The sequence below is a fragment of the Macaca nemestrina genome, chromosome 1 (assembly GCF_043159975.1).
Source record: "Macaca nemestrina isolate mMacNem1 chromosome 1, mMacNem.hap1, whole genome shotgun sequence".
Lineage (NCBI taxonomy): Eukaryota > Metazoa > Chordata > Mammalia > Primates > Cercopithecidae > Macaca > Macaca nemestrina.
In genome coordinates, this window is record NC_092125.1 from 203,711,567 (window position 1) to 203,855,745 (window position 144,179).

General features: G+C 45.7%; 1 long non-coding RNA gene across 5 annotated transcripts; it reads right to left on the reverse strand.

Annotated features, from left to right (window-relative positions):
- Positions 1 to 5,793: 5,793 nt before the first annotated feature.
- On the reverse strand, positions 5,794 to 98,685 carry LOC105494593 (uncharacterized). 5 transcript variants are annotated; one of them, XR_011623838.1, is made up of 6 exons: positions 98,417 to 98,685; positions 63,564 to 63,747; positions 63,223 to 63,456; positions 55,696 to 57,167; positions 13,630 to 13,751; positions 5,794 to 6,173 (listed from the first exon to the last, which is right to left on the reverse strand). It is a non-coding gene; the product is annotated as an uncharacterized lncRNA (long non-coding RNA). The 5 variants fall into 5 exon arrangements; XR_011623840.1 differs by having other exon boundaries at positions 57,044 to 57,167; positions 98,417 to 98,675; XR_011623837.1 differs by lacking the exons at positions 5,794 to 6,173; positions 13,630 to 13,751 and adding an exon at positions 52,223 to 54,378 and having other exon boundaries at positions 55,696 to 55,770; positions 57,044 to 57,167; positions 98,417 to 98,674.
- Between the last annotated feature and the right edge of the window lie 45,494 nt (positions 98,686 to 144,179).

The following is a 144,179-nucleotide window of genomic DNA, read 5'->3' on the forward strand; positions in this document are numbered from 1 at the left end:
CCTCCTTGGTTTCTCCATTCGTACACAGGTGGCTGCCCAACACCACCAACCCCGTGGAGAGCTTCCCATGGGGCCCAGAATTGACCTCAGACTCCCACCTCCCCTTTGCAGGGAGTCCCATTCCGTCACAGCCCTGTCCCTCCCTTGGAGTCATTCTCTTGCTCAGAACCTGTGTTAAGGCCTCCTTACCTTGCTAGGTACATTCAAGCAATGGCATGCACATGAGGCAGCCTGAAAGTGTGGAGACCAACCAGCAGGTAAAGGAGCCCCCAGGAATAGCCCAAACACTTGTGTTTCATCCCCCAGGACTTCCAGAGGGTTCCTCCACTCCTTGTCAGCACTCCCTCAGAAGGGAGAGAAGAGGGATGGAACCCAGGGAATTCCCTTCCCTGGAATGAGGGCACCTCATTTTTGGATGTTCCCCCTCCCGAGTCCCAGAGGATACAAGTCTCCTGGGATAGCCTCAGCCTCCAAACAACAGCCTTCTGAGACTTTAACAGTTTGCACCCCCATTTTATAGATGGAGAAACTGGGGCTCTGAGTGGTGAAGTAAACTACCGAATGTCATGCAGCTATGGAATGGTAGAGCTGAGATTTAAATAGAGATCGGACCCCAAAGCCCATTGTCTTCCCAGTGTTTGTACTCAAAGCAGACTGATGTCCTTGGCTGTCTCTATCAGATCTAGCCCCACCATCCCCAACCCCTCAGCATGGCCTGAATTCCTAGGTTCCAGTGGGTGCAGTGAGCCTGTGCCCTGCCTGGATGCCCCTCCCTGATGGGTCTTGTTCCAGCGGACTGAACTCTGTCAATTTCTCCAAAGCCGCTCCCTCCAGGGCTTTGCAAAAGCTACTCCTCCTGCCTAGGGGGCCCTTCCCCTCCTCTCTGCCTGGACAACTCCTATTCATCTTTCAAGACTTAGTTGAAATGTTGCCTTCTCCAGAAAGCCACCAAAATCTCCCGAACTTGATCATGCTTTCCTGGAGTCCTGAGCGTTGATTGTGTTCAGTTAGAGTGTTTGTCAAGGTGTCTGTCTCCCCACTGGACTGTGACATTCCTGAGTGCTGGGGCCATCACTGTGAGTCCTGCATACTGCGTGGGGCCTGGCCTACAGCAGTGGTAAATAAACCAATGTCTGTGAAATAAACTTCACTCAACAGTTCTAGCTCTGGTCAGAGAATGGTCTGCCCGTTTTGTGGGTTTCAGACTCCTGGACTCTCTTACTGTGGGGATTGTGGGTCTATGCTGCTCTGGTCCTGTGGCTCAGGGAATCTAAGGCTCAGGGATGCTGAATGCTGAAGTCTGCACCTGGGTGAGTCAGGTTCTGTGACTTTGAGTCAGCACCATGAGAATACCCCGGGTGCTGACAACACCTTCTGAATCCAGGCATCCAGGGATACTGACTGAGTCTGAATCTGGCCCCTCTACTCAGCAGTTGTACGAACTTCAAGGCTCTGAGTCTCAGTCTCTTCATCTGTGTAGTGGGGTTGATGATGGCAGGTGGGTGCGACTCTGTCAACAGCATTTAAGAGGAGCCTGCCTGTGTGTGGCTGCCAAGGCAGGCCCTGAAGAGTGGGCTGTGAAGTGGACAGTGGGTCCTGCCCAGCCTGGCAGGGGCGTGCCTGTGAGGGCCCATGTGTGGCAGAGTCCTTTGTATGAGGGCCTCACATAGCAGGGTGCAGTCAGCCAGGAGGACACTGGTGATTGCCGGCCCTGGAGGGCAGCCCTGGGCTGGAAGCGATGTGGAGAGGGGCCCAGAGCATTTCTTCCCCCCAGCCTGTATGTGTCAGCTGTCAACCTGCACTTGAGGCCTAGATTAGCCCTGTTGAATAGAAATGTAACAGGACATGTCAGTTTTAATTTTGTAGTAACGTTAAAAACTTAAGAATTAAGTGAAAATTACTTTAAAATATCTCTTATTAACCCAATATATCATTTCAATCTGAAATCAATACTAAAATATAAATAATGAAATGTTTTACATTTTTCTCTATGCTGAGTCTGCAAGTCTGGTATGCCTTTCATACGTCTAGGATAGCTCGATCCAGACCAGCCACGGTTCAAGTGTGCAGCGGCTCCCTGTGGCCTGTGGCTATGGGACGGGCCACAGTAGGGCTGGCAGCTCCTGATGATAGCCCACTGGGTAGGAGCCTAATCTCTGGAGTGACTGTGGCTTTGGTTCAATTCCTGACTCTCCCTCTTCTGGGTCAGGTGACCTTGAACAAAAGGTTTCACATTTTCTTGAGAAAATTGATGTATTGAGTGTTCAGCAAACAGTGGCTGCTGGTATATTTATTATTTTTGTCACTCTGTCACTTCACAGCACCCTAACTCACCCTTGTAACTGTGTGTCTCCCCCTCGTAGACCTTTGGCACCTTCCTCTGCCATTGGATCTGCTGGACAGCAGCCACCCCAGAGTGTGGCTCCCTCTGCATGGCTGGGGCTCACCGAAGCACAGAGTACAGAGCCCCACCTGGGCTGAGCTGATGAGCCTCTAGGGCAGCAGCACATTGTGTGAGTCTGGGCTGCCCCAGACCTCTGCTTCTTGGCCTGTAAATAAGAGGGTAGGACTAGGGGACCCTGGAAAGTCACTGCTAAGTGTGAGAACTTGATGAGCATGACAGCATTTATATAGGACATGAACAACACTTACAGAGAAGACTGGGGCGGGGCGGGAGGCAGTAATAAGCTGCAATGTGCTTGACTATTGGCTTGCCTTGGGTGACCTGGCTACCAGGTAGGAAGGAGCCTTGTTTCCCCTCTGAAGAAGGCCTGCCTCCCAGGGTGTGAACCTGTGATGACCTGAGTAAATGAGCATAATGTCCCACCAGGTGTCAGAGCCCAGACAACATGGCTTTTGCTGAAGTGGCAAAAAGGGCTGCCTGGGGAGAGGTTCTAGTGGATCCACTGTCTTGCTCTGGGAGTTCTTGGGAAATCTGGAGACTCCAACTCCAGGCCCATAAGACTTGCCAGGCCTCAAACCAGCTTCGGGTTTGGAGAGAGATGTGGGGTGGGGGGGCGGTGGAGGGGGTGCCACACTGTAGCCTCCTGAGGACATCACCTCATCACGGTACTCTCCAGTCCCATACAGGGGTGACCCCAGGGGCTGTGCAAGTGGGTCAGGTGGAGAGGAAATGGTCTGTTTTGTTGCTCCAGGACACTTGTAACTGGCTAGTCGACAGCTCACAGCCTGGTTCCGGCACAGCTTCGCCAGTCCTGCGTGAAGCAGTGAACACAGCAGTGCCCACAGTGCTACCCCCGAAGGTCCTGCAGGGCTTAGGGACTCCCTGCAGGACCTTCGGGGGCACACTAGGCCACTGACAGAGGACAGAGCCCGGAAGCACCTGGCCAAGGAGAGATTCCTTGCCTGGGGGTCAGTGCAGGGCTGGACAGGCCATTGTGCTGAGGGACAGAAGCCAGGGGCTGGGGGGAAGAAGTGAGCTCTAGGTGAGAACAGTCAGCGGCAGGATGAAGGGCGGTATCTGCCTACCTGGCTCTTAGCAGAGCAGTTTGTCCTCCCAGGCCACTCCCCCTGGAGAGCACGGGCAAGACACATGATGGCCCTGAATAAATTCTTCCTTTCCGTGCTTTAGCAAGTATGATAAGTATACTTATTAAGTATACCTCAAGTGCTTTAAGAAGTATCATTGAGTAAGTTTTTCTTTAACACTCCACTCCTCCCTCTTCTTCTCTCCCTTCCTCTCCCTCTGCTTCCGTTTTTTCTCTCTTCCTTCCATGGGGCAGGAAGGTAGCAAGACAGAACCCGGGCACATGTGTCCACAGGCACACGTATAAGGCCCCACACCTGTGAGCACATGCACACCTGCCGCACGATGGGCCGTGTCCGCCCAGCACCAGCCCCACAGAACTCAGAGCAGCCCAGGCCTCTTCTATGTTTTACTGCTCCCAGAAAATTGGAAAATAAAGAAATGTTAAAATAGAATCACAAACCCTGGGATATAACCTAAATATTTACATCGTACAAATGAACACTCTTGTCAACAAATATATGATGTGTGATGTGTCAGGTAATCACAAGGTTTATTTTTAAAAAGCTCATTCCTTCCACAGGTAAGGCAGAGTGGATGGGAACCAGGACACACAGAGGAGGCTGTTAGATGAAAGTCTGGCCTTCTTTCCCTGTGCCTCAGTCCATGGGAAGAACCTCTTAGTAACAGCATCGGAAGGTCACATTTGAGGGCTTGAAAGTGGGCCCTGCACACATATGTGCACACATACACGCAGACACGTACATACACGCCTGCATACACTCAACCCCCTTGGCAGAGAGGCAGGAGGTTACCTGACTTGAATGTTGCTGTGGCAATAACTGCAATGTGATACTTTTTAGAGATAAAGCTGTCACGTGCATTTTTATCCTTTCTGAAAACAGGCAAGATCTGATGGTATCTGGGGGGAAGCTGACATGGGAGAGCATCCCAGAGGCATTTCTGCAAATCCTGAATCATGGTGGGTCCCAGGTCCTTCCCCAGGGGCCTGTGCGGTGGGTCAGGTGTGGGGGAAATGGCTGCTTCTTGAGGTGCTACTGTGTCCCAGGCACATGGTCTATCCTGTTCACCCCTCACAATGCCCCCAGAGTGGGTCGAATTCTCCCTGTTACTGCGGAGGAATGAAGCCTCGGAGAGGCAGGGGAACTTGCCCTGGGTTACCATCAGGGAGTGGAAAGGCTGGTCTCGGCTGGCTCTCCCCAGTGCCGGTGACGGAGCTTATTACAACTGAACTTGGGTTGTGAGGCCCCTATTCTGCCGGCCGCATTACTGGATGTGAGCACAGGATGCAGTCTGCTAAGGGCCACTGACAGACAGTGGAGAAATGACTGGGGGAGTGCAGGTATAGATGATGGGCAGTGGGGAGGGGGAACAAGGAGGGGATAATGATAAGACTGGGGCTTTGTGGGCTTGAGACAAAGCACAGTCAGTGCCTGATCAATGGCAGCCATTATAAGTGTGGTGATGACTGCCATCATCATCATTTCTGGGGGAAGAATCTTCATCATTGATATGGTTTGGATCTGTGTCCCCGCCCAAATCTCATGTTGATGTGTAATCTCCAAGGTTGGAGGTGGGGCCTGGTGGGAGGTGATTCTATCATGGGGGTGGATTTCTCACAAATGGTGAGGGCACCTCTTGGTACTGTCCTCCCAAAGTGAGTGAGTTCTCACAAGACCTCATCCCTTAAAAGTGTGATCTCGTCCTCTCTCTCTTGCTCCTGTTCTGGCCTTGTGATGTGCCTGCTCCCCCTTCACTATCTGCCGTGACTGTAAGTTTCCTGAGGCCTCCCCAGAAGCTGAGCAGATGCCAGCACTGTGCTTCCTTGTACAGCCTGCAGAAGCATGAGCCAATTCAACCTCTTTTCCTTCTAAATTACCTAGTCTCAGATATTGATTTATAGCACTTCAAGAACAGCCTAACACAATTATCATCATTGTTATCATCGTTGTCTTCACCATCATTGTCATCCTCATCTTCATAGTCACCATTGTCTTGGTTTTCATCATTATATTCATGGTGTCATCATCGTCATGACTGTTGTCAGTCATCATCATTGCCATCCTCACAGTCATCACCATCTTAACTACCCCTTAGTGAGTATCACCTGTGCCTTGCCTGTAAGGCTGTTACAATTATCATCTGTAGATTACAGATGGGGAAGCTGAAGCACAGGGAGCGGAGGGGACCTGCCCAATGGCCCAGAGCAAGTCAGCGATGGTGTCACCAGCTCAAGTTCAGCTGCTCCCCATTCAGAGGCTGAAAACGTGAGAAACAAGGGGCAGTGAAATGAAAACAGTTTTATTAATTGGAAGCTAGCCGTTGGGGAATGGCCAGACTCATGCCTTTCAAAGACCAGTCCAACTTTCTGGGCTGAGTGAGATGGTTTCAGAAGGCAGACAGAGTAGAGGAAACAGGTGGGAGGGGTGCAGGGGGTGCAGGTCTGCAGGTCTTGTTCCAAAGGCTTTCTTGAGTAGTCAACCATCTGGAGGTCCAGTTGGCATCATTTTGACTTCCACCTATTGGTGGTGGTCTCCTTGCTTGTGAGCCCACTAAGCGAGCTGATTCCACAGCTGGATCTGCAAGCCTGGTTTGTTTCAAAATTAGCCCCTGGAATTTCTAAGCCAGCACATAATGAGATAAGGAGCACTGTTCATGGGAGTACCTGGTGGGCAGGGAAGAAACAAATGTTTTAAAGCACAAGGCTACATTCTGAGATGAAGAAGGACAGGAAAAAGTAAGTTTCAAAATGCATTTCAAGGCTGAGACACTCAGTTACAATGGATCCAGGATTCGAACCTGCGGTGTCTGTCTCAGGGGTGGCGTCTTTGCCCTGTACTAAGGACAATATGAGCGTGACTGCTCATTGGATGCCTCTGCTTGCCATGAGCACCTCCTCCCAGATTGTCTCCAAAGCCCCTGCTGTCCTCCCAGCCCATCTGGCATCCTGGGGACCACTGCCACAGCTGAAGGCCTACTGTGTGTGCTGCATCTGCGTCCTCATACCCGTGTGCTTTTGCACCTGTGGCCTCTCACCTGTGGGTTCCTAGAACCTACAGCCCCTCCAGGAGGTACATCTCATCAGGTCTGTTGTTTTTACAGGGGAGGACTCTGAGGGTCAGAGTGGGAGAGTGACTAAGGCCAACCCCAGATTCTTTATTTTTTATTTTTTGAGACAGAGTTTCGCTCTTGTCACCCAGGTTGGAGTGTAATGGTGCAATCTTGGCTCACTGCAACCTCTGCCCTCTGGGTTCAAGTGATTCTCCTACCTCAGCTTCCCCAGTAGCTGGGACTACAGGTGCTCACCACCATTCCCAGCTAGTTTTTGTATTTTTAGTAGAGATGGGGTTTCATCATTTTAGCCAGGCTGCTCTCGAACCCCTGACCTCAAGTGATCCACCTGCCTTGGTTTCCCAAAGTGCTGGGATTACAGGCATGAGCCACCGTGCCCGGCCCAACCCTAGAATCTTTCTAGGTGCTTGAGGGTGGTTGCAGGGATAAAATGTGATGACATAGGAAATCTGGCTCTGGCGAAATTGCAGCTTCTACAGGAAAGGGCACCATCCCCCATGATAGAGGAGAAACCAAGGCTGGGAGGGAAGGAGGAGGTAGAGCCTGGACTGTCAGGACTCTCCAATGCTGCTTCCCCAGGGTGACCTGGAGGGCAGGAGAGGGCAGACCCAGGAGGGCTTGGGCAGGAACTCTTCCACCTCCACCTCTGCCCCTGACTGCCTGCCAAATCCCCGACCACAAGCAATTTTCCCTGGGGAAGAAAATGACTGTGCAGTTTTGGCAAGATCTCACTTCCATTAAGTTAAGCATTTAACAGAGTTCTCAGAGCGGAATCTGTTTTGTTTAATACCTTGATCTCTCTTGTTTGCTGGAGAAATAAAATCTGTCAAACCCCTTGAAGCCAACTGTCAAAGTAAAGCATTTTGGGGGGACAAATCTCTCACTCTGATGGCAAAATTCATTTGAAATGATCCTTTAATCCAGTCTCCCTGTGAGACCTGGAGCTGAAATTTTAAAGCCATTTGCCCTAAAGAATTTCTTTCCATTTCTCCCTGCTGCTTTCTCTCCTGGTACCAACCCCTCCTCCACCTTTAAAAAATAATGCAACAAATTGCAGCCGGCATAATGATAACCATTCGGTTTCTCATACAATTTTTTTGGGGAAAATGACAGAGCACAGAGCTTTGTCTTTCACTGTCTGTTTAGGGAAGGGAGGTGATTTTCTGTCAAAATCAACAAGTAAAGGAGAAGAGGCATGAGGGGGTGGGGGGGATTTTACAGACCTGAGGTCTGTGTGAGCAGGAGGAGTGACTGGGAGGATGACTGTGCCCTCACCCCTGCTGAAGTGGGGGTGGGAGGAGCTGCCGCTTTTTCTCTGATCTCTGCTCCTCACACCTGTACCGCCTTCCATCCCTGTGTCCACCTGCAAGAGTCTCAGCCTGCCTTTGGGCTCAGTACTTCACAAGGTACAAAGCATTTCCACATTCACCACAATCATTTATCTGTTAATCGCTCCTTCCTTCCTGCCTGCCTGCCTTTATATTGTCAATGTCATGGTGATTGGGTTTCACTATGGGACATGCCCTGGGCGATGCTTGGGATGTGACCCAGACATAATCTCCACCTTTAGGATTCCAGAGTCTAAAAGGGAAGATGAAGTGTGGACAAATGGCTAGGATCCTATGTGGTAGATGTGTGCTCGGCACATAGCAGGCACTTCTCTCAGTTAGATGTGTTGGGCGATGTGTAACAGACAACCTAACAACAGTGCTCAAGTGATTAGAAAGTAGAATGCTCTGGCATTAGAAAGTAGAATGCTCTGGCATTAGAAAGTAGAATGCTCTGGCACAGCCGCACGTCTGGAGAGGAGTGGTTCCAGCTTAGTCAGATGCTCAGGGATGTTGACAAAGACCCAGGCACTTTCTCTCTTCCATCTTTACCATCCTCGGCTATGTGAACTTTTTGTCCTTAGCTTGTTTCCTCATGGTTGCAAGACGGCTGCTGCAGCTCCAAACATCATGTCTCACATTACAGACTTCAAGTCGAGAAGAAGGTGGCAGGGAGAGGCAGAAAAAAATAGTTCCCAGAAGCACTCCCTCCACCAACAGATTTCCCCTCATATCTTGGTGGCCAAGTCTGGGCCACATGCTCACCCATAAAACAATCTCTGGAGAAGGGGGATGGGGTGCCTGGCTTGGCTTCACCCCAGGGTTGGAGGCCCCCAGGCCTGAGCCTGTGGCTGCAGAACAAACACAGTGCTCTGTGAGTGAAGGAGGAGGGGCAGGTCTACTGGGGGCAGCCCCCTGTGTCTGCCCCTTCTTGTTGGTGTTTACTGACGAGTGTCCCCGGCAGTGTGCCGTCTGGGGTAGGGACAGAAAACCCGGCTCTGAGCCTCCAATCCTGTAGGCTGTGTGATCTGGGAAGCACTTGACCTCCTCCCCTGTGGAGCAGGGACCACGACAGCACCTGCTGCATAGGGAGGTCATGCAGGTGATATGGGTCATGTGTGCAGGTGCCTGGCTCATGGGGGTGTTAACACCTGTCAGCTATTGTGGGGATGAGGTCAATCTGTAAAGTGGCCCATGGTGCCCTCTCTGTAGCAGTCCTGGAGGTGACAACAGCAGGAATATCAGTTCACAAGTGCGAGCGCTTCCTACGCGTGCAGGGCACCCTGTACTTGCACTCACTCACTTAATCCTCACAGCTACCCGAGGAAAGCGCCCTTTCATCCTCATTTTTACATCAGAGGAACCGAGGCTCAGGAAGGGGAACCCAGGTGGAGTGAGGGCAGGTGGGACTCCAGGGTACTCAGGTTCCAACTGCTGTGCTCTGACCCACTGCAGGATCCTGGGTGGAGCTGGCACAGGCAGGTGCCCAGATAACCCCTTCCCACCCTGGGTCCAGGCAGTGGCTGGACCTATCGTTCGCCCAACCCTGTTGTCTGCTGCTCCTGGAGCTCCAGGGCCGCAGACCTGCCTGTGATGTGGGGAGATTGGTCACCATCCTGGCTGCCCTCCTCCAAGGTGATGAATAAACATATTCTGTGTAATCAATACTGTCACTGTGTCTTGGTCATGAATTGGCAACTTTCATTCTTTGGGGAAATACACATTAGATACGTTTAACATGGAACATAAGCATATGCTAGTGATGAATAATACATTTTGTATTTGTACATTTATCAAAATATGCAAAACCTATGTCCACGATTATACACTGGTAGGCACACCAGAGTTTAGTAACTGCTTGAGACTCCTCACCAGCACCAGAATCTGAGCTTGGGCACCAAGGGGGACACACAGCCCACAACCCAGACCTGCTGGGGTGGAGGGGCTCAGCTGTCGCTGCTGTGGGTCCCATGAAGACTTGACCCATTGTTGGCCTTCTCAGTCTTCCTGGGAATTAAAACAATCATGCTAGGTGACAAATTCCTCCTGGATTTAGGACAAACACTTGCTGAAGAGACTGCCACCAGTCACCCTGGTGGCTCAGTTCCGGTTAACAGTCTCCGAGCCCTGGGCACAGGGGAGGGAGGCAGTATAGTCTACTGGTTAAACCACAGGCTTTGGTCCACCCAGGTTTCCAGCCCTGGCTCTTCCACTTGCCTGCTGTTAGACCTCGGGAAGCTTGCTTAAGCTGTCTGAGCTCAGTCCCCTCATGTGTTAGTTGAAGATAGTAATAGCATCTACCTTATGGGATAGGGGCTAGAAGTAAACGTGGCAACACAGGTAGCAAGCTCAGTGAAGATTCTTCGTCTTGCAGTTCCATTGTGTCAGGACTGTGGTTCTCTGGCCCCACGGCTGTCCGGGTGGGCAGCTCCTCCTGCAACTGGAGGGTGCTGGCCCCGCTGGGCCCCTCACCATTGGAACAGTGAGAAGAAAATGAGCCCCAGGCCCCACTAACTTGGGTTCACATTCAGCCTCCAGCCGTCGCTCAACGTGTGACTTGGGAAGTGGCTGAACCTATGTGAGCCCGATGGGTTTTTCCCTCTGTAAATGGACACACACTATGGACCACCTAAAGCTATTGTGAGGATTTGATGAGGGTACATCAGCTGGAGGCAGATTCCTGGGCTCAAATGACACTTTTAGTGCATACCTGTGGGTGGGACTCTGGGCAAAACACAGAGTGTCTCTGTTCCTCGGATCCTCATCCTTCACATGGAGACTGGGACTCTCTGCTGCGTAGGATGCTGTGGGAACTCCAGGAAAGAGAGCTCTCAATGTATGTTAACTGGCGTTGTTATGCTGCTGCTTCTTCTTCTTCTTCTTCTTCTTCTTCTTCTTCTTCTTCTTCTTCTTCTTCTTCTTCTTCTTATTATTATTATTATTACTATCATTATTATTATTCTGCTTGTAGGCAAACACCCTATCTTGTCTTTATGTATCAAGCCCCTGGCACAGGGTCTGGGCATAGTAAAGGCTTGAGGCTCACCGGAGCAGGAAGAGCAGGAACCTGGAAGCAGTTTGCCTGTGTTTAAAGACTGGCACCATCACTTCCGAGCTGTGAGATCTTGGAAAATGTCTAAACATCTCTGAACTTTGGTATCTTCATCTTTAAAATAGGGGAGAGGGGTAAATGACAACAGGGTCTCCTTCATGGGGTTGTTGAAACAATGAAGTGAACTAATGCATGAAAAGTGCTTAGGATCGTGCCTGGCACACAGTAAGTGCCAAGACGATGCTAGCTTCAATTCTTCCAGGCCTTGAGGGAGCGTTGGTGTTGAGCGGCCTCTAAAGTTCTCCCTTTTTGCCACTACTGCAATTTGAGATGAAGAAACTGAGGCCAAGAGACATTAAATTAAATGTTTGGCAACAAGGCAGTATGTGACTGTGCTAAATTATGCAGGGCAGACAGAGAACAAAATGATCAGTAATAAAGGGGTAATTGCGGGGGACAGATGCTAAGTGGACCAGGAGCCTGAGATGAAGGAGAGAAAAATGCAGCCTGGGATGAGGATGGCCTCGGCCAGGGCCAAGGTGTTCTTGTTAATGACATTGATCTTTCCCCTTAACACAGCCATGCATCCTTACTGTGAAGCATTTGGCAAGTGCAGGCATTTATACAAGAGAGTATATAACTCATCTGGTATCTTGCCTTCCGGAGATAGTAGTTTTTACATATTAATACGTTTCTTCATTTCTTTTTCTATTCATATACAAGTATATATTTTCATAATTGCTTTCACATGGGTGTGGCTGTCTAGATAGGTTAGAACACGATGCAATAACAAACAAATCTCTTGGAAACAAAGTTTAGAATAACCTGCTATAAGGAGATGGTGAGTGGAATATTACAAAGTTTTAAAAATTAATAATGCCTAATATTTACAGAGCGAATAGACCTCAAGTCCCATTAGCTCGACCTTAATGTAAACTCAGGTCCAATCTTCCGTCCCTCTCCAGGCTCCCATCTAGATCCCAAGGTCATCATGCTTGGACTGGTGCAGTAGCCTCCTGATGGGTCCCTGGCTCTACTCACTCCCCCAACAGCAGCCCCTGTGACCCTGTGAGACTCAAGGCGGAGCCCTCTCTGCTCTGCTCTGCTCTGGACACCCCAGGCTCCTGCCTCACTGGGCACATCCAAGCTGACAGTGGCCCCGGCCCCATAGTTCCCAGCCTCACCTCCACTTGGCCCATCTCACCCCCTCCTTCTGCTCCCCTATAGGCCCCTCTGCTCCTTCCTGGACCTGTGATCCTTGCAGTTCCTGCCTCCAGCCTCTGCCCCTGTGCTTTCCTCAGCTGGAACCTCTCCCATGTCTGCCCACTCCCTCCCTCTCCTCCTCAGGTTCTTATCCCAATGTCACCTGCTCTGAGAGCCCTCCCTAACCTTCTCCTCACACCATTGACAGTGCTAGGAATCTTGCTACTTTGGTGGGGAGCTGGTGTGTCCTTAACCACCTATTTGCAAGTGTGACCCATCCCCTGCCCCCTCTCCTGCTTCCTTTCCCTCCGAAGCTCTTACACACCCTGCAGCCCCCATCGGATGCTCCGCATCCGTCTCTTTCTAGACCTGAGCTCCCTACACAGGGGCTTTGTTTGGTTCTGGGCTTTCTCCTGCTGCCTAGGACAGCGAATGCCCACAGTAAGTGCCCAAATGCCTATTTGCTGAGAAAGCAAGTGACTTCAACCCTGGTAATGTCCTACAGGTAAGACACTGTCCTAAACAAGGGACTGTCTCATTACTTCTCAAGGCAGCCCAAGAAAGCTAGTTCTAGGGACGCCCTTGTGTTTCACCTGAGCCCACAGGCCTGGCCTGGCCTGGCTTGCTCCCGTGCCCCGCTGCCCCCAGCTGCCCCCAGCTCATGGGGGTTGGCTTGGGATTCCCACCTGGTCCTGCCCTTGTGGAGGTGTGTAGCTGTTCCAGAGTGTTCCAGGAAGGGCAAGGTGAGGCTGGGGAGCCTCACCTCCTCCCCACACCATTGCCAGTGCTGGGAATCTTGCAATTTGATGGGGAGCTGGCATCTCCAGGAGGTTTTATTTAGCACGCCACCCTCCTCTGCATCCTGAGCTCCAAGCTGGGTCCATGCTGGGCTAACACAGACCCCAGGTATGCAGGGAATGCCCTGACAGCCCAGCACCCCCGAGCCTCCCCTCCGCTGGTGGTTTCTCATCACCGTCTGCCTCCTTATCACCATCCACTGCCTCCACTGGCTCCTCTTCATCATCAGGGACTCCCTGACCTTTGTCTCCATAGCCTAGGATGCAGCCACTGCCACCCGGGTACAACCAAAAAAGTCTCCCTGCAGGTGCACAGGGAGATAGGGACACTGTGACTCTCCCTTTGTGCAAGCCAGGAAAGGCACCCTCATGTTCGTTCAGTTGGAGGAGGAGTGAGGCCTGGGCTTGATTGGTCAACATATTGTCTTTGCAAGGGATTCTTGTCCAGCTCCACACTGGGCCACCCAGCTGCCCCCCAAGACCTCCTCTTGCAAGTCTCTCAGGCCCCCCAAGTGAATGCACCCAAATCTGCCCAGCCCACCTCCCCTCTCCCAGGTTTCTCCTCTCACGAGTCACTGCCCTTCACCTGGTGGCCCTGACCACCTGGCAGGGGAGTGGCATGGATGGATGCCTTCTTCTCCTTGACCACACTCACTTGGAGAAACTTACTTTCCCAGGCCGGGCATGGTGGCTCACGCCTGTAATCCTAGCTATTTGGGAGGCTGAGGCAGAAGGATTGCTTGAGCTCAAAAGTTCGAGACCAGCCTGGTCAACATGGTGAAACCCCGTCTCTACAAAAAAAAAAAAAAAAAAAAAAAAAAATTAGCCAGGCACGGTGGCATGTGCCTGTAGTCCCAGGTACTTGGGAGGCTAAGGCAGGAGAATCGCTTGAGCCATGGGGGTGGAGGTTGCAGTGAGCAGAGATGGCACCTTTGTACTCCAACCTGGCCAACGGGAGTGAAATCCTGCTTCAAATAATAATAATAACAAAACTTTCTACTTTCCCAGTTTCAGTCCCTGATCAGGCCCAGGGTTCCACCATACATCCCTGAACCGAAGACACCCTCCACACACTTATTTCTTTTTGCTTAAACTACTCTGAGGGTTTTTCTGTCACTTGCAAAGAGCCCTGACTCAGACACCAAGGCAACCTGTTTATTTAAAAAACTGATTTTTTAAAAAAATACTCTTTCCAGCAATGAATGTGTGTGTCTGTCTCAGACACATTCCTGGAAGCCTCATCAAATGAGAGGAACGAGGCTTTTGCAAAGTTAGGTGGAAATTAAACCCACAATCCGGGCACACTCTTGTTTGACAAGTGATAATTAACTGCTGACAACATAATTTTAGTCTGGATGCAACATAGGTTTCATTAAAAAGTAATCAAGGAGACCTTTGCATGGGGAGGTCTGGTCTCCTCTGCAGACAGAGGTTCTGTGTTGGCGTTGAGTGTCCACTGCTCCCCGCCAGGTGGAGCATGGGCCCCAGAAGTGACACTGGGACTGGTCCCTGGTCTTGCTGTGCCCCAGAGACTCCCAGGCAGTGCCCAGAGGCGGTCCAGCTAAGTCCTCTCTCACTAGGGAGCCGTCCTCCTTCTCTAGGCAACCCCATCCCAGGATGTGCCTGGCACCATCACAGGGACATGGCACTGACTCCAGCTCCAGGGATGGGGATGGACGTCCTGTCTCTTCAGCCACACCCAGGTCCTGTTGGGATCAGATCCCATCCCTCTCCCCTTCAATTTACAGAGGAGGAACATGAGGCTCAGAAAGTTGGAGTCACTCGTTTAAGGCCACACAGGTGATGAGGGACCAAACATGCATCTGAACTGTGACCTGCCCAACTCCGTGCCACCTCCACCCCATCCGCAGCTCCATTCCTCTAGGGAACTCTCTGTTCTGTGCTTCAGTTTTGTCATCTGTAAAATGGTGAAAACACTAGTACTCTCCACATGAGGCAGTTTAAGTATAAAATAAGACTGGGCACGGTGGCTCATGCCTTTAATTCCAGCACTTTGGGAGGCTGAGGCAGGTGGATCACCTGAGGTCAGGAGTTCGAGACCAGCCTGGCCAACATGGAAAAACCCCGTCTCTACTAAAAATGCAAAAATTAGCTGGGCGTGGTGGCACGTAATCCTAGCTACTCAGGATGCTGAGACAGGAGAATCACTTGAACCTGGGAAGTGAAGATTGCAGTGAGCCAAGATTGTGCCACCGCACTCCAGCCTGGGTGACAGAGCAAGACTCTGTCCCAAAAAAAAAAAAAAAAAAAAAAAAAAAAAAAAAAAAAAAGGAGAGGGGGAGATAAAATAAGTTGATACATCCAAAGCACTTATAATAGTGCTTGACACATAGTAAACCCTTCAAGTCACTTCTGTTAGCTGTAATGCTCATTAATTGGTATTAATATCAACAGCATGCTGATATTTTTTGGCAAACTTCCTTCCTCCAGGCCCATGGACCAGTGATTCTTCCCCTTTAATCATCTCTATGAATCCTGAGCAGCATGGACCAAATTAAAACTACAATCAAGCAAGCACCGTAGTGAAAATGTAGAACACCAAGAAAAGAGGAGGTTTCTTAAAAGCTGCCAGAGAGAAGACAGATGACGTACCAAGGAAGGACGAGCAGGCGGCAGGTTCTCACGGCAACACGAGACAGAAAGCCAGGGAATCATATTTTTAGTGTCACATGAAATAAGCAAAGTAGAATTCTAGACCCAGATAAATTATCATGCCAAGCTGAGTGAGGAGGAAAGACATTTTCAGGCAAAGACACACTCAGAGGCCCTCGTCAAGAGAACTAATAAAAAAAAAAAGTCACTCAGGAGAAAAGATATTGCATGAAGAAACAAGGAAAGAATCAAAGCAGCAATAGTGAAGGAAAGAATGGGCCAATTGGGGGCTGACCATAGGACATAAACACGGCAGCCACAACAATAATAACCCCAATGAATGTGGGAATATAGGGGCAGATGGAAGCACGGGTCCGGGTTGCACAGCTTTGAGGTGGAGAGAAAGATCGTTGGAGTTAATGCATTCTAAAGACTTCGCGTGGTTCCGAGGGAGGAGAGGGATATTGATTTAGACTGTGTAAGTCAAGGGTGCTTATTATGATCTTTAAGCTGATCAATTAAAGAAGAGAATAGAATGTGTAATTTCCAAGCCAGTAGAGGGAAAAGGAAATACACAAAACCTGATCAATATGCATGGGTGTCAGGAAGTGAACCAAGCAGAAACACACACACACACACAAAGAATAAAAGCAAAAGTCAACACAAAAATCCTTGCCATTGAGAGCACAGTGAGAAGGTAGCATCCTGAGCTTTGCCTTCACATCCGTGTGTCACTGGGCAAATGACTTAATTAATGACATCACCTCTCTGACCCTGATTTCCTCATCGGTAAACGGGAGAGAACAGCACATTTTGTTAAAGGGTTATAATAGCACGTTCCATTTAAGAGCTAGCATGAGGATCGAATTCAGCAGGCACCACACGAGGGTGGGTTGCTAGCACTAGTACCATAACTCTGCACCAGGCACAGCCCTAAGTACACCCCACGTGCCATCTCACTTAACCCTCCCAACAGCACTGTGAGGCAGGGCCAATGTCATCTTCACTTTGCTGAAGAGGAAACCGAAGCTTGTAGGTGAGAGCCTTGCCGAGGCCACACAGCTGGGGAATGGCTGAGCCTGGACAGAGCTGGAGTCCTCTGAGCCTGAAGCCACCTGTTGACCCTGTGACCTTGACCAGTAGAGGTCAACTCTCTGGGCCTCAGTTTCCTCATCTGTGCCTTGCGGTGCACAGGGCAGCCACGAGGCTGGGCAGAGATGAGGTGTGCGAGCCCTCAGCAGCGTTCCCAGCACATTGTCCAGTCAATGAGTGGCGGCTCCTGCTGTTATCATGACTCATGCTGGCTGGGGGTCACTGCTCTCACCTCTGTCGCACAGGCAAGGAGCCCGAGGGTTAGGGAAGCCACGAGCTGGTGTCACCTTGCTGATCTGCGCTGATTTGTAGGCTTCACACCCTGGCTGGAGTGTGAGCTGTGGGTGGGGGGCTTGTCTGTCTGGTTTCACTGATTTACACCCAGGGCTGGGCGTAAATGAATGAATGAATGAATGAATGAATGAATGAATGAATGAAGTGTCCTTGGGTCCTACTCCATGCATCCATTATTCCCACACAATGTTCTTCATGCTGGGAGCCTCCCCAGCAGAAAGCAGCTCTGAGAAGGACTGGATGTGCTGGCCTTACAGTGTCAGGACAGGAGCAAGCTTTTCATCAGGACAAACGAGGTCCCTGACTTCCAGCTTTGTGTCCTTAGAACTTATTGCCATCTGACGTATCTTATGTCCTCATCTCTTATGATCTGCGTCTCCGCAGCACAACGGTAGCTCCATGAGAGCAGGGACTTTGTCTTAGTCACTGCTGGGTCCCAGGCAGTAGGTACTCAAGAAAAAGTCTGTCATTGAAGTGACATCACCACTCTGGGCCTCAGTTTCCTCATCTGTATAGTGGGAGGATGACACACCTTTGCAGCTGTTGTGGGGACGCAGTGAGGCGTGGCCAGCCCAGTCCTTGGTGCAGAGGCCACAGGCATGGTGAGCAGCTGCCCTTCATGCCCCTGCTCCCAGGGTGTTCGGTAGGAAATGAATTTTACGGACATCACAGTGTGAGTGTCTTTTTCCTTTCCCTCCTTTGATGGCAATGCTTTCTGCAGCCAAGCTTTAGTGTATCAGAATTAGAGATTATCTAGGTGGCTCAAGCAGTCTATCAGGAAATTTCCAAAGGGACAAAAAAGCGAGAAGCATCTCTCCCAGCAGCCTCTGCTGTACCTTTCACTTAGTCTTGGTAACAACCACCACTGTTTGAATGTTTGAAATATCCCAGAAACTGCATCTTTTAACTCCCATTTCTGCATTTAAAGTGGTGGTTCTCAATCGGAGTTGATTTTCCCCTTAGGGAAAATTTAGCAATGTCTGAAGACACGTTTGGCTGTGGCAACTGGGGAAGGGGTTGGGGGGAGGGTGCTGCTGGCATCTAGCGGGCAGAGGCCGTGTATCCTGATGTGTGTAGGGCAGCCTGCCCAAAAAGAATGACCTGGCCCCAAATGTCAAAAATGCTGAGGCTGGGAAACCCTGACTTAAACACACCCCACAAGCCTCTGAGAGCAATGTCATCTATCACTTTAGAAATGAAGGGAGGTTTGGGAGGTGAAGCTCAAGGATGTGGCTTGGCTGAGACTCAAATCTGGGTCTGTGTAGCTCTGAAGCCCCTGGTTCTTCTGCTCCTTACATTTCCAGAACCCTCCAGTTCCTTCATTATCACATAATCCCCTCTAACAGGGGCCAGTGCTCTGTCGGAAAGAGCATTGTAAACGCCTGTGTTTAACTGTGTAGAAGGAAACTTGATCTGATTTTATAGGAGCTACCTCTGCCTATTTCTGTCTCTTTCTTTTTTTTAAACAAGTAACTTCTTCCTATATCTTTAGGGGCAATTTGTGATGATCAAGGATAATTTGAAGAATGTGGCAATCAGAAGAGCAGCCGGGTCACCTGTGGCTCCCCCACCCAGAGATGGCCTGAGGTGTCCTTGGCTGTTCATGAAGGTGAGCAGAGTTCCCTTGATCTAGTTCCTGGGGGACATGCTGCCGCAGTCCCTGAGGCTGGACTTGCTATGGGAGAGCAGAGGGTGTGGGGGACTCCAAGTCGGAATGGCCCTGCTGGACAGAGCCTGTGCAGATGACTGGCTGGGGCAGTCACTGCATCTCTGTGCTCAACGCCGTCAGCTAAGGTGGGGAGACATGTTGGCCCTGGAACCACTGGGGGTGCTACGGGTGATAGACTGACCACAAGGTAACTTATGGTCACATGATTCCCTGGGCCCACCAGGGCCAATTCCAGGTTCCTGGACCCTGGACATGGAATCTGCTGTTTGGCCACGCAGAGCTGACTGTCATGCTCTCTTCACCTGTCCTCGCTGCTCACGGGATGAAGTCCATGCTCCTCGCCATGGAAATCCAGGCCCCTTGCAGTGGGCTCCTGCCTCCCTCTTAGACTGGCCTCCTCCCTCTCACACCCCTGCCTGGGCCAATCCCATCAGGCCTGACTGGGGAGGCGTGACTGTCACTCAAGCTGGAAGAAGTGGGCACAGGGCAGAGAAGTAAAGGATCGGGAGAGTCGGACACAGGTGAGGGACGGCATCAGGGTGGGTGTGGAGACCCCGAGACGCGTTGTCTCTTCCTGGGCTTTCACTCAGCGCAGACCCCATGGCCCCATTCAGAGCCGTCGAGACTCACTTTCTTCCCAAGCCCCCTGCTTGTTTCCATGCCTCCCAGACCCACCAGATGTTAGAGGCAGCACACAGCAGCAGGAGGGGTCGAGATGGGAGGACACCGGGGGAATCAAGGGAACAAGGGACGGCTGGAGAAGTGACAAGTGTCACGAAGACATGTGGTGAGAGGCACCTGTTTATCAAACCACTGTTGTTCTGAACGGAACCCAGGGCAGCTCCTAAAACACGCACTGTACACTAAGATCATTCATTCATTCATTCCCTGGGCCAGCACTTACTGAGCACCTACTATGTGCCAGGCCCCGTGCTGCTGCTGAGATGCACTGAGAAGAGAGACCCGGTCCCCACACTCAGTCTGGGGAAACATATCAAGAGAAGACCCCTCTCACATTGAGAGATGTGCCCTTGTGGTGAGGACATGATGGGGAGTGTGTGTGTGTGTGTGTGTGTGTGTGCGTGTGTATGTGACAAATGCTGATCCTGTTTCAGGCCTAGAGTGAGGTGTCCTAATGTCCTAGTGAGTCTGGGAATTTGGGAACCATCCTAGTTTTACAGAGAAGGTGATCAAGGCCCAGATGGGGAGAGATTTGTCTGACGTCCTGGACTCAGGCTTTCTGAGTCCCCAAACCCCAGCTCTGGCCTCAGCATCACCCGGCCTTGGGATCCCACAGGGCCATCACAGCCACAGCTTCAACCCACCCTCATTCCCAGGCCACATGGCCGACCTTCCCACGTGGACATTAATTATACCTCCCGGAGAGTAATTTGCAAGGAGACAGTAAAAACGTGCTATTTAAATAGCGATTATTAAAATTATGCCAGGGGGTTGCCACATAATAGGCAATTATCTTTGGCCTAATTGGGAAAACAATGCAGTCAATTCTCTTTAGCTGTTTCTGCAGAACTGGAATTAATCCTGTTGAGTTGCATCCTCTGCAGCTTCCGCTGGTATTTGTTAAATAATGTTCCTTTACAGCTGTCATGAGGGCTCCTTGGGAACTTCTGCGCCGAGTCGCCAGGGCCTTGGCCTGCATCTCTGGGTAGAGACACTGTCTTTGGACTTTGAGAGCTTTGTTGCCCTTTGACTTGCCTTCCCCTCCTGTCTGTCCGGGCACCCGCATCCTTTTCCATCTGCGTCCAAACATCCACTCGTTTGTTCACTTACGGGCTCTTATGATTCACCTCTTCAAATAGCTTTTGTTTATTTCTTTATTATTATTTCCTGCATCCATTGACCACATGTATTCATGTTTCTTCTTTCCTTCGGTGTGTTTCCTTCACTCCTCCTTCTATCATTTGTCCTTCATTCATTCATTCTTCCTTCTGTTGTCATTGTGCACTCAGTAGTCAGCAGCAATGCATTTTGTCATCCCTTATTTCAGGGCTCATTCGTTCACTCACTACCAGATGTACTCATTCATTCACCACCTTTTTCATGCATTCATTCATCATTTGTGCTCCTTGTTTATGAGTTTACGCACTTGTTCATTCATTCATTCATGCAACATTCAGTGTAGACTGCTGGTAACAGCATGGATTGGGTGTGTTTGTTCCAATGTGATTCCGTATCTGTCCATCCTGCACATTCTGGGACTTTGATAACAAAAGCCCTAGGACCTTTTAAGTAAGCTTTTTATTGTAGTATAACATACTGTATAAGAAGAAAAACACACAGGTCACAATTTTGCAAACAGCCATTCCAGTACCTCAGAACCCCCTCTGGGTCTTCTCCCTTGGTCACTACCCTCTATGGGTAACCGCTGCTGACTTCTAACAGTGTAGACTTCCTGTGCCTGTTCTAGAATTTTGTTGTTGTTGTTTGAGATGGACTCTGGCTCTATTGCCTAGACTGGAGTGCAGTGGTGCGATTTCAGCTCACTGTGACCTCTGCCTCATGGGTCCAAGTGATTCTCCTGCTTCAGCCTCCTGACTAGCTGGGATTACACGTGAGTGCCACCACGCATGGCTAATTTTTTTTGTATTTTTAGTGGAGATGGGGTTTGACCACATTGGCCAGGCTGATCTGGAACTCCTAACCTCAAGTGATCCGCCATCCTCGGCCTCCCAAAGTGCAGGGATTACAGGCGTGAGCCACCGCACTCGGCCTTGTTCTAGAACTTTGAAGAAGTGGACTCACACCATCTGTGTTCGTACATGTGCAGTCCCTTTGAGCAGCTCTATGATCCTGAGACTTATCCATGCTGTTGCATTAAGTTGTACATTATTTATTCTTACTGGTTGGTGGTGTTCTCTGCTATGAAAATACAATTATTTATTTATCCTAGATGGAATTATGGACAATCTCATGATGAACACTCTTTTGATGAGCAGGTGAAGGCATTCTTGTGGGGCATTTACCTAGGGGTGGAGCTGCTGGGTCAAGGTCACGCAGAAGTTCAGCTTTAGTAGATACTGACGGTTTTCCAGAATGATTATCCCACTGTGTGGGATTCACCTTTGCCCATGGACTTGCCCCTGAGCTACCCGTACTCCCCATGACTGTGCATTGCACGTGGTCTGTCTCCGGTCCCCCTGGCCCAGCTCCTCAGTCCTCCTTCCAAGATGTTGCCCCTCTTCAGGGCTTTGGTGCAGGTCTGCCTTCCCCTTGGTCCTGCTGTTGGCGCCTTCCAGCCTTGGTCCTGTCTTTCTGTCCTGGAGACACATCCTCAGGCCACTCTGGATGATGTCTTCTGGGCCTGGTCTGGCCTGGCCGTCTTCCCATCCTGTGGGTATTCGGGACTTAATTCTGATGTGAAAAGTCTGGGACGCAGAACGCATGCCTCGGAGTGATCCTGCCTGAAGATCAAGGGAACAGGGATGTTAACACCCCAGTTCCTGCTGGTCCCTGATTGAAGGCTATTGTCAGGAGTGTTAATTCCCTGGCCCTTTTGACCTGCCCCATAGGAGGTCAGAGTGGGCTTAGAAAGACCCAGAAAGGCTTCAGATAATGAATTGCAGGAGCTGATCCATAGAAGTCAGACCTGGACTAATACGGTGAGGCCAGGGCTGTGGCTGGGACATCAATAGCATCTGCATAACTGTAAAATGTGGGCAAGAAGGCACATCTTGGAGGAGAGTTGGGAGATTAGCAATGGCTATGGCACCTAGTAAGCAACTTGTAAATGGAACTGGATTTTATGGGGATGCTGAACTTCCAAGCCCAGGTGACTGAGAAGGCTGTGGTGTCAATCTTGGTGGCTGGGGATACAGGAAAGGGACAGGCTGAAATGGAAGGAGGATGAGCTAAGTTTTGAACAGGTAGAGTTTTGGACATGTTGAGTTTGGGTTGAGAAGACATATGGCCGTTAGAAGTAGAGATTGGCTGGAAAGGGCTTGGGGTGGGAGCAGAAGACTTGGAGTGATTCTTGCCTCCACGAATCTCACCTGGGACCACAGCAAGCTGACTCCCTTTTCCCATGGTTTCCATCTCTCGCTGTACCTCCCCACCCTGCACAGGGTATAAGCAAGAAATGGTGATGTTCCAAAGGAAGGGTTTGGTTATCAATTGTTGATGACGTGTTTTATTTTGAAACTGGTTTTGGGCTCCAAAAACAGACAAGATGATCTTCGCTGCCTTGCCGGGCTACCTCAGCTCCCATCCGCACCCACTGTGTAGAGGAAGACACTGAGCTCAGGACACTGGGATCAGGCTGCAGTGGGTCCATGTGCGTGGGTCCGGAAGAGGTAAACTCCAAAGTTGACCCTGAGGTGGTGTGTGTCCCTGTTCTTCCCCAATATGTGAGCTGGGGTCCACCTTCTACAGGCGAGCCTGCCCTTCTTTTGGGGTCCCTGCTCCCAGAGTTAGAGAAGTTGTGGATGGTGATTCTCCCAGCAGCCAACCGCACAGGTGTTGGCCTTGAAGACCTCATCTCCCAGACAGTCCCTGCCTAGACCCACAAAAAAGAGCGAGGTGCCTCATTGTGGTCTCAGGCCCAAGCAGTTTTCTGCGATGGCCCTGGGAGAGCAATGCCAGCTCTCTGCAAGCCCACACTGCAGTTCCTCTCAGCCTCAGCCTTGGGGGCCTTTTCAGAAAAGGGCAAAGCAGCCTCGGGTCCCTCGTTTTGTGTTTCAAGGACTCAGCACTTAGGCATCTGGAGTAGGGAGAGAACATGTCTGCTGGAGCCAAGAGACCTGCAGTCCCCATCCTGGGTGACCTCGGACAGATCCCATCACCTCTCTGAGTCTCCGGTTCCACAGTGATGAACTGAGTGAAAAGATCCGCCTCCTAGAATTATGGGGAGGATTAAAGGAGACAATGGGTGGGAAGGTGTTTAGCAAACTCTGATGTTTCCATTTATGTGGGAGTGAGTCGTTGTCACTGTGGGAAAGACAGGATGGTGTATTTCCTCACTTTTGTTCCTTAAATTACATAATCCCCAACTCACCAGGATTCCATTTCCCTGCACTGCCCCTCATTGTTGTCCTTGAACTTTGACTAATTTAAAAATGTAAACCTGGAAGGAATCTCAGAGAATGATGAGTCCAACCTCATTGTTCTAAACACTGGGGAACTGAGGCACAGAGCGAGACAATGGGCTCAAGGTGCCCCAGCTGGTTGTGGCACAGCCACCCAGGAGTCCCAGCCCAGAACGCCTGGGGTCTCCGCAGCCTCTGCCTCGCAGTTCCCTGGGGTCTTCCTCAACCTTGCTTGCTTTGCTTGCCAGATACTCTCTCCAAGATCAAAAGCTAACAGGCAGCAACCTGGATTTCCACAGCTGGAGGCTAATTTGCCCTGAGGCTGCTTTTTGTTTGTTTGTTTTCTTTTTAGAATTACTTCCACGGCTTAAAAATTGTATTTTTGAAAACCTAAAGTGGCTGTCAGTTTCTCTCCAAAAGAAAGCACGTGATCTGTCTTTTGTATGGATGTGACATTGCATCTAGTTCAAAGTCCCATCAAATGAATGTATTACAGGAAGAAAGGGTTTCATTTGAGAAAATTCAAGCTACCGCACACATAGTTTGCTGCCTAACCTTTTTTATATATCTTTTTTTTTTTTTTACCATGAAAAACAAAATAGCTTTTAAAGGTTACCTTTCCCTCAGAAATGATCTGAATGCGTGTAATTTAAGCCTGTGTCGAACATGTGAAATGTTAACATTTCCTCACTGTTATAATCCTGCCCTCTTGCCTTTCTCCAGTGCAAGAGACTTCCTCCCTGCTCAGCTTGATGGTCATTTCTTTTTGCAGCCCAAGGGCTTGTCTTTCCATCCCCTTGAGAGAAATGAACTCAGGTGAGGTCAGGCAGCCGGGAGATTCCAATTTATGATTCCTAGGACTTTCCATATGTGGATCATCATAGCTACCATCGCCTAAGGGCCTACTGTGAGCCAGCACTGTGTCAGGTGCCTTTTAATTCATCGCCTCTAACCCTCCCGCTTCCATATTGATTCTATCTGCTGTCACCCGCCGCCGGGATGATTGCCAGAGATGCCAGATCATCTCCCACATTCGATTCCACTCTTACCCCCCGTGATCTCCTCTCCACTTAGCAGCAGGAAGGAGCCTTTAAAAATGTCCTTACAACCACTTCCTTCCTTGCTCACACCCTCCATGGGTGCCCAGCTTCTGCAGGTTAAAGCCCGAGTCCTTCCCTGGTCCCAGACCCTGTGACCTCTCTGACCTCACCTTGACCTCTCTGACCTCACCTCCTACCCCTCTTTGCTCTGCCCCAGCCACTTGGGCCTCCCCGCTGACCCTTGAGCACGCCAGGCTCACTCTCACCTCTGGGACTCTGCACATGTGGCTTCCCCTGCCGGGGCTGCCCACCCTAGATGTCCTCATGGCTCCCAGCCTTCGGGGCTCTCTCCAAGTGAGTCCTCAGTGAGACCTTTCCTGATCACCCGCATAAAACTGCACCCCAACCTCCTGATACTCTTTAGCCCTCCTCTCTGCCTGATGTCTCCTCATCACTTACCACTGTCACTATCTGGCATATTCTGAATATTTTGTTTACATTATTTATTGGCTGCCATCCCAAGACCGCAAGCTCTGGAAGGATAGTGATGATGATCGTTTTGTTCACTGCTAAATATCCAGTTCCTACAACATTGTCTGAGACATAAATGCTTATTATATGAATGAACTGAAGATTCACATTTGGTGTGGATAGGATTAATAGCATTCAGATAAAAAAAAACAAGTAAACAGATACATAGTATAATATCAAAGAGCAAGAGGTGCTATGAAGAAAGGAAGGCAGGACTATGTGGCTGCTTAGACTGGGGGCCTGGGAAAGCCTCTTCCAGCTTTCGAATGGAGATCTGGAGTTTACAGACCAGGCAGCAGCCCCAGGGAGTGGATAGCTCGCCCAAGGCCTGGCAGGAGGTAAGTTATGGCATGGGTTTTGAGGCCACAGAGCAAGTGTGCCCCGGCTCCTGGGGAGCGCTCCAGAACACCCGAAATGGACATCCTTGGAGCTGACCTTGCTCCGGCCTTCTGGCCACCATGTTAAAGTCATTATTCCATGTATCTCCCTTCCCCATGGGACTGAGAGTGTGACTTGGTGGAGTTCCCATCCATCCATCACAGGGCCTGGTGTATAGTAGAGCCTCTGCAGGGTTCTCTTAATGAATCAAGTGTGTTATTTCCAGGCAGGTGAGGGCATGTTGCAGCTATAAACATACAAGAATGTCCAGCTGTAAGAGGTCCTGGAAATAATTGAATCCATTTTTTTTTTTTCAGAGAAAACTGAAGCCCAGGGTGGGCCAGGGTGTTGCCCAAAGTCATTCGATGAGTCAGGACCAGAGTTGGGACTTGAACCCAGGCCTTCTGCTGTTGGTCCTTCCCATGGGACCACTCTACAGAGAAAGCCTGGGAACCCTGTCTCCTCTGAGAGGAAATCAGGTGACTCACACAGATAGGACTTCTGCAAACCCTGGCTGAAAATAATATAAAAATGAGGCTGTGCACCTGAAGTTACAAATTCCCTCAACCTGAAAAAACATGGGCTCACCATTAAATAAAAAAGAGCCAAACTCACTTCCAATTCATGACTTCATTTTTTTCCCAAACCCATCAAAGAAGTAAAGTCAAAGGGCAAACAACTGGCCCCAAATCTGAGGAGAGATAGAAGGCTGCAGGGAGAAAGGAGACAGAAATCCTCCCTCCCTGGAGTACATAAACCAAAGCATGTCTGAGGCAAGTCTCAATCCGTTTAGGAAGTTTATTTTGCCAAGATTAAGGACATGCCCCTGACACAGCCTCAGGAGGCGCTGACAACATGTATCTAAGGTGGCCAGGCACAGCTTGGTTTTATACATTTTAGAGACATGAGGCATCAATCAATATATGTAAGATGTACTTTTGGTTCAGTCCGGAAAGGTGGGACAACTCGAAGCGGGGAGAGGGCTTCCAGGTCATAGGTAGATAAGAGACAAATGGTTGCCTTCTTTTGAGTTTCTCATTAGCCTTTCCAAAGGAAGCAATCAGATAGGCATTTATCTCAGTGAGCAGAGGAATGACTGGGTTCTGCCTTTTCTTTTTCCACAAATTGTGAGGGAAGCATATTGTTGTTGTTGTTGTTGTTTTTATCTTAAGAGCTATCTTCTTTTGGAATCGAACGGAGGCACGTTGGCCCTAAGCAGTTCCCAGTTTGACTTTTCCCTTTGGCTGAGTGATTTGGTGGTCCCGAGATTTCTTTTCCTTTCACAGGCAGATGCATCAGAAACTAGTTAGAAGAGTTCAGCTAGAATAATTAAAAAGTGAGTGAAGGCCAGGTGCAGGCTGACTGGACAGTGTGAAGTCCCCAAACCAGGGAGTCTGCACCAACTTTCAGGATCTTTCTAGAACCCAGGGGATGCTCACAGGAAAGGTCAGAAGGAGGTGTCAGAAAGTGTCTTACAGTTCAGACAAGGAGAAGCTACAAAAAAAAGTGTACTCAGGCAGCCTTTCTCTCCAGTGAAACAAAATACTTTATCTAGGTAGAAAATGGGAATAAGAACTACTGTCCCTCAGGCACTGGTGAAAGATTATTTCAGTTGAGGGGAAGAGAAGAAGGGGATCTTTCTTCCTGAGAAAGGGGAAAGGAGCACTCACTGGGCACAAAACTACACAGGGAGAGGGATGGGAGAGTTCAGAGGGCTGCATCCTGAAACGCAGGGAAACATGGTTTAAATAAGACAGGCTTAATCAGAGCAGCAGAAAATACACCACAGTGGCCTCACATCCCCAACCAAGCTAACGAGCTTCACGCAAGGAGCAAGTGCAGAATGCTGCAGGGAGGGGAATGTTCGAGGTCCAGTTAAAGGGATGGTCCCATGCAAAGCTTCAGACAGACATGGTGCTGGCAACCCAATCTCCACCCTGAACACAGGCCTCACCGCAGGAATTGGAAGCTTGTGGTGCAATGAGGATAAACAGAACAAGAACAAATCTCACACCCAGCCCAACTCCTGACTGCAATAACTCAAACCTGTCACTAAAGCACCAGGAAGGGTATCTGATTCCAGGCATAAAAACCATGCTCCTCAGTCTCTACTGTCTGAGCCAAAAGGTCCAGCTTTCAACAAAAACATCACGAGGCCTGCAAGGCACACAGGAATCAGCAGAACCAGATGCAGACATCACAGTGAGATGCTGGAACTATCTGACAGGGACTTTAAAATAACTATGATTAATACCTTATGGAATAACACGCATGCTCCGATGAAAAATGATTTCCAGTGGCCCTCAGCAGAACTGAAACAGCTAAGGAAAGGATCAGGGAACATGAAGATATATTGACAGGAGTTACCCACACTGAACCACAAAGAGAAAAAAAGGCTGAAGAAAAAGAGAAGGAAAAAAAAATAGGAAGAGAACATCCAAGAGCAATGGGACAATATCCAACAATCTAACATATGTGTAACTGTGAGCTGGAGAAGGAGATGAGAGAGAAAATGTGGCGGAAACAGCATGTGAAAAAATAATTGCCAAGAATTTCCCAAAATCAATGAGACAAAAAAGCCACATACCCATGAATCTCAAAGACTATCAGGCAGAAGAAATAGCTCCCGCCACTCCCCAACCCATATACACACATATTTACTAGGCAAATCATACTCATGCTGGAGAAAAAAAAAATTGGCAAAGAAAACATCTCGAAGACAGACAGAGAAAAGAAGGAACATTATACAGAGATAAACAAAGAGGAGAATCACAGTAGACTCTTCATCAGAGCCCACACAAGCTAGAAGACCATGGAGTGGCATCTTCAAAGTGCTGAAAGAAAAACAAAAAAACTATCAACCCAGAATTCTATACCAGAAGAAACAGCTTTCAAAAATGCAGTAGAAATAAAAACTTTCTCAGGGAAACAACAAATGAGAAATATGTTGTCAAGAGAGACCTAAGAAATGTTAAAAGGAGTTCTTCAAGCGAGGGCATATGGTATTAAACAAAATCTTGGATCTACATGAGGAAATAAAAAGGGCCCTAAACATAGAAAGTACATTTTTCCTTATTTTTAATTGCCCTAAAAACTAATTGTTTAAAGCATAATTGTGTTTATAGAATGTTTAAAAATGTTATATATGACAACAATAATGCAAATAATGGGAGGGACAAATTGGGACTATAATGTAAGTTCCTAATATGACACATAAAGAGGCATAATATTATTTGAAGGTAGACTCTAATTAGGAATGTCCATTGCAAACCCCAGGGAAAACACTAAAAATATAATAAGAGGTATAAATAAGCTAGTAGACTAAATAAAAAGGAATAGTGAGTGATATGGTTTAGATGTGTGTCCCTCCCCAGACCTCATGTTGAATTGTAATCCCCAGTGTAGGAGGTGGGGCTTAGTGGGAGGGGATTTGATTATGCGGGAGGACTTTCCCCTTGGTGCTGTGCTAGTGGTGGTGAGTGAGTTCTTGTGAGATCTGCTCATTTCAAAGTATGTGGCACTTCCCCTCCCTCTCGCTTGGTCCCACTTCTGCCATGTAAGATGTCTGCTTCTGCTTTGCCTTCCACCGTGAGTAAAAGCTCCCTGACGCCTCCCCAGAAGCTCAACAGAAGCCACTATGCTTCTTGTACAGCCTGCAGAACCGTGAGTCAATTCCACCTCTTCTCTTTATAAATTACCCAATCTCAGGTATTTCTTTACAGCAATGAAAGAATGGACTAATACAATAGATGATCAATTTACTTAGGAGAAAGCAGACAAAGGAATAAAAAGAAAGAACAGGTTAAACAAATATAACTCTCAACTGTAGAATGAAAAAAGATGGATGGAAAACTGTGAAGGCCTTTCCTGCTAAAACATTCTCTAAATCAGGGAGCTCCTTCCTTGACTTGAAGACTTCTCAATGCTTCATGAGGCCCTCAGTGAGGAACCTCTTAATAACATCTCTTTAATTAGTTTGGTGAATCAACACAACCACAGTGGGAGAATCTTTTATCAAATTGCTCCTGCACAGGAGAACGGAAGACTACAATGCTTAGAAGCACAAATACAATTGGAGGTCATCAGACTCACAGCCTGTTGGGCCCTTCCCTTATAGACTCACACTTGGGGCTGTGTAACTCACAGATAGTGGATCTTTCCTCTCAAGCCAGGAGTCCTAGAATCATAGGATTTAGAGCTGTGGCCCAGAGAAAGGAAGTGATTCAAGTCACACAGCAGATTCGCTTCTAGTCACTTCTCATTTAACTCTCCTGGAATTTCTTCACCTATAAGAACAGGAGCAGGGCGGTTCAATAAGGTAATCCCTGAATGAGTCTACTAGTCTTTGAGTCGTAAAAGCCAGGACACACAAGTTGGGTGCAGGACCAAACGCTCTGTGGCCACTGTCAATGGTGCTGAAGAAGAGCAAGGCACTGGCCCTACTCAGTACATTTAAGGCCAAGGGGAAGAGGACAGAGTTGCCTTCAGAAAATCGCTCCCTCCCTATTAGAATCAATCTTCCTCCCCTTCCAATTCCCCATCCTGCTCTTTTCCCCAGAGTCTTGGAATCCACAGATGACAGGCACCTTTGGAGTCAGGACAATAGCACAAAGATCTACAGGATTCTCCAAGTGTCAGGTGGGTGGTCTGAGGGACCTGATCCTTCCTGCTGAGGGCCTGAGGCCATGTCCATCCTAGGTGTACAGCATAAAAGACACCAAAGCCTCCGTTGACCATGCCATCTCCATTGGAGGAGGAGGAGGATAATCAGGCTAGTTTTCCTGCTGAAGAGAACCAGCAGAGGCCTTCACCCAATAGGCACTGGGTAAATTAGGGAAGAGGAACATTTAGGAGCCATGGTGAGGTTATTATGCATGACCCCAGAGGGGCTGGCTGTCAGGCCTGATGGAGCAGATGCAGCAAGTTGGTTGAACCACCAGGAATGTGTGGGAGCTGGAGAGGAAGCGCTATGGCTTGAATGTGTCTCCTCCAAAATTCATGCTGCAACTTAATCTCCATTTTGGTGTAACCAAGGGTGGGACTCTTTGAGAATGGATTAGTGACCCATAAAAGGGCTGGAGGGAAGTAGCTGGGGCCAGCTTTGGCCTCTGCTTTTCACCGTGTGAGGACACAGCAGCAAAGAGCCATGTTGGGAACAGAGACTAGGCCCTCACAGACACTGAACCTACCGGCACATTGATCATGGACTTCCAGCCTCCAAAATTGTGAGGAATAAATTTCTATTGCTTATAAATCACCTAGTCTCAGGCTTTCAAAAATAGCTGCACAAATGGACTAAGACAGGAAGCCAGGAGAATTCCAGAGTCAAGATCCATTTGGGAACCACATAGAATCAGAGAACACATCCATAGCAATGAGAGAAGACAGATTTGAGGAGGGTGGAAGGTAAAATTCTACCTGTTCCTCGTGATAGCACCTCCTTTATCTTTCAACTCAGTTTAACACACTCTGTGATTGCCCTTTGGGTTGTCCTATCTGTTTACATATGATTTCATTTAATTATTTTACAAATCGTGAATAAGCAACATTATCATTATTTACAACTAAGGATAGGTAGCCTCATAGGCAGAGACTTTCCCATAATCTCTCAGTTGGTGTGGTGGGCAGAATCCTGAGATTACCCCTAATAATTCATACCCTTATATAATTCCTTTTCCTTGAGTGTGGACAAGATGTAAAACTTCCTTTACTGATTGAATGGGGTCAAGGTGAAGGGATTTTGCAGATGTAATCAAAGCTCTTAATGAGTGGACTTTAAATCAATCAAAGGGGAAGTTACACTGGGTGGGCCAGATCTAATCAGGCGAGTCTTTTAAAGAAGGTCAGACACGGAGAGCTACAGAGATATAGCTCAAGACTCTTCTATAGAAGAGAGCTATAGACTCTCTTCACCACTGGCTTTGAAGCAAGCTGCCATGCATTTTACAATCACAACGAAACGAATTCTGTCAAAAACCTGAATAAAATTGGAAGCAGATCTTTCCCTAGTTGAGCCTACAAATGAGAACAGGGCTTGGAAGGCACCTCGATTTCAGCCTCATGAGACCCTGAGCAGAGAGCCCAGCTAAGCTGTGTCCAAATTTCTCACCTACAGAAGCTGTGAGATGATAAATAGTTGTTGTTTGAAGCTGTTAAATTTGGAACAATTTGTTACGCAGCAATAAACAACTGATAGCCCTGGCAGGTGGCAGAGCTGAGATGCAGGAACTTCCCTGTTTCCTGTAAAGTCCCCACTTTTTCCACTGCAGACCCCCTTACTCCCCACTCCCCAACACACATATTCCATTGTTTCCATCTGGGGCTGGATTTGCCCTCAGAGGGAAGTTTGATTATTAAACAGGCAGGATGGAAATAGAAAGAGTGACAACCCCATTCATTTTCTCTGACTTCTGGGCAGAGGCGGGCACTGAATAGGTGTGGCCCCAAAACTCCCAGGAGGAAGGACCATGTGCACCAGCTGGCATCACTTGGGGCTGGCAGTGACTCCAGGTGCCCACGAAGAGAATGAGGTGAGAGGAGCTCCTGGTCAAGTTATCAAAGAAGGTTGGCCTTTGGGTCATCTTTGGCCTTTGGGTCAGGGGTCACTGAACCTCGGCTCACCCACTACATGTGCCTGGGACATTAGGCATCTTCTTTGATCTCATGTGATTCCATGAATAACAATAGAGCTACTGTTTGGTGAGTTTCTACCTCACTCATTCGACATATACCTATTTTGTGTGCAGTACGTGCTGAGCACTGGGGCTGCAATAGTGAACCCCACAGAGCTTTTAAATGCCAGAGAGGGACCAGCCAGACTCCCAGCTGTGAACACATCGCTGTGGCCTCTGAGGCCACACAAGGGACCCTTCCTCTGTTCTGGGCTCTCTGGCTGCTCAATTGTAGACACTTTTTCCCCAACTCATCACATGCTGGCCCTTGGCATTTCCGTATCCTCTGATATTGGGGTGTCGGTGGGGAAGGGAGGAAAAACAAATGGGCAGAAGGAAGACAAATCACAGAGCCAAGAAAGGATTTTCTTCCTGTTTCTTTCCCTAAGCAGTTTAACACAAATTAATTTAAGTACAGCCTGCATCTGATGAAGAAGTCACTTAGATTCATTGTCTTAATCAACTATTTCAAGCCCAGCATTAATCTATTCATCAGCTGCACTCATCAGGAGAAAACATGCTTCTTCAGGACTTTTCTAACTGAAAATAAATACCTCATTAAGTTAAACATATTAACCTGAGAACAGTATTGAAGTCAGACAGACTAATGAACGTCACTATAGGGAAGATGCAACAGTCCTCAGAGGGGCCCCACCCTCCATCAGGGGCTCCCACAGATTCTCTCAGCTACTGCAGGATGTAGGATCATCAAAGGAGGGAGGAAGAGGAGAAAAGGACGCAGAGGGAACAGGGCTGATCCAGGAGTCATGGCTGTCACTGTGGATATACTCCAGATTCACTCTGGATACTTGTCTGAGAAGGGCATGTCGCCACCCTTATGTGATGTGATGTGTTGCGAATTCCAAGAGAGAGGCTGGTTTTGCCTCTAAAATGAGAGAAGCCAGGCTTAGGTATCAGGAAGCTCTGATTCTAGTTCCTGCTCTGTCCCTCAGTGGGGTTGGGAATAATTCCCTGGCTTTTTCCAAATATCAGTGGACTAGATCTAGTTTCTTCCAATCTTTATTGAGTCAACCATTATGCTACGTGCTTTCTCATATGTAATTTTGTGGACTGTCACAGAAACCCAGTTAGACATATTTGTCTTTTGCCCTAGAATTAGAGAATAGGAAAACCCAGGCCCAGAGAGAAATTATCTGACTTGCTTTGCTAGATTGTTGGGACAAGCAGAGGCTGGAAATGGGGCTCCGCCCTGGGAAGGTCATCCCTAGGGAACTGCATCTGCCTTTGCAAGAAAATAAATGTAAAAGAAAGGCAGAAAACTTGAGCTTGGTCAGAAGAGTATGACCAACTTGATGAAGGGGTGGTGTGATGCAGAATGCTGAGGAAGCAGGGCTGTTGCGCCTGCAGAAGGAAGAACCTTGGAGAGACAAAAGAAATATTCTCAAATACAAAAAGGACTGTCATGTGGAAGAGGGAGCACGTGCCCTCAATATGGGCCGAAGGAAGGTATTTCAACAGCCAAAGCTGTCCAGAGATGGAATGAGCTACTTCCAGAGGCAGTAAGCTGCACACACCCCCGCCCCATGGATATGCAAGTAGTAATTAGATAACTACTTAGTGGGGGGCATAATATCAGGACAAACTGGACTAGAATGACAACTGTTGTGTTTTTTTCAGGACAATTTCACTTGTCTCTGACCCAGTCTCTCATTCGAAAAATGGGGATTATAAAGTTACCTACCTCTTTGGGTTACTGTGAGAATTAAAAGAGATTATTAAATTAAATGAATTAAATGTATGTAATACACTACATGCATGCCTGGCTGGGAGCTGATGTTTTAACCATCAATGTTTGATTTTTAGGGAGAGGATTCCAGCATCAGATGAGGTCTTGTAGCTTTGCCCACTTCCAGCACTTGGTGTCTCCTGCCCTGCCCGGCCCGTGGAAGAGAACAGTGCCGATATGGTATTTTGGTTTCTTCCTTCCCTACTGCCCAAGCAGGTGTGCAATGACTGATGTTCACATTGAAAGGGGACATGGGAACAAACAGGCTGTTCACTAACCTGCTCACAGCCTTCAGGGAGCCATGCAGCTTCAGGGCTGAGTCAGAGGAGTCTCCTCCCGCCACTGCATGGGGCTGCTTTGTGGCTCTGCTGAGTTTAATCACCTTCTTTACACTCCAAAATGCACTTTAATGTCAGTTTTGAAGACTTCCAAACCCTGGGTGTGAATTCTGCTCCACTTTCCCTCTCTGTGAATGCTCTGAGAATTAGGAGATGGTGCCCACTATCAGTTTATTGCCTCTTAACTCAAATTTCTTCTTTACTTTGTTTTTTGATACTGAAGCTGGACACTGAAAACATTTCTTCTATGCCAGGTGATGTAATGTTACACCTTGTCTGTAGGGGGTGCTGGGGAGACACTGCAAAGCTGTAGAAGAGGATGGGATTTCTTGTCTGGGTCCTGGGTTTCTTTGCTTCTTGCTCCTGTGGCAAGACTGCTGGTGGCATTAGAGTGACCCGGTGGCTCTCACCTTCCAGTGAGCTTTGTTATCACCCAGAGGGTGGCTTCCTACTCACTAGCATTGGGCCACTGACTAAGGACCATTTCTAGTTTGTGGCATCCCTGGGAACTTCTCCTTTATCCACTGGGCCACAGTGGTACCATTTCCAACAATGCTGAATCTTGGCCTTGAACAATGTGACTCTCTTCCAACATCATTTCTTCCTTGGGGACTCTTCTCTGGCCCTAGAGGTAGTAGGATCTCCCTACGTTTTCTATTTCTATATTTATTAGCATCCTGTTTGATTCCTTTTAGTAATTAATCATCTTTTACTAGTTAATAATTCTTTAAGTTTTCCCTGTTCAAATTACTTTTGTGATTTCTGTCTCCTGATTGGACCCTGATATGTGGTATCCACCACTCTCTGTGGTATGAATACTCCCGCCATGGCCAATTTCAGATCAGCAATGCTATGTCACTAAACGTGAAGTTTGGGAGAGACACAGAATAACACATCATTATTGAGTACTCCTGCCATACACATGGCAATGTGAGTAAACCATCTCACAAACATACACAGTAGTAAAATATTATGATGCAATTAGGAATTGATGACTTTTGAGTATTTATTGCTTTTGGTTTTTTTTTTTTTTTTGGTTTTTTTTTTATTTGCATTCAGGACAACTATTGCCTTTGTTTATAATGTAATTTATTACATTGTAAGTTAAGATCAGTTAATTGTTAATATTGTCTGTGTTTAACAACTGGCTGGCAGAGTTGCTGAGCATGCATTCATCAGCTCCAGCACACTGCTGTCCCCACGTTTGTGGCCCCATCACCTTGGTTCTTGATCATATAATTATGGAAACAGAAACTTGCTAAATCCTCGGGTTTGTGAAACCACCCGATGTGAAGGCCAGGCAGTCGGCCCCCGCCTCACTCGGTCACCCCTCCTAATGTAGTATTTGACACTTTCAATTTATTTTTCACTTCCTTTATTATGAGAAATGATTAAATTTCCAGCATAAATACTCCTTTGCCAAACTGAATTCATCGCAGTGTGGGAAGGCGGGGAGAGGCCTTTGAGACTTTGAGCTTCACAGTTAACCCTTCAGCCCTCACGGAGGCCATTACAGGGAGGGCACTGGGCTTTAGAGGCCTCTCTGGACGACCCTGCTTGGAACCTCATTGGTGGTCACCTAACTGCTTTGCCCTTCTGTAGCCTCACTCTGGTGGTGGGATATAGGGAGTCACTTTCCCTCTCCTTCCCATCCTCCCTCAGTCCCCTGATCTGCCTCCTGAAAGGTCTCCCCTGGATCAGATTCTCCTGCCCTGCCCGGCCCGTGGAAGAGAACAGTGCCGATATGGTATTTTGGTTTCTTCCTTCCCTACTGCCCAAGCAGGTGTGCAATGACTGATGTTCACATTGAAAGGGGACATGGGAACAAACAGGCTGTTCACTAACCTGCTCACAGCCTTCAGGGAGCCATGCAGCTTCAGGGCTGAGTCAGGGGAGTCTCCTCCCGCCACTGCATGGGGCTGCTTTGTGGCTCTGCTGAGTTTAATCACCTTCTTTACACTCCAAAATGCACTTTAATGTCAGTTTTGAAGACTTCCAAACCCTGGGTGTGAATTCTGCTCCAGGACTCCTCCCAGAACAGCTTGGTCAGTTTCCTTTCTATCCTCTCCTGGTCTTGGTCTAAAGCCCTTTCCTCCAACGACTGGCTGCTTAGCACTTGTTAATGGATCTAATAATTTCTCGGAATTGATTTTCTCATATAGAATATACCCGGGAGAAATAAAATAACCATCAAAGAAACTTAAATGAATTACACTCTTGTCAAGAGAAGAAAAGCAATCCACTTGAAGCATGAACTACGAGGGAATAAGGATCTGCTGCGTACTGAGACAGGGAGGGTGAGAAGGGGGCCCTGCGTGCAGCTGAGCTCATTATACCTTGGGTCATTTTCTCTGCCCTGTGATGTGGCCTGTCTCTGCTCTGCTCCGCACTCCAGCCCTGTCCCCACAGGGAGAGGGGATGTCTGACTCACTCTCCTACCTTCTCTGAGGGTTGATGGTTTTGCCTTAGAGAAGAGAGGTGGGAGGGGTTCTGCTCTCTTCTCAACACCCCTGCCTCTGTTACCAGCAGGTCTTTGTTCTTAGAGCTCCCAAGATAGTGGCAGGCTGCTCCCAAGATGGTGGTGGGCCACTCCCAAGATGGCAGCAAGATGGTGGCAGGCTGCTCCCAACATGGTGGCCTGACCACTCCCAAGATAGTGGCGGGCCACTCCCAAGATGGCAGCAAGCCTTTTGTTCTCTGACCTGGGGTTCTTGGCCTCACAGATTCCAAGGAATGGAACCTTGGGCCATGTGGTGAGTGTTATAGCTCTATTAGAAGCCGAGGGTCATGGAAGAGAATCGTGGAACCCAGCGACTAGCATTCAGCTCGATTAGGACGAACTCGGGCACTTAGCTGTGCAGGAACAATCACGAGCTTCTAGCCTGATGGGGAGTGGCAACAGGCACCTCGCTGGATCAGAAGTGCAGTGGACACCCTGCCGGATCCGGAGGGGTGGAAGTCAGCAGCAGGTCTGCAACAGCGTCGATCAGCAGTGGTGGATGGGGAGTGAAAGCTCAGCTTGAGCCAGAACAAACATGGACCAGAAGAGTATGCAGTTGCAAGATTTAATAGAGTGAAAACAGAGCTCCCATACAACGGGAGGGGACCCAAAGGGGGTTGTCTGATCCGGCTCAAATGCCTGGGTTTATATTCGATCATTGTCCCTCCCTCTGTGCTCTCAGGCGATAGATGATCTGATTATTTCTTTACCTCCTGCTGCTTTTAGCCTAATTGGTATTTTAGTGAGCTCTTTTTACTACCTGATTGGTCGGGTGTGAGCTGAGTGAGTTATAGCCCCGTGTTTAAAGGTCACTTTCCCCAGCTAGGCTTAGGAATTCTTAGTAGGCGTAGGAAGGCCAGCTAGTCTTGTCTCTCACCTCTGCCACCCCTGCCTCTGCCTTCTCTCTTATAGGCCCCATCAGCTGAGGAATGAGCTCCCAGACCTTCCCACAGGAGAGGAGATGGAAAGAGTGAGGCAGACAGGGCATGGGATGGCAGGCTGTTCTGAAAGAGTGCCGGAATAGAAATGCAGGCTGTACAGCGAGGAGTGGGTCCAGAGAGGGATGGGTTCAGTTGGTTGCCAGGGCCCAGGGCTCCCCTCTGACAGGTGTGCTCCCAGCCCTGGCTACACTGTGAGTTCCAGAATGCATTCCAGTGGCAGGACATGAGCTGCTCATACACTTCCTGGCCTGAGTGGAGTTAACAGCCTGAGCCCGGATCAGAGAAGGATGGAGATGGAGCCTGTTTATGGAGCAAGACTTGGCACATTGGATCCATGATCCCACTCAAACTTAGTCTCACTTCCTGGATGGATTGCCAAGGATGGGCTTAGGCAGGTGACCTGTGAGCATCCAAGAAGAGGGGTTGGGAGGGTAGACTGGACTCCAGGGCCTCTGGGACTTGGATGTGCAAGTACATGCCTTGGTGTTTTGTGCTGGCGCCGTTCAGTTCCAGCAGGGCTGAGCACTGAGGCTGGCAGAAATGTCTTGACCATGCACTTACTTAACATATGTTTGACTGAGGTCCTACTATGAGCTGAGCACTGGGGAGCAGTGACAAAATACAGACACAACCCCTGACTTCCCCAGGCTTAGAGGTAGATGAACATATAAGTCGTTTTTGTAGTTTATCAAGGGGAAAACTGGGTTCCAAAAAAGATGTTATTTAGAGGTGAGGAACCTGGGATTCAGGGGGATTGAGTAACCTGACTTAAACCTCACATTTAGTAAGTGGCAGAATGGGAGGCAGGGCTCACCTCCCAAGCCTTCATGCCTCCCAGTGGGCATCGCTGCCACGTGGGCACCCACACACTCCACTGTCCACGCAGCCACTGCTCTAGGGGAAGTGTGCAGGTGGATGAAAAGAGGTTCTTCCTGTCCTTGTTCTCTGTCTTCTTCCCTAGGGGTGGAGTGGAGCAGGCTAGGCTGGGACCAGTTTTGGGGCTGGCTTTAGGGCTGGACAGCTGTTCACCAGCACAGTCCAGGAGGAACCTGGGGCCTGAGCACCTGAGCACTGGGGAGGCCAAATTCCATGATCAAGGCAGAGGGGCTGGGGATGGACCAGCCAAGGGAAAGAGCACCCAGGTCAGGCCTGGCAGCTCCAGATATCCAGATGGCATCAGAGAAGGGCATCCCAAGAGGTGCCCCAATCTCCAACAGTGTCCCCTTTTGCCCACCTTTTTGGGCCTCGTGGTGCCAGACTGGTCTGGGCCCAGTGCAGTGCAAGGGCTAAAGGGGGTCCCATGCCTGTGTCTCCCGGCATCCTAGTCCTGTTGATGCTGTAGGCACCTCTGTGGCACCAGCCTGTACCAGGCCATTTGGCCCCAGAGACCTGGACCTGCCTGTTTACTCTAAACAGTCTGGCACCCCTGCTTGGCCTTGGCACCTGTGGGACAGTGAGATGCACCATGCGTGGGGAGCTGTTCATCCCTGATGGAGGCCATCACAAGCTATTGCAGTGACTGCAGAGTGGAGCCTCCACTGGCATGTAAGGGAGGTGGGATGCTTTTAATTACCAGCAGCAGGTCTTTGTGTTTACCTCCTGATTCTTTTCTTGAAGGTAATAATTAAAGCAGACGCATTAAGGAAGTAATACCCCTGGAGCTCAGAGTGGGAGAAGGTGGGGTTTGCTGTAGACCTAGGAGGGGCTTGGCACCAGGCAGGAGGTGCTGAGGGATGGAGGCTCCCCCATTGCCCAGGCTGTTGCTTGTTGGGAGGAGAAGCCCCCAGTCTTGTCTCTGCACTTCCCTTGGAAAGGCTGGGAAGGGGAACAGGGGAAGGCACGCTGGAGGAGGAGACAGGCCCACAGGGCTTCCCATTCTGACTCCACCACTTCCCTGCTGTGTGACTTTGGGCAAGCCGCCTCCCTTCTCTGGGCCCTTTCCTCATCTGTAGGTGGGAACGGTGCTTCCATGAGCCCCTTCCTCCCAGGGTGGTTGTGGAGATGAGCCCTCCAAGCAGCACAGATAGACACCAGGAGCGCGAGGCAGTGAGTGCAGTGGTTGGGGCAGGGGCTGGAGGCAGTCACAGGTCTGGGGATTTAGATCCAAGCTGTGAACTCAGGCAAGTTCCTCAACTTCTCAAGGTCTCAGCTGCCTCAGCTGAAAATGGGTTCATAATAGCCCTTTCCTTCAAGGGTGAGGAAATTATCAAGGTTGAGAATTAATGAGGAGGTGCACACGACCTGACACAGCTAAGCCCCAAACCAGCAGCTGCTGCTACCCTTGCTGCAGCAGTGGCTGTGTGTGAAGAGTCAGGGGCACACTGGCACTCCTGGTCTCCACCAACACTGACCCCAGGTCTGAACAGCCTGTTCCTGCTCTGCTTGCCCTCTCTGCTTTGGGTACTCCCCCAAATACAGTGTCTTTATCGAGAGTGGCCTAGGGAAGGGAGGATGTGTTGCTTACGCCTGGAGTTTGAACTACTTATTCCCAAACAAACATTGTTATCCGTGGTTATTAGTAGAAGCCATTCGGTGCTTCCTTTTTTTTTTTTTTTTTTTTTTTTTTCAAGGACAGTCTTACTTTAGTCAAGTTCCAGAAATGAGGGTACACAGCTTCGAAAAGCAGTCTGTAGCAGAAGATGCTAGGGTGTGCGTAAAGCTATATTTCCAGAATATACCAAAGAAAACAGACATAACTCCAGCATGGCCTTGCAAACCCTCGATGCTGCTGCATACACCAGGTGGACGGCTACGTCCTCCAGCTGACTTTGGGAAGGTTGTAATGCTCTGTGAGTGTGTCCAGGTGCCTGTGGAAGTCCTCCACTCTATGCTTGTGGGTTTTGGATCAGTAGGTGCTTCTTGATTAAGTAGTCTACAGCAGAGCTGTATGAGACTATCTATTCTGACTTCTAAAAGACGTTTGGAATATGACATTTCCGAATGATTAGCAGCTGGAAGGTAATATCCGCCATGCACTCACTATGGGCCAGACCTTGGCTAAGTATGAGGTACTTGTTACATAATTTTTCCAATTACACAGTGGGGCGGATGGTGTTGGCACCAATTCAGACATGAGGAAACTCAGCTTCAGAAGGGCAAGTAGCCTTGTGGGCTAGCAAGTGGAGCTGTGCAGGGGAAAATGATCAGCATTTCTCAGTAGCCATGAATTATAGTCCCTGTTTTCCAGATACAGAAATTGATGCCCAGAGAAGTACAGTGACTTGCCCAAAATCACGCAGCTAGGGAGTTACAGAATCAGATTCCTGCTGGACTCCAGGCTCCACCATCCCTGCACGCTTCCAGCCTCACAAGTTTTTCTTTGGCTTGCCTTTCCTCCTCACATTTGTCCACATCCTCCGACAGACTAGGGTGGGACACAGGAAGCCAACTTCCCGGAGAGGGGAAGTAATGGTCCCAGGGCTGGAGGAAGGCCGGGTTGATGCCCTCAGTGCCTGTGCGTTTGCAGCTTTTGCCTGGAAGCAGGCACGCTTCCCCTCTAGAGACAGGCCTGAGCAGTCAGCAGGCTCCAATTCCATACTCAATTATTCAACACAAATAAGAGTTGAATTAAAATTTCATGACCCCATTGCTTTTTACCCAAGCATCTATCTGAAAGTGAAGACATTTGTTTGAGTCCAACAGTCTAATTGCTGAAACATTCATCCGAAGCCTTTCAACTTCCATAAATCACTTTGGATAACAAGCTACCTTGTAATTTCCACAGAGTTCGAAGTGGAGCAGGTCTTTCTGCAGACACAATGCCCCAGGGGCTGTTGGTTGAATGAGTCCCTCTTGGGAGCAGGGCTGGGGTTTCACTCAGTGTCTGACGGCCAGATGGTCACAACCTCTGGTTTTAGGAGACAATCTCTGACATTTGCCCAGTGGGATCAGTAGGAGGATTCCAGGTGAACAGCAGCCAGGAGGATTTAGGAGGTGGACTGCAGTGCGAGGTTGTCCCTGGAGGTTACCGGAAACCACACCTCCGTAGACAGGGCCAGTGGGAGGGAGGGACAGATGTGCGTCCCCTTCTCCTCTGACCCTTCAGGTTCCTTAGGGGCAGGTGGGTGACCTTGGGGCAATTAATCAATTGCTCAGTGCCTCAGTTTCCCCACCTGGAAGGCAGAACGAATGAACCCTCCTGACAGGGTGGTTGTGAGGCCACGGGGGTGGGCCTGTGGGCAGTCTCAGCATGGTTCCTGACAGTAGGTGCTCAAATCCATCAGTGCTGGTGGCTCGAGTTGTGTGCACAGACGACTGTTGACTGGGGTGAGGTGTGATGTGGTGCCCTGGCTTCCAGCCCTCACCTGTCCCACTACTGACCATCTGAGGAGGCCCCAGGCACCCCTGGGCAGCAGGAGAGTGGGTCGACATTGAGATAGTCCAGAGGTGAAATTCAGAGATGTGGGCAAGGAAACTTCCTGCCCAAACAGAAAAGATGGCTATGGGGCAGCCCCCGCCACCGCTGAGGGGAAGGAACGCTCAGCATTTAGAGAGGCAGGGGCAAGTGAGTGATGACCAGAAGCTCGGGTCAGGCATTCCAGCAATAAAGCCGACAGAGCGCAGTGTGTCTTCAGGCAGGCCGAGCTCCACCCACCATGGGGGCTGAGGGCAGGTGAGGAGGGTGGATCCTGACTAGGGGTGAAGCAAGGCATCCCTGAGATGGGAGAAAAGGCACAGAGCCTGAGCTCAGAGCCCAGCTCAGAAGGAGGCCCCCAGGTCCTAGCAGGTCCCCATGGCACTCACCCTGGAGGGCTTGCTGTGATGGAAGAAGGGACGGCAGTTGGGGAAGAGCTGGGGAGCCCAGCGGGGCAAGGTCTCAGAGACATTTTGGGGCATGCTGTGGGCCTGCAGCCCCAGGACTGACTCTGGAGAATCTCAGGAGAGGGCAAAAGTGAGGGATGGGAGGGTCTGGACAGGATGCAGAGCTGACCTTTGGGGAATATTATGGCCAAGGAGAAGCATGGGGATTGGTTTCTGGGCCTCTCCCTGCTTCTGAGTCACTGTGTAACACGGGACAAGCCACTTGCCCTCTCTGAGTTTGGTCTGCACATCTGCAGAATAAGAGATGTTAACTAAGGGATCTCTAAGACCCTCTCAGCTCCCTCAGACGGTCAGGCCTTGTCTCCGTATAGTTCTGTGTGATGCCCCCCTCCCTCCCCCATACCCCACCCTCTATCTTATCTGGTAAGTGGCTTTCTAGCTCAAATTGCCTTCTGCCAAAGGAAGGCAAGTCAGCACCATGAACCCACAGCACTGACTTGGCAGCCCTCCAGGTCACTGTGTGATGCCGGGCCCAGCAGTAACAGGGGTGCTCGGTTCATTAGAGACCAGGGCTAATATGTCCTCACCCTTAAAGATGCCATTACAGGGTGGTTCCTGCAGCTTCCTCTGTGGGAGGGAAGAAAACAAGGAGAACAGGGAACAGGAGATGAATCTGACTAATACCCCCAGAGGAGCGTCTGAGAGCAAAGTTTTGTGCTGGTCTTAGTTTGGAGACCGAGGTGCTGGTGATGGACAGTCACTGGGCTCTTCCGTTTCCTGTGACAGGAACCTCAGAGGAACCCTCCTGAGTTCAGAAGGGATTTTTTTGGTTTATATAAACAGAGGAGCTCTGAGACAGGTGCTCAAATGATGCCAGCAGGACCTGCTCCTTTTTTCACCATCTTTTAGCATTTCTCTACCATGCAAAGCCATCTCAAGTTCCCCTTTGTGGTGGTGAGATGGTTTCCATCTGGACTGGCACTCAGCAGAAGAGAGAACTTCTTTTCCTCGTGGTTGATCAAAAGTTCTAGGCCACTGGCTCTATGAACCACAGCCCCACCCTTGAATCGTCAGAAAGGAGAGAGGCCTGGAATACGCTGACAGCCTTAAGCCAATCAGGGTCTATCCCATGAGTGAGCTTAACCCCATGTAGACTGAGAGTTGGGGAGAGGGCACTGTTTTATCAGTAAAAGAATAAAAGGGTACTAGGCCACAAAAACCCATGGATGCCTAGAGTGAGTTTGGGGCAGGGAGCAAGAAGAGAAAACATATTAACAGAAACAAAAGGGAAAAATACAAATATTTCTGCATCCTGGTTGATTTCATTTCACTTTCCCAAGAATACAATGATACTGGAGCTGCTGTAATCCTAGGTATAGAATTCTGGGTGTTTAGAGTTAGAAATGTCTTCAGTACTCTCAGACCAACTCTATTTCCTTATTTATGTATTTTAATTGACATCTAAAAAATTATGTATATCTATGGTGCACAACATGATATTTTAAAATATGGATACATTGTGGAATAGCTACACTAAGCTAATTAATATATGCATTACCTCACATACTCATTTATTTATGGTGAGAATACTTGAAATCTATTCAATGTCACTTTCATAGGCAGGGTATCAAAGACCCAGAAAGGTTAAGTGACTGTCTCCAGGTCACACGCCTCAGGGTAAGACGGTGGAGTAGGGAATCCATCTTCTCATCTAAATAGCAGTTGCACTAGCAAAATCTGTCTGATATAACTATTTTGAAACTCTGAAGTCTATGCAAAGGCTTGAAAATTAGGGGGAAGGCTTATGTAGTACATCACAGCTGATTTCCCTTAACTTCAGCTTTTAGTTGGGTAGCAGCTTCCAACCCTCCATCCCACAGCCATGTGGCAGGCAGGTGTGCATGTGCTCCTGAGCCAGCTTGTGTGCAGCCTGTGGGAGCCTGGGTGGACAATAAGGACCTTGTCCTTCAAATATTGGGTATCCAGCCGGGAACAGTGGCTCATGTCTGTAATCCCAGCACTTTGGGAGGCTGAGGTGGGCGGATCACCTGAAGTCAGGAGTTTGAGACCAGCATGGCCAACATGGTGGAACCCCGTGTCTACTAAAAATACAAAAAAAAAAAAAAAAAAAAATTCGCCAGGCATGGTGGTGCATGCCTGTAATTCCAGCTACTTGGGAGGCTGAGGCAGGAGAATCGCTTGAACCCGGGAGGCAGAGGTTGCAGTGAGCCAAGACCGTGCCATTGCACTCCAGCCTGAGCAACAAGAATGAAACTCCGTCTCAAAAAAAAAAAGTGTGTGGGTATATATGTGTGTGTGTATATATATGTGTATATACAGTGTGTGTATATATGTATATATGTGTATATATGTATATATGTGTGTATATATGCATATATATGTGTGTGTGTATATGTGTGTATATATATGTATACATATAGTGGGGATCTATGGTTCAATTGCTGATTTCTTCTGATTGTGGGGATGCAGTAACAGGGATGCTCGATGCAGACAGTGGTGAGCAGCCATCGTCGCAATCTTTACCACCATTGTTGCGAGCCCCTACCCTTCTGGCTGAAGAGACTTTCAGGGAATTTAAAGGACTGGCACACTTCTCTCTTCATTGATCACTTCTCCCTCTTTTTTGGAGTCAGACACTTAAGGATGTGGACATTTTGATGCGCTTGCGTATACAAAGGAATTTAGAAAGCTACCACACATTTCCAGGAAACTTCACATGCCCTGTGAAGTGTTTTGTTGAAAATTAAACATTTGAATCTTACAGTGTAGTAACTCAGGAAATCAGATTCTCTCCTTCTTCAGCATTTGCTTTTTAAAAATTTGTCATAAGCTGTCTTTGTGCAGGGATCAGGCTGAGGCAAAAACTTAAGGTCTTCTCAGATCTTGCTTCCTGCCCTTGAACATCACACTCCAAGTTCTTCAGCTTTTGGACTCTTGGACTTACACCAGTGTTTTTCCAGGGGCTCTCAGGCCTTCGGCCACAGACTGAAGGCTGCACTGTCAGCTTCCCTACTTTTGAGGTTTGGGGACTCAGACTGGCTCCCTTGCTCCTCAGATTGCAGACGGCCTGCCATGAGACTTCACTTCATGTAAGTCAATTCCCCTTAATAAACTCCCTTTCATATATACATGTATCCTATAGGTCTATCCCTTTAGGTAACCCTGACTAATGACTTGCCATCTCATATTTATATTTGTTAGCTCATTGGATCCACACACGGGCTCCTTGGCTGTTGTGAACAGGTAGTGAGAGGCTAAGTGCCTGCCCCAGGCCCCACAGCGAGGTGTTGGCTTAGCCAAGCTATCCCCAGAGCATCCAATGGCTTCCTGAAATTTGTTCTTCTGACCTCTTTGTCTGCCTCTCTTTTTCTGTCTGTCCCAATTCTCTGCCTCTCCAGATTCCCAGACCAGCCTGGGTCAGCACATTCCTGCAGCCTGGAAAGGAGGTGGCAGTGGTTTATCAGTTTATGTTGCTGACACCACTTTCAGCTTGAACTACTTTAAACAAGTCTGGTATTCAAGTCCAAACTCAACAAACCCCCAACCACACCCCATGTGTCAGAGCCCCTCACTCACATTCTGCTGGTAGATGTTCACTGGAATAACCTTCGTGGAGGACATTCGTATAACATTCATCAAAATCCAGATGCCTGTGGATTTGACTCAGCAATTTAAATTCTAATAGTAAGTCATTTCAATTCATAGGAATGTTTATATATTCAAGGATGTTCACATCATGTGTAAAAATGTAGTATCAAAAATTTGAGATAATCTAATGTCTATTCATAGGAGATTAATTACATAAATAATGGCACATCTCGGGCAGTCATTAAAAGACAATAAACGTGAGTCCTATGCACTGGCTCAGGAGGCTGTTCATCATATTTTTTAGTAAAAAAGTTTGATGAAAAATATGAACCGTCTGCTGCTGCTTTGCGTAAAATTTCTGATCGTTTTGTACGTGCACAGATAAATATCTTGACGGATGAACACTTGTACTAGGAGACCCTTGAGGAAATTCTTAATGTGTCTGACACTCTCTGATAACATGAACTGTCTGAGGCCATTTGTGCTCAAGATTACCTTCCTTCTCACTGTTCAAGGTCATCGCCCCCAAATTCCTCTGCTCTCTTTCCTGCATCGTCCATAGGGTCATTACCGTCATGTGCCAATACCACATTATCTCTCCAAACTCAAAAAATAACCCCAAATCAAAACCAAAACGAACCCTCCTCTGCTACCTTTGCTGTCCTTTACATGAAAGCACCATTACTTGCTTTCTCTAATTTTCCTCCTCCCATTTCCTTTTCATTTCACTCTACTGGGATTTCAGCCCTCACACTCCACCAAAACCACTCTCATTAAGGTCACCAGTGATCTCCTCATTGATAAATCCAGTAGTCACCTTTCAATGACTCTTGACCTGTGGTCATTTGGTAAGTGGCTTACTCCTCTCTGAAACCCTCTCTCCCCTTGACTCCTGGGATCCCCTCTTCTCCTGGGTTTCCTCCCATCTCCCTGGCTGCTCCTCCTCTATTTCCTTTGCTAGTTCCTTCTTGGTGCCTTGACCAGTAACCCTTGACCTGTCCCTGGGCTCTGTCCTTGGTCCTCTTCTTGTCTTTCCTCACCCCTTTGGACCTTTACATGCCATTCCTGTGCAGATGGCTCCCCAATTTACATCTCAGTCCGACACCTCCCTGAACTCCAGGCTTATCCATCCAGCTGCCTACTCACCATCTCCCTCATCTCAGTCAAAGCAACTCAGGCCACACACCTGGAGCTGTGGTGGACCTGTCTTGCTCTCATACCGCGTGTCACATCTATCAGCAAAGCTACTGGTCCTTTTTCAAAACATCTCCAGAACGGACTGCTTCTCGTCACCTCCACGGCCACCTCCTGGCCCTCCATACCAGTCTCGGCCCCCTCTCTCCTGGATGGTTGCAGTGGCCTCCGAACGGCTCTCCTCACTGCCTCCTTCCCCACAGAGCAACAGAGTGATCTCGTGTCACCCTGTTTCATTTGTCAGATCCTCTCTCTCCTCTGCTGGTTCTCATTAGGTCAGAGAAAAATCCAGAGTCCATACAACATCTGGTCCTACAGGAACTGAGCCCCCCACCACAACCACCTGGCTGACCTTGGTCCTGCTACTCTCCCCCTGCTCCCTTTGCTCCGGCCACACTGACCTCGTGCTTTTCCTTGAACATCCCAGGCCTGTCTTGCCCAAGGGCCTTTGCCCTTGCTGCTCCTCTGTCTGGGGCCCTACTCCCCAGACACCTTCAAGGTTTGCCCCCAGTCTTTGGTCTTCGTTCAAAAGTCCTCAAGGAAGCCCACCCGCCAACAATTTTATTTATTTATTTATTTATTTATTTATTTATTTATTTATTTGAGAGGGAATCTCGCTCTATCACCCAGGCCAGAGTGCAGTGGCATTATCTCAGCTCACTGCAACCTCTGCCTCCCTGGTTCAAGCAATTCTCCTGCCTCAGCCTCCCAAGTAGCTGGGATTACAGGTGCACACCGCCATGCCTGGCTATTTTTTTTTTTGTATTTTAGTAGAGATGGGGTTTCACCATGTTGCCCAGGCTGGTCTCTAGCTCCTGAGCCCAGGCAATCCACTTGCCTCAGCCTCCCAAAGTGCTAGGATTACAAGCGTGAGCCACTGCACCCGGCCAATTTTATTTAAAATAGCACCTTCCGTAGCCTCTCTAGCTACTCCCTGTCTCCCCACTTCCTAGCACCTTCCAACATACTATGTCATTCACTTAGTTTTCTGTATTATAAGTTTAATGACTTACAGATAATTCAGTAATTTGGTCTGTTTTATTCTCTGATTTCCCCAGAACACCCAGCTCAGTTCCTGGAACAGAGCAGATGCCCAATTAATATTGGTCGAATGTTTAAAGGAACAAAGGCAACTGTTTTCCCTTCTCAGACAGGATGACAGGATGACTAAGCTATGAATAACATAGGTTGTTCTTGTACAAAGTTCCGCAGAACCCTGAGTCCCTGGAGGAAAGATCACGTATCTGCAGAGAGAGAAGAGTAGATGACTGGTGTCTGGGTACTTTCTAGAATGTACTTGCTTTCGAAATTGTGTCTGCTCTTTTCAATGTTTTCATTGAAAATCTCAACCTAAATAACAAACACAGAGAGATTCTGCAAATATAATGAGTTTAATTGGGAGTGAGCATTGCAGTGCGGAGTATGTGTGGCTTTATAAACTATGGGCCTATTCAGAGAGGCAAAGGGTAAAAAGGGCTTTTAAAAGAAAAATGGGGAGGGTTACGTAAGTTGTTTTGAAACAATTATCCTTGGTTATGAGGATTAATAACGAGAGCGGCCCGGGCAGTTGCTGAGCAGATGTTCTAGCAGAAGTATTGTTTGGGTAAGGTTGCAGTGACCTTTGTGCGAGGTTCTGATTTTTACAATTTTTTGTGATGCTTCTTTGTTATCAGGCAATGGTACATGCAGAACCTCCCTTTTTTGTTTTTCCCAGTTCCATTTTGTTAGGGTTTGACCAAGTGACTTCATTTTGATTCTGACAGCTTTTGCAAATAGGAAGTTTTTAACGGTGTCTTAAAGGAGGTAAGACAGGTGTTACCAAATATTAACAATGGCCTGAAGCAGTCTGAGAAAGGAACAGAACCCATCCCTCCCCATCTTGGTCGGCAAGATGGGGACTCAGAAGGATCCTCATCTTGCAGACAAGGCTCAGCTGAAGGGGAGGCTGAAGGGGAGCTTAGTCTTCCCCAGCAACCACAAGATCCAGTGATCTGTGTCAATTATGGGGACGTAGACCAGTCAGAAAATTGATAGCCACCCCTCATCTTTCATGATGAGGACCAGGGCAGCATTTTCCACGGTATCAGCAACAAAGAAACCCTTTGGGCAGACTGCCATTGTGTGCCCAGGAATTTCCTACTCATTGTGATTTTTAAAAAATGACCGGGCGTGGTGGCTCACGCCTGTAATCCCAGCACTTTGGGATGCTGAGGTGGGCAGATCACCTGAAGTCAGGAGTTCGAGACCAGCCTGGCCAACGTGGTGAAACTCTGTCTCTAATAAAAATACAAAAATTAGCTGAGTGTGGTGGTGGGTGCGTGTAATCCTAGCTACTGGAGAGGCTGAAGCAGGAGAATTGCTTGAACCCGGGAGGCAGATGTTGCAGTGGGCCAATATCGCACCATTGCACTCCAGCCTGGGCGACAAGAGCAAAACTGTCTCCAAACAAACAAACAAACAAACAAAGCCCCACGTCCTTTCTGGGGCTGAGCAGGGAGACAGCCCTAACCTAAGCAGTTCCTAAAACATCCCCACATTTTAATAGCCAGTGTCTTGAAGGGGTAGGAGTGGAGAGATCAAGAGAAGGTTTTAAATTTAACATTTTCTCTTCTGTGGCTGTTGGCGTTGTTTTTTCTTTGTACTGTATGTGTGCATGTATTATTTATATTTTGGAGTTGTTTGACCTTTATACCATATATGTGTGTGTACATTTTTACTGTATGTGTGCATATGTGTGTGCATATACATGCACGTGCATATGTGTGTGTACATATATGCATGTGCATGTGTGTGCATATATGTGGATGTGTGCATGCGTGTGCATGTTTGCATGCCTATGTGTGCATATATTGTGCATGCTAGTGTGCACATGTGTGTATATTAATGTGTGTGCTTGTAAGTGTATGCATGTGCATGCATGTGTACATGTGTGGATATCAATGTGTGTGCATGTGTGTGCATTGTGTGCATACATGTGCATGTATGTGTGTATATATGTGTGTGCATGTATATGTCTATATGTGTGCATGTGTGTGCACGTGTGTATATTAACCTGTGCGCATAAATGTGTGCGTATATATTAACGTGTGTGCATGTATGTGCATATGTGTGCACATGCATGTGCGTGCATGTGCATATATGTGTGCATGCATGTGCATGTGTGTGCATATATTAACCTGCGTGTATTGTTTGCATATATTAACATGTTCGCATGTGTGCATATGTGTGTGCATGCATGTGCATGCAGGTGTGCACAAACATGTGTGCATGTGTGCATAAATGTGTATGTGCGTATGTACATGCATATACATGTGTGCATATATGTGTGCATGTGTTTGCATAAATGTGTGTGCATGTGTAAATATTAACATGTGTGTGCATATATGTGGATGTGTGCACATGTGTTAGCACGTGTGTGTATATGTGTGTGTATTAACGTGTGTGTGTCCCAGCTTCAGAAGTGAGGTTTATTGGCCGGGCGCGGTGGCTCAAGCCTGTAATCCCAGCACTTTGGGAGGCCGAGACGGGTGGATCACGAGGTCAGGAGATGGAGACCATCCTGGCTAACGCGGTGAAACCCCGTCTCTACTAAAAATACAAAAAACTAGCCGGGCGAGGTGGCGGGCGCCTGTAGTCCCAGCTACTCGGGAGGCTGAGGCAGGAGAATGGCGTAAACCCGGGAGGCGGAGCTTGCAGTGAGCTGAGATCCGGCCACTGCACTCCAGCCTGGGCGACAGAGCGAGACTCCGTCTCAAAAAAAAAAAAAAAAAAAAAAAAAGAAGTGAGGTTTATTTACAGTAGAAAGGGATTCTACAGTTTACAAAAGGATTTGCCAAAGGCCTCTTTGAAGTGCTGTGCTCTCCAGGGACTAGCAGAAAAGCTTTTGATTTATAAACCCTTCCCTTGCATACTCTGAAGCAACCCTTAAACACATGGTCAATTTCCATTTCAAGTTCTGTTCAGTTTAAGTCACAATCTCCCAAGTTGCAGTGTGGAGCACTGTGCTTGGCACAGTGGGGGAACAAAGATGAAGACTTGTGTTCAAAGAGTAACTGGCAGTGTCAACTCTCTCACAGAGGAGACCTCTAAAGACCTTTTCAAAAACTATTGCCAGGTACAATTTAGTGAGAACTCTCAGTATCATTCATAAATCCCACAAAGGGGGCAGATGTGCTCTGGTCTCTGCTGCCTCTGGTCTCCCAGGTTGTTTGGGCCTCCAGGAGGCTCTGCTGTAGTCAGAAGGGAGGTGAGAGAGTGATGGTGAAGGAGGAACAGCGAGTCTGTATTCCTTATCAACACCATCATGGTGCAGAACCCACAGAAGGAGCCCTGCAGTACAGTGAGGGAAAATTTTTGAAATTATGACAAAAGGTGTTACAGGCGACTTGAAAAAACAAGTCCAAGTAATGCCTGGGGGCTGGGGAAAGCAAGGAGGGAACAAGAGGCCTTTTCAAGTTATCTGTGTCCCCAGCCAGCCTGGTAGTTTACTTCCCTTACAAGCACCTTCATACCCTTGCCATCAGCAGCCTGCCTGTGCTGCTGATGTTGTCACAGGGGGAGGCAATGTGGGACAAATTAAAGTTATCCCTGAAATTTCTTTTCTTTTCTTTTCTTTTTTTTTGATACAGAGTTTTGCTCTTGTTGCCCAGGCTGGAGTGCAGTGGCATGATCTTAGCTCACTGCAACCTCCGCCTCCCGGGTTCAAGCCATTCTCCTGCCTCAGCCTCCCAAGTAACTGGGATTATAGGCACGCACCATCAAGCCCAGCTAATTTTATGTAATTTTAGTAGAGACGGGGTTTCACCATGTTGGCCAGGCTGGTCTCACACTCCTGATCTCAGGTGATCTGCCTGCTTCAGCCTCCCAAAGTGCTGGGATTACAGGCGTGAACCACCGCGCCCAACCCTAAATTTTTATTTTATTGTTCCTACTTGAAATTAGTTTCTCTATTGATAACATCTTTCAAAACAAGGATATATTTCTTTTTTAAAGTAGAAAAGATACAATAAAAGCTTTAAAAAACAAAACAATGAGAGAGTGCAGAACCCACCCTATTGGGTCTTTGTGAGGATTAAATGAGATGATAGCACGCCCAGGGCGCAGGGCCTGCAAGTGAGGAGAGTCAGGGCAGGAAGCCTCCAAAGCCTCGTTGCTGCTGTGGCTGTGTGGTTGTGGTCGTTGCTGTTGGACATCGAGGGGTTTAGTAGTATTGTTGTGGTGGGACTTTGACCGGTAGTTTTACTTCTCCATGCTGTGGCTAAGTCATCAGTAAAATCAGAACACGCTCTTCCCAGCCTGAAAGCAGGATGATGGATTGGAAGACCTCATAATACCATTTCTAATGTCCGAAATCTCTGTTTTTGTGGCTATACTGGGTTTGGTGACCTTTGATCTTAATGCAATGAAAGGGCAGGGGGATGATATGAAGTATCCCATCTATTTCTGCGTAATTCAGTACCTACATTCACTCAGGCATTCGAGAAACATGTATGCAGCTTCTGCCTTATTCCCATTGTATGGATGAGGAAACTGAGGCTAATCATCCCTGTTATATTACGCAGTCTTAATCCCTCGCTGTGCAGGCAGTGGGCTCTCTGCTTGCATTGACTTTGATATTAAGAGCTCAAGGAGTTGCATGGGAAATCGGGATTTTGGTAGCTTGAAACAAATGGCTCCCTGGAATGGGTCGTGTCTTCCTGGGTCATTGTCAGCAAATCAATATCCGACTGTGCCACCCAGGGTGGTGCTCACCTCATCAACCCTTGCCACCTAAGAAGTTACAGAGAAGACCAATAATCTGACAAAATATCAATAAAAGTGTCTCAAGTAAACCAGAGGGGAGGAGATATGCAGGCAGCTCTTGGGGAGTCCATAAATCTGGGCTGATAAATTACCTGGGCAGGTGCCTCTGCCACCAGCATCCTGGCTCAGGACAGGAGCAGCATAATTACCTCTCTGGCGGTAGTTATCTGGAGTGAGCCAATCCATTTTTCTTTTTTATTACCATTGAATTTCAGGAAAGTGTCCTCTGCAGGCCCCTTTTATCTAAATGTTGGATTTATTTGATGACTCTACTAGGTCTGATGACAAGGGCCAAAGCATGCCCTGCAGTAAGGAGGACTCGGTCCCTGAGCCTGCCACGCGAAGGGTGCTCTCAGACGGCATGATGGGTGGGTTGCTAGACAGCCAGCCATTCATAACCGTCATCTCCATCAGTGGTGCCATTAATTTTCCTTCCTTTCCTGTTTTCCTGCTCAGTGGACTGGCTGGGCCCAACTCAAAGCAGTGGGAAGAGGGTGAGAATAATTCAGGATTTTAGGGAAGATTTCTCTGCTGAGACAGGTAGGAAAAGGGGCAGCTGGCCAGCAGGCCTCTTTCCCTGCATCCAGCTCTAACCTCCTCCTCCTCTCTGCATGTTCTGTTGCAGTAAGAGCCCCAACAGGATTCCAGGATGTCCTTTTCTAAGCAAATTGCCCCAGCTCCCCTGACACTCTAGGGTCCAAGTTGCATCCCAAAGTTAGGTATCTTTTCTTCCAGGCCCCTTGCCTAGGCTTTTCTGAGCAATGTCAGCTTCCCTGAAAAGCAGCTAAGTGTCTGGGTCTGGCTACTATGGAGACTCACATAAGACTCAACATAATAATGGCTTATACCAGACAAAATTACTCTCTCACATAACAGTTCTAACACTGGCTATTGAGGCCTCATGTGATGACTCTGCAGTGTTTGGACCCATATTTCTTCCATCTTTTATTTATTGTTGCTAATTTGTAGGCCTCATTAATTTTATAAAATATAGATCAATTCCATGTCCTCATTCCATCCAGGAGGAAGGAAGAACAAGAAGACATGAAAAGTAGAAGCCTTCCGTTTAAGGACAACCTGTATGGTGCACACAATTACTCGCCTGCCATTGGTAGGAAATGGTCACATGGATGCATCTTGCTGCAGGGCACACTGGGAAGTGTAGTTTTTATTTTATGCAGTTTAAATTTCAGGATCTGTAATGAAAGGAACAAGTGGAGAATATATGGGGGTGGGGTGGGTAGGAAAGGGCTGGCTGGCCACAGTAAGTGGAACATGTAACAAGTGTTTTGGAGATTTGAGGTGAAGCTGGCAGTGGAGTGGGAAAAGAGTTACGTCTATTCGGTCTTTTTTTTTTTTTTTTTTTTTTCTTCGCCTTCCTGACTTCCTGGAGACTCCATTCTTTTCCTTTGACCTTTCTCAACCTTGACACAGGTATGTGGCTTTTTTCTTTTTTCTTCTTCTTTTTGTTTTATTTTTATTTTGAGATGGAGTTTTTTTGCTCTTATTGCCCAGGCTAGAGTGCAATGGTGTGATCTTGGCTCACCACAACCTCTGTCTCCCAAGTTTAAGCAATTCTCCTGTCTCAGCCTCCGAGTAGCTGCGATTACAGGCATATGCCACCACGCCCAACTAATTTTAGTATTTTTAGTAAAGTTGGGGTTTCTCCATGTTGGTCAGGCTGGTCTCGAACTCCCAACCTCAGGTGATCCACCCACCTTGGCCTCCCAAAGTGCTGGGATTACAGGCGTGAGCCACGGCTGCTTTTTTTTCTTATCTTAATTTAGATTTTCCAAAGTGCCTCCTAGGCCATCTAAAGCTCTGGGATTCACCAGACTAAGTGAGACCACATGGAAGTTTAAAGAAACTGTTGTTGGGATCCACTCTGTGCCGGACACTATGCTGGGTGTTGGGAATACAGCAGAGAGTAAGACACAGATACACTTTTCCCCTCCTGGAATGGGGCCTATAGCATGAAAAAATTACACAAATACACATCAAATGATAACTATGACTTCTGCTTCTGGCTAAGATGGAATAACAGGGACTGGATTTACCATTCTGCTGGAAACACTAAAAAACTGGAAAAAATATATAGAACAATGATTTTAAACATGAGGCACGAAGCAAAGGGGGCACAATGATCCCTGAAAGGCAGGAAAGATAAAGGCAAGCCCTGTGAGTATTTCAGCTTTGTAGATCTGAAAACGTTTTTATTTCTCCTTTGTTTCTGAAAGGCATTCTTGTAGCGTTTAGAATTTTAGAGCATTTTAAAATGTTTATCCACCATGTTCACACTTGAATGATTTCTGTGGAGAAATCTGCTGTCATGCATATATTTGTTCTTCTGTGCATAATGTGTCTTTTTTCCCTTTGGCCGCTTTTTTTTTTTTTTTAGTCACTGCCTTGGAGCCCTTTGATTATGATGCAATGTATTAGGGTTCTCTAGAGGGACAGAACAAATAGGATAGATGTATATATGAAGGGGAGTTTACTAAGGAGTATTGATTCACATGATCACAAGGTGAGGTCCCACAATAGGCCGTCTGCAAGCTGAGGAGCAAGGAAGCCAGTCCGAGTCCCAAAACCTCAAAAGTAAAGAAGCCGAGAGTGCAGCCTTTAGTCTGTGGCCGAAGGTCCAAGAGTCCCAAAACTGAAGAATTTGGAGACTGACGTTTGAGGGCAGGAAGCATCCAGCATAGGAGAAAGGTGGAGGCCAGGAGACTCAGCCAGTATAGTCTTTTCACATTTTCCTGCCTGCTCTTATTCTGGCTACGCTGGCAGCTGGTTAGATTTTGCCCACCCAGATTGAAGGTGGGTCTACCTTTTCCAATCCACTGACTCAAATGTTAATTTCCTTTGGCAACACCCTCACAGACACACCCAGGAACAATATTTTGCATCCTTCAATCCAATCAAGTTGACACTCAATATTAACCATATTAACCATTACATGTGACTTGGTGTTTTTGCCTTTCTTGGTTTTTTTTTTTTCCTGTTTTGAAAACATTAATTACCAGCAGATCCACACCATAAGAAATGTTAAACAAAATCTTTCAGGCAGAAGAAAAATGATACCAGGTAAAAATATGGATCCCACAAGGGAATAAAGTGCACTAGAAATCGTAATTACACAGGTTAATATAACATTTTCTCTTATTATTTAAATCTCTTGAAAAGGTCATTGATTATTTGAAGACTAATAACAACAATGTAGTGTTGGCTTTACAACATATGTCGAAGTAAAATGAATGACATCAATATCATAAAGGCATAGAGAAAAGAAATGGAAGTATACTAGTCCAGGGTTCTCACATGTGAAATGGTATAATACTTCAAGATACACAGTGATAAGTGAAGTGCGCCTAATATAAACCCTAAAGGAACCACTAAAATACCAAAACAAAGAATTATAGGTAATAATATAATAAAGGAGATAAAATGGAATCAGAAAAATACTCAATTATTTAAAAAGAAGGCAGAAATAAAGAAAAAGTGAACAAAGAACAGATGTGACAAACAGAAAACAAAGACTAGGTTATGTGTAAAAACTAAGTGTATTAATAATCACATTAAGTGCAAATGGTATAAACACCATCAATTAAGTGTGGAAATTATCAGATTAAAGAGCAAGACTCAACTATATGGTATCACAAGAAATACGCTTTAAATATTAAGGTACAAACAGATTAAAAGTAAAAGGATAGGCCGGGCACAGTGGCTCACACCTGGAATCCTGGCACTTTGGGAGGCCAAGGTGGGAGGAGGGTTTGAGGCCAAGAGTTCAAGACCAGCCAGGGCAACATAGTGAGACCCCATCTCTACAAAATATACAAAAATTAGCCAGGCATGGTGGCGTACCTGTAGTCCCAGTTTCTTTAAAGGCAGAGGTAGGAGGATCACTTGAGCCTGGGAGGTCAAGGCTGCAGTGAGCTGTGATTGCACCACTGCACTTCAGCCTGGGTGACAGAGCAAGACCCACTCTCTAAAAGAAAAAAACAAAATAAAATAAAAGGATAGAAAACTATATTTCATTCTAGCAATAATCAATAAAAAGCAAGAGTGGCTATATTAATATCAGAATAGATTTCAGGGCAAAGAATGATATTACCAGGAATAAAGTGAGTCATTCGATAATGATAAAGATTTCAATTCATCAAGAGAATATGAGTCCTACACTCAGATACATGAAGAAGCAGAGCTTAAAAACAATGAAACAAAAATAGATAGAACTGCAAAGAGAAATCGACAAATCTATACAGTGAAAAACTTTCATATCCCTCTTGTCGACAAAAAGAGTTGAAGTCTGTAAAATATTAGAGATTTATTCTGAGCCAAATATGAGTGACTATGGCCCATGACTCAGCCCTCAGGATGTCCTGAGAACATGTGTCCAAGGTGGTCGGGGTACAGCTTGGTTTTATATATATTTAGGGAGGCCTGAGACATCAATCAAATACATTTAAGAAAAACAATGGTTTGGTTCAGAAATGCAGGACAACCCAAAGTGGGGAATAGGGGGCTTCCAGGCTGTAGGCGAATTTAAACATTTTCTGGTTGACAATTGGTTGAGTTTGTCTAAAGACCTGGGATAGACAGCCTAGGCATGGTGGCTCATGCCTATAATCCCAGCACTTTGGGAGGCCCAGGTGGGTGGATCACGATGTCAGGAGATCGAGACCATCCTGGCCAACATGGTGAAACCCAATCTACTAAAAATACAAAAATTAGCTGGGCATGGTATTGTGTGCCTGTAGTCCCAGCCTCTTAGGAGGCTGACGCAGGAGAATCATTTGAACCTGGAAGGCAGAGGTTGCAGTGAGCCGAGATTGCACCACTACACTCCAGCCTGGGTGACAGAGTGAGACTCTGTCTCAAAAAAAAAAAAAAAAAAAAAAAAAAACCCCAAAAAAAACAAAACACAAAACAAAACCTGGGATAGACAGAAAGGGAATGTTCAGGTTAAGATAAAAGATATGTAGAACAAAGTTCCTTTGAAGTCTTATAGTGGTTGCCCTTAGAGACAATAGATGACAAATGTGTCCTATTCAGATTTTAGTTAATCTCTTTAGGATTGGGAGGATCTGAGAGAAAAAGAGCTAGCTATGTTAATAGAGATTCTTACAGATGCAAATTTTCCCCCACAAAGAACAACTTTGCAGGGCCATTTTAAAATATGACAAATAAATATGTTTGGGTGTGAGATATTTTGATTTTTGATTTTCTTCTTTGTCTCGTAATGTTATGCCAGAGTGAGGTTGGAAAGTAAATCATGATATATAGTGTTAAATAAAATCCATCTGATGAGAATTTATGATTTGTTGGGTATGACTCCCCAGATCCCTTAGATAGGAATTTGGGCAAGATAAAAATACCAGTTTAGTCCTCACTCTCGTAATAACTGGTAGAACTGTCACATGCATCCGTGTGAAGGGACCACCAACAGGCTTTGTGTGAGCAACAAGGCTGTTTACTTCACCCAGGTGCAGGTGGGCTGAGTCCAAAAAAGGAGAGCAAAGGGTGGTGGGATGATCATTAGTTCTGATAGGTTTTGGATAGGCATACAAAGTACCTTCTTAAGGGCAGGGAGAATATTACAAAGTACCTTCTCAAGGGCAGGGGAGACTATATCGTATCACTTAGGGTGGGGCAGAAACAAATCACAATGGTGGAATGTCATCAGTTAAGGCTATTTTCACTTCCTTTGTGGATCTTCAGTTGCTTCAGGCCATCTGGATGTATATGTGCAGGTCACAGGGGATATGATGGCTTAGCTTGGGCTTAGAGGCCTGACATTCCTGTCTTCTTATATTTATAAGAAAAACAAAACAAAATAGTGGTGAAGTGTTGGGGGAGCAAAAATTTTTGGGGGTGGTGTGGAGAGATAATGGGTGGTGTTTCTCAGGGCTGCTTCGAGCAGGATTGGGGTGGCGTGGGAACCTACAGTGGGAGAGATTAAACTGAAGAAAGATTTGGGGATAAGAGGTGATATGGTGGGGTTAGAAGGAGCATTTGTCACATAGAATGATTGGTGATGGCCTGGATGCAGTTTTGTATGAATTGAGAAACTAAACAGAAGACACAAGGTCCAAATAAAAGAAGGAGAAAAATATGTATTAAAGGACTAAGAATTGGGAATACCCAGGACATCCAATTAGAGAATGTCCAAGGGGGTTCAGCGTAATTATTTGCTTGGCTGGCGAGCTTTTAGGCTCTATCCTTGAGTTTTTTGATGTTGTCATATACTAGGCCAGATTGATTTAGATAAAAGCAACACTCTTCATTAAAAAATATACAGATTTCCCTTTTGTCAGCAGTGAGTAAGTCAGGGCCTGGGCAATTTTGGAGGAAAGAGAAATGCAAAGTCAGCAATTGTTTGTTAAAGAAGGATTAGAAATGGCTAGGAGAGAGTGAGTGAGATTGATAGTGTGGTGGAGATAGCTGGGGAGAGGTAGAGGGTGGCATAAAAATGGGAATGAGAATAAGAGTGAGTATAACAGTAAAGAATATGACTTCATCAGGGTGAAAGTATTGGAGTGTGTCCTGTCAGCAAAGATCATCTATCCACTCCATGAGGGAGTCAAGAGTGGAGGACTGGGGATAGATTTTCACAATGGAAAGGAAATAAGAGGTTTTAAGAGGCAGGCTAACAGCTTGTAACCTACATGGAAGAGGATATTAAATGATGACAGAATAGAATGGGCCTGTGAGACTGGAAGGAATTTTTTTTTTTTTTTTTTTTTTTTTTTTTTGGTCTAAGAACCATCTGCCTTGAGTGGAAAGGGATTGATAGGTGGAAACTTCAATAGGAGAGTAAGTAAGAGTGACCAACAAGAAGAAAAACTGGCCATGAGGGACAGCAGTTAGAATGCTAGCTGCTTTTTTAGCTACCTTATCATCATAAGCATTGCCTTGAGCGATGGAATCTGATGCTTCTTGATGGCCCTTGCAGTGAACGACTCCAGTTTTCTTTGGAAGTAAAGTGGCTTTAAGAAGAGTTTTTATTAAGGAGGATTAATGATGGAGGACTCTTGTGTAGTGAGGAAATTTCTTTCTGCCAATATAACAGCATGGTGGTGCAGGATATGGAAGGCATATATTGACTCATATCTTGAGTCAGTATAAATATTGATGCATGGTCCCTTTGCGAGAATGAGGGCCCAAGTTAAGGCAATGAGTTTGGCTTGCTGAGAGGTAGTGGAGGGGGGCAGAGCAGTAGCCTCAATGATAGATGTGGAAGATACTATAGCATAGTCTGCCTTTGCTGGTAAGTGGCGATTAGGCCTGGTGGAACTGCCATCAATAAACCAAGTGTGATCAGGGTGAGGAACAGGAAAGAAGGAAATATGGGGAAATGGAATGAATGTCAGGTGGATCAGAGAGATACAGTCATGGGGGTCAGGTGTGATATCTGGAATACTGTGGGAGGCCGGATTGAAGTCCAGGCCAGGAAAAATGGTAATTGTGGGAGACTCAACAAAGAGTGAATATAGCTGAAGGAGCTGGGGGGCAGAAAGTCTATGTGTCAAGTGTGAGGAAAATAGATTTTGAAAGTTATGAGAACTGTAGAGAGTAAGTGTAGCATAGCTTGTGATTTTGAGGGCCTCTGAAAGTGTTAAAGCAGTGGCAGCCACTGCACGCGGATATGAGGGCTAGGTCAAGTTGTTTGGACAGAAATGCTACAGGGCACGGTCACGGCTCTTGTGTAAGAATTCCGACTGCACAGTCCTGTACTTTGGCTGTGTGTAATGAAAAGGGTTGGGATGAGTTAGTGAGAGCTAGTGTGGGAGCAGCTTTTAGGGCTGTTTTTTAAGGAATGGAAAGGGGAATGGGGAAAGGATTTAGGATTTATGGGGTCAGCTAGGTTTATCCAGAACAGAATAATGGGTTGTGGAGGAAGGTATTGAGGATAGGAGAGTATATGGGTTTGACACCACAGGGTGGATAGGCAAGACAATTTGGTTGATAAGGTACAGATCCTGGACTAACCTGTAAGACTTGTCTGGTGTTTGGACAGGTATAATTGGGGGAATTGTAAGAAGAGTTTATAGTCTTTAAAATGCCATGCTGTAACAGGCGAGTGATAACAGGCTTTAATCCTTTTAAAGCATGCTGTGGGATGGGATACTGGCATTCAGCAGGGTAAGGGTGATTAGGTTTTAATGGGATAGTAAGGGGTGCATGATCAGTCACCAAGGAGGGAGTAGAGGTGTCCTATAATTGTGGATTATACTTGTCCAATACCCACACAGTTATGGAGGCAAGGGAAACACGCCCTTTAAAAGAAGGTAATGGGGAGCGGGTAGCCTCTGTATTTATTAAGAAGGGGACTGACTTACCCTCCACTATAAAAGTTACCCAAAGCATCTGTGATGGTCCAGGAGGCTCCCAAGGCGATCGGGCTGTGTCAGTCTTCAGCCACTAAGCCGAGAAGATCTGGGAAGAAGTCAGTCAGAGAGCCTCGGGCCAGAGTTCCAGGGGCTCTGGGAGTGGCTTCCAGGTGAGTTGGACAGTCTGATTTCCAGTGGGGTCCCGCACAGATGGGACACAGCTTAGGAGGAAACCTGGGCTGTGGGCATTCCTTGGCCCAGTGGCCAGATTTCTGGCACTTGAAGCAAGAACCTGGAGGAGGAGGTCCTGGAGGAACACCTGGCCACTGCGGTTTAGGTGTTCTGAAGTTCTAGTGTGCTGGAGATGTGGTTGGAGTTTCTCTCACAGCACAGGCAAGTAATTGCTACACTTCTCTATTATTGTACACCTTGAAGGCGAGGTTAATTAAGTTCTGTTGTGGGGTTTGAGGGCCAGAATCTAATTTTTGGAGTTTTTTCTAATGTCGGGAGCAGATTGGGTAATAAAATGCATATCGAGAATAAGATGGCCTTCTGGCCCCTCTGGGTCTGGGGTGGTAAAGCATGTAAGGGTTATTGCCAAATGGACCATGGACTGGGCTGGGTTTTTATATTTAATGAAAAAGAGCCTAAATGCTAACTGATTTGGGAAAAGTCTGATAGAGAAAAAGGAGCATTAACCTTGACTATGCCTTTAGCTCTAGCCACTTCTTTAAGAGGAAATTGTTGGGCAGGTGGGGGAGGGTTAGTCACGGAACAAAACTGTAAGCTGGACCGGGTGTGAGGAGGGGAGGTGATAGAAGGATTATACGGTGGGGGAGCAGAGGCTGAGGAAAAATTGGGACCTGGCTTGGCCTGGCGAGGAGCAGCCTGGGGAGAAGTGGAGAGGTCAGATGAGTCTGTAGAAAAGAAGGATTCAAAGGACTCAGAACTTGGGGTGGAGACTGAAGGAACAGACAGGAGAGAAAGAAGAAAGATTTGGGATGAGTTGCATTGGGAGCAGAGACTAGGGAGCGACCGATGTGTAAAAGAATGCCTGGACGTCAGGCACCTCAGACCATTTGCTCATTTTTCAAAAAAAATCATCCAGGTCTTACAAAATGGAGAAATCAAAAATGCCATTTTCTGGCTACTTGGAACTATTGTTGAGTTTGTATTGGGGCCAAGCGGTATTGCAGAAGAAAATAAGACACTTAGGTTTTAGGTCAGGTGTGAGTTGAAGAGGTTTTAAGTTTTTGGTAACACAGGCTAAGGGAGAAGAAGGAGGAATGGAGGGGGGAAGGTTGCCCATAGTGAAGGAAGCAAGCCCCGAGAAAAGACAGGGTAGAGACATGGAGAAGGGAGGGGGTGGTGAGCAGCCCTGGGCTGCAATGTGGGTGAGCAGCCAAAGCAGGCATCCCTGCAATTGACCTGCCACCAAGGAAATGTGGGTGAATGACCAAAGCAGGCGTCCCCACGATGATCAGACACCAATGAAATGTGGGTGAATAATCAGGCAGGCATCCCTGCAGTGATTAAACACCAAGGGAAGACCGTCTTCCCCAAGTCCGTGACCGGCACTGGAGTTTTGGGTCCGTGGATAAAATGTGTCTCCTTTGTCTCTACTAGAGAGGAAAAGAACTGGAATTGGAAGGACAGGGAGATTGAAGGGTAGCAAAAGAGACTGGAGAAGAGAGTGAAAAGACCGCTTACCCGATTTGAAATTGGTGAGATGTTCCTTGGGCTTGTTGGTCTAAGGACCCGAGGTCATAAGTGGATCTCCTCACGGAGTGAGGGTGAGGACAGGGGACTGGTCTCCTGAAGGAGTCCTCCTGTTCCGGGTCTTCAGCACCAAATGTCACTTGCGTCCGTGTGAAGAGAGTCCACCAACAGGCTTTGTGTGAGCAACAAGGCTGTTTACTTCACCTGGGTGCAGGCAGACTGAGTCTGAAAAAGGAGTCAGCAAAAGGTGGTGGGATTATCATTAGTTCTTACAGGTTTCGGATAGGCGTACAAAGTACCTTCTCAAGGGCAGGGAGAATATTACGAAGTACCTTCTTAAGGGAGGGGGAGACTATATCGTATCAGTTAGGGTGGGGAAGGAACAAATCACAATGGTGGAATGTCATCAGTTAAGGCTATTTTCACTTCTTTTGTGGATCTTCAGTTGCTTCAGGCCATCTGGATATATACATGCAGGTCACAGGGGATATGATGGCTTAGCTTGGGCTCAGATGCCTGACAAGAACAAGTAGACACAGAGTCAAAAAGGATATAAAAGACACATCAAACAACTTGTTCTAATAGGCATTTATAAAACTCTGTACCCAACAATAGCGGGATACATATTATAATCAAATGCATGTGAAACACTGATCAAGATTGATTGCATAAACAAAGTCTCTAAGAATAAATCAAAAGAAAAATTAAGAAGTATTTTGAACTGAATGAAAATTAAAACCTGACATACCAAAATTTATGACATTCCATGAAAGCAGTACTTTAGGAGGAATTTGTGGCACAAAACACCTATATTAGAAAATGAGAAAGGTCTCAAACCAATGGCTTCGGCTTCCATGTTAAGAAGCTGGAAGAGCTTAGAGGAGCAATTTAAGCTCAAAACAGAGAAAAGATAATAAAGATCAGACCAAAAATTAATGAGATAGACAACATATTAACATAAATTATAATAAAATCTAGTTGAGAAGATTAATAAAATAATAACTGTATATCCAAAGGATTGAGAAAAAAGAGGGAAATTATAAATCACTAATATCAGAAATGAGAGAAGTAAGATTGCTATCAGTTCTACAGGTATTAAAATGAGTGTAAAGGAATAGTATAAACAACTTTATGCAAACAAACTTGACAACCTATGTAGATAAATTTGTTTAAATACATAAATTACCAAAGATCACTCAAGAAGAAATCGACTGCCAGGATAATCCCATGCCTCTTAGAGAAATTGAATAATTGAACTTGCAGTTAAAAATCTCCCATGAATAGCTAGGTGCAGTGGCTCACACCTGTAATCCCAGCATTTTGGGAGGCTGAAGTGGGAGGATTGCTTGAATTCAGGAGTTCAAGCCCAGCCTGGGCAACAGCAACATAGTGACACCCGCATCTCTAGAAAAACTAAAAAGTTAGACAGGCATGCTGGTGTGTGCCTATAGTCTCAGCTACTCACGAGGCTGAAGTGGGAGGATCACTTGAGCCCGGAAGTTTGAGGCTGCAGTGAACTATGATCATACAACTGCATCTAGTCTAGGTGACAGGACAAGACTTTGCCTCAAAAACAAAAACAAAAACAAAACAAAACAAAGCCTTCCCTCTAGAAAACTGAAGACCTAGATAGCTTCTCTACAGAATTCTACAAAATATTTAAAGATGAAATAATATCAAATCTACACAAAGTTTTCCATACAATTGAAGAGGAGGGACCACTTGCTAACTCATTCTGTGAGTCCAGTATTTCCCTGTGCTATGGTTTGAATGCTTTTGTCCTTTCTTGATTTCGTGTTGAAACCTAATCCCCAATGCAACAGTATGGGGAGGTGAGGGCTTTTGGGAGGTATTTACATCATGAGAATTCTGCCCCCATGGATGGATTAATGCTCTTATAAAAGGGCTTGAAGGAGAGAGTTCACATCTTCTGTACATCTGCCTTCTGACATGTGAGAACACAGCATGTCTCCCCTCTGCAAGATGCAATGTTCAAGGCACCATCATGGAAGCAGAAAGACTGTACCCTATCCTACTGGTGCCTTGACCTTGAACTTCCTAGTTTCTAGGACTGTGGGAAATAAATTTCTGTTCCATATAAATTATATAGTCTCAGGTATATTCCTATAGCAACACAAAACAGACTAAGACATCCTGATATCAAAATCATGCAAAGACATTACTAGAAAAGAAAACTATAGAATGGTATTCCTCATAAACATAGGTTTAAGGTTTTTAAACAAAATTCAGAAAATCAAATCCAGCAATATATAAGATAGAAAATGCATCATGGTGGCCAGGCCCAGTGGCTCATGCCTGTAATCCCAGCACTTTGGAAGGCCAATGCAAGTGGATCACCTGAGTGAGGTTGGGAGTTTGAGACCAGCCTAACCAACAAGGAGAAACCCCTTCTCTACTAAAAATACAAAATTAGTCGGAAGTGGTGGTGCATGCCTGTAATCCCTGTTACTCAGGAGGCTGAGGTGGGAGAATCGCTTGAACCCTGGAAGCAGAGGTTGTGGTGAGCAGAGATTGCACCATTACACTCCAGCCTGGGTGAGCAACAAGAGCGAAACTCCATCTCAAAAAGAAAAAAGAAAAAAGAAAAAAGAAAAAAAGAAATAAAGAAAAAGAAAAAGAAAAAAGAAAATGCATCATGGCCAAGTGGAATTTTTCTTAGAATGCAAGGCTGGTTTAATATTAAAAAATCAATCAATGTAATTCTTGATATTGTAAAACCAAATGATCATTGCACTAGATGTAGTACAACTATTTCACAAAATTCAAGAGCCATTTCTGATAAAAGCTCTCAGCAAAGTAGGAATAGAAGTAAACTCTTTCATCTTGATAAAGGGCACCCACAATATATCAGCCACTAACATCATACTTACTGATGAAAGACTGAAGGCTTTTTGCCTTGAGATCAGGAACAAGGTAAAACCCAGCATCACCACTCCTATTTGACAATGTAGTGGAGGTTGTAACCAATGCAACAAAGCAAGAAAAAGAAATTAAGGGCATCCAGATTTAAAGGATTAAAGAAAGAAGTAAACCTGTCATTATTCACAGATATAGAATCTATTTTTAAAAGCTATACTTTTTACTGAAAAATGAGTTTAGCAAGTTTTTAGGACATATAATCAATACACAAAAATCAACTGCATCTCTACATATTGGGAATGAATAATTGGAAATTGCAATAGAAAGTCAATATCATTTGCAATAGCATAAGAAATATAAATTCATTAGTGATAAATCTGACAAAAGAAGTATAAGATATATACACTGAAAATTGTAAAAAAAATTTTGAGAGAAATTTAAAACTACTTAAGTAGACAGAGAGACACAGTGTTCATGGGTTGGAAGACCCATTATTATTGAGATGTTAATTCTTCATAAATTGACTTATAGATTCCAAATAATCTCAATTGAATCCCAGAAGTGTTTTGCAGTAATTGCCAAGTTGATTCTAAAATTCATATCAAAATGTAAAGAATAGCCAACACAGCTGTTGAAAAGATCAAAGTTGGGGAATGAATATTACCTGACTTCAAGACATAGGATAATGCTACAATAATTAAGAGAATGTGGTACTGGCATCAAGATAGACAAAGTGATCAATGGAACAAAACGGAGAATGCAGAAATAAATCCACCCATTAAGGACAACTTATTTTTGACAAAAATGTAAAGGCAATTCAGTGGATAAAGGATCATCTTTTCGATAAATGGTGCTGAAACAAAAACTGGATATCCATATTTTAAAAATTGATCCATATCTTGTCCCATACACAAAAAATGAATGGTCTGGCAAGTAATGAGCATTCCACAAAGGTTAGCTGTTACCGTTGGTGGTGCTTCTGTGGCTGCTGATGCCTGAGGCTGTTAGGTGGGTGATCCCACGTGATGTGCAAAGACGCCAGATGCAGAGCTGGGATCTCAGAGGAAACTTATAGGGGACAGATTTCAACTTTGGAGATGTGAGATCTGCCTGTCCTGGGAGCTGCCACTGGCCCACAGGTATGGGAGCCAAGACCAGGTGAGGTCTGGGTGCAGACACCAAGGCAGGGATTTCTAAGGGCCGTTGGACTAAGCCTGAGGCCATTTACCAGTTATATGACCTTATTCAACCTGAGCCTCAGTTTCCTCATTTGCAAAATGGGGGTATAAATGTTTTTGCTGTCAGAAGTAAGTATTCTGCCTATATAGCAGGCAGAGAGTCTGGTATGCAATAAGCCCTGCAATATGAGCCTCTTTCTCCCACTAACATCCTTTAATTCACCAGGGAACGACCACCACAGAGCTGCTCAATTTGTCCAGTACATGGACCCGTGGCTCCTGGAGGTGGGAAGGGGCTGCCTCATCCATGGGCCCTGAATCGCCACATAGAGGAAGATGCCTCTGCTCCTCGATGTTGAAGGTGAGCGCAGGGCAGAGGGCTTAACATGGTCACTGAATGGGGTCCTCTGTCTGCCACCCAGGCCTTTGCAGTGTTGATAAATGCCTGTGTTGTCTTCTTCCCCTGCTCAGGGCTGTGGACTACCCTATGGCCTTTTACCTTCCAGGTTCTGGGGGGTTGGGGAGAGGGGTTAGGTTATGGCTCCTGCAGGCAGGGGAGGAAATGGAGGTGTGGATTCATAAGTGACTTCCCTAGGGCCACTCAGCAAATCAGTGGTCAGTGGGGCTCCTGGTTCCTCCCAGGGTTCCAGGGCACGTTTTTCTGGGGTGGGGAGGGGACTTCCAGCTGAGCTATCCTCCTGCTGTGGCAGGAGGTCCTGATCCTAAGGCCCTTCACTCAAGGCTGAATGGGGCTCTTTTGTTCTGGTCGTCCCTTAGAAGCTGCCCTAAAGAATCCCCTGGATCCCATTTTACCTGTTCCAGGTACAGACCCCTAGAGTGGTCTCCTCTAAAAGGGTCCCATCTCCACTTGCATCAGGGAGAGCCCTGGGCCCTGCCCCTCCCAGAAATAGACTGGACTTGGTTCTGGAGTTGTTTTGCTCACAACCGTCTAGTACAAACCTCCTCTCCCCACCCCTGCCAAACCTCAGGTCATTTCTCAGATGGAAAACTGGAGCTGGCCCAGCCACTCACTCACTCCTGGTTTGTTCTGTCTCTGATTCCTGAGCAATGGGATGAAGCATGAGGTTGAAGGTGAGAGGGCTGTGTTATCTCAGGAAGGCCTCTCCAAGGAGTTGATATTTGAGCTGAGATGGTCATAAACTCTCAGGATGGACCGGTGGGTCTTAGAGCTAGATTCTGTGGTCCAGGGATCACCGGGAATATTTTAAAGGGCAGGAGGTGTTCCAGTGTAAGCACAAAACAGAGCAAGCATGACACCAAAGAATCCGGTGGTCGGCCTCCATGCTGAGGGGTGGTCAGGAGTGGCAGGACTGTGGCTACCTGGAGCATGCATGCCCTCCGGCAGCAGGCAAAAGCTGCCTCACTCAGCCAACTGCCCAGGTCAGAGTGCAAGCCCCAAGAAGCCAGCCTCCCGATGCTGCCAAGAGACAGAGGTCTGACGTTTTAGGCAATATATCCCCATTTGTAAACTTTGGAAGTCCACCCAATTTTGAAAAAAAATACTTTATGCAGAAAAAAAAACCATATGCACAGGTGGATACATTCTGCAGCCATCAGCTTGCCACCTCTGACTTAGTCTAATGTCTGCATTTTACAGGTGAGGCCACTTTTGTTGAGGGGGAGTGGAACTGAAGTGAAGACTGGTCCAGAATGAAAGGATCTCTGTGTCTCTCCCCCTGTTCATCTCTGTGCCTGTCTCCATCTCTCTCCCTGTCCTCTCTCCCCCTGTTCATCTCTGTGCCTGTCTCCATCTCTCTCCCTGTCCTCTCTCCCCCTGTTCATCTCTGTGCCTGTCTCCATCTCTCTCCCTGTCCTCTCTCCCCCTGTTCGTCTCTGTGCCTGTCTCCATCTCTCTCCCTGTCCTCTCTCCCCCTGTTCATCTCTGTGCCTGTCTCCATCTCTCTCCCCCTCTCTCCCCCTGTTCGTCTCTGTGCCTGTCTCCATCTCTCTCCCCCTCTCTCCCTCCTCCCCTCTGTCTCTGGTTCTCTGTCTCCCTCCTCCCCTCTGTCTCTGGCTCTCTGTCTCTCTTCCTCCTCACCTCTGTCTCTGTCTCTCTGTCTCTCTCCCTCATCCCCTCTGTCTCTGACTCTCTGTCTCTGTCTCCCTCCTCCCTTCTGTCTCTATCTTTTGTTTCTCTCTCTTCCCCTCTCTCCTTTCTCCCCTCTGTCTCTGTATCTGTCTCTCTCTCTCCCTCCTCCCCTCTGTCTCTGGCTCTATTTCTCTCCCTCCTCCCCTCTGTCTCTGGTTTTGTCTCTCTCCCTCCTCCCTTCTGTCTCTGTCTCTTTCTCCCTCCTCCCCTCTGTCTCTGGCTCTGTTTCTCTCCCTCCTCCCCTCTGTCTCTGGCTCTGTTTCTCTCCCTCCTCCCCTCTGTCTCTGGTTCTGTTTCTCTCCCTCCTCCCCTGTCTCTGGCTCTGTTTCTCTCCCTCTGTCCCCCTACCCTCTGTCTCTGGCTCTCTGTCTCTGGCTCCATCTCTGACTCTGCCTCTCCCATACTTGGCATCTCCTCTCTGCCTCTCACTCCAGCCCTCCACCTCCGCCCCCTCCTTTCTCTCCCTCCCTCCTTTCAGTGACTGTGTTTATTTTCAGAACCTCTGACTCCTTCCCACGCCTCTGACATTTACTCTTCGGAATTAGAATATTTTCTATTTCTTTTTCCTAAAGTGAGGCTGCTGGGTAAGGTTTCCCTGGGGTTCCCACCTGCTCTTCTGGAGGTGAAGTGCTGGAGGCAAAGCTGGCATAAGTCATCTCAGCACTGACTGCGATGATTCGGCACCGACTGTGCACCAGGCCTTTGTTGTGAACTGCGGCGCTCAATCCACCCCGGAGCCCTGTAGGATTGTTTTTATTGCCTGCACATGCCGGATGAGTAAACTGAGGTTGGGGAGGTTAAACAAGGAGTCTGTGCTCACTTAGTGGGTAAGGGACAGAGCAGGGATAAAAGCCCATCTCTTTCCTCTGTGCTGTGCTTTCAAGGTTCATGGGTGCTGGTGCATTGAAGGACATGCAGCATTTTGGAAGAACAAGCGTTTAGGAGATGGCGATTGGTATTTAGGAAGAGGGAACCACAAGAGTGAAGGCCTAGGGGTGGGAAAGTGCTGGTGTCTGGGAGGGACCAGTCAGTGGGGCTAGAGCAGAGGTCTCAGGTCCAGGAGCAGGAAAGGATGAAGACACTTAGAGGGCAGGCTTGGCCTGTGTGGTTGCAGGTGATGGAAAACCCAGCTCTTCTGGCTGAGCTTGGAAGGAAATGCACTGGTTCCTCTGAGAGGTCAGTCCAAGAGGTGGGGTGGACAGGGGTGGGAGGAAAGCCTGATCCCAGAAGGATAACGTACATAAACTACCTCCAAATACCCACCTAACAGATCACAAGCATGGGCATGCACAGAGAGCTTACCAGGCACTGGGCATCCTAAGCATTTTACATGCTTACATACATTCCTTTGCTCAGCAACTCTGTGAAGTAGACTCCCTGAGGGAAAACAATCATCATTTTACAGAGGAGAACACTGAGGCTCAGAGAGGGTATGTGGCTAACCTGGCAGGTGGCAGAGCCAGGAGTTGGACTGTGGTGTCCTGGCTCCAGAGTTTGGGTCTTAACCACTGTCCCCTCTCCCATAGGACATGTTCAGGTGGGATCACAGGCAGCCTCACCTGCTAAGCATACTGGCTTCCTTCAGTGGCAAATGTGGAGCCCTTGACTCTTCCTAAGCAGGGGGATGGCAAGGTCAGAGTGTGCTTGAGAAGAGCAACTGGCAACAGCATGGGACAGCGTGGAGCAGGCCTGGGGGAGGGAGGACACTGCCCATCTGGGCTGGGGCCAGGGTGGAGGGGCAGATGGGGTGCATCTCAGATACTTGCTAATCCCCCCTCAGCCCTGCTGTGCTGGTGAATAAGTTAAATCAGCGCCAGGTGTGGGGCAGGGGCTGGTTGATGATGACGGTCCAGTTCTGCAGGTGTGCTAGGGCTGGCTTCTTTTTTTTTTTTCCAGTGAACTCTGCCCTCCCTCAAGAAGGAGGCAGGCAGGGCTGTGCCCTGTACACTCTCCTTATATTAGTCTTCTATGAGAAAGAAGGCATCAAACACTTGGCAGCTTACAAGAACACCTATATTTTATCTGCTGCTGTGGGTCAGGAATCGAGTTCCTTGTGCAACTGGAGAACAGAGTCCTCCCTCCCAGCCGGGTCCCCCCACTCCCACACATCTGAGGCTGACACGTGCTCCCTCCCTGACATCCGGGTCCTGTGTGGTCAGGGGCCCAGCCCTCCAGCCTAGGTCTTTTTCCTTCAGAGACCCTGGGAGACATTGGGTGCTGGGAGCCAGAGCATGGACGGCCTGGCCGTAAATCAGTGAGAGGCTCCCATCACACCCTGGACAGACAGAGGCCCCCGTGGGAAGGGGGGTCTCATGGAACTGACTGCTCAGCCTCATCCACTCCACGTTTCAATTACATCTTGATGGTGCTGAAAAGATGCTCACAGCTAGAACTTCTTCCTTGACAGCAGCCTTGGAGGGGCCGGGGAGCAGAGGGGACACCGACATGCCACGCACCACACCGGGGGCTTTGCATTAAACATTTGATTTATTTTTCACAATAACATTTGCTCGGTGGTTATTCAAATCCACCTTTAGTATTTTGGGAAACTGACATTCCGAGCAGTAAAGCACCTGCCCAAGGTCGCAGCCAGTGTGTGGCTGAGCTGGGATTCAGCCCCAGGCGAGTCTCCCTCAGAAGCCCATGCTCCAGTGCTAGGAACACGGCTGCTGTAGGACACCAGGACTCCGAGCTTCACCAACAGGCCAGGTGCTGTCCCAGGACACAGCCCACAGCTGAACAAGGCCCTTGAGGTCTGGAGTGGTGTGAGAAGAGGAGGAAGGGGGCAAAGCAAGGAATTCTCCAGGAGTGAACAGAAGCTCCCCTGTGTGGGTCAGGACACTGTGTGGTTACTGTGTTAAGTAAACCAAATGCAGCTGGAGGGCATCTGAGCGCAGGTGCTCAGGATCAGTCCTGCAGCTCTGTCTATAATTGAGAAAATCCAAAACACATAAAGTGTGTCCATGGAGAAGAAGTGGTGAAAGAAATCATGAGGCATTCATACGGTGTGGTGTGGGTGGCTGCTAGAAAGGATGAGGAGGAGTTTTGTGTGTTGACCCAGAGGATGTGCCTGAGGCATGATCAGGTGGAAAAAGGAGGTTATAAAACAGGAGGCTCAGGATGAACCGAGGCCAGCCTCCACTCTTGCATGGACTATGTGTTGACCTCTGGACCCACTACCTGTCCCCTGCAAACCCCACGGCCACCCCTGCAAACTGCTCTCCACTCAGCAGCCAGTGACATCCTTGGAAAACCTGTCAGGATGTGTCCTTGCTCTGCTCAAAGCCCCCCAAGGGCTCCTCATGGCACTCAGATAAAGCCCCGGTCCTTTCAAGGCTTCCCCTCCTGTTGCACGGGCCTCCTGGCTGCCTAACAGGCACGTCCCTGCCTTGGGCCTCTGCACCTGCTGTGTCCTCTGCCTGGAATGTCCCACCCATCTGCATGGCCAATTTCTCATTTTGTTACAGTGGGTAGCTAGTCAGGTATGAACAGGGCAGGAGAGGGTTCCCCCCACCCCACCCCACCCCAGACACACACCAGGAGTTTTGGGCGAACATCAGGTGATGGTCAGGCAGTTGCTAACTGTCTCTCTAAAGTCATAACTGGTCACCGCTGGCACCAGGGAAAGGCTGACTTCTAACAGAAAACACCTGAAACTAGTGATCAGCTCAGCAGCTTCCCAATAAGATCTTAGGAGTTGGGAGAAGTGATGCAAGACCCCGGACGTATGTCAACGCAGAAAACCCCAAGCCAAAAAGTCAAATGGTGCACGTGTCTTTCTTTTTCTTTTTCTTTCTTTCTTTCTTTTCTTCTTCTTTTTTTTTTTTTTTTTTTTTTTTTTTTTTTTTTTTTTTTTTGATGAGTCTCACTGTCGCCCAGGCTGGTGTGCAGTGGTGCAAGCTCTGCTCACTGCAAGCTCCGCCTCCTGGGTTCACGCCATTCTCCTGCCTCAGCCTCCTGAGTAGCTGGGACTACAGGTGACCACCACCACGCATGGTTCATTGTTTGTATTTTTAGTAGAGACGGGGTTTCACCGTGTTAGCCAGGATGGTCTCGATCTCCTGACCTCGTGATCCGCCCGCCTTGGCCTCCCAAAGTGCTGGGATTCCAGGCGTGAGCCACCGTGCCCGGCCAAGTGCATGTGTCCTTCAAGTCACCCCCTTGGCCTTCTTCCAAGTGTACTTTCTCTCCTTCCTGCTCTAAAGCTTTTTAGTAACTTTCACTCCTGCTCTAAGACTTGCCTCAGTCTCTCCTTCTGCCTCTGCCTCTAAGTTGAATTCTTTTTGCTGAGGAGGCAAGAATTCAGGTTGCTGCAGACCTGTACGGATACCCAAAGCCATGTCCCTAGCACTGGAGCACAGGCTTCTGAGTGAGACCCTCCTGGGGCTGAATCCCAGCTCAGCCACACACTGGCCGTGACCTTGGGCAGGTGCTTCACTGCTCTGAATGTCAGTTTCCCAAAATACTAAAGGTGGATTTTAAGAACCACTGAGCAAATGTTATTGTGAAAAATAAATCAAACGTTTGATGCAAAGCCCCTGGTGTGGTGCGTGGCATGTCGGTGTCCTCTCTGCTCCCCGGCCGTTCCAAGGCTGCTGTCATGGAAGAAATCCTAGCTGTGAACTTCCAAGTGTGCTTTCTTTCCTTCCTTTCTTTTCTACTCTAAAACTTTTTAGTAAACTTTCGCTCCTGCTCTAAAACTTGCCTCCGTCTCTCCTGCCTTATGCCCCTCAGTCGAATTCTATCTTCTGAGGAGGCAAGGATTAAGATTGCTGGAGAGCCGTAGATATGGATTTGTTCCGCCACTAGCATACTTTGCAGACCCATGACTTGGGTACTTTCCGCTGCTAACAATTTCTCATGTCACGCATGGCCTCTGCTTTGCCAGGGGCCTTTTGTGACACCCGCATCTAACATAGCAGCCCCTGTACCTCTCTGTCCCCCTTACATTGTTTCATTTTCATTCATAGTACATGTCATCTGACATAGTTCCTATTTAATGTCTATATTCATGCATCACTGTCACCTCCACATGCACCCAGAATGACTGGGCCCTGGATCCTGGCAGCTGGGGCTCAGTTAGCCTTGATCCCTGCTGTGTCCCTGGGGGTTTCCAGGGCAAGACTGAACTTGGGGGCAGGCATTTTTGGGACTTGGGTAAATCAGTTCCCATGTGATCTATTGAGGTCTACCTGGCTAGAACTCCCCTGTGGCTGCTGGTTACTCTAGAGATAAGCACCACAGTCCTCTATGAAGCCACCGCTCCTGCCAGCCTCTGCCCAGCCCCATCTGGCACTGCCTGCTCACTTCCTGTCTGGGCCCAGGCCCTCTGGCTGTTTTCCTGTTCTTTGTCATTGCCTTGCTGCCTCTTGCCCCAGGGCCTTTGCACATGCTTCCTTGGGTTCAGCATGTTGTCTGGCACATAGTAGTTTCTCAATAAATGAGTGGATGGGAATGAATGGATGAATGAGTGAATAAATGAATGGTATTGCCTCAGGTGCGGCTGGGAGAAGGCTGACAGGTGTGTCCCTGTAACATCTGTGTGGCAAAGCTCAGGACCCAGGGGAAAGAGAGGAAGATGGGCATGGGGAGAAGGGGGGCCCAGCGGAGGACAAGGACAGGGAGTTGTCCCCCTCTTTCAGCCTCACTAGACAAACCCAGTGTCTTCACCCAGGACAAAAGCACCAATGAGTTTATCATGTCTCCTTTCCCTCTCTTCACCCACAATCCTGCTGCAGTGCTTGGAACAGGTGCCCAGATTTCATGATACAGATGCTCCATCTGTTCCTTAACCACCGCCTGTCCATGGATACTCGTTTGTTTCTGATTTTCTCACTTATAAACAGGGCTGCAGTGACTGATTCTGGGCATCTGTGCTCAGGTGCCTTTTGAACTGGAGTTGGGTAACTTGTCACATAAAATATCTTTATACATCCCGCTCTACCACCATCATTATGTAAGAGGTGGCTGTGGAGAAGCAGAAAGAGCCCTGGGAAGGCAGGCAGGGGATGTGACCTCCTTCCTGGCACTGCCTCCTCCTCCCAGAAGCCACCCTTGGTGGTCCCAGACTGCATGGACTTCATTCCTCCCTCCTTTACATTGTGTCTGCACCTTCCACACACTTCCCTGCTTGTCCATTTCATGGTAAATGACAAAACATAATTTATATTGGAACCCCCACCAATACCCTCCTCTCCAAGAACTGGGACGTTCTTCAAGGTAGGAGCTGTGTCTGATTCATTTCTGTATCCCCAACCCCTGAGGGTGGTTTGGTCCTCAAGTGTAATGAACAGTTTACTATAGACAAGCCACTGCCCTGCCCCATGCCTCAGTTTCTGTGAGATGGGAGTCCTCCTGGAGGGCATGAGGGAAGAGAGAGACCCGCTCATATTGTTTCATACTCAGGAAAGGAAAGAGAAGCGAAACTAAAGGCAGGTAGCCTGGCGTCTAGGAATCAGACCCAAAACCAAGGAACCAGATCCGAAACCAGGCCTGGGCCTGCCTGATCTAAGCCTGGTAGTTAAAGATCGACCCCTGACCTAACTGGTTATGTTATCTATAGATTCCAGACATTGCATGGAAGGACATTGGGAAACCTCCCGTTCTGTTCTGTTTCACTCTGACCACTGATGCTTGCAGCCCCTGTCACGTACCCCCTGGCTTGCTCAGTCGATCACGACCCTCTCACGTGGACCCCCTTAGAGCTGTGAGCCCTTAAAAGGGACAGAAGTTAAGCACCTGACGAGCTCAGATTTTAAGTCACTAGCCTGCTGATGCTCCCAGCTGATTAAAGCCACTCCCTTCACTATCTCGGTGTCTGAGGGGTTTTGTCTGCAGCTCGTCCTGCTACGCATGTTCCTAAGGTCCTTCCCACTCTAGGATTCCATGGTCTAATTGATACGTTAGTAACCGCTTGGAGCCGCAGTTTCTCCTTCTGTAACACAAGGTGGTAATAACATCCACCTCACCAAGTGCTGTGAGCGGGGCCGGGCGCGGTGGTTCATGCCTGCAATCCCAGCACTTTGGGAGGCTGAGGTGGGTGGATTACTTGAAGTCAGGAGTTTGAGACCAGCATGGCCAACATGGTGAAACCCTGTTTCTACTAAAAATACAAAAATTAGCTGGGTGCGGTGGCCGGTGCCTGTAATCCCAGCTACTCGGGAGGCTGAGGCGGGAGAATTGCTTGAACCCCGGGTTGTAGTGAACCAAGATTGGGCCACTGCACTCCAGCCTGGGAGACAGAGCAAGACTCCATCTCAAAAAAAAGAAAACAAGACAAAATAAAAAAAAAAAAAAACAAATAAGGCAGTGAGGATACCTGTGTGAAGTGCTCAGCTCCTCACTCAGGAGGGCAAGAGGGGCTGCTGCTGTGATGGGTGCTTGTTCTGATGGGCGTGTCCACTGCTATAATGGGAGGGGCTGCTGCTCTGATGGGTGTGGCCACTGCCATAATGGGAGGGGCTGCTGCTCTGATGGGTGTGGCCACTGCCATAATGGGAGGGGCTTCTGCTCTGATGGGTGTGGCCACTGCCATAATGGGAGGGGCTGCTGCTCTGATGGGTGTGGCCACTGTTATAATGGGAGGGGCTGCTGCTCTGATGGGTGTGGCCACTGCTATAATGGGAGGGATTGCTGCTCTGATGAGCCTAGCTGCAGACATCTGTCTGGAGCCTATGACCTACTTCTCACTCCACCCATCTCCACCCAAAACATTTGCTGTCAGTTCCTGGAAGCTGCTCTGAGTCATCACTGGTCTAAGCTTTTCAGCAGCATTTTACCATTTTGTCCCCACAATCCACAGAAGGGCTGAGACAAAGGTCTTAAGCAATCTGTTTGAAATGCAAAACACTCCTGTCCTCCCTCTGTTTAAAGCCCCTCAGAGGCTCCCACTCTTCCTAAAGCAAAGACCCAAACCTTGAGCTCTGCTGTCAAAGCCCTGTGAGGCCCAGCTCCCACCCTGGCCCCTCCAGCCTCATTCACAGCAATCCAGGTATGGAAACTGAGGCTTGCCCAAGACCATTCTGTCTGGAGATGGCAGAGTCCGATTCCAACCCAGGCCTGTCAGGGATCATCAGTCCTGGGGAATTACTGGCTGGCAGTCAGTTTCGAAACACCTGCCTCCTGGTGCCCATCCTGTGACCCTTTGAAAAGCAAAAAAGGCTGTTTCTACCCCTCTATCTGGGTTTGATGATCACACATGGCTCCAAGGGCTGCAAAAATACTGTCCCGTCCAGGGTGTTTATTGATCAGAATGGATGGATGGCCTCATCCATGCAGGCCTCCTGATGGATTGGTTTCCATGCACCCAGCCCTCCCTGTAGCCCCAGCTCACCCTGATTTGTTTTCCTCCCGACAGCTGCACATCTATTGATTTAGAGGGAATCTGGCAAAAGGCGCTGAGAGGCTCTGATCTGTCGTGGCTAGGTATGGTGAGAACTCAAGAGCCTTTGAAGGAGATTAGTAATTCATAATCACTGTGATTTGGGTCCCAGGCCCACAGTCCAAGGGGATGCTCCCTCGGCTCCTCATTAAAGAGCTAACTGTGTAATTTGACAGCACAGCTGTTGTGTCTGCCCTGCCCTTTGCTGAGTCTTTAGAGACATTTAGATGAAGGCATGTGGGCAATTCTGCAGCAGTGTACTGGGAGTGGAGACCTCTGGGCAGCCTTGCTGGCACAGACAGCAGCCCAGAGCCCAGCTCACCCGGCCAGGGGCCCCAGTCAGCCCGCTAGAAACGTGGACACTGAGCCCATGGGAGCTCTTTGCTTACCCTTGTTTCCTCCTACAGACCTTCATGCAGCCAATATCCCTAGGCATCCACTGAGCTCCACTGAGTATTAACAAACCACGATTCGAGGCTGCACACAGCTTCTCTTTTCCTTTGTTCATTATTGATCTGGTAGGGAGGGTGTCCTTAGGCCCTGGGTTTGGGGGATAGAGGGATACAATTTAAGGTGTCCACCCTCAGGAGCTCATCATCTGATGGTGGAGGCGGGTGCCTGAGTGGAGAAGCGTGAGGCAGACTGATAGTGGGGGAAGAGGGGGTTTGTATTTTAGTGGCACTGGAGTGAGGTGGTGAGGCTCAGAGGTACATGGGCTTGAGACAGCTCTGCCACCAGCTGGCTGTGGGAGTCTGAGACAGTCACTCACCTCCCTGAGCCTTGGTTTCTTACCCCACAATGAGGATCAGGTTGGGATTTGAGGGAGTTGGATTAGTTGATGCACTTAATTGCTTGGCACAGGGGCTAGCACACAGTAGGTGCCTATTAAACAGTAGCTCTCCTTTATGCATCTAGTAAGCAGGTGTTTAGTGAGCACCTGCTGCATGCCAGGCCCTGCTCAGGGAACTGAGAATTCAGTGGTGAAGAAAACTAGATTCAGACCTGGTCCTCAGGGACGTTCGAGACCATTGATTAAAGAATCTCAGAGCTGAATTCAAATCACAAACAGAGATCAGCTCTGAAGAGGGAAGGTGGGACCTAGGGGGTGTCTGTTGCAAAAGATCTGGGCCTAGCCCTGGGGCAGGAAAAGAAGAGGGTGGGAGGACGAGGAGAAGAAGTGCTGGAAAAGAAGGAGTAAGAGAAGAAGGGGAAGAAGGGAGAAGGGACAGGTCAACCGAAATACGCAGTAATTAGACATTTACTTTGTGCAGGGGTGAGAAAGAAAATTCTAGATCTGCAGTGCCCCTGTGGCAGAGGAACCCCTGACACCTTCTTGGCTGGGAGGTGGCTGCTATGGCTGGAAAGCAGAGGGCAGGGGTGAGTGGGGAGGGAGGGTGTGGGGAAGCAAGTGCCCCAGGGTGCCTGGGTCACACTGAGGCTTCCATCTGTCCTGGAAGCAGGGGGAGAGTGGCGGGGTGGTGTTTCCACACTGTCCCTCCGGCTGCTGTGGGGAATTGACAGGGGTAGAGAGCAGGTGGGGAGGGCAGGGCCAGGTGGGGCCAAGGCAGTGGCCAGGCCAGAGGTACTAGTAATGGAGAGGAGAGGACAGGTTCTGAGACACGAGGGGTGCATGGGCAGGACTGAATGCCAGGTTGTGTGAGACAGCAGAGGAGGTATCAAAGGGAGGAGAATGTTCCAGAAAGAAAGATCAGCTCAGGGATGGAAAGAAGGCTCCTGGCTAGGGTGACTGGATGGATGGTGGCACCAGATATGGGAGGAAGGGACCCAGAGAGGGCTCATTTCTAGGGTGCGTGGAGCTCATGAGTCTGGACCCGTGCACGTCCAGTCTGTGACGCCTTTGAGATTCCACACCTGAAGCGGAGTTGGGGGCTGGGTCTTTGTCTGCAGACCCCCAACTGGGAGGCCATGAGGGTATTCAGAAGAGAACAGTCCAACTCTGCGCTCAGGGGCTCACACATGGGGACTCCATGGACCATCCCAGGTAAAGGCTGTTGTTAAGCTCACCCGGCCAGGGGCCCCAGTCAGCCCACTAGAAACGTGGACACTGAGACCATGGTCAAGGTCAGTTCTGAGGGTCACCTCTGAGCTGAATCCTAGAGGATGAACAAAATTCACCAGGCAGAGATGGGGAAGGACACCAATGGCTGAAGGGCAGGTTCAAGGGAGACTGAGGTGTTGGTGTCTGGGAGGGGAAGCAGCACAGGAAGCCAGAAGCCACAGGGGTCACAGCAGGAGGGGCCTTGAATGCCGGGTGCAGGGTTTGCATGTTACCCTGCAGGCCCATTCCAGTTTCAGCAGGATGATGTGCTCAGGACTGCAACATTTTGGGAAGGTAAAATGTTGCAGGAGGGAAGCTCTGGCAGCAAATCGATCAGTTAAGCAGCCTGTGATGGTACAGGTGACAGACGAGGGCAGGACAGATACTGGGAATGGTGTGAAGCTGGAGGACAGGAGTGGCCTCAAGGGACGAGAGGACTTGGGCCAGTGAAAGGCATAGTGTGGACTGTGTTCAGAGGGCTCAGAAACTGTGGAAGAGCAATAATACTGGAGTGCTCCGTGGGTCACCAGTGGGAATGACAGACACATTCCTGAAGGGCCACCTTGCAGGGTATTGAGTCATACAACATGGGTTTGAGACAGGACATTATCATATGAATACCTGTAATAAGTCTCCCAGCAATGCTGGAAGGTAGGTGCTGCTGTCACCACTATTTTCTAGATGAGCAGAGACACAGAGAGGTACAGAATCACTGGGAGGGCTAGAGAGCCAGGCTCATGGGTTGTGGTGTCAGGACAGATGCCCCACATCAATCCATAGGCAACAGTATCTTGACCTCCATCTCCACCAAGTTCTGCCGCCAACAGCTCGCACCACCTTCACGACCACCACTGACCCTGCAGGCTACGGGTGGATCCCTGCCATCTCGTTTCCCATGGACTGTGGTTGGACATGTGCCAGCCTCAGCTGCCATCATCAGCTCCATTACCAGAATAGGCTCAGCAAGGAAAACCACTTCCCATTGAACTTCTGGCCCAAAGTCTAGACTGGGAGGTGATCTGATTGGAGAAGCCTCGTCATGTGACTTCACCCAAGCCGTAAAGGAGTCTGGGAAAAAACATCTCTGGCAATTTCAGACTTTGTCTCCTAAGTGGGGAATTAAGTAATTATAGGGATTTCTGTGGCTGGACTACCACCAATATTGAATATTTATGTTTGTATGCATATATATGCATATGGGACTGATGGTGGCTCATATTGTGCTGTGTCCTCTGTAAATGGGATCTCTGGGTTGAGTGATGGCAGCTGAGGATGCCATCCATGATTCTGCTAACAGACATTTCCCGGGCAGTGTCAGAGACAGAGGTGACAGCCTCCATTATCCCCTCTGCCCCAATCAGTTGCCTGACTGCCTAGGTGCTGGCCGCTGGCAGGCTGCTCTTTTGCTCCCCTGCAGCTTCTGAGGTATAAAAATGGACACCCACCCCTCCCTGTCTCTCCGCAGGTGGGAAGAAAGCAAGGGCAGGACAGTGCCCTCCAGGAGATGCCAGCGTGGATGAATTTAGCCTGAGGTAGAGGTACATCTATTTCTGGTGTGTAGAAAGACCTAAGCTCCCCACTCACTCATGACTTCATGCAACTGATGTTTATTTTGTGCCTATTATACCCCAGACCCTCGAGATGTCTCTGTTCCTCATTCCACCCCGTCCCTGCCTTTTGTTCTCATATCTGTCACCTGCAAAATAATTTCCACAAAACAACTACAACCACAAATTGTAATTGCTTTGGGACTGCACATTGCCATGGAATGCTATGAAGTGTTGGCTCCTCAGGGGCTTCGGTGCAGGGATAGGGGACAAAGAGGCTGCTGTGGTGTCCAGCAGGAGCTTGACAAACTTGGAGCAACCAGTAGAAGCAGTGATCCCTGGCAGAGGGGTGCGTGTGTGTGTGTGTGTGTGTGTGTGTGTGTGTGTGTGTATGTTTCAGTACTGGTGGGTAGGAAAACCAGAAGTAAATGGTAGATTCTACTGGATAGCTCATTGGAAAGTTGATCAGTCCTGTTAGGAAGCATGTGAAATATTCTCCAGGGAGGCTGAGGATGCTTTGCTGGAGACTTGGATTTTTTCAGGCATACATAGGTGGGACAAAAGCCAAGGAAACATGATGGATGTGTGAGTGGGTGGATGGATGGATGGATAGACGGATGGATGGATGGATGGATGGATGGATGGATGGATGGATGGATGAATGGATGTAACAGATGAATGAATGGATAGATGGGATGGGTGAGATGGATGGATGGTTGGGTAAATGGGTGAATAAATGGGAAGAGGATTGGAGGAGAGAAAAATTATGGAAACACGTGAGAAGAAAAATGGAAAAGGAATGGATGAATGGATGAATAAGTAAGGGATGGATGGATGGTGGGGTGAGTGGATAGAGACTTAGATGAAGCACGAGTGATAATTATCTTCAGATAATGGAAATGTAGAAATAAGGAGTTTGTAGCATATTCTAATAGAGAGGGCAGCTTCATGGAGAACAACCTTTGCTTTTCAATCATCATCACTCTTTTCCTGCAGTCATTCCATGCAATGTTGACGTCTGCTCTGTCCCAGCTTGTAGAACAAGCTGGAACATTAAAGAGGAGCTCACTCTCTGGTGAAAAAAGCAGACAGACAGACCATGAACCTGAGCCTCATGCTACAGGCTGAGGCTGTGAGAGCAGCGTGCTCAGAGCTCCCTGGGAAGTCTGGCGGGAGTGATGGAGCATGTGCCCGCCCCTTCTCTGAGCACTGCTCCTACATGCCCTTTGTTGACGGTGTGCCATTGGTTACTGGTTATGTGGTGCTCCTCCTTTGGCCACACTGGCTGGCCCAGGAGTGGACCTCTGGACATCTTTACAGCTGCATTTCATTTTAGCCATACCAAAAGGGTATGTGTAGTGGGGCTGTGGCCACCATTTTCAACTATATACACAATGACATAGAAAATCTGTTGCGAGAAGCGGAGACAAGGCTCTATATGACCCCAAGGGAGAGGGGAAGAAGGAGAGAGACACTGATTCAATTCCTTTGGCTTCCCACGCTTGGTACCCATGAGGTCCACGTACGTTCTGTTTCCATCAGAAGTAGCAGCAAACATTATTAAATACCTATGCATTGGAGCCGGCTCTTGACACCAAAGAACCTTGAGTAAGATGGCAGCAGTATGGAGGGGAGACTAATTCCACAGAGAAGGGGAGGGGTTAAGTGGTCAGAAAAATCTTCATGGGAGTTGTGACATTTGGGGGTGGGTTTTGAAGCATGACTAAGAGTTCTGAGAAGAAAGATCAAGACATTTCAGCCAGAAAATACATGCATGGTGAGCACATTCCTTTGGTTTGAATATAGTTTGCATTGAAAGTTTAGATGATGGGGAGGAAGAATAAGAAAGCACAATTTGTTGAGCTCTTGCCAGATGCCACAGATGGCACAAGGTGCTTTTCATATGTCATCTCTTTTTATCCTCACAATTGCCCCCTAAACCAGGTAATATACCCCCCATTTTACAGACAAGGGAAGTGAGGCTCAAAGATGTTGGTGAAGGATGGAAGCAAGGCATAATTTGAACCCAGATCTGCAGACCAAAGTCTGTGCCCACTCTACATAACCACAGCACTGTGTCCAGGCCAGGGCAGGTAGGCTGGGGCCAACTTCAAGAGGCTCAGCATTCCTTCTCTGTCAACTGCTCTGTAACTTGAGGACACATCCACCCTCTGCAGGAGAAGCCCAAGGCTGGTGGTCCTTCTTCAGGAAGCAGCAGATGCCAGGGTGCAGAGCTGAGCGTGCTGCTGAGATAGACTCTGCCTTGCTGGACTGATGGATGACCTTAGGTTGAGCTGTTCTGTTCAGAAACAAAGTGTCTTGCACGGGCCCTGTCCAAGCAGCCAAAGACAGTAGCTAATTAGAAGGGAGAGATGGAGTGTCATTTTTTTCTGGCAGCAAGCCCAGTGGCAGAAGGTTTTAGCGAAGAGCCTTCAGTGCAGCCTGAGAGGTCTGCAGGCTGGAGATAAGGGTCATCTCTCTCCAGAGTGGCCAGAGGGACTCCATGGAGGGAACAGAAAGAGGAGACAGAGGAAAGATGGACTAAAGGAAAGGAGATGGAGGTGGGAGAAAGGAAAGAAGGAAAAGGCAGGAAGAGAACTAGAGAAGAGAGAAGAAGAGGGTGGGAGGACGAGGAGAAGAAGTGTTGGAAAAGAAGGAGTAAGAGAAGAAGGGGAAGAAGGGAGAAGGGACAGGGAGAAGAGAAAAAGGGAAGAAGAGGGGAGAGAAGGAGATAGAGAAGATGAAAATGAGGAAGGAGAGAAAGGGGCCAGGAATGGCAGCGAGAAGAGCAAGAGAAAATGATGGACATAGGAGAAGGAGAGGTGGGAGAAAAAGACTGCGGGAAGAGGGAGGGGGAGGGGCTGCTACCACAGCTGGCTTCCAAGGGTCCACCCCTGGTGAGCTCTCCCAATTGGGGATGCTCTCAGTATCTCTAAGATGAAATGCTGCATAGCCAGCAACCCAGGCAGCTGGGAGAGAAGGGGCCCCCACGGTCTAACTGGCACCTGTTTGATGGCTCCCAGTGGCAACAGCATCAGCAGCCCCCAACTCTGGTCATACTTAGGAAATAGCTCAGCCTGACTCAGGCAGGATCAAGTCCACTGCAGCCCTCTCCTTCCACCCGAGTCAGGACAGTCTGCGGGGGCAGAGCCAGAGTCCAAACCTACAGACACCAGTGGTGGAAAGGGTGCTTGGTTGGGCGTTAGAATATTTGAATTCTAAAACCAAGTCTGCCACAAATTTACTAAGGGTGACCTGAAACACTCTGGACCAGTTTTCTGTCCATTTACAGATGGTTAGTGACTTACAATGGTTCCACTTACGGTTTGTGATTTCATGATGTCACAATGGTACGCATTCAGTAAAACTCATACTTTAAGTACCCATATAACTATTTTGTTGTTTATTTTTAGTACAGTATTCAATAAATTACATGAGATATTCAACACTTTTTAAATAAATATAATAAAATAGACTTTGTGTTAGTTGATTTTGTCCAACTGTAGGCTAATGAAAGCATTCTGGGCATGTTTAAGGCAGGTGAGGCTAAGCTATGACATTCGGTAGGTTAGGTGTATTAAATGCATTTTCAACTTAGGATATTTTCAATTTACAAAGGGTTTATTGGGATGTAACCTCATTGTAAATTGAAGGGCATCTGGGTAGGCTTTTTTTCCCATTTAATTTCTCACAACAACTCTATTACTCTTATTGTTCACATTTTTCAGATGAGGACACTCAAACTCTCCAGAGATGAGGTGTCACCTCAATGTCACACAGATAATCAACAGAAAAGCAGACGCTATGCTCTGCTGTACTGTGAGCTCCACAGCAGCAGGGATAATATTGTCCTGGTTCACCACTGGGTCCCAAATCCCAGGACAATGGGAGCACCAAGGAGATGCCCCCATAAACTGTGTTGACTCAATAAGTGGCCTCAGTCTGTCCAAGATCAAAATCTGTCCTACCACTGTCATTCCCCCATTGCTTGCCTGAATCACCCTATGAATTAGTCAGGGTCGAGTCAGAAGACAGAAACCCCGGTAACTGGAACAGGGAAAATTTAGTGTAAAGGATAATTAACTTGCGAAAGATGGTTAACGACCAACAGGAGTCAAAGAGGACCCTCTGGAATATAGGAATAGCAAATGCACAAAACAGCTACTACCTCTATGCTGAGGGAGAGAGAACAAGGAAAGAAAGAACTAAGAACTCGGAGGAGGCTTCCATCACCACCACCAAGGCTGAGGTTTGGGTCCTATTGGAGAGGCTGTGGCTGCGCAGGAACATGTAGCATGCCACTGGCATCAGAACGTGACAGAAGGTGCAATTCAGAGGTGGTCTGTAGGACCAGCCAGACAGTTGGATGAGACACTTACTAGAGGGCGTGGGACCCCAGAGGTGGTTTGTAGGAAGTGGTCCACTGGGGTGGTAGAAATATTGGGTGGACACCACTGATCATCTCACATACTGCCGACAGCCTCATAGAAGGTGGAGAAATACAACATCAGCAGGAAGAGGAGCCCCTTCTTTTGCTACAGCATAGCATTCCCCCTGCCCCAAGTGCCATATGTTGAGACAGAATAATATTGTGCTAAGGAGAAGTGCTTACAGGGTCCAGCTCCAGTATCAATATACAAAGCAAAAAGGGAGAATTTGGAGCTGAGAGACAGTCTTGATCCCTGGCACAGCCCATCCCTTTGGCTACCTGACTTCCAAATGCACCCTCTACATACTTCACCTTCCACACAAACACCTCAAGACCACACAGATAACAACTCATGTTTCCAATTAAGACAATGCAGTTATCTTTTGTACAAGTGGGAAAATTCTCACTCTTTCACCAAAATGAAGAGACAAAGAGTCCTGGCCGTTATTGTTTTAATTGCTGACAATATTCATTACTCCTTAAATTCTGCCACAGTACCTAAAGGCTAAATTCAGGTTATCCTCCAACAACTTGAATATAAAATAGTAAGAGAGAAAGGATATAGTTACATATGTACACATAACATGTGCAAAGAGAAAATATGCAAAGCTACAACAATCCTCTTTGTGGAAACCGGTCACAAGCACATAGTTGGTATTTGTGACTTCCTTCTTCCACTACCCTTTCCATATTTTCTTTGCCCTCAACTAGAACCTCAGTTGGGCGGGTTCTTTATCCAAAGAGTAACCCAAGTGGTCATTCCTTAAGAGTTTGTGTCTTCACCAGGCTCAGTTGCTTGCACCTGTAATCCCAGCACTTAGGGAGGCCAAAGGGGGCGGATCACTTGAAGCCAGTAGTTCGAGACCAGCCTGGCTAAGATGGTCACACCTCGTCTCCACTACAAATACAACAATTAGCCTGGTGTCATGGCGTATGCCTGTAGTCCCAGCTACTCAGGAGGCTGAGGCAAAAGAATGGCTTGAACGCGGCAGGTGAAGGTTGCAGTAAGCAGGGATCGCACCACTGCACTTCAGCCTGGGTGACAGTGAGACTCTGTCTCAAAAAAAAAACGTCTGTGTCCTTAATGGTCCTGTCTTTCTTGGATGCTGTATTTTTCAGGAACCTTTACTCTGGGACGCAGAGGAACTTAGAAGGGTCCCCAGAGAATCCCCTAAGTTCCAGGCAAAGCCTTCTTTCCCCCAAATTGTATAGCAACCAACCAATTTCCCTTTGGTAATCTGGCTCAATCACTGTAATCAGCACAATAACCTCTCTTTCTTCTTGTTGATTTAGGGGCATCAGAAGCCCCAGATAGAGAAGCGGCAGTCTCACTTCCAATGCAATGGAAAACGCAAGTGGGGAAGAGGAAGCCGTTAGGAGCCAGCCAGGTAGGCTGGGCCCACGTATCTGGGGCTTTAGGTACATGTACCTGATCTGTGCTAGACAAGCCCAACACTGCCTCAGACCAACCTGGGTTCAAATTACGGTTGTACCAAGGACTAACAATCTCCCCACTGAGACACTGAGGCCCTTCTCTGTGTCAGGATAGTGTTGGGGGCTCTAACACAAGTCACTGCATTTAATCCTAAAACATTCCAGTAAGCAGATGCTATTGTTCTCATGTACCGATGGGAAAACTGATACTCAGCACAACAAGCCAACTTGCCCAGAACCACCCTCCATTAAGTGGCAGAGATGGGATTCGGCTCTGACTGTCTGACCTAGAAGTCAGAGGCGCTTTGATGATAGACCTGGGTGTAGCCATCTAACTGCTCTAAACTTTGCTTTCCTCATCTGTAAAATGGGAGTTCATTCAGCCGATATTTTTGGAGCAGTCACAGAGCTATGAATAGGCACAAAGCTTTGGGAGTTATAATCCCTGCTCCACATGGTTTGTGTGTGGATTCAATAAAATGAATGGATAACTTTCCTATCCCTGTATCAGACACAAACTGTATTTACCTTCCCTTTTGCATTTTATAACATTTTTTCCTCTACGTCAGGACGTGTCATATTCTACATGAGAAGTTGCCAGTTTTTCCCCTTAGAGTAAAAGTATTTGAAATTTTCTGTGAAAGATGCTGGTTTGATGTGTGTATGAAACAATGTAGATTTTGTCTTCTGCTCTGATGGCTAGTAAGTTGGAATAGCGAGGGCATCTGAAACTCACTTTCTGGGGTCCCTCTGCCCTCCCACACAGGATTTCCCGCCTGATTTAGCAGGGCCTGTTGAGCCTGCTCCATCATGGATGCAATTGCAGAACAGTTCTGCACTTGATGTGCTGATAATGTGGTTTTAAGACATTTATAAACATTTGGCTATCTCCTGCAGTCACTATCTTTTAGAGGAAAATAAATTGTCTTCCTGATCTGACAAGCTTGCCACTGCCTGAGGCTGGAGTGTGGTGTGGCAGGGATGGACGCTCCCAGGAGCTGGGAGAGGCTCGCCTTCATTTCCTAGGGCTGCGGTAACGAATTCACACAAACTGGGGGCTGCAAGCAATAGGTATGCTTTCTCTCACAGTTCTGGAGGCTGACATCTGAAATCGATGTGTGGGCAGTGTTGGTTCCCTCTGGTGGCTCTGAGGCTTTGCTCACCGTCTGGGGGCTGCCTGCAATCCTTGGTGTCCCTTGGTTTCAAGAGGCATCCTTCCCGTCTCTGCCCCACCCTCAAAGCACCATCTTCTCTATGTGTGTCATCTTTTCTGTCTCTTCTATGCACACTTGTCATTTGATTTAGGAGCCCCTCTAAGTCAGGAAAATCTCACCTTGAAATATTCATTTTAATTATATCTGCAAAGACCCCTCTTCCAAATAAGATTGGCTATTGAGGTTCTCTTTTGGGAAACCACTATTTAATCTAGGTACCCTGTGTTCTAGTTCGGGCTGGGTCAATACTTTGCTGCCTGGCCTTGAGCAAGTCACTTTGCCTTTGTGCGTCTCAGTTTCTCTTAGATCATCTCCTACGTTGCTTACAGTTAGAATGTGCCAATAGAGTGAGGAGTTCCAGGAAATGGTTCAGACCAAGCTCCCTTCATTCAACAGTGATGCTCCTGCTCTGTACTTGGCTCAGTGCTGTATCCCAGGGAGACAGATGACCCTGAGCCTTCTACCTCCAGCCACTAAGAACAAAGTTTAGAGGGAAAGCAGACCTTGGAGTAGGTGATTACAGCAGACTAGAAGGGGTGCCCTGAAAGGTCAGCGCCTTGCTTCATTCATACCACAAAAGTCCTGGTACCATTTTTAATTGTTGAATCATTTTAAATTGACATATTTTGCAGCCAGGGAGAGCTATGAGAGGACACAACCCAAGTGCTGGAGCACAGAGAAAAGGCAACGGGCCCTGTTTTGGAGAATCCAGATGGGTTCCTAGCAGAGATAGGGTCCAAACAGAGGCCTGAAGGACAAGTAAGTGTGAGACGAGGGAGGGGATGGGGTGCTGCTCTAGGTGCAGCCATAGCACATGCACGGGGCAGAGGTGAGAGAGAGCCTGTTCCCCACCAGGATGAATAAGTGGCTTATAATGACAGTATAACTGCCCAAGGTCCCACACCTCATAAGACGTAGAGCTCAGACTTGACTCCAGGAAGTCAGATTCTAGAGCTAAAGTATGATAACATGTTGAGGAAATGTAGTGTCATCCATCAGAAACCATCTAAGAAGATCTATTCAGATTGGCTTAGATAAATGCTCATACCAACTATATACTAATTAACCAAGATTTCTTTTAGTGCACTTGATTTAAGTAATTTTTTAAGTTGATTTTAAAATTGTTGGTAAAATAAAAATAGAAATGTCTTAAAAATTGTCAGCATACAACTGGGCACAGTGGCTCATGCCTGTAATTCCAGCACATTGGGAGGCTGAGGCAGGTGGATCACAAGGTCAGGAGTTCGAGACCAGCCTGGCCAGGATGGTGAAACCCCATCTCTACTAAAAATACAAAAATTAGCCAGATGCTGTGGCAGGAGCCTGTAATCCCAGCTACTTGGGAAGCTGAGGCAGGAGAATCGCTTGAACCTGAGAGGCAGAGATTGCAGTGAACTGAGATCGTTGCACTGCATTCAAGCCTGGGTGACAGTGAAAGACTCCGTTTCAAAAAAAAAAAAAAAAAAAAATCAGCTTACACTTTTGCCTGGATTTACTGGTCAGACAGTTTTATCTTTGTCTCTAAGGTGTTTCCAAGGCTTTAAGGTGTCAGGGTTTGATCCAAAGATTGTAAAACTACAAACCCAGCCTAAAATAGAATAATCTTTCTTTGTGAAATTCTTTGAAGAGTCACACTAATATAATATTATTGGTTTAATTAAAACAGCTGTAGCTTCTAAATTATCAGCAAGATATTCATGTATTTAATTTTAAGAGTCTTAGGTAACACCAGTTATTCATAGAATATAGAAATGGTTCCCAGGGAAATAACTTGAGATGATGACTGTCTTTGCCTAATATCTCAGTTTTAATAATCCAAGTGTAATTGTTAAAAATAAATAAATTATGTAAATGGGATGTTTATAAATGAATTTTTTGTGTAATTAAAAACCTTAAAGTTACATTATTTTAAATTAAAGAATAAGTATTCATTAAGTGTCTGTGTCATTTCCAAATAAGAAAAGAACTAAAATAAAATGCTGAGCATAAATGTATCTTTGTTTTGGCTTCACAAATTTTATAACAAAAGTAAATACATTTGGGTCTATTATTAATGTACATTACAATTATGTTACAGGAAAACATTTTTAAAAGAATTATAAAGTGGTTATTGTGACAGACAATTCAAAATCTTTAGCTTTGTAGGTTTTCACTGAAAATTAAGGTTACTACAAGTTATGTTTCTAATTCCTTCTGTATACAAAATGTACCAAAAGATGTTTTTAATTTTAAAATTATAAAAATGCATTAAAATGTGTTCTTTATTTTGAAAAAATAATAATTGTGTCTAATTCAAAGGTTATTTAGTTTGTTTCATAATATGAATTTTAGGTATTAAATAGAAACAAGAATAGAAAGGAACCAGTAAATAGGAGGGAGAGGTGAAAAAGTTATGCATATGTGTGTTGGGGTCCGTGCCGGGGGTGGTGGAGAATGAAAGAACACACAAAAGACAAAGACACACAGAGAACATGGCGGCCGCGCTCAGAGCCTCTGCCTCACTTTATTTATACCCCATAAACCCCACGTCAGTAGGAAGAATGCAATGCAAAACAAACTTTCTTTTCCCAGATGTAACCTTTTACTCAGTTCCTTGTTTCTATGTTTTTTCTTATCTGCCCGCCTTCTTGGCGCCTACGGGAGTTCATCAAAAGTTCAATTGGAGATACTGTCCTTGAGCCCTATCTATTCTCAGCATACTGTTTTCAAAGGCCCCTGCATTTCCCCCTTTTTGTTTTTGTTTTGCCTCAATCCTAAAAAGGTAGCCCATATTTGTTTTTGTGTTTTCTTTTGTTTTTGGAGGCAACGGAGGGAGCATCAAATCACCAAAAGAAGTAGACCCAATCCAAGTGCCCAAAGCAATATACTTCTAGAGATTGTAGAAATCTATGTTTTTATCTGGGTTCATGGATTAAAGGCAGCAAGGCGCTGACCTAGCTTTTGCAGGGTTATGGTTTCAGACAACACATGTAATTGTTGTCGAAATGCTTCGGAAATGTTCTGAGTGAGCTCTTGGATGTCCAAACTAATATTTTTATGGCCTATTAATAATTTTTGGATTATGGTCCAATTTTGAGAGATGTTAAAAAGCACAGGCGTTACACAAAATTGAGTGGAGTTCCAATCACATTGTAATGTTATTCGAGTATTGAGGACAGTGAGCTGATCTCTAAGCCATGTCAAGGCTTGTTTCATGTTGTCTAATTTTTCAGCAAGTTGAGAATCAATGTTTCGTTGTTGAAGCCATAACCGGTGAGATTGTTCGTGCCATTGCTGCACAAATTTAGCATTTTGTATGCTTTGATGAAGAGCGAGCCCTGTTATGGCCGCAGTGGAGACGATGGCGACAAGGCTCATCACCGAGGCAATAATAAGTCCAAGGGCACGGCGGGTTCGCTGGAGAGAAGTCCAAGTATAAGTTTCAAGAAGTGATGTCCCCCACGGTCGCATATGGTTAACAGGTAGCCAAATTTCCTTACGAGTCCTGAGGATATAAATATCCCTAGTAAAGTTGTGCCACCAAGAATGATTGAGGCAAGACAAAAATGTATACGTATCTATACAATTAACAATTCCCGTATTATTATCACATGTCAAATTCCTCGCTAATAATAGGTAGGGCTTACGGACACAAGCAATAATATATCGGGAGGTATTCCGATATAACTGAATATGAAAGGAGTTATTCGGGTTAGAAAGATTAAGGGGCATATTCCCCACAAAAATGCTAATGGCATTGTCTGCAGCTAACAACTTCCAAAGATGACTCTGTACTTAGGCCTCCTTCTCACCATATCAAGGTTTCATTATTGTTAGCAGCAATACTTTTATTTACCCAGTGCCATTTCAAAGGTATGTGACTAAATTTTGTTTGAAAATCACTGTGTACACTTCAATCAGTTATTTGCATTCCATTGTATTTTAATAAAATCTGGGGTTTATTTTTCCGACATTGTTGTCACTTCAGCACCTCAATATTAGGAGAAACCTCTAGAATAGGACAAAAAAGTAAAGAACTAGGAATAGTTTCATTACTATATACAGTATGATTATAATAACAGTATTAGCAGCCACATGACTATGATTATAGCAAACAACCCAGGCTTCATGTGATTTTTGGAGACAATGAGAACTATTTCCCATACATATTGGAAGTCCTTCTACTCCAAATTGGTATGTGCTGATTATAATTTCTGTTTCCCATTCTATGTTGTCCTTGTCTATATAGGGGGACGGCATCCAAGTAATGTCATTGGTGAAAACATTAATTTCCACCTCCTCCCAGGCGACTCTTTGATATAAGGGCGGAAAGGGAATATAAGTCTAATATTTATACAAAGCCTCACTAAGAGAAATAAGTCCCCAGCCGAGGCACATCTAACAAAGGAAGAAATGTATGCTGAATCCAGTTTTCTTTTCAACAGGGTTTTAATCATTTTGTAGGAAACCACTCAGGTCCGCTCCCTGTAAGGACAAGAGCATAGCCCCGTCCCTGTTTTAGAACTTGCCCTTGAACATACTTACCTTTTTCATTAGGATACCAAATTTTTAAATTGTCAGCGGGGACTATCACCGAGGGAGGTGAAGAAAGATGGGTTATGACAGGGGAGTCTTGCAATTGTCTCCATTGATTCAAAAAATAATTAAGGTAAAAAGAACCTTCAAAATCAAAAAAATTAAGGTAGAAAGGTTAACCTTCAAAAAAATCTGGTTTTTTGGGGGGCTCATTTCCCCCTTTTTTTTTTTTGTTTTAGTAGTTGAGTTTTTAAGGTTAAATTTGTGCGCTTAATGATGGCTTGACCTTGACTGTTGCCCGGGATATTGGTGATATGTTGAATATTGTATTGCTGTAAGAAAACTTGTAATTTATGAGAGACATAAGTAGGGGCATTATCAGTTTTAAGTATAAGAGGAATGCCCATGATGGCGAAACAAACCAAGAGATGTGTAATAACAGAATTAGCTTTTTTAGATGGCAACGGAGTGGCCTATTGAAAATGAGAAAAGGTATCAATGGTATGATGAACATATTTTAATCATCTAAAAGAAGGGACATCTCATGGATCAACCCCAGGATGGAAGGATGGAATGTTTAAAGGAGCACAGGAAGGACAAGCTCGAATAAGAGAACGAGCTTGTTTATGAGTTAAATGAAACCATTGTTGAAGGCCAGAACTATTAGTGTGATGTAGAGTATATTTTTGTTCTGCAGCATGTAGGTGGCCGATTAAAAGCAAATCAATCTGAGTATTACCATGAACTAATGGTCCAGAAAGTTGAGAAAGAGAACGAAGATGAGTGATGAATAAAGGAGCTCGACGTTGGCTCAAAGTAAAGGGTAACAAAGAAAAGAATTTCTGAAGAGAAGAAGTAGCACAAAGAGGTAAAGTGGCCTGAGAAATATAAGAAGTAATATAAACAGCATATTGAGAATCACTAACAATGTTATAACCAGTAGTAGGGAAATTAAGTAAGACCATGAGAATAGCAAACAATTTTTTCTATTGCACCGAGGGATAAGGATAAACTGTAACTCAAGATTGATGAAGCTTCTTGCCAAGAATCAGAAGTTGTAAGAAGATAAGTGATCTGACTATGAGTGAATTGAGAGATAATTAAGGAAGGATCTCCTCCCCAAAGTTGTCGACAGTGATGTCATTTTTTGATGATCAGTTTAGCTAAATGATTGATATAAGTAGCCAAGCATTTAGATGTTTTATTGGACAAAAAGATTCATTCTAGCAGCCGATTGGTCTGATGAATTATTCCTGTAGGAGAATGTAAAGTATGAAATAAACAAAAGGAAAGGGGAACATCAGGAAGGGGCCTTTTAAAGTTGTTCTTCTATAAGCTGGAATTCTTGTAAAGCCAAAGGAGTTAAATGGCGTGAGTTGTCCAAGTGACTGTTTCCTTTTAGAATAGAAAAAAGATGTTATATTTTTAAAACAGGACGCATCGTTTGAAAGTCATTTAATATTTTGAAATGATCACGTTGACTTTGAATTTTTTGGGGTTGAATATTTTGTGCTCTTAAGGTATAACCTAAATATTGAATAGGAAAATCTAGTTGAATTTTTTTTGGGGGCAATATTAAGTGAATAGAAAGAAAGCTGAGTTTGTAATGATGCAAAAGGACAAGTTCTTGAGACAAGGTAGGGCTGTTTAATATACCTTGAGGTAAAACTTTCCATTGATATCGAGAAAGTGGCTGAAAATTATTAAAAACAGGGACAGAGAAGATCTATATAATGATAAATTAACACAGTTGGAAACTGATTTTTTACAGGATTTAAAGTCCTATGTACGAATTTTTGACATATAGTAGGGCTATTAAGTATATCTTGAGGAAGAAGCTTCTGCTGATATTTTTGAATGGGTTGTCCATTATTATATTTAGGAATAATAAAGGCAAACTTTTTACAATCTTGAGGTTGTAACTGAATAGAGAAAAAACAATTTTTGAGATTTATGACCATTAATTTTTAACTTTGTGGGATAAGGGCAGGATTAGGAAGACCAGGCTGTAAACTTTCCCTAGGTTTAATGTAAACATTTATAGTTTTAAGACAAGACAAAGACGGGAATTCCATGCAGAAATACGTGGCTTTAGATTTTTCTCGGCCATTTGTTTTTTGACTTATTCTTTTAGAGTCCTAAGTATTTTTTTAAATAATGGTCACTGTTTTACCTAAATAGGAGTGGTGGCTATGAGTTTAAAGGATTGTAGCCCATTTTGAACATCATATTTTTGGCAGCTGAGGAAATATGAGGAATGTTTAAAAAAGCAGCAAATTGTTGTGAAAGATCTTGTTCCCAAAAATTAATATTGATAGGAACAATATAAAAATAAAAAAAAACACTTGACCTTGTTGACCTTTAGGACCGACACAGGTTAAAGGTTTTACGTCTTGATAAATCACAGAAGTAGCACCCAAGCCAGTGAGTATAACCGAAACTTGTTTTTTTTTCTATTGTATAGGCCACTAATTTAAACAAATAATAGACATATTTACCCTCATATCAATTAATCCCTTAAAAACTATTTCACTAATGTGCAATGAACATAAGGGCTTTTGATTAGAAACTAAAGTTTCTTAAAAAACAGTTTTTTCTGTGCTACCACACCATCTCTATTGAGAATATGTTTTCTTGCCTCTAGGCATATAAATTGTGAGACTTGAACCATAATAAGAATTTTATTAGTAACATTATGTCCTTTTGGCAAAGGGCCACACACTCTAATAGCTAATTTATATACTCTTCTATTAGGAGACAAAGTATAAGGCTGAGTAATAGCTAAGTCAGCAGCGGCGCTCTGCTTAGTTGCCGCATAAAGCTGAGAAACTGGGGTAAGGTGTGGGATCCTTAAGGAGGACTTGAATTTATTTCTTGATGTTGTAGGCCATTGCTCACTGAATATTGTAGTAGACTCATATTGTAATTGTTGGGGCCTCAAACCTGTGGGCCCCGACTCCCGTTTCCCAGGAGAGGAGACAGTAAATTTCTACTTCTATCAGTTTTGGAACGACATTTATTTGTCCAATGTCGACCTTTATCACAACATTTGTACACCTCTGAAGGCAGCTTTCTGCCTCAAGGGATAAAAGTGTTCAATTTTTATGACATTCTTTTTTGAAATGTCTAGGTTTACCACACTGAAAGCAAATATCTTGTTTGTTATTTCCTTTTAAGGCTTTAGACAAAGCTCCAGCAAATAATTGAGCATTATAAATAGCCCCTCCAACACTAACACAAGTTTTAATATATTTATCTAAATTGGCCCCATTGGCCTTTAACGATTTTAACAATTTTTGACAGTCAGCATAAGCATTTTTTTTTTTTTTTTTGAGACGGAGTCTTGCTCTGTTGCCCAGGCTGGAGTGCAGTGGCCGGATCTCAGCTCACTGCAAGCTCCGCCTCCTGGGTTCACGCCATTCTCCTGCCTCAGCCTCCCGAGTAGCTGGGACTACAGGCGCCCGCCACCTCGCCCGGCTAGTTTTTTGTATTTTTTTTAGTAGAGATGGGGTTTCACCGTGTTAGCCAGGATGGTCTCGATCTCCTGACCTCGTGATCCGCCCATCTCGGCCTCCCAAAGTGCTGGGATTACAGGCTTGAGCCACCGTGCCCGGCCTAGCATAAGCATTTTTAAAAGACAACGTTTGTAACAAAATTTTTGAAGTAAGGTCAGCACCCACAATTTTCAAGACAGCATCCTGAAGACGGGCTACGAAATCTGGATATTGTTCATTTGTGCCCTGTAAAATCTTCACAGAGGAAAGGGAAGATTTTCCTGTTATCTCTACCTTATATTAGGCCCTTAAAAACAAAGTCTTGATTTGAGTAAGGGCAACATCATCTAGACTAGCCTGAGCATTAAGAGTAGCATATTGGCCTGTGCCTGTGAGTTGTTCCTCAGCGGCTCTTGGGGGATCACACATAACATTTTTTCTAGCCTGTACATGCACCTTGTTCATTTACCAGTCGTGCAATTATAACCACTGAGAACGATCAAGAAAAGCCTTCCCCAAAGTCTTCCAGTCTATAGGAATCATCAAATTTTCTGATGAAAAAATATCAAGAAGACCAAGGATAGGGGTTCATAGTTAGAAATGGCAGCTTTCATTTCTTTTAAAAATTTAATTTGTAAGGCATTAAATTGGACATTATTGTCACCATTTGAAAACTGAGCATTAGGAGCAAAGGAAGCACAAATAATTAGAAACAGATCCAGCTCCTTAAAATTTTTTTTTAAATTAAAAGTATATATAATATATAATAATACTCATATTCTCAAATATAAAGAATCCCAACATATTAATAGGAAAAGGCAAATAATTCAACCAAAAGTAGCAGAACAAAGAAATGACAATAAACCTATATGTCTAACATCATTATTCACTAGGAAATATGTATATTAATACCAAATTGAGAATCATTACATATACAATACAATGGTTAAAATTTAAAAACACAGAAAATATCAAGAGGTAGTTAATGTGTTAAGCAACTCGAATACTCAACTTCTGTTTGGAGTGTAAATTGGTGGAACCTATGCACCCCTATAACATAACATTTCCTAGCTGGGGTTATTAATACTATATTAATATTAATAGTTAATATTAATGTGCTTATTTATTGAGTATTGAAATACTCATAATATTTTAACAAACAATAAGATATACATATACACTGGTTTTGACATATTAAACAGGTGTTTAGTATAAATTTAAAGTATGTCTGATGTGAACAGGGCTTCAACTTTGCCAAACAAAGGTAAAGATAAGGAAGCCGGGGGGTTGGAGGCTCTGGAAAATCCATTTTTAACAGGGCAGAAGGAAAAGAAACAGGGAAAGCTCGCAAAGGTGAATTAGAAGAATGTATCTGTAATATTTGTTGAAGCATTTCCATAATACACTGCATGTCAGAATTTCCCTTAGAAGAAGGAAGAGCTGGCTTTTTCTCCTCTCCCCCTTTTGCTATCCTGGCACAAATGGGCTCCATTTCAGATTTATTTTATTTCATTTTATTTTTCCAAATCCTCAGATACCTTTCCTCCTGTGGCTACGTTACCACACTCCGAATCAGTCTCAAGTAACTCTAATGTTTGAGTGATAGAGTTACACAAGGTCTACAATTTTAGGGGCATAATATCCCCTAACTGGAGCGCTCTAAGCAGAGCTTTTACTACCTGTAACCATTTTTTCCGATTCAGCTGCACTTTAGTCTGATACTGAAACCAGTAACAATGTTGTTCAACATGGGCAAACAATCGCTTCAAAGTCTTTTTCTTTCACTTCTACTCCTATAGACAGCAACAGTCCTTGAAACAGGCGTAAATATTCTGAGGCCAGAGAGATGGAATTCCCATAATGAAAGCTTAAGAAGGTTCCCCTTAACAATATTCGGGCCTTACCCGCCCCTAGGGGGTTCCCCTTCTTGTTCTCCCCTACTCACCCGTGCGACCCTGCTCGCTGCGCCACTTGTTGGGGTCCGTGCCGGGGGTGGTGGAGAATGAAAGAACACACAAAAGACAAAGACACACAGAGAACATGGCGGCCGTGCTCAGAGCCTCTGCCTCACTTTATTTATACCCCATAAACCCCACGTCAGTAGAAAGAATGCAATGCAAAACAAACTTTCTTTTCCCAGATGTAACCTTTTACTCAGTTCCTTGTTTCTATGTTTTTTCTTATCTGCCCGCCTTCTTGGCGCCTACGGGAGTTCATTAAAAGTTCAATTGCAGATACTGTCCTTGAGCCCTATCTATTCTCAGCATACTGTTTTCAAAGGCCCCTGCATATGTGTTTTTGGTCAGGAGGGTCAAAAAGAAAAGAGAATAATTTTGTATAAGAAAGAATATTGTGTGGTAAATTATTTTCCTAAAGTAAAATGACTGGTTATTTTAAAAAGAGGAAGTATAAGACAAAGTGGAACGTTTAATCATGTAATCAATTGAGTAAGTTATAATAAGGTTCACGAAGGATGAATTTACAAAAGGAATTTAGTGTATAATCAGGTTGGCAATAATCAGGTTGTCAATAATTAGAAGGAAATTATTTATGAGCCTTTCTAAAGATTGAACTTTGATATTAAAAATATGCCAATACAAAACTAAAAATTTTACTCCCTGTATTAGAACAACAAGGTTTTCCTGAAATATTTGTCTACTTTTAACAAAAATTGCAAGAGGTTTTACATTTTTAATTCTGAAATCTATTCCTTTAACACTTAACTTCCAAATTGTGGCTTTCTTCTATTTTACAGTTTCTGTATACTTTCTCTAATTTTAGGTTAGAAATGCTGTCTTTTCTTTCAAAATAGTAATTTCATTTCTTGAAGTAAAGTTTTTCTTTTAAGTCTATCTCAGAAGTTCAACTTTTGCTCTGTCTCTCGTAGCCCATGATTTGTAGGTCATGAATCATTACCATCAGCTCTTTCTCCCTTAAGAAGGTTTAGGGTGATAACTCTCTCCAACTTTTTAATCAGCTACTGTAACTTTTTCCTCTGGTTCCAACTCTGCTGTTATGACTTGACCCTGAAATGCTGTGTCTTGAAAGACCTAGAAAAGCAGTGTTTTCCTCTAGTATAACTTGATTCTGTACTCTTGGTTTTTTTTTTAATATGTATGAATTTTTCCAAGTAACCAGGAAATTCACATGCTCTTACCTTTGCTAAGAGCCATGTATTCCCCTGCTTGAGCTAGTAGTTTTCTTGTTTACATTCCTTTATAGTACTGTGCACACTTACAACCTTGGGCACACATTCTTCATGTGTCTGATTAAATTCAAATACTTAAAAAAACATCAGATTCAACGTTCAGGATATTTAAATGGGCTTTCCATAAGGAAAAGCAATCACACTGGAAGAAGTCTTTTTAAACTCTTTTAAATAACTTGTCCCCAAGATAAAAGGAATTTATGTTTTATCAACATAAAACTGAGGTTTGAAAGTGTTAAGGTTTTTAAAGTCTATGCAACTTCCTGTATTGCTTCTAAAGTTTTTAGGTTAACACTCTGGTTTAATGAATGATTATTGTTTCACAGTGGCCTGTGATCCTACTTTTATCAAGTGTTCTGAATCTTTTGAAACCTTTGGTAGGCTTCCCCAAGATCATAATTCTAAATTAAGATTTGTTGACCTAGAATTAACTTTGGGATTTTCCAGTTGGCCTCCTAAAGTGCGTCAAAGAATGCTTCTCTTATCTTTTAGAGGTATTGAATTTTTAGGATTATTTGATAAATTGTATGGGAAACTTGTCACATGATAAGTGACTCTAAATCTTCTTTCAGTTACATTTATCAGTGTGTTCTTGATATGAATATTCCAAAATTGTGTAAAACTCTTAGAAATATATCATTAGTTATAATTCTGAGCATTGTGTCATATGCCACAAAAGTAACTACATTTCTTTGTCAATTGCTGATTGTAATGAGCTTTCATCAGACTTTAATCATGGGCATCCTAAGCTTTTGTCATCCATAGTTATTGTTTTGATTTTTCTTGAAAAGTATTTGCAATCAGCTATTATCCAAAATTGCTTTTCATGGAAAAGACTCTAACAAGTACTCTTAAATGTAGTTTTTTAATAACTTTAAGATTAATGAACTAAATAAGATGTTTTCAAAACTCTAATGAAGAAACTTATGGGTTCATGAAATGACTAATCAAGATCAAGCAGAACAAAAGTGAATTATGTGAGATTAAGCAACCGATAAATACAATGTTTGTATGACTTTCATTTAAAACATTGTTGGTTATTTACTTAAATGTTTTATTTTCCACTTTTATGAAAATTTTCTCTCTGAAACTATAATTTACAACAACTTGGTAAGGTATAATTTTGTGAACAAAAATGGAAGCATTTGCTTTTTCTGTCTACTTGAGTTCTTCAAAATTTGGAAACTATTGACGAGTATTCTTATAGCAATATGTTTTTCCCATAAGTCTAATAAAAATCTCTCTTTTTTTGTAATAATATACAATTGGAAACATTTGTTTTATTATTTTAAGGCTTTGACTGGAATATTACATTTGAGAATGTGTGTAGAATACACATTCTTCATGGGTTCCTAGTCTTATAGTGAGTGAAAAAACATTGTCACTTCCTGGCAGATCCAAAAACCTGAAGACTTTGGGAAAATTTAAAGTCTGCCTTGGTTGACTTTTTAGCCTCGAGGTTTTAAAATATGAGATTCATACATGATCAATGTGGAAAGTTAAAGCTATATTTATAAAGAAAAGCTACAATACACCTATTATTAGATTGTAGCTCTGCACATTATTGTCAAATTCTTTTTATCTACTTATAGATTAGACTGGATCCTCAATTCTTCTAGATTCCTCCAATCCAAATATTTTTCATGGAATTACTAAAAATGGGAACTGGTGTATTCCTAAAGCCCTAAGCAGAAACTAGATAAGATTTAAAAGAACAAGTCTCATGCCTGACATATGGGCCACGCAGAATGTTCACCAAAGTGCTTGATGTCATAACCAGAGACATTCAAACTACAAACCAGAATCAGAAGCTGACATTTTCATGCTGTAGACACCTTTTGCCAAGATGTCAAGACAAGACTCCATATCACAATGCAACTTTTACTCCTTTAAATGTCTACCTTTTTCACTTGACAGGATAATCATCATTTGCTTTATTGAGTTGGTTGCCTTAAACCTAAGTTTATGGCTCAAAACCACTATGCAAACAGGGGCTGTCATTACTATTAATTTTACTTTGTATTTTCCCCTCTTAAACTTTGTATCTGTTCCTCGTTAAATTTTTGCACAAGCACAACTGCTAACATAATAATGCTGGCCCCGCACTTTGAGATGATAGCAAACACCTACAAAACAGACAAAATTGAATTTAATAATAGACTTTAGGTAGATTTAGTCTGAGAGTAACTTCCTTCAAACCTCGCTGGTTGCTCAAATGTGGTCTGAAGGGTTTTGATACTGAGTCCTAGTCACCACTCACTACATCCAACATGGGACCAGATCAGAAACTGGGACAGATCCATCCCTGCACTGAGGGGCATCAAACCCTAACTACAGGATGACTGGTCAGTGATGCTTTTGAAGAAAGATCTTGATCAAAAGGTAGATATGTGAAAGTCATCAAAATAAAAATGAAGTCACTTGTGTTAAAAAAAAAAAAAAAGTCTGACAAATAGAGCTGGGAAAAGATACGAAGAAAAGATTCTCAGGCATAAATACCTGATAATGAAAACTATCGCAAGAGACTTCAAAAACTATAACCTACACAAAGGCCATCTGAACCTTATATAAAAAATACTGCAAGGACATCTGCTCAGCAACTGCCTATGCAGCCTCAGACTGGCGTCGCCCATGTTATTGATCTTTATATCTAAGGATAATGATCTCAAAACAATTATGTAAGATTTTTCCTTTTCCCTTTAAAAATATTAGTCTCCTTTACCTCCCTGAATACATATACAGTTTACTATGGCAAATATATTTCCATTGCAATGCCCTATTCCTGAGTAAATATTATTTTCTTTTAGAGAATCCTCTCTCTATTTGCTATTTAAGTTGACATTTTCTACCTCTCCTTCCATTGTCTTCTCTGGCCCTTCTGCCTCCTTCTTATAAGGCATCCTTTGATTACATTGGGCCTTCTCAGATAATCCAGGATAATCTCCTATCTCATGAACCTTGACTTAGTAACATCTGCAAAATTCCTTTTGCCATGTAAGATAACATATTGAGAAGTTCCAGGGAGTAGCATGTGAGCCTCTTTGGGAGGCCATTATTGAGCCTACCATATGAGGAAAAAGGTGGTTGAGATGTATGTCTCAAGATTTGGACCTATAATTAGGATACAGAATGCTCAGTGTTAATCATTGTCCCCCATTTCTTCCCTCCTCATCTACAGGAAAATTCTGATCTGCCTGATGAACCACAGCCTCATTTCAGACTCAGATGGTAGAGCCAAGCGTTGGGGTCTTCCAGGGCACCTGGCCAGTGGGGCAGGGCTGACAAATGTTGCAACAACTAGTGTATTTGAAGCACATGATCTTGCCAAGCTGGGATGTTCCTGACTGAGAGAACTGGCTGATGAGGTGCCACTCCTCCTGTGTGACAGGTTGGAGAGGTGACACCCCACCATGCCAGGAGACACTTCCCAGACCCACAGGGACCAACTAGATATCAGAAGCACCGAAAGGATTCTCCATAGATCCAGCCTCCATTGGGAGTGGCCCTAAGAACAGGGAAGAATAGGAAAAATATTCCAAGCCTGTAGTCAGCGGGCTCCAGAGCACTGGGTGCTCATGCTGCCCTTGACAGTTCACATGTCTTCGGAGAATCCTCAAAACCTCCCTGTGATGTAGGAGAGATGGGGATGTTGCTTTCCCCTTGAAGATATGGCTGTAGCAGGAACACGCACTGTACCCCAGCCTCTGCAGGACTCGTTAAGAGCCTCCAATGTATGCAGCAGGGTTTATTTGTAACTTTGGAAGAGGGTGGGACAGGGAACTTTCTGAGCCAGCTCAGGAGCATAGGCCAAAGAGAGAGAAAGGAGGAGAATAAACACCAGGAAGGTGTCAGATGGTGAGTGCAACTCCCCAGCCCAGGTGACATCCCTACCCAGCAGCCCATGGAAGGGCCTGGGCCTCTCTCCTCCCTATGAACCGAGAGTCTGGCCTAAGGCCTGGCACCAGTCAGGATCCTGTAATGGTTGAAGAATGAATGAATAAATGAGCAAGAGAGGGAAAGCACCACGATGGTTTGGAGAACAGACACCAGAACCAGGCCTCGGTGTGAGTCTTGACTCTATCAGTTATTAGTTGTGAGCTTGAGCCAGTTACTCAGTCTCCTCCTCTGAACTTCAGTTTTCTCATCTGAAAAATGAGAATGAGAATGATGGCCTTTATCTCACAGGGCTATTTTGAGACTTACAGGAGCCTATGTGTGAAAGTACTTAGAACCGGGCCTAGCCTATCATGTGCATTCAGTAAATGCTAGTTATTATTAGAACAATAACTATATTCTAGATTTCTGCAAACCTTAAATACTATAGCAACTGATAAATTGCAGCAGAAAGGATGTCCTTCCTGGTGTCTAACCTAAAGTCTTCATGCTGCAGCTTCATCCCTGTGCCTCTTCCTTACCAGCTATGCTTTTCAAACTCAGGCCTGCCAGGAGGACAGTTTTAGAACCAACTGTGTATGCAGCACAGATCACATTAAAAGGTCCAATCAATCAATGTGTCTGCAGCCCTGAAGTGACTCCTGCCTCAAATCAATGATGTTTACACAGTTCGGTGAGAAGGCTATGATGCTTTTTTATTATTATTATTTTTTCCTTTTCCCACATCCTTTCTTGGATAATCAACCATGTCTCTTGCAAATAAATGCCTGTCTGTGCCCACTTCTGCAGCCCTGGAAGGCTGGTGGGCTCTTCTCTCAGGGTGGACCTTCATGTCTTGTTGCCAGCTCTATAACTGGAGTGAGCCCCAGGAGGGGCCTTTCACATACAAGATGTCACCCGTTCCCTGCAGCAAGGGGGTTTGGGTCTGCGTCACTCAAGAACGCACAGCCAGGAAGCAGCAGTGTCTCAATCTGAGCCCAGAACTAGCTGATGACACACAGCAGCTAACATTAAATGAGGACTTCTACTGTTTTAAATACCTCTATTCACTAATGCTGAATGGTCATTTTACAGATGGCAAAGCTGAGGCGCAGAGAGATAGAACACCTTACCCCATCCCCCAGCTGTAGATGGATTTGCCAGCATTCCAACTCAAGCACTTGGGCTCCCAAATCCCTGCTCGAAACCCCTTGGCTTGCACTGCCTGGCAAGAGTCCACGCTCAGTCGCTGGCCCACACCATCCCACCCGCTTTCCTCTGATCTAGAACTGCCTCTCGGGAGCCTGTGCTTGTCCCCAGTGGCTCCGGTGCTCACCAGTACCTGGAGAGCAGTGGGTGCTTCACAAAGGGCAACTGGAAATAACAGTGATGACACAGGCCTGGCAGGTGAGTTACCAGTTAAGGATGTACAAAGAGTCCAGGATGTACAAAGAGTCCAGGATGCCTCTGACTCCCCACTTCCGCCAAAAATTAGTTCTGCCTTTAAAGAGCTCTATTCCCCGAGAGGAAGAACCACTTCATTAGAGAGGCCCTTCTCCACGAGGACGGAACAAGCAGTCCAATAAAACTCACCGGGTTTTGGCATCACTTTGGAAATCAATGCGCCATGATTGCGAATCCGGCGTCTGTCGGCAGCTGCCTAATTTTAGCTGGATCTTTGCAAGCATCTAGCCCTGTTCATCTGCCCCCATGGACGAGCAGAGAGGTTCCAAGAAGTGTCATCGATCTTTCGACTAAAGTGTCCTAATGAAATACAAATCTGTTGTCACTTAAAGAGCCATCTGTCATGATGGCACAGAAGAAATGCTACCAGGAGGACAATAACCATAATTTCATTTTAAGATCCAGCCTTCTTCCCCCTTTCCCTTCCAGAGAAAAATCGATCATTTTTTACTGTTTCATTTTGTCACAGAGCAATAGGAGGCAAAGCCATCAATATGGTGTTAAAGAAGTTTCCAATTATGTGCAAGTTCCCTGTTACAAGGGCTCTTGGCTTCTCGCAGTGAGTTAACACCTATTTGCATGAGGTAGAGTTAGCAGGAGGATGATTGAATGTTCCTGTCCCTGGCATGCAGCACTGCTTACATGACTAAGGAGGCAGAATGAGTTCAGGGTAACCAGAGGGCAGGGGTCCTAGGAAATGGAAGCACCAGCCTTAAACAGTATCAGACCATTGCTGGGTGGGGTAGTCAGAACTAGCACACGGAGCCCAGGCAGCGGGTATTGCCAGGAAAGAGGAAGGAGGGAAACTGGAGGGGGAGGGTGGGTGGCACGTATTCTCTAGGCAGGGCAGGGCCAACAGCCTCTGAGGGTCCAATCGCCTCATCTTTCAAGTGGGGCCTTTGAGACACAGGGGAAAACAATTGCCTTCAATGCCCCCCAGCTAGTTACCAGCAAAAAGAGAGAAGCTGACGCTCCCTCTCGTCTGCTCCTTAATGGGAGCTGTTTCTCTGGACATAAAATGTTGGGTAAATGCAACAGGTTTCCCCAGACTGCATTTTATACGCCCAAAAGTCTGGACTCATGTTGGAAGCCACTTTAGGTATGTATTTTTCAAAGTCAGCTTTACTGATATAATGTAGATGTAATAAAATGCAGCAACTTTAAGTATATAATTTGATGAGTTTTGACATATGTATATAGGTTATTAACCACCTCCACAATCACAATGTGAACATTCCCTAACCCCCAAATATTTGCTTGTGTTTCTTTTCAGTAATGACTTCCACAAGCCACAGCCTTTGCAACCTAATCTGCCCTCTGCCATTATGGTTTTGCCCCTTCTAAAATTTCATATAAACGAAATCATACAGTATTCAGTCTTTTGTATCTATTTTTTTTTTTTTTTAAATTCAGGACAATGTCTTTAAGATTCACCCATGATGTTGTGCATATCAGCTGTTTATACATCTTATTACTGAGTAATATTCCATTGTATGGATATACCATGTTTTGTTTATTCACCACTTGTTGGACACTTTTGCCAGTTTTTGGCTATGATGAATGAAGGGGCTACAGTGGCTCACATACAAGTCTTTATGTGAACATGTGTATTCTTTTCTTTTAGTAAATGCCTTGCAGTGGAATGGATAGATGCACGTTTGACATTTTAAGAAATTGCCAAACTGATTTCTGAAGATTCTGTTCCATTTTGCATTTATACTACAATGTATAAGAATTACAGTGAGTCAACATCTTTCTCAACATTTGTTATTGGCAGGTTTTAATTTTAGCCATTCTAGTGGGTATATGCTACTATCTTACTGTGGCTATCATTTACATTTCCCTGATGATTAATGATGTTAAATATCTTCTGGATACTTATTTGTCATTATATATTTTCTTTGGTGAATTATTAATTCAAATCTTCTACCATTTATTTTATTGTTTACTTACTAATGCTCTTTATATATCCAGATGCAAGTAATTCATTAGTTCTATGCTTTGCAAATAAACTGCCACTTGCCTTTTCACTTTCTTTAAATGTTTATTTTGAATAGTGCATGTTTTTAATTTTTTTTTATTATACTTTAAGTTCTAGGGTACATGTGCACAACATGCAGGTTTGTTACATATGTATACATGTGCCATGTTGGTGTGCTGCACCCATTAACTAGCCATTTACATTAGGTATATCTCCTAATGCTATCCCTCCCCCTCTCCCCTCCCCACAATAGGACCCAGTGTGTGATGTTCCCCTTCCTATGTCCAAGTGATCTCATTGTTCAATAGCCACCTATGAGTGAGAACGTGCGGTATTTGGTTTACTTTTCTTGCGATAGTTTGCTGAGAATGATGGTTTCCAGCTGCATCCATGTCCCTGCAAAGGACACGAACTCATCCTTTTTTATGGCTGCATAGTATTCCATGGTGTATATGTGCCACATTTTCTTAATCCAGTCTGTCACTGATGGACATTTGGGTTGATTCCAAGTCTTCGCTATTGTGAATAGTGCCACAATAAACATACATGTGCATGTGTCTTTATAGTAGCATGACTTATAATCCTTTGGGTATATCCCCAGTAATGGCATGGCTGGGTCAAATGGTATTTCTAGCTCTAGATCCTTGAGGAATTGCCACACTGTTTTCCACAATGGGTGAACTAGTTTACAGTCCCACCAACAGTGTAAAAGTGTTCCTATTTCTCCACATCCTCTCCAGCACCTGTTGTTTCCTGATTTTTTAATGATTGCCATTCTAACTGGTGTGAGATGGTATCTCATTGTGGTTTTGATTTGCATTTCTCTGATGGCCAGTGATGATGAGCATTTTTTCATGTGTCTGTTGGCTGTATGAATGTCTTCTTTTGAGAACTGTCTGTTCATATCCTTTGCCCACTTTTTGATGGGGTCATTTGTTTTTTTCTTGTAAATTTGTTTGAGTTCTTTGTAGGTTCTGGATATTAGCCCTTTGTCAGATGAGTAGATTGCAAAAATGTTCTCCCATTCTGTAGGTTGCCTGTTCACTCTGATGGTAGTTTCTTTTGCTGTGCAGAAGCTCTTTAGTTTAATTAGATCCCATTTGTCAATTTTGGCTTTTGTTGCCATTGCTTTTGGTGTTTTAGACATGAAGTCCTTGCCCATGCCTGTGTCCTGAATGGTATTACCTAGGTTTTCTTCTAGGGTTTTTATGGTTTTAAGTCTAACATTTAAGTCTCTAATCCATCTTGAATTCATTTTCATATAAGGAGTAGGGAAAGGATCCAGTTTCAGCTTTCTACTCATGGCTAGCCAATTTTCCCAGCACCATTTATTAAACAGGGAATCCTTTTCCTATTTTTAAACAAAAATTTCTTGTTTTTGTCAGGTTTGTCAAAGATCAGATGGCTGTAGATGTGTGGTATTACTTCTGAGGGCTCTGTTCTGTTCCATTGGTCTATATCTCTGTTTTGGTACCAGTACCATACTGTTTTGGTTACTGTAGCCTTGTAGTATAGTTTGAAGTCAGGTAGCGTGATGCCTCCAGCTTTGTTCTTTTGGCTTAGGATTGTCTTCGCAATGTGGGGTCTTTTTTGGTTCCATATGAACTTTTAAGCAGTTTTTTCCAATTCTGTGAGGAAAGTCATTGGTAGCTTAATGGGGATGGCACTGAATGTATAAATTACCTTGGGCAGTACGGCCATTTTCACAATATTGATTCTTCCAGTGAGATGAACCCGGTACTTCAGTTGAAAATGCGGAAATCGGTTGTCTTCTGTGTCACTCACACTGGAAGCTGGAGGCTGGAGCTCTTCCTATTCGGCCATCTTGGGCACGCCTCATGTTTTTAATTTAAAAAACTTTTCTACATACCAGATAGAAACTTTATTACCTTAAAAAATTGGCCTGCCCATATCAATACATTTTAATAATTTTTACTGTGCAGAGAGCTCTAAGTAGCGACTTTGGGTTTGACTTTCACTCTTCAGGATTAATTTGGTTTTTCATAGGCTTCACTAGCCCTGGAATGTAGCAGCGGCTCCCATCTTAGGGGCAGCAGCATGGCCTGGGAGACTGTCTCCTCTCCATTGTGGGTGGCCTCAGGTGACTTAGGCCAACCCCATCCAAAGTGTCCATGTCTCAACCTCCCGGCTTCTGTAACAATACATTGGAAAGGCTGTTTTCCCTTTGGTGGTTTAACTTTTACTTGAAACCTCATTTCCATACCTATGGACTGTATTAGAAGTGTAACAATCCTAAATTAATTGGCTGGCCCAAGAACGGCTTGGGCAATATGACCTGGGAATGGCCTGAGCACTGGCACTGGCTATGCCCCTTTTGGCCAACAGCCCAGCCAAGGACAGGAACAGACCATAGGTGAGGCTGGTCCTTCTGTGATAAACCCTAGAGGAGGAAACCCACTCCAGCTTATGCCAAAGAACAAATATAAACAGCACAGAGAATGCTGCTCAAGGTCAAATTACACCATTTGTGGTTCTGAGCCAAAGGTGACCCATCCAATAGAATAAACTTCCTAGATATGCAAAAGTCTTCAAGGCCTAAGGTCACAATTTAGAAGAAAAACTGTCTTTTTGAAAGTGTAAGCACAAAACTCACGCTAGGGGCCTACAGTGTTGGGCACACCCTTTCCCGCTGAGGTGCAAATCTGTTCTCAGTGGAACAAGCAGTGTCCTGGATGAGGACCTTTCCTGGGATGCTAGTAGCAAGTGTGTGCCCCAGCATTTGAGCATGCAATGCTGTGCATCTGCTGTGCCAGAGACTGTCTTGCACTGGGTGTGCTCCATGGAGATCTCTGCGTCTCAAACCACATCCTCCAAGAAGACCCAGGTGATACCCAGAATGTCTTCATGCAGAGCCTTCAGGTATAACCAGCCTTCCCCAGCCCACTGGTGTGAACAGGCGTGAACATGGCCAGGCACTGAAGCAGCACAGGATATCTACATTTTTTTTATTTTTATTTTGATGAAGTCTAGTGTATTATTTTTTTCTTTTAGCAATTCATACTTTCCATGGTTTTTTTTTTTTTTTTTTTTTTTGGTCAAAATCAAAGTCACAAAATTTTTCTCCATGTTTTCTTCTAAAAGTTTTAGTTTTAGCACTTACCTTTAAATCTATTATTTATTTCAAGTTAAATTTCTAAGAGGTGTGAGATCAAGGTTGAGGATAGTTGTGTGTTTTTCCCCCTTCTCAGCAGTTTGCTGAGAAGACAGACAGACAATCCTTTCCCCATGGAATTAACTTTCCATTTTTGTAGAAAATCAACTTATATTTGTGGACCTTTTTTCCTATTCTCTTCCATTGTTCTGTGTCTGTCTTTATACCAATTCCACACTCTTTTGATTATGGTAGCTTAATAATTTACTTGAAACCAGCTAATATAAATCAACTGTTCTACTTTCTCAAATGGTTTTGGATATTCCAGGTCCGTCGTGTTTCCACATATGTTTTGCAATCACCTTGTGCATTTCAGCAAAAAGGTAGGTGAGATTTTGTTTGTGATCATGTTATAACCATAGATCACTTTTCAGAGAATTTACATGTTCACAACATTGAGTCTTCAGTTCCTACATATCTCAATCCTCTTGAATTTCTATCAGCAATTTGTTTTTTAGTTTTCACATATTTTGTGAAATTTACCTCTAGATATATTTTATGATAGTGTATAATATACATTATGATTTTAATGCATTTGCTAATGGCTTTTTGACAATCTTTGAGTTTCCACTTGAATTTTTGGATCATTTCACGTAAGATGATAGTAGATACGGTTAAATTTAAATCTACTATATTGCTATTTGTTTCTGTTTGTTCTTTTTGTTCATTGCAACTTTATCCCACTTGTCCTGCCTTCTCCTGAATTAATTGAATTTTTAATAAGTTCATTTTAATCTCCACTATTGGTTTATTGGTAATATCTCTTTCTTTTACATATTTGTATTTTTACCAGTTGCTCGAGCATTTAGAATATACATGTTTAATCTGTCAGCATACCTGCAAATAATGTAATACTAGTATGAGAGCTTTATAACAGTAAATTTTCACTTCCCCCATCCTGTGTGCTATTATTTCTTACATTTTATTTTTACATATATTACAAACCCCACAATACATCATTGTTGTTAGTACTTTAAGCAGTCAATTATCCTAAAGGGTAAAATATGAGAGACACAAAAAAATCATCTTTATTGTTCTAGCTTCTATCATTTCTTTATGTAGATCCTAATTTCTATTTTTATCATTTTCCTTGTACCCAAAAATACTTTCTTTGATACTTTTTTGAGAGGCCGTTCTGCTGATGTTGAATTCTTTCATCTATTTCTGAAGCAGTCTTCATTTCTTGCACGTTTAAGTGACACTTCCACTGGGTATAGAATTCTATGCTCCTATCTTAAATTTCTTCTTTTGCTACTTTAAAGATGTTGCTCCATTGTTTTATGCCTTGTATGGTTTCTAACGTGACATCTTCTATCTTCTTATCTTTGTTTCCCTGTCCATTATATCTCTCTCTCTTTTTCTGGCTCCTTTTGAGATTTGTCTCTTTATTGCTGGCTTTCTGAATTTGACTGTGATGTGCTTTAGTGTGATTTCCTTTATGTTTCTTTTGCTTTGGTGTTGTTAAGATTTTGAATGTTCAGGCTTATAATTTTTATCAAATTTAGAAAAATTGTGGCCATTATTTCTTAAAATATTTTTTCTGCCCCCATTCTTCTCCCATATCCTCGATCCTCTGGAGCTTCAGTTGTAAGTATGTTAGGACTCTGGATATTGTTCCACAGGTTACTGACGTTTTGTTCATTCTTCAGGGATTTCCCTCCTCTGCTCTATTTTGGATAGTTCCTTTTGCTAGGTATTCAATTTCACTGACCTTTTCTGTTGCAGAACAGAATCTGCATGTTAATCCCATCATGTAATTTTTTTCAGTTCAGAAATTGTATTTTTCTGCTATACATGTCCCATTTGGATTATTAAAACTCAGTCTGTTAATTTTCTTGTGTCTTCTTAAACATCAGAGTATATTTATAATAGCTATTTTGTTGTCTTAGTTAGTAGTTCCAACATACCATCGTTTTTGGATTCCTTTATATTGATATATTTTTCCTTCTAATCAAAGGTCCTACTTTCTTGCTTCTTTCTGCCTAGTGATTTTTTATTGATGCTGGACATTGTGATTTTATGTTGTTGGTTATTAATTTTGTTCTATTTCTTTACGTAGTACTGGGTTTTGTTGTGGGAAGCAGTTATTTTGAGTCAGTTGGATAATTTTGAGGCTTTCTCTTAAGTTTATTAGGGAAGATATAGAGCAGAGTTTATTTAGGGTTCATTAATGCCCACTTCTAATCCAGTAACCTTCTGAGGAGTCTCCCTGATGCCCTGTTTACTATGAAGTCTTGCCACTGTTTCCGGTGAGAACAAAAGCTACCCTCTAGCCCCCAACCTTGTGTGAGCTTTGAGAGTACCTCTGTATCCCCTACTCTGGTATTTCTGTTTCCCCGGCCCTAGGTACTTTTTTCACATATGTGTAAATCATTACTTAGATGGATTCTTGAGAGGACCCCTGTCAAGTCTTTGGAGGTCCCTTTCTGTGCAGCACCCTCTTCAATATTCTGTCTTTCAAATTCTAGCCACCTCGGCCTTCTCAAACTCTGTTATCTTTCTCCTCAAACCACCAAAGATACCAGGCTCTGCTGCAGTTCTCCCTCCTTTCTTTGCAGTCTGGAAGCCACTTCCAGAGAGTGATCTGGGGCCGCTGTAGGGCATGGCTCACTTGCTCTCTTTTTGCTCTCTGCTTACACGCCTGTGTGGCCAGCTGTCGAACGTCCAACACAGTTGTTTAATGTGTTTCGTCCACTTTTCTGGTTGCTTGAGGTAGGAGGGTAAACTCCATTCCTGTTAGTTCATCATGGCCAGAAGCAAAAATATAATTGAGCTGTTTTCTAATGTTTTTAATGCACCTTTGAATACTATTATCATTAAGAGTCAAATGCTTTATTTTTTCCAAATTGAATCTGACACGGAACCCCCCTGCCGCCAGATCTAAAGCTGATAGCAGCAGAACTTCTCAGAGCAAAAGACGGACTGAGGCTGTCTGTCTCTGCTCTCTCCTCACAGGGGCACCTCTGACCCCTGAGGTCCCTCAAGGAAGGCATATTAGTGAAAACCTCTGGCTTGCAGGACAATCTTTATCCTCCTTAGCATGATATTCAAGGGCCTTCATTGCATGTTCCTGCCAAGTCCCTCACCTCATCTCCTGCCCCTCTCCTCCCCTCCTCTCACCCCATACTTGATGCTCCATCCCCATGGAGACTTTTACGATTTCCTTCTACGCCTCTGCTTTCGCTCATACTGTTCCTCCTCTCCAGGCTGACTCTACACCCCCAGGCTCCCAGCCTCTGCTTTTCCACCAAGCCAGGGCTTAGAATTGAGTCTAACATGGGGGCAGGCTGTGAAGTCAGCACATACCACTAAAACTGGCAAGGAGACTTGGGCAAAATTGTCTGCACTCCTTCTATCACTGTATCTTTCTTTTTTAAATTTTTATTTTGCCAAACACAATACAGTTGAAGTCACAGAAATATTCTTCGTGTACACTGGTTACTAAACTCTTTAGCGTCTGATTCAAGGATCATATTTGCAGCTCCTGACTGCAAATCTGACACACAGTAGTTTGTCAATAAATATCTGTAGGATAAATGAAGGGAAGGGAAAGGGAGGTCAGGAGGAAGTCATGATATGAGCAAAGGAAAGCAGGGGAGAATAAACGTGGCTGCATCAGGGAGTGGCTGGAACAAAGCACAGAGCAGATTTGAGATGATTTGAGAGGCGATGGGCACAGCATTCAGTTAGCATTCACTCTGACCTGTGCGCATTCAGACTCTGACTCTGTCACTTTCTGTGTGACTTTGGGCAAGTGGCTTAGCCTCTCTGGGCCTTTGTTTTTCATAAAATAAGGATTTTAAGGTCTACCTCACACGGTTCTTGTGGTGTTGATATAAGGCAATTGGATTGATTGAACAATTGAGCATTAGATTGAACAATATGAAATTGTTGGGTTTTGATCATCTTTGATCTCTAAATGGTATGGAAGCCTAAAGCCCAGGCCACAGATCCCAGGAGGCTGGTGTCCCCTCGCAGCCCTGACCCACCCTTCCAGGGATGAACTGTGCATTTGAATAGTTAAGAGTCGCGGCTGCTCCAGCCTGGGCTGGAATCTAGCGCCCTATTGTAGAAGCTGTGTGATCTTGGGCAGGTTACTTAACCTCTCTGTGCATTACCTTCATCATCTGTAAGTGCTCCCGTGGGGAGGGAACTTATCAAACCGAACCCTCCAGGTGAACATACCCACCTGCTCCACCATGTGTCTGAGTGACTGCAGGCAAAAGATTTCATCTCTCTGATGACACGAGGAAACATATTAAGGATAACAGGAGACATGGTTCTCACCATCAGAGGAAGGAGTAACAAACATGAGGAAGGCAGAAAACTGGGAGCAATCCCAATGCCAGAGCTCAATTTCCTCCTTTGGAAAATGGGGATGGTGATAGCATCCATCTCCTAGGGCCGTTGGGTCAACACATAGAAACACTTGATCATGTATCTGCTGCTTCTTGACCTTCACCTTCCCCTCATACCACGTAGGCCCTCACCTGGTTTCTATCATCACTGAAGTCTACTCCAGGCCAATGAATTTCTGAGTGTATGAATATTAATATGACAGACGCCCTTCACAATCTTGCTGACACTTTCACATGGTTTAGTGAAATATCGTTCACAGATGCATGAAAGTTCAACTTCAGGCCTGATTCGTGGTGAATGGTGAGTGACTGGGTTCTGCTGATCTTCCCACATCTATTTGCTCATTTAATAATAATGTAATTATCAGAAATCACCATAGGCACTGTGCTAGGGGTTGGAGATAACCAACATTCATTCATTCACTTATTCCTTCAAATAAACAGTTAGTAAATGCCTCCCACATGCAGGGTACAAATGACCCCAGAGGGGTAGGGGGTAGCCACATGGGTGATGTGGCATGGCGCATGGGAGACTGAGAAGGCTGCGATAGATTGATTTCAAACAGGGATATAATGAGAGCCAGGGTTCTCTGCATGTGTCCTAAGATCTCCAAAATAAAATCAGATGAGGTGAGAAGGGGAAAGAAGTTACAAATACGGAAAACTGGAGTCAACCCTGTTTACAAAATTCTGCAGTGCAGAACCAGAGGGTGTAGAGCAATGAAAAAGGTTCAAATAACGATTTTGTAGCAGAGGCAACTGTGCTGAAAATAATAGACAAACTGGGAAGCGCTGCCTTGACCCGCCCACAGGCGCTGAGCCTTGGAAGGATGCTGTCCACGGGCAGCTCTCTGGGGCAGCCCTGGGGCCCTGACTAGCCCTCTGCGGTTTGACTTCCCAGTTTCCTGACTGTGAGCTCTCACAAGCCAGGTGACTCCACTCTTGCTCAGGAGGGGCTACTCAGGAGGGGCTTCATGCCTCACCTGGGCTCATCACGTCTCTCCTGGAAACCCTTCAGCCCCAGCCTTGGTCTCCTGGGATCCCTTTTCATGCAGCTTCCCTGGGGAGCAGGGAAAGAAGAATGTGTATTAGGATGTGCTCCTGGGGTCCACACCTGTGGAAGGCAGGGAAGGAAGCAGGCCTGGGCAGGCCAGATGGAGACCACTGACCCCACAGGGAGCCACAGAGCAAACAGGCTCCTGGAGAGGCCTGCCTGGGGCCTGACCGGCTGGCACGTATACCCCACCTCTGTCGGTCAGTCATAGCACGGGGTACTCCGGGAGGGCGCGGCAGTGGTAGAAGTGCTCTTTGCCACTGGGGCAGCCCCTGAAGTGGGGACAGTTAAAGGCTGTGTGGTGACAGTAAACGCTATCCACTCGGGCAGGGAGTTCCTTCCTGGACCAAGCGTCTGGGCGGCACATCACAGTATCCGTGAGAGATGCTGCGGCCAGTGGCTAAGAGGCCCTGTTCTCACGCAGACCTGGTTTTCAGCCCCTGTTCCCTGTGTCTGCTCCAGGCGTCAGTCCCCTTATCCATAAAGCAGGATGAATGCAGGACTCTCTCAGCCACAAATGGGATGACACGGATTCCGGAAAGCTTAGTACGCCATAGCGTGCAGCTGTGTAGACTGTAGAGTGCCGGGCACAGTGTGGCCTTCCATAACGGAGTGCATGGGCAGCCATGGGGAGAGCGGCCAGGAGCTGGTGCGAGGCCCCTCAGACCTGACTACATCTCTGACTGTGTTACTGAATTCTTACAAACCCTCCATGCAAGTTTTATTATTTCTGCTTATAACAATATTTCCACTATTTATTTCATTTTTTAACAAATGAATATTTTAAAAATAAATCACAGAGAATGATATAGAATACAGAGGTGCTATAATGTAACAAGTGGTTAAAAGCCTTGACTCAGGGGCTAGGCAGCCTGGGCTGGAATCTAGCGCCCTATTGTAGAAGCTGTGCGATCTTGGGCAGGTTACTTAACCTCTCTGTGCATTACCTTCATCATCTGTAAACAGGGAATAATTATAGCACCTGCCTTAGAGCCGTTAATACAGATAAATACCCTGGCATAGGGAAACCTATGAGTAGTTGTTTTTATTATTATTACTACTGCAAACACAAATACCCACCAAGGAGATTTAATAAAAGTTTATTTATTCAATTCAAATTCTTCACTTCTTTTCCTTTATCTTGAAATAACTTGTAATTCTGAAATAACTGTAGATTCACAGGAAGTTGAAAAATAGCACAGAGAGGTCCCATATAACCTTTACCCAGCTTTCCCCAAGGCTGATATCTCACATAATGATGATATAATATCAAAATCAGGGGTCCAACTAACCGTGGCATGATTGTATTAACTAGACTACAGACCTTATTCAGATTACAGCAGATTTTTATATGCACTCATTTGTGTGTGTGTGTGTGTGGGGGGGGGTATGTGAAGTTCTCACAGTTTATCACTTGTATAAATTCATACATTTACCATCACAACCAACATACAAAACATCCATTGCCATAAAGGAACTTCGAGCATCAGGCTGAGTTGTTCACATAGAGTGATACATTCACTCCTTACCACAACCTAGGTGTTGTTATCCCCAGTTTTCAGGTGAGAAAACTGAGGAACAAAGAGGTCATGGTAACTTGTACAAGATCACACAGCAGAAAAGCAACAGTGCTGGCCTTGAACCTGCGTCTATCATCAGTATTCTATCTGGACACATCGCTTTTTGTCTCATCATTGCATGCAGGACATTCACCCAGGTTGATACCTGTGGACTTAATTCATGAATTTTAACACTCTGTGGTTTTCCCTTTTATAACATTTTTTTTTTTTTTTTTTGAGACAGGGTCTTGCTCTGCCGCCCAGGCTGGAGTGCAGTGGTAAGATCTAGGCTTACTGCAACCTCTGCCTCCCAGGTTCAAGCTATTCTCTTGCCTCAGTCTCCCAGGTAAGCTGGGACTACAGGCACGCACCACTACACCTCGCTAATTGTTGTATTTTTAGTAGAGATGGGGTTTCACTGTGTTAGCCAAGCTGGTCTCGAACTCTTGACCTCAAGTGATCTGCCCACTTCGGCCGCCCAAAGTGCTGGGATTACAGGTGTGAGCCCCCGTGCCCTGCCCCTTTTATGATTATACAATTTATATAACCATGTTCCTACTGAAGATGTTACATTTTCTCTACTGCACACAGTGCAAGTACCAGCCCGTCTGTATCTCCTTCTGCGTTTGTGTCTCAGCTCCTCTGTGGTTGATACCTACAGGTGGAATTGCTGAGTCATTGAGTACATGGGTCTTCAACGTTGGAGGATGTTGCCAGGTCTGGAAGTGTTTGCAACAATTTATACTTTCACCTGCTGTGCATGAGAACATGAGATGACACATCATTATTTTAATTTGCATTTCTCTGGTTTCTAGTAACGTTGAACATGTCTCTTTTGATTATTGGCCATTCATGTTTTCTCTGTGTACATTTTTCTGTTGGGTAGTTTGTCATTTTTAAATAATGTTTAGGAATTCTTTTTTTTAATTATTATTATTATACCTTAAGTTCTAGGGTACATGTGCATAACGTGCAGGTTTGTTACATATGTAGGAATTCTTTACACATTCTGGAGGATAGCTCTTTACTGATTATATGCATAGCCAATATCTTCTTCCAGTCTGTGTCTTGCCTTTTTAAAAACTTTCATTATGGTATCTTTTATCATAAAGAAGCGTTCCACTGCAGTCAATTTTACCAATCTCTCCCTTTACAGTTTGTGCTTCTATGTGTTTTATGTACAAAATTACTTTCCACTTCATGGTCATAAAGATTTTTTTCTTAATTTTTCTAATTGTTTTAAAGTTTTATTTCTTTCTTGGTTTTCCACAGTAGAGTTTCACTTTATACAGTTATTTTCTACGTAAGATGTGGATTTCACACCCCCCCCCCACCATATAGCCAATTTCCTGGCGCTATTTGTTGAGTCATCCACCTCCCCGCTCCTCTTTGCAGCATCTCCTTCACATATGTGGAGTTTCTATGGCCATCTGAGTCTGTGTCTGGTTTCTCCAGTGGCCTATTTACCTTGTACAACGCTAACACCCACAATCTAAAATGCTAGAACTGAATCATAAATCTTGGTGTTGGGAAAGGTAAGTTGTCCTTGCCCTTCAAAATTATTTTCCCTGGAAACTTTTGAATCAGCCTATCATGTTCACTTGAAGCTCTGTTGGGATTTTAAAAAATTGTTATTGTATTGTGTTTATGGATTAGCAAGGGGATAATTGACATCTTTAGAATAGTGGTCCTTCCTACCCATTAGCATGTTATATCTGTCCCCCTATTCAGTTTTCCTTATATGTCCTTCAGTAAAATTTCATAATTTTCTCTGTAAAGGTCTTGCACATAGTTTACTAGATTTATTTCTTGGTACCTTATATTGTTTATCAGAGCTCTGGAATGAGGCATAGCTCATGTTATGCTATTTATAAACTGCATGATCCTAGTCAAGTCTTTTAAATGGCTTGATCCTCAGTTTCCTCATGAATAATTGTACCTACAGCATAAAGTAGGTGTGAAGATTAATGAAATACAGAATGTGGTACTTTTAGAACACTCTAAATATCCAATAAATGTTAGCTCATCCGGGATTTAGCATAAATTTGGAATTGCACTTCTGAATAGTTGTGTATCAGTGAATGAAAGAGCTTGGGATATGGTCCCCAGGCAGAAACAGGTTAAATGTAACAGAATCTGATCTGTAATTGGCAGACAATCTACTCCCCCTCCTCCAACACTTAATAAAGCACTTTCTAAATACGTATATAATAAAACCAAAACTCTTACTAAATCTCAAAGCAAGGATAATTAAGTTAGATTTTCAAGCCATTCTGGTTAACTTAGAAAACCAACAAAAAGAGAACATTAATTATGAAGTTGTTTTTTGTTTTTTTTTTTTTTTGAGATGGAGTCTTGCTCTGTCGCCCAGGCTGGAGTGCAGTGGCCAGATCTCAGCTCACTGTAAGCTCCGCCTCTCAGGTTTACACCATTCTCCTGCCTCAGCCTCCCGAGTAGCTGGGACTGCAGGTGCCCGCCACCACCCCTGGCTAATTTTTTGTATTTTTTTGTAGGGACGGGGTTTCACCGTGTTAGCCAGGATAGTCTCAATCTCCTGACCTCGTGATCCATCCGTCTCTGCCTCCCAAAGTGCTGGGGATTACAGGCTGAGCCACCGCACCTGGCCGTAAAGATTTTTTATGTTCAAAATTTTGTGTGGCTTATGAGCATAATTGTTGTTCTAGTTTTTTCCAGCTAAAACTCTTTAGCTGGGTTTCATATTTAAAGGTTTTGTTTGATTGTTTAACAAACAATAAATGTTTTATCATAAACATTTCAAACATTAAAGTACAAACGTGCAAAAGTTTCTCCAAATCATACCACCCAAATAGCATTGGTAACATTTTGGTTCATATCATTTTTTCTATTTCTTGATGTCAATAAATGGGCTTCTGGGTTCATGCTCACTTTTTATTTTCCCTCAACAGGATGCTGTAGATGTCTTTCCACCTTAATAGTTGCAGAAGTACATCGTTTGACATCATCACATTATATTCCATTTTATAGATTCACACTAACTTAGCAAATCAATTCCCTATTTGTCGCCATTTGGTCTTATGAAGTAAATCATGCTTCAATAAACCACGCTGCATATTTCTTTTTTATTAACTTGTGTGACCACCTCCATCAATAGAATCCTTGGGAATGAGATTATCAGGATAAAAAGCATGCTCCCTTTACGTTTTCACATGTGTTGGCAAACTGCCTTCCTGAAAAGGTCAAATTACTTAGCACTATTGTCATCTGTGCCTGGGGGTGCCCATTTTCCAATAAGCTAAGTGGGTTTGTCAGTTTTCTTAGTCTTTACCTATCTGGCAAGTGGAAAACAAGCCTCCCTCTGCATATGCATTTCCTTGATTAGTAGAGAACCTAAACATCTTTTCGTCTGCTTATTGGCTCTTTGAATTTCCTCTTCTGGATTGCCTCCACGAGTGCTTTGCGTGTTCATATTGTTGTCTTATAAGAATTCCTGTTTATTAACATTGTGTGTAACATTGTGTGCATAATGTTAATTAATCCCTTGCCGTATGTGGAAAATATCTGCCATATAAACCTTGTTTATGGCATATCTTTAATGTTTAATAGAAAAGTGTATATATAATAAACAGCAATATATCAGAAAAACAAAGCATTACCAGGGCCCCTGAAGCCCCTGGTTCCCCCACTGAATTCGCATCCATCAATAGTAAAGCAGGTTTTTTTGTTTGTTTGTTTTGGTCAGTGATTCCACTGACATACAGAAATTTCTGATTTTGTGTTAATTTAATCTCTGTTACCCTTTATAGTCTCCAGGCTTCTTGATATGCTTAGGAAGCTGTTTTCCATCCCACAATTGTAAAAATAATCTTCTCTTGCCTGATTGCCCTGGCCAGAACTTCCTAATTGTCTCTGTTTGCAGACGACAGGATTGTATATTTAGAAAACTCCATTGTCTCAGCCCAAAATCTCCTTAAGCTGACAAGCAACTTCAGCAGTCTCAGGATACAAAATCAGTGTGCAAAAATCACAAGCATTTTTATACAGCAATAATAGACAAACAGAGAGCCAAATCATGAGTGAGCTCCCATTCACAATTGCTGCAAAGGAATAAAATATCTAGGAATACAACTTACAAGGGATGTGAAGGACCTCTTCAAGGAGAGCTAAAAACCACTGCTCAAGGAAATAAGAGAGGACACAAACAAATGGAAAAACATTCCATGCTCACGGATGGAATCAATATCATGAAAATGGCCATACTGCCCAAAGTAATTTATAGAGGCAATGCTATCCCTATTAAGCTACCATTTACTTTCTTCACAGAATTAGAAAAAACTACTTTAGATTTCATATGAAACCAAAAAAGAGCTTGTATAACCAAGACAATCCTAAGCAAAAACAACGAAGCTGTAGGCATCATTCTACCTGACTTCAAACTACACTACAAGGCTACAGTAACCAAAACAGCATGGTACTGGTGCCAAAACAGCTATATACGCCAATGGAACAGAACAGAGGCCTCAGAAATAACTCCACACATCTGCAACCATCTAGTTTTTGACAAACCTGACAAAAACAAACAATGGGGAAAGGATTCCCTATTTAATAAATGTTGTTGGGAAAACTGGCTAGCCATATGTAGAAAACTGAAACTGGACCCATTCCTTATCTTATAAAAAAATTAACTCAAGATAGATTAAAGACTTAAACATAAGACCTAAAATCATAAAAATCCTAGAAGAAAACCTAGGCAATACCATTCAGGACATAAGCATGGGCAAAGACTTAATGACTAAAACACCAAAAGTAATGACAATGAAACCCAAAAATGACAAATGGGATCAAATTAAACTAAAGAGCATCTGCACAGCAAAAGAAATTATCATCAGAGTGAACAGGCAACCCACAAAATGGAAGAAAATTTTTGCAATCTATCCATCTGACAAAGGGCTAATATCCAGGACCTACAAGGAACTTCAACAAATTTACAAGAAAAAAACAAATGACCCCATCAAAAAGTGAGTGAAGGATATGAACAGACACTTCTCAAAAGATGACATTTATGTGGCCAACAAACATATGAAAAAAAGCTCATTATTACTGGTCATTAGAGAAATGCAAATCAAAACCACAATGAGATACCATCTCACGCCAGTTAGAATGGTGATCATTAAAAAGTCAGGAAACAACAGATACTGGAGAGGATGTGGAGAAATAGGAACGCTTTTACACTGTTGGTGGGAGTGTAAATCAGTTCAACCATTGTGGAAGACAGTGTGGTGATTCCTCAAGGATCTAGAACCAGAAATACCATTTGACCGAGCAATCCCATTACTGGGTATATACCCAAAGGATTATAAATCATTCTACTATGCAGACACATGCACATGTATGTTTATTGCAGCACTATTCACAATAGCAAAGACTTGGAACCAACCCAAGTGCCCACCAATGATAGATTGGGTAAAAAAAATGTAGCACATATACACCATGGAATATTATGCAGCCATAAAAAAAGGATGAGTTCATGTCCTTTGCAGGGACATGAATGAAGCTGGAAACCATCATTGTCAGCAAACTAACACAGGAACAGAAAACCAAATACTGCATGTTCTCACTCATAAGCGGGAATTGAACAATGAAAACACATGGACACAGGGAGGGGAACATCACATACCAGGGCCTGTTGGGTGGTGGGGGGTAGAGGAGGGATAGCATTAGGAGAAATACCTAATGTAGATGATGGGTCGATGGGTGCAGCAAACCACCATGGCACGTGCATACCTATGTAACAAACCTGCATGTTCTGCACATGTATCCCAGATCTTAAAGTATAATAATATATATATATATATATATATAAAGGAATTATGAGGGTGTTATTAAAATGTGTATTTATTTGAAATTTAAAAAAAGAAATAATCTTCTATCAGAAGCTTCAATTCTGTTTTTTTGTTTCACAGAGCTAGGCCAGTTGTCACAATTCACGTTCAATGACTAATCTTTCCCTTGAGTTGAAACGTACACATTTAATTTGCATATCTGTCTATGTACTTAACATATGCGCATATTTGAGTGTATGTTTTGATTCTTTATTATTTGTCTGTTCTGTCGTTTTGAAAATCGTGCCCTGCATCTCTTGCATTGATAAGCTTTTCAATTACTGTGACTCATTTCTCAAGTCTATCAATATCTGCTTTGATTTAATTTCTTCTGTAGGACTTTTCCTATCTATTCTCACATATTCACTCTTCCATACAAGTTTAAGACAATTTTGTGAATAAGTATCTACCTTATTTACCCTCTCTCTGAGGACTAAGCTCTGATTTTTTTTTTTTTTTTTTTTTTATCTTGCCCAAATTCCTGTCTAAGGGGTCTAGGGAGTCATGCTGTACAAACCATAAGTTCTCATCAGATGGGTTTTATTTAACCCTGTATATTGCAAATTACTTTTCAATCTGTCTCTGGTGTAACATGATGTGACAAAGAAGAAAATCAAAATATTTTACCCCAAAACATGTTTCTTTTCCTTATTTTGAAATGGCCCTGCAAAGCTGTCCTTTGTGGGGAAAATTTGGGTCTGTAAAGAATCTCTATTAACATAGGTAGAGCTTTTTTTTTCCAGGCCCTCCCAATCCTGAAGAGATTAACTGAGAGTCTAGCACCTTTTGAAGGTCTGAATAGGAAGCATTTGTCATCTATTGTCTCTATGGGCAGCCACTAGGAAACTTCAAAAGAACCTTGGTCTCCACAATCTTTTATCTTAACCTGAACATTTCCTTTCTGTTGATCTTCAGGTCTTTAGACAAACTCAACCAACTGTCAACCAGGAAATGGTTAAATTTACCTATTGCCTGGAAGTTTCCCTGCTTTGAATTGTCCCACCCTTCTGGACCAAATCAACGTATTTCGCAAATGTATTTGATTGACGTCTCATGACTCTCTAAAATGTATAAAACCAAGCTGCACCCTGACCACTTTGGACGCATGTTCTCAGGACCTCCTGAGGGCTGTGTCATGGACCACGGCCACTCATATTTGACTCAGAATAAATCTCTTCAAGTATTTTACAGAGCTTGACTCTTTTCATTGACACTCTGTCCACCCTACGAATCTGCACTATAAGCTCAGCCAGAGAATGTGGAGAGTGCTGTTTCCACATATTGAAGTTTATTGACATTTTCTTTGGGATATAATATTTGATCCGTTTAATAGACATACATTTTTAAAAGATATATTTCTTGCTTGCAGTGTAAAGAGTAATATATCAATCTTATTAATTATCCTATTTATGTCCTCAAATAATCTTAGTTCTTTCTTCTTGATATGTTACCAACAGAGGAAGACTCGAAGTTTCCTACTGATACTACATTTCCGTTGGATTTTTCTTTGTGTTTCCTTCAGCTATTATTTCATATACTGTATCTTACCTTTATATCATTGGTTCATGTTGATTAAAGGACATTCTATCTTCACTGTAATTGTATCCTTAATATAATTTTAAAGTAGCCCTCTGTATTAGTCCATTCTTGCACTGTAACAAAGAACTACCTGAGACTGGGTAATTTATAAAGAAAAGAGGATTAATTGGCTCATGGCTCTGCAGGCTGTATAGGAAGCTTGGTGGCATCTGCTTCTGGGGAAGCCTCAGGGTACTTTTACTCATGGAGAAAGGCAAAGTGGGAGCAGGCATCTTACATGGCAGGAGCAGGACCAAGGGGAGGAGGGAGAGGTAAACAACCAGATCTCATGAGAATTTCTATCACAAGAACAGCACCAAAGGGATGGTGCTAAACCATTGCAACAATTTATATTTCTACCTGCTGTGCATGAGACTATGGATGACTTATCATTATTTTAATTTGCATTTCTCTGGTTTCTGGTAAGGTTGAACGTGTCTCAACCACCTTTCTCATGAAGGAGGATCCCCATGATCCAATCACCTCCCATCAGGCCCCACCTCCAACACTGGGGCTTACAACTGAACATAAGATTAAAGTGGGAACATAGATCTAAACCACATCATTGTTCCCCTGGCCCCTCCCAAATCTCATGTCCTTCTCACATTTCAGGATATAATTGTGCCTTCCCAACAGTCCCCCAAAGTCTTAACTCATTCCAGCATTAACTCAAACGTCCACAGTCCAACATGTCATCCGAGACAAGGCAATTCTCTCCCACTATGAGTCTGTAAAACCAAAAGCAATTTAGTTACTTCCAAGATACAATGGCGATAAAGGCATTGGATAAATACTCTCTTTCCAAAAGGGAGAAATCAACCAAAAGAAAGGGGCTACAGGCCCTGCACAAGACTGAAACCCAGCAGGGCAGTCATTAAATCTCAAAGCTCCAAAACAATCCCCTTTGACTCCATGTCTCACATCCAGGGCATACTTGGTGCAAGGGGTGGGCTCCCAAGGTCTTGAGCAATTCCACCTCTGTGGCTTTGCAGAGGTCATCCCCCACAGTTGCTTTCAAGGGCTGGTGTTGTGTGCCTGTGGTTTTCCAGGTGCAATGTGCAAGCTGCTTGTGGATCTACCATTCTGGGGTCTGGAGGATGGTGGCCCTCTTGTCACACTTCCACTGGACAGTCCCCCAGTGGGGACTCTGTGTGAGGGCTCCAACCCCACATTTCCCCTTCACTTTGCCCTAGCAGAAGTTCTTCATGAGGGCTTTGCCCCTGCAGCAGGCTTCTGTCTGGACATTCAGGCTTTTCCATACATCCTCCAAAAACTAGGCAGAGACTCCCAACCCTCAACTCTTGCATTTTGTGTGCCTATAGGCTTAGTACCACAGAGAGGCTGCCAAGGCTTACAGCTTGCACCCTCTAAAGCAGTGGCCCAAGCTGTACCTGGGCACCTCCTAGCCATGGCTGGAGCTGGAGCTGGAGCAGCTGGGATGCAGGGAGCAGGGTCCTGAGGCTGCACAGGGAGTTGCAGCCCTGAGCCTGACCAACAAACCATTCTGTCTTCCTAGGCCTCAGGGCCTGTGATAGTAAGGGCTGTAGTGAAGATCTCTGAAATGCCTTCAAGGCCTTCTCTCCATTGTCTTGGCTATCAGCACTTGCCTTTATTTTAGTTATGCAAATTTTTGCAGACTGCTTGAATTCCTCCTCTGAAAATGGGCTTTTTTTTTTTTTTTTTTTTTTTTTTTTTTTTTTTCCTCCACATGGCCAGGCTGCAAATCTTCCAAACTTTTATACTCTACTTCCCTTTTAAATATACATTCAAGTTTCAGGTCATTTTTTTGCTCATGCACATGAGCATAGGCTGTTCAAAGCAGCCAAGTCACATCTTGAATGCTTTGCTGCTTAGAAATTTTGTTTGCAAGATACCCTAAATCATTACTCTCAAGCTAGGTCAGGAGCACAATGCAGCCAGGCTCTTTGCTAAAGCATAGCAAAAGTGACCTTAGCTTCAGTTCCCAGTAAGTTCCTCATTTCCATCTGAGACCTCCTCAGCCTGGCCTTCACTGTTCGTAAAACTGTCAGCATTTTGGTCACAAACTTTCAACAAGTCTCTAGGAAGTTCCAAACCTTCCCTCATCTTCCTGTCATTTTCTGAGTCCTCCACACTCTTCCAAACTCTGCCCATTTCCCAGTTCCAAAATTGCTTCCACATTTTCAGGTATCGTTATAGCAATATCCCACTCTTTGTACCAATTTTCCACATTAGTCTATTCTTTCACTGCTATAAAGAAATACTTGAGACTGGGTAATTTATAAAGAAAAGAGGTTTAATTGGCCACAGTCCCACAGGCTGTACAGGAAGCATGGTGGCACTGCTTCTGGGGAGGCCTCAGGGAGCTTTTACTCATAGATGCAAAGTGGGAGCAGGCATCTTACATGACAGGAGCAAGAAGAAGACGGGTGGCAGAGGCGCCACACACTTTTAAACAACCGGATCGCATTAGAATTCTATCATGAAAACAGCCTCAAAGGGATGGTGCTAAACCATTCATGAAGGATCCACTCCCATGATTCAATCACCTACCACCAGGCTCCACCTTGACAGTGGGGATTACAATTGAACATGAGATTTGGGTGGGGACACAGATCCAAACCATATCACCATCTTTATCCACTTAATTTCATGTTTTTTCCCACTAGCCTGATCTCTGTTTCCTTGAATTCATTATTTACATTGGACTCTTTACATTTATGGTGTTGCTTTTTATTGTTCTATCTTTTTGCCCATCATTAGGGGTATTTCTAGCAGAGAACACAAAAATAAGAAATATTTTAACCCAATGTGACAGAATACATTACCAGCTTTATTTATCTTGTATCTAATTATCATCATAGCAGATATTTCAGGTTGTGTTTCTCTCACTAATTTCCATATAAAATATTTATTCTTTTGTGGTGCTTCATTCACCATTTATTTGCCTTATGATTTATTTTTATTTGTCCTTCCCCCTCACTTATTTTATAATTTGGTTGGTATGTGCTCTGGTTTAAATTTTAGTTTTATACTTTTAAATCATGGGTTTAGACTGATCAGCTTTGTGCCTTTTGATTCTCTACCATGGAAGAAGAGACATGGAGACACATTGCCCTACCCCATTTCCTGCACCATCCCTCTCATTTATTGGTGGGATATTTGTTCCAGTGTATTATCATCAAATTATTATTTACTATTGTGTAGCTTTTTTTCAAAAGCCATAAAAATTATGTCCTGTTTTGTAACCATAAGTATTGTTTGACTTAATTTCATGTTTAAAATGATTCAGTATTTCCAGTCTTTCCATACCACAGCTTTAACAGTGTGAGTTTGTCATTTTGAATTCTCTTTCAGCTGAGTGGTTCAAGACTCCAAGTCGATTCTTCTGAAAGGTTATGTGAAAGCCCTGTTTCCTGAGTCCTTATTTCCATTGCCTTAGCAAGGCTGGAAATTTGGCTTTATATGCAACCCTTGAGTAAAACCATTTCTCCAAATGCAGCTTTGTTATTTAAACCTTGAATCCACTGCTGGGAGTCTGTATGTAAGAATGAGGGAAGAGGTCCAGCTAGGAGACAAAACACCTGGTTTAGTCTTCACTCAGGGTGGCCTACTGAATCACTGGCCCAGTTCCTTACCCCTCTCATTCTTCCTTCTTACCACATAACTGATTTCCCAGTTCCTTGACTTTGGACTTGGCCATGGGGCTTGCCTTGGCCAATGAGATATTAGCAGATGTGATTCAAGCATAGGTTTTTAAATGTGTGTGGCTGGGTTTGCCCTCTTGAGCTTCTGCCAATCCCATGAAAGTTGATGCCCTGGATAGCCTGCTGGTCTCAGAAGGATGAGAAACTCACAGAGCAGGTCTGAACCAAACCTGTGGTCTGGAGCCAAGCCGAGCTGAGCCCAGCCAAAATCAGCAGAGTCGTAGCTGCCAGCCACACACAGTGTGAAAACAAATGATGGTGGTGTTAAGCCGGGAGTTGGGACTGGTTTGTCATGCAGCAGCATTATGAGACAGTGACTGGTGCACTGTGTCCTTCTCTTGCTCCTGTCATCATCTTGTACATGCCACCCCCCTTCTCTGGGCCTCAGTTTCTTTAAATATGACATGAAGGAGTTGATATTGGGTGACTTCTAGGGTCTCTTCTAATACTAAGATTCTGGATTCAGTACAGGGTTTGGTGGTGAGAGGGAAGGAGAGTATTCTAGCACAGGGGAAAAAAGAAGGCTGTGTTGGAAAGGGAATGGGAGGGGGATGTGTTTGTCCCACTGGAGCAAGTGACCTGAGAGATGCAGGCACGGGTGGGTTGGGGGCTTGGAGGTCTGACGCGGAAATGCTCGTGCTTGGGCTTCCCAGGAAGCTGTACCTGCTCAACCCCCACCTGCTCATCACCCACCTGCTCCTTCACCTCTTGTAAATCAGATTCAGACCCCACCATGCTGCTGTAACTGTCTTCTCACTTAGGACTTCTCATTACCAAATCCTCCCTCTTGAACTTGATATCTCCTCCAAGCCCTCTTCCCTGTCTTCTGCCCTCACACCCTACTGGCACTCCCCTGCTCCATCTGCCCACCCTGTTTCTATCTTCTTCAGTGATTCTACTCTGAAGGGGTCTCCCAAGGCTCTCTACTCTGCTTTTCTTTCCAACCTAGGAATGGGTGTGGAATTCAGGGATATGGCTCCCAGGCAGAGAACCTGCGTACCATAGGTCAGGGTTCCAGGCAAGCCACCCAGAGGGTACCGAAAGCAAGCGTCATCTGAGTACCGCCAAAAAGTAAATAGTCTTTTGCTGTTGTTCTAAATAACCTAAAGCCTTAGGAAGAGAGCTTTGGATCAACACAAAGAGGCTCAGTGCTGGGCTCGGATCACTACTGGGTATTATGTTTGCATGACCACTTGGCATCTCCAGCACAATCATTCTTACATAGGATATTCTGTGCTTATGGCTACAATAGATGATCTGAGCAATACTCCTCAGGCCAACTTAAAGCACAGGCAGACAGTTTGCATTTTCTCTCTCTCTCTCTCTCTCTTTTTTTTTTCTTTTCTGAGACAGAGTCTTGCTCTGTCACCCTGGCTGGAGTGCGGTAGCATGAGCTCTGCTCACTGCAAACTCCACCTCTCAGGTCCAAGCAGTTCTCTTGTCTCAGCCTCCTGAGTAGCTGGAATGACAGGGGTGCACCACCACGTCCAGCTAATTTTTGGATTTTTCATAGAGATGGGTTTTCACCATGTTGGTCAGGCTGGTCTCAAGGCATCCATCCGCCTTGGCCTCCCAAAATGCTGGGATTACAGGTGTGAGCCACCACACCCAGCCTGCATTTGATGATCTTCAAAATGCTCTTCCTCCAAAAACCTATTTCCCCTTTTCCTCAGGCACTTGTCCCCTCTCTCTCACTGCTGGTCTCTGCCATTGTCCTGTGGTCCTGACGTCTTAGCACATCCTGGACACCAGCCTGTGGCTTGAAGGATGCTCCATGGTTCATCTCGCAATAGCCTTTGCCTGGGAACACAGTTTTGCTTAATAAACGTGCTCGCTGTTCTTCTCATAAGCGCCTTTCTACCTGTGCAGGAAACAATTCCTAGACAAAGTCCTTCAAGCCTGTGTGCATCCCAGAGGCTCTCAGTGATTCCGCACCCCAGAAGACCCAGACCCCTATTAATTAACCCTGCGGAAAAATACCTAGGATTTATCACCAGTGGGACTTTCACTTACAGAGCTGATAGATGTCTTCAAGCTTATGCGAGACAGGAAAGCAGCATGTTCAAGGGAAAAAAGGATGAACTCGGAAGCAGATACACCTGGCTTCAGATTCTGGCCCCGTCCTTTGCTGGTCATGGGCACGTCACTCCCAACCCTCTAGTCACATACAACAATGCACAGTGTCTGACACATTATTAGCATTCAATATTTCATGGCCTTTCCTCCACAGGATCTAGCCCTGCCTCTGGTTTTTAAATTAGCATCAATCCTATATCCCCTATTTTAATCTAATTGTCTGCTTAATTGCTTGTACCCTGCCCAAAGTCACTTAGATTCTGCACCCTTAGTCCAGTGCCTGCCACACAGTGGGTGCCCAGTGAAAATAGCCTGATGTAGGAGAACATGTTGGAGTTCTTTGAAAAACTCTGTGTATTCTGTTTTTCAGAAGCACGCTGTATATCCCAGATCTTCTTCTCTGTCTTACATGTCCCTTGTCCTCACTGTTTTCGTTATTACAACTTCATTTTTTTTCCATTTTAAGTTGAGTAATTTCCTCTCCATTTCCCCGATGGAATTTCCACTGATGATTTATCATCTTGGGGTTGACTTTTATGCGGCATTCATCTCTGTTAATGTTTTCATCTGTTTTGTTCCTCCCCCACAATGTACCAGCTCATTTTTCTCCTCTCATTTTACAACTTCCATGGATAATTCTTTTTTTGGGTTGTGACTCTTTTCTCTGAGTCTGAGATTTGTCATCCTGCCTCTGGTTCTTGGGCGATTCCTCTTGGGAGGCAGGTTCTTCCTTTCTTCGCTCTTGTTCTCATCCTTTTTATCAGAGAGGCATTTCCTGTGTGTCGGAGGGGGGGGGGTCCCGTTTTGCTCCTTGCTGGTCTTTACAAATCTCAAGAGGGTGGCCATTTGTTGGGGGGCAGGGGAACTGAGCTGGGTAGTCCTTAATTTCAATATGGGATCATCATCTCAAAACCTTCAGAGAAAATAAATCATTTCCTTTGCCCTGGGCATGGGGGCTTCTATCTTCCTCACTTTTCAGGGTCAAGAGGTTGTTGCTACTTTTGGCAAAGCTTGTTAAGTCTCCAGGTCTCTGTGAACCACGGCCCAGGGTACCCCCCTCCTCCCTCCTTCAGGCCTCTCCTCATTGCGTAACCAGGGGGTGAGGTGTGGAGAATGTCTACGGTTTGCCACCCTGGTGCCTCCTCTGCTCATCACCCCTGCCATGCTGAATTGGGGAACTGAGTCCCCTTGCAGCCTGCCCCAAATTCACTTCTCCTCTCTCCAATCAAATGGTTAAAAGGTCACCTGACTTTTAATGTTGCAGAACTTAGATTTCATTTTTCCTGTCTAGTGAATGAGCACCCATTTCAACAGTACCCTGGACCAAAAGTCTTGCAGTCATCCCTGATTCCTCTTTTTCTCTCATGCCTACACCCAACCCACCAGTGAACCTTGCTAGCTCCTCTCTCAACATGGGTCCAGCGTCTGGCCCCTCTCACCACTATACGGCACTGTCCCACGCTGGCCCATGCCACCACCCTCCCTCCCCTGGCAGCACTGCAGCAGCCTCTCTCCTGGCCCCTGCTTCCTCCCTGCCCTGGTTTCTTCTCATACCGTGGGCAGAGTGGCCCTGCACAGACGTGAGGCCATGTCCTGACACTCCTCTCTGCAGGGCTCCAGGAGACCCCCATGGTTCACCCTATTGCCCCCAGGGTCGCCTTCTATTGCTGACTGTCTTGCTCTCTTCACCTTCTTGCCAGCTGTTCCTTCTGCCTGGAATGCCCTTCCTCATTGCCTGCTGAACTTTAATTCAGCCACTGTTATAGAATGAATGTTCATGTCCCTCTAAAATTCATATAACTAGTGCCCTTTTACCAGAGACCCCAGAGAGCTCCTTCGCCCCTTCTGCCACATGAGGACACAGTGAGAAGGCTATGAGTTAGGAAGCCGGCCCTCACCAGCACTGAATCTGCGGGCACCTTGATCTTGAACTTTCCACTCTCCAGAACTGTGAGAAATAAATTTTTATTGTTTACCAGCCACGCAGCCTCTGGTATTCTTTTATAGCATCCCAAATAGACCAATGCAATAACTGTAATGGTTTGCTACAGCTGCCCGAACAAACTGCCACGAACTGGGCATCTGAAACAACAGGAATTTATTATCTCACAGTGCAGGAGGCTAGACATTCAAGATCAAGGTGTTGGCAAAATTGATTCCTTCTCTAGGCTCTGAGGAAGATCCTGTTCCAGGTCTCTCTCCTTTTCTGGTGGTTTTCTGGCAATCTGGGGTTCCTTTGCTTGGAGATAACTCACCCTGATCTCTGCTTTGATGACCACATGGTGCTCTCCCTATGTGCATGTCTCTCTGCAAAATCCCCTTTTATAGGAGGACACCAGTTGATATGTGTGGTTGTTTTGTCCCCCCCCAAATCTCATGTTGAAATGTGATCCCCACACTGTAGAAGGTGGAACCAGGTAGGAGGTGATTGGATCATGGGGCTGGATCCTTCATAACTGGCTTAGCACCATCTCCTTGGTGATGAGTGAGTTCACGTGAGATCTGGTTGTTTAAATGTCTGATGCCTTCCGCATCTCTCTTGCTCTCACTCTCACCATGTGATATGCTGGCTCTCCTTTGCCTTCCACCATGATTGTAGCTTCCAGAGGCCTCACCAACAGCAGATGCTGGTGCCATGCTTCTTAAATAGCCTGCAGAACTGCGAGCAAAGTAAACCTCTCTTCTTTGTACATTACCCAGCCTCAGGCATTCCTTTTTAGTAACACAAAAACAGCCTACCACACCCTGTGTGATGTGGCTTGGCTATGTCCCCACCCAAATCTCCACTGGAATTGTGTCTCCCAGAGTTCCCACCTGTTGTGAGAGGGACCCAGGGGGAGGTAATTGAATCACGGGGGCAAGTCTTTCCCGTGCTATTCTCCTGATAGTGAATAAGTCTCACAAGATTTGATGGATTTATCAGGGTTTCCGCTTTTGCGTCCTCCTCATTTTTCTCTTGCCACTACCATATAAGAAGTTCTTTTCACCTCCCGCCATGATTCTGAGGCCTCCCCAGCCATGTGGAACTGTAAGTCCAATTAAACCTCTTTTTGTTCCCATTTTTGGGTATGTCTTTATCAACAGCATGAAAATGAACTAATGCAGTACATGGGGCATTACTGAAAAGATACCCAAAAATGTGGAAGCAACTTTGTAACCTGGTAACAGGCAGAGGTTGGAACTGTCAGGAGGGCTCGAAAGAAGATAGGAAAATGTGGGAAACTTTGGAACTTCCTAGAGACTTGAATGGCTTTGATCAAAATGTGGATAATGATATGAATTATAAGGTCCAGGCTGAGGTGGTCTTAGATGGAGATGAGGAACTTGTTGGGAACTAGAGCAAAGGTGACTCTTGTTACGTTTTTGCAAAGAGACTGGTGGCATTTTGCCCCTGCCCTAGAGATTTGTGGAAGTTTGAACTCAAGAAAGATGATTTAGCGTATCTGACAGAAGAAATTTATAAGCAGCAAAGCATTCAAGAGGTGATTTAGGTACTGTGAAAAGTATTCAGTTTTATAAGGGAAGCAGAGCATAAAAGTTTGGAAAACTTGCAGCCTGACTATGCAATAGAAAAGAGAAACCCATTTTCTGGGGAGTAATTCAAGCTGGCTGCAGAAATTTGCATAAATAGCAAGGAGCCTAATATTAACCCCCAAGACCATGGGGAAAATGTCTCCAGGCCATGTCAGAGAGCTTCATGGCAGCCCCTCCCATCACAGACCCAGAGGCCAAGGAGGAAAAAGAGGTCTTATGGGCCAGGTCCAGGATCCCTGTGCTGGTGTGGAGCTTAGAGATTTGGTGCCCTGTGTCCCAGCCACTCCAGCCGTGGTTGAAAGGGACAAAAGTACAGCTCGGGCTGTAGCTTCAGAGGGTGGAATCTCCAAGCCTTGGCAGCTTCCACATGGTGTTGAGCATTCAGGTGAACGGAAGCCAAGAACTGAGGTTTGGGAACCTCCACCTAGATTTCAGAAGAATTATGGAAGCGCCTGGATGCCCAGGCAAAATTTTGCAGCAGGTGTGGGGCCCTCATGGAGAACCTCTGCTAAGGCAGTGCGGAAGGGAAATGTGGGGTCGGAGCCCCCACACAGAGTCCCTTCTGGGGCACTGCCTAGTGGAGCTGTGAGAAGAGGGCCACTATCCTCCAGACCCCAGAATGGTAGATCCACCAACAGCTTGCACCATACACCTGGAAAAACCACAGACACTCAATGCCAGCCTGTGAAAGCAGCCAGGAGGGAGGCTGTACCTGGCAAAGCCATGGAAGGGGAGCTGCCCAAGACCATGGGCATCTACTTCTTGCATCAGTGTGATCTGGATGTGAGACATAGAGTCAAAGGCGATCATTTTGGAGATTTAAAATTTGACTGCCCAGTTGGATTTCAGACTTGCGTGGGCCCTGTAGCCCCTTTGTTTGGGCCAATTTCTTCCATTTGGAATGGCTCTATTTACCCAATACCTGTACCACCATTGTTTCTAGGAAGTAACTAGCTTGCTTTTGATTTTACAGGCTCATAGGCAGAAGGGACTTGCCTTGTCTCAGATGAGACTTTGGACTGTGGACTTTTGGGTTAATGCTGAAACAAGTTAAGACTTTGGGGGACTGTTGGGAAGGCATGATTGGTTTTGGAATATGAGGACATGAGATTTGGAGGGGCCAGGGGTGGAATGATGTACTTTGGTTGTGTCCTCACCCAAATCTCAACTTGAATTGTATCTCTCGGAATTCCCATGTGTTGTGGGAGGGACCCAAGGGGAGGTAATTGAATCATGGTGACCAGTCTTTCTCATGCTATTCTCATGACAGTGAATAAGTCTCATGAGATCTTATGGGTTTATCAGGGGTTTCTGCTTTTGCTTCCTCCTCATTTTTCTCCTGCCACCACCATATAAGAAGTGCCTTTCACCTCCCGCCATGATTCTGAGGCCTCCCCAGCCATGTTGAACTGTAAGTCCAATTAAAGCTCTTTTTGATCCCAGTTTCCAGTATGTCTTTATCCACAGTGTGAAAATGGACTAATACACTTTGTTAGGGTCATGTTGGATTAAGGCCCACCCTAATAATCTCATTTTACCTTGATTACCTCTGTAAAGGCCCTATCTCCAAATAAGATCACATACCTTACCAACTACGGTATGAGTGGGCTAGGGCTTTAGCATGTGGATTTCAGAGGTGGGGCAGACCTCAGTGCTTCACAGTCACATTCCCAGTTTACAGTTGCAGAAATGCCATGAGTAGCCACAAGAATCTTGAAAAAGAACAAAATTAAAGGTCTCACACTTGCAGACTTCAAAACTTACTATAAAACTACAGTAATCACCAGGCACAATGGCTCACACCTATAATCCCAGCACTTTGGGAGGCTGAGACAGGAGGATTGCTTGAGCCCAGGAGTTTAAGACCAGCCTGGGCAACATAGGGGTAACCCATGTTGTAACCCCAACCACCAACCCTTGGTTCGACTTGTATCATGGAAGTTGGAGTTTACGCCTCCAATTTTTAATTCCTTTTTTGTAGTTTTAATGAATTTCCATCTTAAGTCAGAATAAAACAAACATCACCCATATAGCTCAGGGTCATGTCCCCCAGCCCAGAGTCCCCCACATCACAGGCCCTGTGCCTGCCTCGACCCCAGGCCTCATGTCCAGTCCAGCTTGCATGGATGCTGCAAGAGGGTGGGGTTCAGGTATCAGGTGGCCCTGGATGAGGTGCCCCAGGGTGGGAAGAGCAGTGGCTTCAAAGTCAGCAGAGTCCACTCATGAGTGCTGACCATGATGCTGGCCAGGTCCAGGTCTAGGTCTGTTCTGCCCATGCATAGTAAATCAATCACTGTGACACAGGTTTTGCAAAAGAGAAAAGATTTATTTGCCAGGGCACAGAGTGAGGAGGAAGGAGAACAGTTCCCAAATCTGCCTCCCTGAAGATAAGGCTTGGGAATATTTAAAGATTAGGGAAGTGGATGGTCTAAGGTGTGGGGAAGGTGATTGGCAGTGGGGAACAACCAAGTAATAGGTTCATTCTGCACAAGCATAGCTGGAATTCACGGCATTTCATAGGACATATGTACAGAAAATGGGGGCATTTGCATCATATGAGGGTGGAGTTTTTGGCCCTCTGATGTCAAAAGGCACCTACTGGGCATGTATGCAGGATCAGTTGAAGGGTCAGTAGTACCAACCAGTTTGAACTGGACAGGAGCTGGCCCAAGTTCCTGAAAAATTACGGAAGCCGCCATTGCCATGGTGACCTGTAAATGCTAATTATAAAGCAGCCAGTGAAAGTGAGGTTTCAGCGTTCAGCGGAGAGGCCTCCAGCTTCATGGAAAAAGGAAAAAACAAAAACAAAAGCAAAAAGCAAGCGAACAAAGCTAGCAGGCAGGCCGACCTGATCAAAATAACCCCGTGGAGTCAACCATGCCCACCTCCAGCAGAGACACCCCCCGCTACCTGGTCAGCTTCCCTAGCTCTTTTCCTCTGTCTTCAACGCACAGGTTAGCCTGATGAAGATACCTTCATTCCCTGGCTCAGGAGTGGGAGGGGGCCTTTCTCCACCGCCAGCAAGTCCAAACCCGTCTCCAAACCCGTCTGGCTTCCAGCTCCAGCTGGCAGAGCAGTGACTGCTGGATGTCATTGTTAGTGCCCTGGCCCCTGGTCGCTGGCAGGGTCTCCCTGTCCTCATGGGCAGAATGAGGTTCTCTTCTCCACCTCCATGGTGGCCTGGTTGCCCAGGTTGAGCCTATCAGGAGACCAACCTGCATAGACATGCTCAGCATCCCATGGAATATCTTGAGTTGGATGGCATCACAGGGTCCTCCACATGAACCCCCTCATGGCTGGGGGCCCAGGCTCCAGGCCTGTGTGAGGAGGGCGGTGGGGAGGATGGGGCATGCTCAGCCCTTAGTCCCAAGAGAACATGGGAGGAAGAGAGACATCAAGCAACAGGCCTAATCCAAATTGCCCTTGAGATCTCCTTCTTCTCTCACAGGGTAGCACATCTCAGACAATCCCAGAGTCAGCCTCCCTCCTCATGCCCAGAGTCGCCCTTGCCTGGGGCCTGTGCTGAGCCCCTAACAACAGCTCCCAGCTTCCTCCCACACCCCCCACCACTCCCTGTCTGCTATTCTCTGCTCAGGAGCTCCCGTGGTAGGACCAGCTCCCTTCCTGTGAGAACTTTCCAGACAGAGGTGGCTTTACCAGAGGCTGACAAAGCTTATGTTTCAGGGGACTTCACTCTCCAGAGCCCCTTCTAAGGCCCTGGTTGGGCCCCAAGAGATGTGGTCAATGAGCATTGTTAATTCGCGGATTAGCTAGGATTAGTAGCTGTGAAGAAACCTTGCCATGCCCTGAAATCTTACAGTTCATATACAAAGACCCTTGGCCAGGATTTCCCTAATCTGACAACAACCCTGAAAATTTGCATGACATAATCCATAATGGATGGCGAAGGAGAAAGAAACTTTTTGAAACTGTCCATAGCAAAGAGCCATTTTGATGAGACTCTGCTGGAGGCTGGAGAAGAGCTTGAACTCACTTCCTATTATCTTTATGAGAACAATATAACAAAATCATTGGCCAACGAAGAGGTGAACAAAGAAGGCACAGCCTAAACAATTGAGGGCAGAAAGCCATAAAGGTGTGTTGGGATGCTAAGGAATGCATTGGGTGTGATTTTCCTCAATTTTATGATGTTTTCGGTAATGGTTGGCTTTTTGAAATCTGTAATTTATTGCTTTTCTTTTCTCACTCTAAATAAATATTAAATTATAAAGCTAATTTTGAATCCTAAGTCTATGGCTTTTTAAAAAATTTATTTATTTTTTAAAATTTTTTTGAGATGAAGTCTCACTGTCTCCCAGGCTGGAGTGCAGTGGTGCAATCTCAGCTCACTGCAAGCTCCGCCTCCTGGGTTCATACCATTCATTCTTCCTGCCTCAGCCTCCCGAGTAGCTGGGACTACAGGCGCCCACCACCACGCCCAGCTAATTTTTTTGCACTTTTAGTAGAGACAGGGTTTCACCGTGTTAGCCAGGATGGTCTTGATCTCCTGACCTCGTGATCCTCCCACCTCAGCCTCCCAAAATGCTGGGATTACAGGCATGAGCTACTGTGCCCGGATGGTGTTTTTTTGGTTTTTTTTGCTTTGTTTTGTTTTGTTTTTAAGGATTCCCCAAATGGTATCATTTTCAGAACCATGAAACCTGCTGCATCTGAGGTCTTCCTACTGCACTTATAATAAAATTTACTTTTTCCCTGTGGTGTGGAAGGCTCCCTGGTCCCTCTCTAGCACCACCTCCTAGCACTGTGTCCATTCCTCGCGACGCTGCAGACACTGATTTTCTACTGATCTCAGCCCTACTTTGGCGACTGCATTTGCCATGCCTCCTACCTGGAACCTCTCCGGCGGATTTTCCCTTCTGGTCATTCAGGGATGAGCTCCAGGCCACCTCCTCTGAGAAGACCTCCAGGATAATCCTATTTAAGGTGGAGACCCCTTCCCATCCCACCCCATACCCTACCCCAGCCACTGTGGCAACCCTCTGCTTTGTTTCTTTATCTGAAAATACAATGTTCCCTCTACAGTGCCTGTCCCTTCCCCAGTTGGGAAGCATAGTGGGGTTGGAACACACTTGACTGGATGTTCAGCACCTAAAACAGTGCCCAGCACGTGGTGAACACTGTGGACGAAGAGACTACTGGTTGCTGTTTGAATGAATACCTTCTTTCTGGAAGGTGTGCTAGCAATATGTCTTGAGAGCTCAAAATGTGCAAACACACTAATCCCACTTCTAGAAATTAATCCCAAAGGAACCATCAGAAAGGTACACAAAGGAGTTTAGCTAAGCAGTAAAGACCATGACTTTGTAATAAATCTTTGGTTCTAATCTTGGCTCCACCAATTAAATAGCTGCTGGGTGACCCTGAGTACATTCCTAACATCTCTGAGTCCTGATTTCCTCATCTCTAAATAGGGATGGTAATGGTAACGTCCAGAGAGGGAAGCTTGCGGCTCACATGAGGTCCCATATGGAAAGTGCTTACACAGAGCCAGGCGTGTGAACACAGCTCAACGCCGACTAGTACTGTGTTCCATAATGCTCATTATGGCCTTGTTTATAGTAGAATAAAATCTGAAAGAGCCTAAACTTCTAACCACGGGGGATTGTCTAGATAAGTGATGTGATACCTTTAGATAAATTACTGTACATCCTTGAAGAGTCTGTTTTCAAATATTTAATAATGCAAGTAAAAGCTCACCAAATGAGATTAAATGAAAAAGGTAGGACACACAGTCAAATAAAGTATGATCCTACTTTTGGTATTTAAATATATGCCTATGTTTATTGGAGTGTACAAGTGGATGTGTATACTGCAAGAAAATGCAGTAAAATCACGCCATCTATGAATAATGAAATGATGGTAATTTTAATTTTCTCTTCATTTGTACTATAAGCATGTGTTACTTTAAAGTCAGGGGAGGAATAACACTACTTTTAAAGTGTGCAGAGGATGTTCAGTTTTCTTACAGACAACATGTCCTGACCACAGCTGTTATTTGTGGATAGGAGATAGTGGATTAAACTACTGACTCTAATTCTTCACCCTTCCCTGTCCCTATGCACTTGACTGTGCAGTTCCTCCCTTACAGAAGGCAGAGCCACACTCACGGCCTCTTGCCATTGGGTTTGGTCTGTGACTACTCCTGGCCAGTGGAATGTGGGAAGAAGTGACAGTTGCGAGTTCTGTGTCTTAAGAAGTTTGTGGCCGAGCGCGGTGGCTCACACCTGTAATCCCAGCACTTTGGGAGGCCAAGATGGGCGGATCACAAAGTCAGGAGATCGAGACCATCCTGGCTAACACGGTGAAACCCTGTCTCTACTAAAAATACAAAAAATTAGATGGGCATGGTGGCGGGTGTCTATAGTCCCAGCTACTTGGGAGGCTGAGGCAGGAGAATGGCGTAAACCCGGGAGGCAGAGCTTGCAGTGAGCAGAGATCACGCCACTGCACTCGAGCACTCCAGCATGGGTGACAGGGTGAGACTCTGTCTCAAAAAGGAGAAGAAGAAGAAGTTTGCACGCTCCCAGTGCCCTCTTGTCTGCCATTGTCATGGGAATAAGATGTTGCCCTGGCACATGCAGCAGGCCGGCAGCCCAAACCTGCAGCTGAGAACCACCCAGCCGACCTGCAAAGGAGTGGGAAATGCATGCTTACTATTGTGTGCCTCTCAGACTTTGTGGCACTTGCAGCGGGTGGGTGGGGCAGAGTGGAAAGGCTGTTTGGAGGAGAATGAAAATCTGCCCTGGCCTGTGTCCATCTGTGTGTGGCCCCATGTGAGGGAGCCTGGGCTATTAAGGTTTGGTCTCCCCTACCACCTCTGGTCTCTGTGACCTCCCCCAGTTCTCTCCAGGGCTCAAGGGGCCCCGATCAGCACACACGTCTGCGTCTGTGCTCAGCATTCTGGTAGTGGTTCTTTTCTTCATCTCAATGGTTGGGATGAGGACCCGAAACTGAAAATAAATGCAACCAAATTCAACAAGCCTATTAACTTCTATTCAATTAAAGCATAAGCTGGCATTGCTGGCTTGTTGCATTTTAAAGCTGAAAGGGGCCTGAGAAGTTATTGGATATAACACCCTCAATGAGTGTGACTTGCTCACTGCTTGAACAGTGACTCTCCTTGCCTTAGGAGGGAGCCTGACCCATTAGTGCTGTTTCAGTTTGGTGGCACAGTTGACCCCAGGATGCTTCCAGCCTCCTCTTTGTCACACCTGTGCATGGAAACTCTCCTCTGATCATGACACTGGTTGTTCCAATATGTTACACACCTGCTCAGGTCTAAGTCTTTCCGTCTTTGTCTTCAGTCCGTCAAGTCCTCACTCTTCCCACCTGGGAAATTCTCAGCCCAGGTGTCCTCTCCTGTTGAGGAGTCTGGCCCCACTAGGTGGAGCTAACTGCTCCATCATCAATGCTCCCCCAGCAAGCTAACTGGTCAGGGCCTTTGCCCCAGGGTGCCCCCTGCCTGGTGGGGCATTCCCTTTGCTGTTTACATCAGTGTCCCTTCTCATCCTTTATGTCTCAGAGAGCTCCTTCCTGTCCCCCACAGTCCAAGGTTGTCACTGTTCAGGCTGCTCTGAGCCAGACCGTAACACCACGCCGTTTTGATTTCTCCGCTGCACCTGTCCCTACCTGGAACAGTCTTGTAGATGCGTTATCTGTCTCTTTCTGCCTCCCCACTCCATGGTGTCAGCTCCTGGGGTGCAGGGACGTTGTCTGTTCACTGCTGCAGCCCAGGTCCCACACAGGGTTGCACAGGATAGAACCACAGCGAGCCTTGGTGGGGTAAATAAACCTGAAGTTGAGACTTCCTCCAGATCCCAGGCTCTCTCCCTCTACTGTTCCTGAATGGTTGCTGCTCCGGAGCAGAACACTGTTCCTTACCATGGCTGCCCGTACTGGCCATGCTGCTCTCCTGGGCAGCACAAGGAGCTCAGAGCCCCAGGCTGGACCCAGCCAGGCCGCTCCCCTGTGATACTTGATGGCTCCTCTCTGGACTCCTGACATCAGTCACATTTTGAGTTTGGAGAGGGAGCATTAAGGCCAGTCAAGTGGATAAATCACATTTTTAAAAAATGGGTCAAACATGGATTTACACAATAGCCTGTGACAAACACAGCTTCGGGGGACAATCTGGCAGGAAACATCCACTTTTCCAAAGGGCACCATGGCCCTGGTAGAAATAATGAGGGCTTTTTTTAGGATTGTAATTATTCCCAGGTGCTGACAGGCCAAAGATCCGATCACTGCCATCACTCAGCACTCATGTGTGCACCCAGCAGGCTCTATTCTTGGGTCTCCAGGTAAGCGTCCTGCTCCCAGGGGTGGCTGGCATGTCCAGTGTACGTCCTCGTGGTTCCTGACCCCTCCTACCCATGTACAGTCTTGGAGGGAATAGGGCGCAGGAGGCTCCTGTGAGCGCAGGGCCGGGGACGCAGCAGGTCCTTGGCCAATGGTGTGTCTTTTCTCCTGCCACAGCTCTAGGGCAGGGGAGGCTTCAGGGTCTCCTGAATGTATCCAACAGGCTCATGAGGCTGGGGTTGCAGTGGTTAGAGACTGGGGCTACAAGGCTGTTGCTCAGCAGAGACATAAGGGCCCCTACTGTACAAGCTGGAAAGGGCCGTGGTGGCTGCCCACCTGAAATCTTGATGGTCCTGATGAGGGAATGGAGGCCTATGGGAACGCTGCAGGCTGAATGATGCCAGTGCTGGGTTCTGGGAGGATTGTCAGTGCCAAGCTCCCTGCAGGAGGGGTGGACTCACCCATGTGGTGCCGCTGCAGAGGGCCAGGTACAGCCTTGGCCTTGGCATTTTACTTAGGGTTCACACCAGCCCTGTGAGTTAGGTGTTAGCCTGTTTCCCAGATGAGAAAAGTGAGGCTCAGAGAGGTTAAGTGACTGGCCCAGCATCCCACAGCAAATCCCTCCTCCACTCGAAAGTGGCCAATCTGGAAAAGACACCCAAACTTCCTGGCTTCCACACCAGGAAGTGCTCCCCAATTCCACTTGCTCTCCATCCTGCCAGACTAGAAGGGAAGAGGCAGGGCAGGACCAGGGACCTCGGCTGGGCCCTACCCCTCAGGAAGTACACATTGCTGCCCCTCCCGCACTGATGGGGTATGCATGCTGAAACCATTAGAAGGGGAGAAAGCGCCAGGGTCATGGCACTAGTTTAGCGCTGTGTAGAGATGCAGGCTGCCCAGAGTTGCAGGACTTTATTGGTTTCTAACATCCCTGCTCAAGGCAGCTCTTCGCTAAGACCTAGAGCAGCTCCCAGCTTCCACTTGGGTCCTCAACCTGTCCTTCCTCTACACTGAGCTTCCCTAACCCTGCCTCCCTGCTCAGCAGGGGTTCCTGGCCCCTCACCCTGGAGTTTCTCTGCAGGTTCAGTTTCTCTGGCTCCTGGTCCTAGCTGATGTTGGGTTTATCTTCACTGCCCTCCATCATGGACCAAATTCCATCAGAGCAGCCTGGATCTTGCAATAGCTCCAGCACGTCCACTATCCACCCCTGTGTGCCTCCCTAATCCTCCCCTGCAGCAGCCCAGGGGAGCCTTCAAAAAGGTGAAATGAAATTCAGTCTCTCCCCTACTTAAACCCACCAGGTCTCATTAAAATTCAAAACCAACACCCCATCAGTTTCTTGGCATATTGGTCAGTGTCTTGGCATGGGAGAGGGGCTGCCCAATGGGGCTAGGGCCAGAAGAGAGGAACGCAGCCATTGCAGCCATGGCTCAAAGGGAGGGAACCAGGGAGTAAGCACCCCTGCCTCTCTCTCCTCCCACCCCCTGGTCTCCTCTGGTGCCTCCAGAACCCAACAGAAGCCAGGAAACAGGAGGGCACTGGAGCCCTGTTGATGCTGTCCGTGCAGGTCAGTCTCCTTGTACAGAGCAGGGGAAGGGGTGGAGGTGGGTCTGGAGGGCACACAGAGGATAATATATTTTCCCCTCCCCAGCCTGTGGTGGGGACTGTTAGCTCCATAATAAAGATGTGGGACCTGATCAGGGAAGCTGGGCTGCTCAGTGATGGAGCTGACTTCAAAGCCTTCAGGCTTCCTCATCCCAGTTGAGCCCCTCCCAGCAGAACCACGGATGGTTCCCACCTATGGGCAATGGGCAAGGCATTCAATAATAATGCTGGTTTAAGATGCCATCACCACCAATAATGGTGAACAGCTACTTACTTTCAAGGAAAGAAGAACTTTCCAGAAGCTGAAGCTCTCAGTTTTGAGATGAGCCCAAGTGCCTGACCTGGAAGTGCAGTCTCGTCTTCCCATGCTCCTGGCTGCC